The sequence below is a fragment of the Nuphar pumila genome, chromosome 7, assembly GCF_984573655.1.
Source record: "Nuphar pumila chromosome 7, dmNupPumi1.hap1.1, whole genome shotgun sequence".
In the NCBI taxonomy this organism is placed as follows: Eukaryota; Viridiplantae; Streptophyta; class Magnoliopsida; order Nymphaeales; family Nymphaeaceae; genus Nuphar; species Nuphar pumila.
In genome coordinates this window covers 118,090,484-118,225,252 of record NC_143255.1, presented here as the reverse complement: position 1 = coordinate 118,225,252, position 134,769 = coordinate 118,090,484, and the positions used below count along the sequence as shown (strand labels likewise).

General features: G+C 36.6%; 4 protein-coding genes and 1 pseudogene across 7 annotated transcripts; 2 read left to right on the top strand and 3 right to left on the bottom strand.

Moving 5' to 3' along the window:
* Positions 1-5,299: 5,299 nt before the first annotated feature.
* LOC149833141 (uncharacterized) lies at positions 5,300-14,454 on the top strand (annotated as a pseudogene).
* Positions 14,455-36,465: 22,011 nt separating this feature from the next.
* Positions 36,466-59,974, top strand: LOC149833140 (uncharacterized). Of its 3 annotated transcripts, XM_090014937.1 has the most exons (15): positions 36,466-36,688; positions 52,050-52,222; positions 52,382-52,493; positions 52,618-52,767; positions 53,393-53,497; positions 55,711-55,794; positions 55,872-55,987; positions 56,075-56,176; positions 56,250-56,363; positions 56,519-56,575; positions 56,656-56,722; positions 56,805-56,858; positions 59,332-59,406; positions 59,494-59,529; positions 59,615-59,974. In XM_090014937.1, exons 2-15 carry the CDS (start codon positions 52,194-52,196, stop codon positions 59,726-59,728), a joined length of 1,215 nt encoding a protein of 404 aa, XP_089871063.1. In that variant the 5' UTR covers positions 36,466-36,688; positions 52,050-52,193; the 3' UTR covers positions 59,729-59,974. The 3 variants fall into 3 exon arrangements, with proteins under 3 accessions (XP_089871063.1, XP_089871064.1, XP_089871065.1); XM_090014938.1 differs by lacking the exon at positions 59,494-59,529; XM_090014939.1 differs by lacking the exons at positions 59,332-59,406; positions 59,494-59,529.
* Positions 59,975-73,879: 13,905 nt separating this feature from the next.
* On the bottom strand, positions 73,880-102,194 carry LOC149833139 (Pseudouridine synthase family protein). The gene is made up of 9 exons (XM_090014935.1): positions 101,235-102,194; positions 98,966-99,021; positions 98,787-98,869; positions 97,863-97,941; positions 88,250-88,360; positions 87,965-88,074; positions 87,058-87,141; positions 75,813-75,850; positions 73,880-74,113 (listed from the first exon to the last, which is right to left on the bottom strand). Exons 1-9 carry the CDS (start codon positions 102,094-102,096, stop codon positions 74,043-74,045), a joined length of 1,494 nt encoding a protein of 497 aa, XP_089871061.1. The 5' UTR covers positions 102,097-102,194; the 3' UTR covers positions 73,880-74,042.
* Positions 102,195-108,335: 6,141 nt separating this feature from the next.
* Positions 108,336-110,822, bottom strand: LOC149833138 (Nucleotide-diphospho-sugar transferase family protein). Its single transcript, XM_090013374.1, has 4 exons — positions 110,583-110,822; positions 109,668-110,465; positions 109,280-109,526; positions 108,336-108,781 (listed from the first exon to the last, which is right to left on the bottom strand). Exons 1-4 carry the CDS (start codon positions 110,805-110,807, stop codon positions 108,336-108,338), a joined length of 1,716 nt encoding a protein of 571 aa, XP_089869500.1. The 5' UTR covers positions 110,808-110,822.
* An 11,867-nt stretch (positions 110,823-122,689) lies between these two features.
* Positions 122,690-130,954, bottom strand: LOC149833137 (protein DEHYDRATION-INDUCED 19 homolog 6-like). Of its 2 annotated transcripts, none has more exons than XM_090014934.1 (5): positions 130,828-130,954; positions 129,001-129,143; positions 125,243-125,320; positions 124,880-125,127; positions 122,690-123,119 (listed from the first exon to the last, which is right to left on the bottom strand). In XM_090014934.1, exons 1-5 carry the CDS (start codon positions 130,904-130,906, stop codon positions 123,017-123,019), a joined length of 651 nt encoding a protein of 216 aa, XP_089871060.1. In that variant the 5' UTR covers positions 130,907-130,954; the 3' UTR covers positions 122,690-123,016. The 2 variants fall into 2 exon arrangements, with proteins under 2 accessions (XP_089871060.1, XP_089871059.1); XM_090014933.1 differs by lacking the exon at positions 130,828-130,954 and adding an exon at positions 129,382-129,484.
* Positions 130,955-134,769: the final 3,815 nt, after the last annotated feature.

The following is a 134,769-nucleotide window of genomic DNA, read 5'->3' as shown; positions in this document are numbered from 1 at the left end:
TGAAATAATTAAGGGTGTAATTGGGTCGGTATACTTGATCAGACCTGATGTCCTTAACTGAATATATTCAATCCCAACCAATATTGGTGGATCCGTGAGTGTTGGTTGGGTCTAAAAAAGACTCATAGTGAAAATGGGCCATTGGTCGAGTCTTGGGTATTGTAAATGAAAACCTGAACCCTAACCAGAACGGACCCAACCCAATTATGTACTCAAACCCAAATGATTATCCATGATTTAAAACCCCACTCGATCATATACTCGGACCCGATTATACACACAAACCTGAACAACCCATACCCAACCTGACTATATACTTGAACTGACCAATACTTGAACCTGATTCATACTCAATCTATCTGAAAGTATTTAAAATTTGGTGGTTTTTAGAAAGTTTTTGCAGAAGGAATCTGCTAGAGTGGTTAAGATTTCACTTTGTTTCCCAAGAGACACTGAAAATAAAGATTTTATTGCCTTCTACAATTGTCTCTCTCTATCTCATTTTAAAGATATTGATAAACTTAGAATTAATATGCACTGTATTTTCTTAATCAAAACTTTAATTCATTTTTTGCAAATACTTCTTATTAGAGCTGACAATGGGATGGGCCCGGCCCAAATGAGTCAAGCTTGGGCCCAGTTTTCAGAAGAAGGCCCAACCCGAACAAAGCTTAAACCTGACCCAACAAAATTATGGGTCATGTCGAGCCATATATATATATATATATATATATATATATATATATATATAGAGAGAGAGAGAGAGAGAGAGACCTTTGGGTTTGGACCCAGGTCTTAGTCGGGTCTTCTTATTTATCACCATACCTGGACTCTATAGGGTTTAGTTTGGGTCGGATCCAGGTAAACTCGACCAGCTGACACCCCTAGAATCGTGTGAGTGCGCTATTTCGGGTTCAAAAGATTTATTCCACATTAATTTGTCATGCACGATTCTCAAAAGAAAATGGATTTTACAAGTGAAATAGTTTATAATTTCATGTTAAAAACAATGAAATGAGCAATTATTATGTATAAGTTTTTATTAAATAGTGAAAATAGATAAAAAAACATGCTTTTGAACTTCATCACTCATGTTTCATTAACATTTTCAATTATCATTTTAAAAGTATAATAGTTATTTATGATTTTAGAATATATTTTAACAATAAATATATCGAAAAGAGTTCTGAGATTTTGGGACAACTTTCGGGGAAAGTGTTTCTGAAGGTGCATTTGAGCATCCCAGTTAGGGGTGTCGACGGGCCTGGTTTACCCGGACCTGACCTGAACCAAACCCTATAGGGTCCGAGTATGGTGACAGATAACAAGACCCGATTAAGACTTAAGTCCGGACCCGAAGGTCTGATTAATACATGGATCCGGGTATAATTTGTGAAATTTAATACCAGACCCTGACTCGACCCGAGTTTTGATTAAAACTCACAAATTTTCAATGTAAAAATGATAAAGGGATATGGTTTTACCAGGTGTGGTTCGGGTTTGATTCACGTAGTTCTTATCGGATCCGGGTATGGTTTATCTTATAATGAACCTGATTAGACTCGGGTTTGAACCTGATACCATATGCAAAAATCTGGTTCAAGTCTGATCCAACTTGAGTCCGAACCCAACCCAACCCAACCATTGACACCCCCAGATCCTAGTCCCAGTGCAACTGCCTCATATCACGAATCACGAGGGCAGTGGCACGTTGCCAAGCGTAAAGCGAGGCACGAAAAGGCTCCCCTCTGTACCAATATGATGACGTGCACTAACAGCTCGACGGTCTTCTTAACCTACCCTTACTCTCTCGGCAATAGAATATCTCGAGAGTTTTTTGAATTTTTTTATTTTTATCGAAAATATTTGTTTAAAAAATACTAGAAATAATAATAATAATTTAAAAACTCATCAAAAAGTGTGTATATATAGTGGATATATGGGTTGCAAGATATTATATTTAAAAAAAATCCAAAGTTGATACGGAAGGAGTGCTTCAAATGCTTAATGTTTTTCTGTATTTATTTTGGGATAGTTTATAAGCTATAATAATATATTACTAGTAAATATTGTGTAGGCTACAAGGGATGAAAAATAGTCCCACACAGCAGAGGTGTTGAGACCAAAGGAGCAGCTAAGTGCCATGGGTATGTGATTACCTGTGTCAAATAGCCATGGCACTTAGCGGCTTTATGGATCTCCACTTAAAGAGGAGGGAGGAAGAACTGCGGCCCCTTCCACCTCTATTTAAGTGGGTTGCTCTTAGGGGTGTCAACGGGTCCGGTTTAGCCCAACCGAACTTGTACCAAACCTTATACGGTTTTGGTAGGGTGATAAATAAGATGACTTGTTTAAGACCTGGGTTTGGACCCGAAGGTCCCATTAATTAATACATAGAGCTGGGTATAGTTTGTGAAATTTTATACCAGACCCGGGCTCAAACCAAGTATTGATTAAGACATGCAATTTTCAATGTAAAAATGATAACAAACTTGAGTTCTTATCGATCCGAGTATGGTTTCTCTTATGGTGGGTCCGATTAGACCTGGGTCTAGGATTGATACCAGACTCGAAAATCTGAGTCAGATCTGGTTCCACCTAGGTCTGAACCAAACTCGACATGTTGACACCCCTAGTTGCTCCCCTCTTTTTTACCACGTACCAGTAAAGATATATACCTGCCTCTGTGGCAGCAGTGTGACAGGTTTTTATTATGGAAAATGATGATATTATACGACAAAAATAATGCATTTTCAAAAATATCCTACAGCTTACTAAATTTGTCAAATGAACAATTCTACAGGTTCTCAACTTTTAGCACCTTTTTACCTTTCTCATATGCGAACCTTGTGAATTTTGCAACCCCTACTCAAATTTTCTTAAAAATCTGCAGAATTGCCTCTCTTCTCAAATCTATATCTCAATCACCCGACATTGAAAACCCATATTTTCTATTGGAAAGCTAAGACAAAGATCTTAAACTTTTCTATTTTAAGTTAGAACCTAAACCCTTCTAGGGTTCTCGTTTCTGATATCCAAAACTGAAACATAAAACTGTCTTGCATACTAGCTATTACAATTGAATAATTTATGTTTCAGAACATGTTTCTTTCTAATTGTTCATGAGATTGATGTTATCTAGGTGGCATTGAAAAGTTACCATCTTTATCTTTCTCTATTATTTTTTCTGTTTTTCTAAATTCTTGGCATAGGTAGCCAAAAAATACCATATAATATATCACCGGGATAGGCGCAGTTGTGCCTATTCATCTCATGTTTTAGGCACGTTCTTGGGGTTGTATTTCAGTGCTCGTTCATCATTTTTTAGTGAATACAATATCATTAAAAAATATTTTTGTCTAGAATCTCTGTTCTTTTATTGTGTTTTATGAATTCTTTCATTTTCTGTGTCAAAAATCAACAGCTCGTCGATGCTTTTATCGAAAAAACTCACTATGGATAAAGTGTCACCCATACTTTTATAGGAAAAACTCATCGATAAAGTGTCACCCACGCTTTTGGAGTTTTCTACTATTGGTGAACCGTTGTCGATCAATCGTTGCCGATAAAAAAATTTGTAAAACTAAAATGTCGCCCGAATGTTGCAAGAAAGATTGGGGATCAAAAGAACCTTATAGTGGTGAAAAAAGGGCAACTGCATGCAAATAAAGGTTTGCAAAACAAAATATCATTTATATAGATAAAAATTTTGTAAGAAAAAAAAAATTTGTAGTACCATTGTGTTACTCCTTAAAAAATTCATAATATAGGACTTTTGCAAGTTCTTAGTAATTTCACAATACTTCATGTGATACTTCTTGGGAATTTCATAAGGTAAAGGATTTTCACAATAATTTTTGGAATATCTCAATATCAATTGCTATTTTGTTGTTGACCAGTTTTGTAAGTCCATCAACTTTTAGCAAAATTATAAATTTACAACTGTGAGAGGTAAAAAAATTCAAAACCTGTAAATTTGTTTATTTGACAGATTTGGTAAATTGTGGGGCATTTTGAAAAATGTGTCAAATTTATAGTACCATCATTTTTTGTTTTTATTATTTTCATAAAGTAGGGTATTTGGTGGCTTCACGTCTGCCATAAAATCGTGATATAATCATGAACTTTTTGCAATTATATCTTGAGATTTAGAAATTGAACCAAATTTTGAAAATATTATAACATGATAATATCACGAGATTTTTAAAATCTGGGCAATATTTGTGACTATGCCCTCATTTAGCTAACATGAGTTAAAATATTTTAGATTCCCAAAAATACCCCTCTACTTGATGCTAAACTAGTTAGCTTGAGTTAAATATTGGTATATATATGCTACCTAAAAACCAAAATATGATTACAATCTATTTTAGACCAATGTTGGAACCCCGATGGCCATATTTTTGGACGCTAGCAAGTTCATGCAAGTAAGGGCGTCAACAGGGTGGGTTTGGTTCGGACCCAGGTGAAACCAGACTTGGACCGATTTTTTAGTATGGTATCGTATATGGATCTGAGTCTAATCAGGTACCAAACCCAAACCATACTTGGTAAAATAATACTTTTACAATTTTTATATTGAAAAATTGCCAGTCATAATCGGAACTCGGGTCGGGTATAAAATTTCGCAAGCTATACCCAGATCCATGTATTAATAGGACCTTCGGATCCAAACTCAAGTCTTAATCAGGTCTTCTTACTTATCACCATAGCGGAACCCTATAGGGTTTGGTTCCGGTAAACGCGATCCGTTGACACTCCTAAATGCAGTGCATGACATGTAAGAAGAATAATTATTAATTTTTAATGAATAAGGATGAGAGAGAAATTTTAGGACATTAAGAACTTTTTTTTCACCGTTCGCGTGTGAAGGAGGTTAACCCAAGGGCCTTACCTGACCACTGTAAAAAAAAACAGGTCAGGTTTATATCACGAATTTCAGAAAATGTAATACTTAATACGGAATTTCAGATAAAAAGTGATTCTGTGTAAGGAAATTACCCAAAGAAATCAAAACTCAAATCTCTCTCTCTGCTATCGTTTACATAAGTCTGCCAACTTAGAAAGAGAAGATATTTGAATGTAAGTGTTGCATGAGCTACATGTGTGCTTTTCTGTTTTCTTCCTTCTTCTATTTGGTTCAGGCAAGGCATGCATGCTCTGAATTTGCTGCTTGATGTATGATCATCACAGATGAATTAATAACAAGTCCTGGTTCTGGAGATTGTGGGGGCAGCTCTGAGTTGGTTGGTTGTATCCTGTGCTTTCTGACTTTGAGAGTGGGAAAATCATGACCAACATGGGTAGTGTTGCGCACAGGTATTGGATATTTGGACATTTAGTTGCCATCATTTCCATAGTGTGTAATCTTCATGAATCTGTTTACACAGCATTGATTTTTTGTTATTATTTGTTTTTCCAAGTGAAACCATGTCATAAATATCGTCCATATTTTGAACATATCGTAATTTTAACACAATATTTTCAGTGGCAGATATTTCGCAGAAATCAGCACCATATTCTAAGGAAACCCTTATATGGGAAAGTTTCTGCATTCTAGCAAGATTTTATCCGTTAGTAATGTTATAAAAAAGCATTTTTGCTATTTTTTAGTGACACTTTATGTTTACTGCACATATATATATATATATATATATATATATATATATATATATATATTGGAAATATCACGATATATTCCTAATTAAGAACCAGATTAGTACTATGAGTAGAGTGGTACTCTTGCACCTTGGTTTTTGGTGACTTGCATTTTTCATTTGCAGTGGTGGCATAAGAAATGCTAATGAGTTGACGAGACTCGTCATTGCAAGTGTATTTGGAGCTGTGTGTGGTTGCCTCACAGGAATATCTTTGCCCACTGTTTCTTTGATAAAGGTATGATAGGTTAGCTGCCTAAATTTCAATCTTCCTCTTGCATGAAGTTTTGCCCCCTTGCTTAATTAGTTCTCACCATTTGTTTCTGCTTGTGATTTTGGGCATTGAGATGTGTTATTTTGGGCCTTGTTTTGCCAGTTCAACTTTCCATCTAAACTTCTGTCTTCCATTGATCTTTCAAACGTTGAGGACAAGCAATCTTGGCAGGTATTGAATCCTGAACAAGTTTTTTGTGCATCAAGAGAGAGAGAGAGAGAGACGAACTATAACCATCAACATTACGAAACGAAAACATGTTCAACCAACATTGAACCTATCGGGAAACCAAATACGGGCCCAAGGCATGCCAAGGAGTCCCAAAAAAGGAAAAAAAAGAAAAGGAGAAATGCAAGGAGAGAAGGAAGAAAGAAACAAGAAGCAAATACAGTTAGGCGACGAGCATCACCCAGGATCATGAATGGTCCCTGGAGGCAGATGGTGTTGCAGATCAGGGATGTTGATGCGGAGAATGGCGTAAACGTCCGCCAAAATAAGGTTCACCATTTTGTTGAACACTGCCGGAATATGCCGAAAAATAGCGTTGTTGCGAGTCATCCATACGACCCACCATGACGAGAGAAGCCAAGTTCGCCAAATAATACGCCATTTGTTGCAATGACGAACTGGTTGAGAACCCCACAACAAATCATTGGCGAACGATTCCTGACGCACGCTGACCCCCGGCTTATTCCAAGTCACCTTAAAGATGTTTTGAAAAACAGAGCACTCCCAAAAAAGGTGAAAGGCAGATTCTTCAGCCGCCTCACACAACACACATTTACTCGGCAGATGAAATCCGATGGATTTGAGGAAGTTGTCAGTCTGCACCCGATTGTGTAAGATTAGCCAAGCCAGGAAACATGATCTCGGAGTGGGACCCTTGCCCCAGATCAGGTTCGTCGGAAACCGGTCCACCCCCGACGGAAGGAGAGCGAGGTAGCCTTCTTTAGAGCGGAAAGATCCGTTCGGAGCAAAGTTACGACCAAAGAACAGAGACTGCGATTCAACATTGCCATTATGAGACAGAACTGCAGACCATGCTTGGATCCATGATCGCCGAAGCTTTGACATAGATCGCTGACGCACGCTTGTGGCCCACACCAATGATTCCACACCACCGTATTTAGCTAGAAGCACGCTTGCACACGGAGACCCAGGGTGGTGTGCAAGCCAGCTCTGCTTCACGCCAAGAATCATACTCCTCAGCCGGGGGTCCTTGATTCTCAAACCCCCCCTATTTTGGGGTAGTCGAAGAGTGTCCCACCCTATAAGGTGGCGCTTATTTTTTGGACCACGCCCAGACCACAGGAAGTGCGTCACTACCTGAGCTATCTTCTTACTAACCCCCATGGGCATCAGGAACATAGACATAAAAAATTCTGACATAGTAGAAAGAACGTGCTTAATGAGAGTTAGTCTACCTGCGATAGAAAGGTAGGACGCTTGCGAGCCCAAAATTTTTTTCTGAACCCTTTGGATAGTGGTGCTTCAGGCTGCCGTTGATACACGACTGATTTGAAGCGGCAGACCCAAATAAGAGAAAGAGTTATCCGAAACCGAGCATCCGAATATCCGCTGGCCCAAGTCCAACATTGAAGCAGGGGCGTTGACCATGGAGAGACAACACTTCTCGTAGTTCAAGGAAAGACCTGACATCGATTGAAAAAAAAGAAGGACAAGCTTGAATCTTAACATTTGTTGGATGGAGGCCCTTCCGAAGATAATTATGTCATCTGCGTATGTTAGGATCTGACTACGACACTCTTAAATACCGAGAGATTCAATTAGATCACCCTCCACTGCCCTCTTAACCAAGACCACCAGGCCTTCAGAGACGACGTTAAAGAGTAACGGAGACAGAGGACATCCTTGTCGAAGACCACGACCAAGTTTGAACTGTTTTTCCTTGACCCCATTGATCTGAAAATGTGATTGGGCATTGGTTACCAGCTCATGAGAGAGAGATGCATTTGCTTCTCGATTTAAGTTCTTAGTAATCTCTTGTATACTCGCATGGACAAAGAGTGAGTCAGTTAGAGTGCTGGTCTATCACGTCAAAATTTGCGGGTTTGAACCACATTTTTGCTGCGTGTTTTTTGGATATTTTTTTTATGACAATGAAGTCTTACCGAGAATCGTATAACTTGAGCTTCTCATTTGGGTTTGGTTACTTCTATTTCAAAAGAGAGCAGGATCCCTTGTTAAGTGTGAGCCACTCTCAGGCTAAGCTTATCGATGCCCATCTTGCAAAAGGTAAAGATGTTTATAAAGTCCATTGTTATTAGAAATTGGAGGGTAAGTTCAAGTTTCATGTGAAATATAACCAAATTCACCAACTTGGTCATCCCTAACTTAGAATGTGTGAGCTTGATTATGTTGGATTCAGGTATTGGATCCTAAGTTTAAATTCAGATATTAAATCCAAACTATGATCATTGGGTCTCACCAGAGAATCCAATGAATCACTTAGTTAGTGGACCCTTAGTGTACAGTGATAATGTGGGTAGTTATATTGACATAGTGACAAACTTTTTTAGGCAAAATCTTGTTTGTCAGAAACTCGTGAGAAATTGAAAAATTTTCATAAATCTTGGGCAAAATTTTTCATGCTTATCGAATATAGTTATTGGTGAGTGTGCATCAATGAAAGTGTGCACTAATCTATTCTGACCCCTTAGATTCATTCTTTGAATATCGTGCTTTTCAAAGTGACTATAATTTCTTTAGTCATAAAAATTGTGTACACTATCCGCCAGTTTATTTTTTCAACCCTTCGAAACGATTCTTACACGTTACAATCACATGATTCAAAATTTATTTATAATTAAACAAACTTGACCATCTCTTTGTTATTTTTTTTTACTGGTTGATTTTTTCAACCCTTCGAAATGATTCTTACACGTACATCAACCAAAAAATATTTATTATTAAACAAACTTTACTATCTCTATGTTAATTTTTTTGTCCATTCGATCATTTGATTGGACACCAGTATGATGTACTATCTCTATGTTCACTTGAAAGAACGTGTGCGCCATTTTTCATGCACTGGTGTCCAACCAAACGATTGATTAATGGACAAGAAAAGTAACGTAGAGATACTCAAGTTTGTTTAATAATAAATTAAATTTTGGATGATGTGTAAGAAATTGGGGCGTCAGCGGGACGGGTTTACCTGGACCCCACTAGTACGGGTTCGGGTATGGTGATAAATAATAAGACTTGAGTCCAGACCCAAAGGTTCGATTAATACATGTATTCGGGTATAGTTTGTGAAATTTTATAACAGACACGGGCCGACCTGAGTTCTGATTAAGACTTGTAATTTTTTCAATGTAAAGATGATAAAAAATATTATTTTATCGAGTATGTCCGGGTCTGGTTCATGTAGTTTTTATCGGGTCTGAGTATGGTTTCTCTTATGGTGGATGCCAGGTCAGGTTCCACCTTGGTCCAAACCAAACCCGACCCATTGACATCCCTAGTAAGAATCATTTCTATGGGTTGAAAAATTCAACCGGCAAAAAAATTAACATAGAGATGGTCAAGTGTGTTTAATAATAAATAAATTATATATAGAGAAGAGAGTAGTGCTACTGTGCTCCAAGACCGCTCTCACGTACTAGAAATTATAATTGTAGGTTGGGTTTTCAAAAAAATTAGATGTATTCAACATAGTTTATTTGATAGGAATCATACTTTGGATCATGTTTTTTTGTTATAAAATAGGATTTTTTATAGTCAAGAAATTTTGATTCCTGACTATCTTAAAAACCTTACATGTATACCATAATCGCATGATCCAAAACTTGTTTTCTATTAAATAATGCTTGTAAATCATATCTATAATGTCTGATCAACAAAAAAAGTTTGAGAATTTTGAAAATTTAAAGCTTTTATTAAGTGGGAGGAGGTGCTTAGAGAACCCTATCATTACTATATATATGTGTGTGCATGTGAAAAATTGAAACCTACAAAATACAAAACCTACTCAATGAAACATACTAATAGATTTTCATTAATTGCTAGCATTTTTTCAAAATTCTGATGGCACATATGTGATCTATATGCTTGTTTTTATAGGAATCACTTCTTGGAACATTTGATTCTGATGCATGGATAGGCTTTTATAAGGTTTTAAAAATCAACAGCTTACAATTTTCATAAATTTTTGAGGTTCTAAATACCATTTTTTCATCCAAAATGCATGATCCAAGTGTCAATTTCAACTACATCAATCATGTTGAACACATCTATGGGGTCAGAATTTCGAAGAAAAAAAAACATAAATCCACTATTATATTTTATTTAGTAAGTTTCATATTTTGTGGATTTCAATTTCCCATATATATATATATATATATATATATATATATATATATATATATATATATATATATAGAGAGAGAGAGAGAGAGAGGGGGGGGGGGGGGGGGAAACTGAAATATGTTGACCAACCAAATATGTTTGCAGGTATGAATCGAGATTTTCATAGGTTTTTTGCAAATCTAAACCTGTAAAGGCATTTGGGGTGGTCCATTTGCTAGGAATCGACTATTGGATCATCATAATGGGATCAATAAATGTAATTTTTTATGATTGAATATTTATGAAAATTCTAAGCTGTTGATTTTCAACCCTTAAAAGATCCTTATTAGACATCGTATTTGGTGGTCCAAGATTCTATTTCTATAAAACCGAGCGTCTAGATCAAAATTTAAAAAAAAAAAGGTAAAAAAACCTATGAAAACCTTGGTTCATACCAGTAAACATATTTTAGTTACCATATATATATATATAAGTGTGTGTGTGTGTGCACGCGCGAGCACACACGCCGTCTCAATCAGTTCTAAGAGCATAGTTACACTGCATAGACGATCTTGTAGACATATTCTCCATTTATAGCTTATTATACAGTAGAAAGCATGTATTAGATTAACAGGTCATAACAGGGGAATGTAGATTGGGAAAAATAACAGGTCATGGCTGATGTAGAGAACCCAGATAGGGTTCCAGATGAAGTTTGGTAAGGCCTTATGCCACTCTAGAAGAGTGTGTGCTACCGGTCATAGGGGGTTTTAAAGCTCCTGAGAAAGTTTTTAGGGAATTTTCCTCAAGGCTGCTTGGTCAAAGCCACAAAATATATAATAGGAACACCGGTCTGTGGAAGCTAAAAATAACTATGTTTTGCTATGTTTCTCCCCGAGTAGTGAGGCATCACCTCAGCATTCTTTGAACATTGAAACTCAATTTGGTTCAAGTAGTTCATCCCTCAACCCTGAAATTTCAGGACATAATTGTCTTGAACACTATGATCACCTCGTCTGACAATTCTTGTTTGCAGCATAGTCACAAATCTCGTTCTCAGAGTTTACTTGGTAGAGTAAAATCTAGAGATAAATTTAAAAACATTGTTTTTTTCAGAAAAATCAGTATGTTAAATTTTAAAGATAAGCATACAACTTCTCAAAGTCGTCAATATCTTGATAATATCATATTTTTTCGAGAATTACTGGTTATTGAAAATCTCCTGATAATTAGGGAGATTTTCAAAACACAGCTGATATTTGTGAGTATGGTTTGCAGTAGCACACTCACACACACTCACACATGCATAATGCATAATGCACATACAGAGGTGTGAGAAGCTAATTATGCCTTAGCAGCATGTTTTCAGTAACTCATGTTCTGTTCAAGTGGGTTTTGTTTTTTTTTTTAGTTAATATTTATGAAGAAAAGTTCATTTTGCACTCTTTGGTATTTTCTCCATAATGAGTGAAACCTAAAGCCATTTTCTCTGTAGTTATTGAAAGGTAAACACTGGCTGATCTCCTTGTGAATATAAATGCAGATTTATGTTCCATCAAATCCCCGTGGTGCAGAAACTCTACCTCCTGGCATTGTTGTCCCTGAATCAGACTTCTATTTACACAGTTTGTGGGGCAAGCCCAGTGAGGTGTGACCCTCGTTGATGAAGATGCTGTTATTTGTTCGCTTCCATTCTTGTTTAGCTTTCTCGGATTCTTAATTGTTTTTAAATCGTCTTAGGCTTCCTTGCACAAATTCAGAGTTGATAGTTTCACTTCTGCACCATTTGTTTTTCTTATGCAGGATCTGATAATTAAACAGAAGTATCTTGTAGCTTTTGCTGTTGGTTATGAACAGAAGAACAATGTTGATGCTGCAGTGAAGAAGGTGCAGCTAATTTGTTTTGGACAAGGCTATTTGCTGACCTCTTTGCACTTCTTTTTGAATTGATGTCATTATATTTACAGTTCTCAGAAAATTTCGCCATTCTGCTCTTTCATTATGATGGACGGACTAGTGAATGGGATGAGTTTGAGTGGTCAAAGCGGGCAATTCATATTAGTGCGAGAAAACAAGCTAAATGGTTTGTAAAGACTGCCTCTATATCATAGTGACCAATATTGCCAATATTTTTAAAACAGTGTCATATTAACTGGTGTGGGTGTTCTGAATTCTAGACCTGTTCTGATTCATGATTTGATCTGAAAATATTTTGGTGTCAGTACAATGAGAATTTTCAATGTTCTGTTAGTGGAGGAATCAGGCTGTTAGGCCCGAGACTGGAGCCCACCACAAACCTCTTCAGGGGTTGTGGAGGAGGAGCTGCCAGGGTATGGACCAGTCTAGTTTTGTAATTTGCTTTTGATACTGACTAGGGCTTTATGCCCTTTGTCATATATATAGCCATCTCTTTTGGGAGTTGGGTAAAAGAGTTTTCGGGTGTATTAGGGATTAAGGTTTCGAGAGCTTCTTATTTTGTCATTGTATTCCCTCACATCTTTCTAGTGGATTTTTGCTCCTCCTTTGCTCGTGGATGTAGGCCTGAGTGCCGAACCACATAAATCTCATATCTTCTGTTATTTCTTCTTTTTATATCATGGTTTGCTTCGATCCGGTTGTGGTTTTCATAACATTAACATTTTTTTGCAACAACTGAAAAATCATGAATATTTTCAAATTATCACAAGAATGTATATTATCGCAATGTTTTTGTGAGATTTAAAAAAAGGAAAACCTTTAATTTATATATTTTGAGTATACATTTATATTTTTTGCTTCTTTTATGTTTGAAGAGGTTTACTAATTGTTTTTATATTTTTATAAAAAAAATACTATAAAATCTATTATTTCTTATCTTTTATACTTTTTTATTTTAGAAAACTTTTCTCTAGAAAACCATCTTTTAGAAGTAAACTTCCATGAAAAACCTCACGGAGAAATTGCTGAGAACAATACTGGTGACTATGCTTTATACTGATTGTTGATGTAGCACTAGTTAAAGATGAGCCGGAATGACAATGAAAAATTCAATTCTAGGTGGTATGCAAAAAGATTTTTGCATCCGGACATCGTGGCTGTATATGACTACATATTTATCTGGGATGAAGATTTAGGGGTCGAGCACTTCGACGGGGAAAGGTATTCATCTGGGTCTGGTTACTTCTATTTCAAAAGATTATTCAGCTTTTGAGAAATGGTTTCTGTTTTGCACTCAGATACATAGAACTGATAAGGAAACATGGACTTGAGATATCACAGCCTGCAGTGGAGCCAAAAGGTAGCAAACGGAACATTGACATGGCAAATGACTAGAAGGAAAGAGGGCCATGAAGTTCACAAGTATGTGCCAGAGCTATGCAGTTTGGTTATTTCTTCCCTTTATATCAGTTTCACATCAAAACATCAGCTTGCTCTATTCTTCTTATTTAGTCAGATAATCAATAGGAAACATGTCCATTAATTAAGAGTATTTAATGAGTGCATTTGTTTTTACTCAGAGAGACTGAAGAGAAACCTGGCCGGTGTTATGACCCGCATTTGCCACCATGTGCAGCGTATGAATCTGTCTGATTTTCTTAGTTTTTCTTACACTTTTGGATGCCCTGGATTGTTGGATTTTCTCAGCTTCCTGCTATTGCAAATCATAATCGCGGTACTTAAGTTTAATGAAACGTGAGAAAGTGCAAGTTGTGATTGTGATTCTCATTTGAGAATGCTTTTCCCTTTAATCCTGTGAAAGCTGGTTACAAGACTGACCTTGTGACGGGCAATGACAGCTCTTAGTTTCTCAGATGTGATTGATCATTCCACCTGTGACCAAAACAAATGGGAACGATGATCCCTTGACTGATACATTTTTATCTCCAGGTTTGTGGAAATAATGGCACCTGTGTTTTCTCGAGATGCGTGGCGTTGTGTTTGGCATATGATTCAGGCATGTAATGCTGTTTGGTTTTCCACCCTCGCCGAGAACTTAATGAGTATTTCTAACTGAGCAGCTATTGTTGGATTTCTTGATTGCAGAATGACTTGATTCATGGATGGGGTTTAGACTTTGAACTTAGAAGATGTGTAGATGTAAGTGCTTACCTTTCTTTTCTTCACTTGATTACGCTGGATGCCTTAGCCGTACTTGTCCTTTTCTTTGTATTTTTTAATAACGAAGAGAAACCGCCGTTATCGTTCAGACATCCCATTATGGCCAAAGGGTGACGCATTGACTGTGGTATAAAACTCTACGAGTACGTTCTCTGCTCATCGTGAATAGCTTCCCGTTGGCTTCGACCTTATGACAAGGTATTAATGCCCTACATATATAGAACCGGTGCATCCTTTAATTAATTTGAACCAGTATCATTAAAGGTAATTTCTTGGCCAGGGCATTTTTTGGAAAGATTTTCAAAAGTTGATAAATCTGGAGAATATCTTGGCAAAGTCGCAAGAGTTTAAAAAAATAAAATATATATAAATAACAACAAAAAAAATACAAAAATAATAAGTTTTGCATTATTTTTCTTTTAAAAATATAAAGAAAAAAGTTTTAAAAGTTTTAAAATATAAAAGAAACAAAAAAATAAGAAATGCAAATTAAAATAAAAAAATATTTTTTCTCAAAAAATATTGCAATAATATCTCGATATTATTATGATATTTTGTTTCTACTAATATTTTAAAAATATTGTGATATATTCCCGATTATTGGCTACATTGAAATAGATGATAGAATAGCGATATTTTCAAAATATCGGTGATAGTGATTTGAACACCTCACTACAAGAAAAACGTTATTTAGCGATAAAAATTTACGACAAAAATAATTCATCGCAAAGTTACGATGGATTAGCGAGAGAAAACTATTTGTCCCTAAAATTGGAATTAGTTGCGGAATTAGCGATGAAAAAATTTCATCACAAACGCCATCGCAAATTTGTGACGGATTAGCAACGAAAAAAATTTTGTCTCACACTCCGTCGCAATTTCGTGACACCATTTTTCCATCGCTACTCCGTCGCCAATTTGCGACGGCATTTGCGACTAAATTTGGCCATCGCTAATCTGTCACTGATCCATCCTAAATTTATCGTAAAACCCTAATACGAGCCCCCTTTCTTTTCCCTTCCTGTTTTTCATTCATCGCACACACCCAGCCTTTCTCTCACCCTATTGCTCGCCCTCCCTTTTCCCCCTTCTAGTGACTGCCTCCCTCTTCGGCAACTTCACCAGCACCACCTCGTTGGTCATCCGACCTTTCTCTCGCCCCATCTTGCTCGTCTCCTCTCTCCTTCCCTTTTGCTCGTTTGCCGACGTCGATGTTGGCGACCTCCTCCCCCAGGTACGTCTCCTCCCTTCTTCTTTCCCCTCATCTCTCTCTCCCAGCAGGCCGGCGGAAGGGGTCGGACCCCCACCTTCCACCTGTTTTAGAGATTCTGGCAGGGGGCTTTGGCCCCTGCTTCATTTTTCAGAATCTGGCAGGGGCCATTTGCCCCTGCCTCAATTCTTTTCAAGGATGACAGGGGCCATTAGCCCCTGCCTCCTCCTTTTCAAGAGTCGCAGGGGCCTTTGCCCCCCTCTCCTTTTTTTTTCTTCTTGGTCTGGTAGAGGCCATCAGCATCTGCCCCTCTTTTATTTTCGGCAGGGGTCAATGCCCCTGCCCCTCTTTTTATTTCTGGCAGGGGCCGATGCCCCCCCCCCTCTTTTATTTTCGGCAGGGGTTGATGCCCCTCTTTTTATTTTCGGCAGGGGCTAATGCCCTTGCCCCTCTTTTATTTTCGGAAGAGGCAGATGCCCCTATCTCGCCTTCGCCCTTTCTCACCTTGCTCGCTCAATGTAACCCCAGCCTCTGCCTCCTGATTTCAACGGAAGGGGTGTCACCCCTCCCTGCTCGCTCGCTCGCTCTTTGTCCTTTCTTTTCGACAGGGAAGGGAGAGTCTCTCTCTCTCTCTCTCTCTCTCTCTCTCTCTCTCTCTCTCTCTCTCTCTCTCTCTCTCTCTCTCTCTCTCTCTCTCTCTCTCTCTCTCTCTCTGTTCCGATGGGGCCGGGCTCGATCAGGTAGTCGAGCCCACCTCCCTCTCGTATATAAATATGCTTTGCAGGAATATGGATCTAGCCATACCCATCTAGCCATACTACAAGAATATGGATCAATAGCGAAGATGAAAGTCGCTACTATTGCTCTCTTTGTCACCGTTATAGACCTATAACAACAACAAAAAGTGGTCGTCTAGTTTTGGCCTCTGTTGATTAATAACAACGACATTTATATGTCGCCATTAAAGGGTACACCCAATAGTGGTGACTTATTCTATAACGACGATGACCCTATAACAGTGACTAACTTGTAACAACAACAATTAAGCCGCCTTTATAGGATAAGTCACTGCAATTGGGTGTACCCTTTAATGGCAACATATAAATGATGTCGTTATTAATCAACATAAGACAAAACTAGACGACCACTTTTTTGTCGTCATTATTGGCCTATAGCGACGACATTTTTGTCGCCGCTATAGGTAGTAGCAGCAAAAAATAACAATATATTACAATAAATGCGTAAAATACTCGAAACAACCAAAAGTCAAGTAAGTGTAGCCTTATAGGTAAGCCCACCAAAACATAAAAAAGGTATGAGAGGGTGTCAATCCCATAACAGGTATTGGCACTCTTTCTGTAATGCCCCAAGATTTTTAGCCCTTCAAAAATACATGAAAAATTATTTATTTTTTAAATAAATAGCAAAAATATTTTTAAATTGAGGTTTAAAACCTCGAACGGGTTACATTCTAGGAACCACAATATATAAATCAGAGTATGAAATCGAATTGTGTATTATATACACGAAATCCTTTATAAAATATTCAGATAGTTAAATACTTAGAATTTAAAAACATCAATCCTAAGATCTGTCCGAGATCCTGAAAGTTTTGATCCTTGATGCCGGTCTTGTCTGACATCCACTGTCGTGCAAAATGTCTTGTACCTGAACTTGTATTGCTCCATAACATGGGGTCAGACTTGTGACAGCATAATATTTTAATATCAATTCCAGGTAACTTAAAATACCAAACATATTCAGAAATTATAATTTAACTCTACTTGTGCAATTCAGATTCATACTATATCAAACTTATCATTTGATGTTAGGTATCATACTGCAAAAAATAAGCACAAAGATCTATTAATATAATTTCAATATAATGTAATTGCTTATTTATGCATTCAACAAATGACCACTCATGTATTCAGTATGATACAAATATCAACTACTCATACGAATAATAACTCATGCATTTAATAACAATGACATTGTCCACCTTTTTGTAAGTATTTATTCAAATATAAGAGTTTTTGTTTCAATATTTATTTTCGTTGTGGTATTCACAGACCAGTAGTCAATATATAGCTGAGACCATTTGAGGGTTTATTATGCAATGTATATTTTAATTACCCCAAATGACTAGCTGAATGGATCCTAAGGAGAATGGTTTGTAACTGAGAGAAAATTTCTCAAAGGCGACTAACCACTGATTCATATGCATCCTGAACTTACTGCAGAAGTTGGGGAGATCTCTCATCCCGATCTTCAAAACCTCTGAGTGATTGGAGACCCATGGAACGCCTTGCTATAAAAAAAATTCATGTCACTCGAGGCTTGTACCACCTACCCTCTTCAAGGTAGGCCAATTGTGAAAGAATATAAGACTTATCTTTTTAATAAAATTAATCATTTCATGTGTCTTTATGAGATAACAATTACACTCATGCGTACTCAACCCATTCAATGTTGCATTGTATATACAAGCATTTTGCCTATGAAGGCAGAAAAATACTTTAAGTTTATGTATAAGCATGATTCATTTAACAATTGATATATAAGAAAAAATTCAATATAATGATATTTTTTAATAATAATCACATATTACACATTCATCAATATACTCAACGACAACAAAGGTTACTCGAACCTTAGCCATAGTCTGGCCGTAATAATTTATTTCATAAACAACAATTTTAGGCATTTTAATTCAAAACTTGCAGGATTTCATTAACCCCTAATCTCATTATTGAACATCAATTTTTTTACATAACAAACATTTAAGCATACTAACCTAAATTGATACATGCAAATATAAATTAATGTATGTAAACATAGTTCAAAGTATGTGGGCATGGATTAGGGTATGCAACTGTTCGTGCTAATATAAATCCACATCTACAATTCTGATGCAAGTATCCATAATATATTTAACATTATAAATTACAAGTTTTTTGTATAATAACTTTGATCTTTTACGTGGTAATTGTTGTATTGAGGTAGGGCAAAACGACCATCGTTGATAGTACTTCAATTGATTTTGGTAGAAATTTTTATTATATTAGATTATGGTTTTCTATAAATTTCGGGCAACACTTGCCCTATACAAATTAAAAAAAAAATCCTTTTAAGAACCTCTATTATATTTATACAAAAAATCTAAAAGCTATTTTAAAATGACCTTATTGTTATAAAAATTTTTTATAGAGTTTCCATTGTAATGACTCGAATATTCGAAAAAGGTCCTGAATTCGAATTCGAGTTATAAAAATTTTGACATGACTTTTTGTCATAAAAATTTTAATAAAGGTTTTTCTAAAAAATGACTCGAATGTCTGAAGAGGGTTTTAAAAAATTTTGACAGAATTTCTTTTATAGAAATTCAATTTTTTCTGAAATATTTTCAAAATTTTTGACATAACTACTACTAGAATATTTTAAAATTTCTGAAAGGTTTATAAAGTTTTTGCTAGAACTCTCGTTATAATACTTCAAAATTTCAAAAATGTTTATAAAACTTTTGCCAGAACTGCTGCTATAATAGTTCTAAATGTTTAAAAATGTTTATAAAAATTTTAGTAGAACCTCACATGTGTGGAGGCAAAATTGGATTAAATTTTGGCAAAATTGCCACAATTTAAATCCTGAAAGCAATCCTAGGGGTTTAGGGAAGAATTATGTGATTCTAAAAACATAAAAAATATAAATTAGGGTTTGTAGGTTCTTACCTGATTCTAGGAGAATTTCAGGAGCGCTTCCATAGTGCTGACTCGAATCTACCACTGAATTGGTCAAAATTCTTGTTGGTGATGCTTTAGGGACCGATTTTTTTGGGTAGTATTCGCCCAAACAAATCAAGACTATCAAACTATAGAGGCAAGGGGCATGGATAGTTTTGGCAGAAGAAATCAGAAAATTAATGGGGATTTAGGTTAGAAATTTAGAGAAAAAAAGAGGTTATTTAGGAGAGATATGGAGCTAGAAATAAAAAGAAAAGGGGGAGATTTGGTTAGAGAAAGAACGGGGTAGAGGACTATTTATAGCCCTCGGAGGAGGTGGCACCCCCTGTGGGGCCCACACCCCCTAGGTGTCATCTAAAGAGAAAGGGAGAAGGGAAGCTTATCAGTTTCCCATGGGCCCCACTCCCAAAGTTGTGAGCAAAAACCATCAAAATTGATGGTTTTGATGAGCCCACTTCTAAAACCGTTGGCCAAAACCATCAACTTTGATGGTTTTGGATTATTTTGTTACTATTTATTAAATCCTTTTAATCTTATTTATTTTTACTAAACTAGCCCTGGTCTAATTCTACGTAACTAGAGTGCTACTTAGGTTATGAAAAATACCTTTTTACCCCTGGTTTAGGAATTTAGTTAAACCTACCAATGGGTTGAAAAATCATGATTTTATCCCCCGACAATTTTATTAATTCTTTGAAAATACCCCTAACATGAAAATTAGTTTTTTGCCCTTTTATGATTGAAGAATTTACTTGAATATGCCATTGAAATAAAAATTTATCATTTTGCCCTAACAATTTAATTATTTACTAATATGTTCTTAAAATATGAATCTAGATAAATATTCAAATCCACTAAAAAGTATTCATTCAGGTAAATTAAGATCCGTAAAGAATTTGGATACGAGATCATATCAGTGTTTAAATCCAATAATTATTTAAATTAGGATTGGTTTAAGATTAATAAAAGCTTGATTTTCAGAATTTATTTTACATTGAAATTTTTTGGATATTACAATCTATTACCTTTAAAAAAAAATTGTCTTCAAAATTTAATTATACACTCAATCAAATAGATAGGGATACTATCGTCAGATTTCACCAGCTTGGCGATGAGAGCATTCAAAGACGAAGCAAAACCGATGGGCGAGGGGCAGGCATGATGCTCTAACCGTGGCTGGGCGTGACAGATATTCCTCCGAAGAAATGCAAAGAGGCGAAGGCACCGCAGGAGTGAGGGATGAGCCTCCTGTTCATCATCGATGAAGAGGAAGATGAAGATGAGCAGGAGTAGGAGGGTTTCTCGGATTTGAAGGGAGAGCTACTGCTCGCTCTTGATGAATAGGCCGCTATGGACCCACTCCCTCTCTCTGCCCCCTTTTTCCCTCTTGGGATGCTTGCTTGCTTGCAGAGGATGCCTCACTCACACTCACATGGCCCCCCTTGGATAAAGAGAATAGAAGGAATAAATATGATAGGGAGCAAAAACTGCGGTGGAACTCACTACCGACCACATCAATTGAAAAACAACCCCATATATAGCCGAAGGCAATGGGATGGGAAGCGGAAGGTAAAGAAGACAAGAGTGAAGAAGGGAAGAAAGGAGAGGAAGAAGAAAAGGAAGAGGAAAGAGGGCCTTTACCAGAACAACACCCACCGAGCTTCCACTCCGCCGAAAAGATCGTCAGATTCGCAGGAGAGTCAGAGGAGTGGCAGAAGAAAAAAGAATAGAACAAAGAAAAAAAATTCAGGCATTTAGGGTTTTCAGAAACCCGATTTTAGGTTTTATACCTTTTTGAAAGGTAAATTATGAAACTACCCTTGTTCAGTTACTCTATAGCCTCTATAACGACAACTTTGCTCGTTGTCGTTATTTTTGTTAATAGGTATACTCTATAGTTACCTCGTAATGGCGACTTTGCATGTCACCGTTATATAGTTACGGCGACATACAAAGTTGCCATTATATAGTAAACCTATTATTGGTGACACCAGAATGTCGCCATTATTTATCTATAAAGGTGACATTTATAGCGCCGTTATTACTTTGTTTTTTAACGGTGACTTTTTGGTCATTAACAAGTTGCAGTTAAAAACATAGTTCACATATCGCCATTAATAACACATAGATAACATCGTCCGACAAGGTCATTGTTATAGAGTAAAACCCTATAACGGCAATGTTCTAATGTCATCGTTATTGATTAATAATGGTAGCATTTAATTTTCATTAAATATTGCCATCAAAAGTGTTTTAAAAGCAATATTTAATGGCCATATATGTCGCCGTTAAAGACAACTCATTAACGGTGACATTTATTAATTGTCGTTAAAGACATATCTTTAATGGTGATATATAAAGTCACCATTATAGATATATCTATAATAATGATATATAAAGTCACTGCCATTGCGGCAATTCAACTCCAATAGCGGCAAGTTTTTGTGTCGTCGTTAATGAGTCACCGCTATTGGCCCATATTCTTGTAGTGTCAGGTGTGTAATGCCCTTATGGATGCATGCTTCAGCAGTGCTTATTACATTCATTTTTTTTCTCACCATTATCCTATAATTTAAGGATCCTTTTAGATGTCCCAGGATGGTCGCCATTTGTAAAATTGTGTTATGTTCTTGGATGAAGGATGTTGCGTTAGTCATTAATCATTGCTACATCATAAAATCAAGGATCTTTTGTGTGTGTGTGTGCACGTGCATGTTCATAAACACACGTGTGTATTGAGGACTAGTTTCTGAGAGTGCCTTTAGATTGTAATGATACAACAGAACCTAAATATTTTATAATGAAAGAACTTACCTTCTGATGTATAGTAAGAGAAAATCAAATAAGCCAAATTAAGGAAAGAAGAAAAACAATATTTTGTAACCTTACCAAGTCTTAACATTTCTACTACTATATTTGTCCAAATTGGCCTTATGTGAGAGTTCTTCAGTTCTCCATCTAACCATTGTTTGTGTTCACTATGGCATTCAACAGGGCCATGTTTTTCCAATTTATTGTTCATATTTGTAACTCAGAGGTTTCCTCCACTGTCGTCTCTCTCTCTTAGCTTATAATCATTTTAACATGGTATCAGAGTAGTGGTTGATCTGATCATCGTACTCTACAACAGTGATTGTGGTTCGACAGAAGGAACACTGCAAAATGTTCTTCAAGTCATGAACTAGCTAAATCACTTGTTGCTCATGAACTAGTTTATCATTTGCACCATCAGCATAGAAGGTGGAGTTCCTGCAGCTTTGTGATTGAGTTGCCTCCTTCCCGACATTATTCTACAAGCTTCCATGGCTTCTAAAAGTTCAAAGATAACTAAGCAAGAGGAAGATGCATCAAACGTTAACCCGTATTTTTTGTATCACTCGGACAATCCAGGTATCATATTGGTCTCTCAACTCTTAACTGGTGAAAATTACTCAACCTGGATTGAGCGATGTGCATAGCATTAAGCACCAAAAATAAACTTGGTTTTATTAATGGGTCAATCTCCAAGCCCGATGCCACTTCTGCTTCATTTGCGGCTTGGAAAAGGTGCAAGGACATGGATCTTGAATTCAATCCATAAAGAATTGTTATCCAGTGTCATATATTCGGACATTGCATTTGACATTTGGATTGAGCTTCTTGATTTTTTGTTTCAGTCCAATGCACCTTGTATTTATTAAATATAGTTTGATATTATTAATCACAAACAGCTTCATGAAGCTTAAAGGTATGCGGGATGAACTTGCTTTGTACATCACATATCTAATTTGTTCTTGTGGAGCTATAAAAGTAGTTCAATAGATGCAACTACGAGATAGGTTGATGCAATTTTTTATGGGCATCAATGACAGCTATAGTGCTATTCAAAGTCAAGTCCTTCTCATCGATCCAACTCTATTCATTTCAAGGGCATACACCCTTGTCATTCAAGAAAAAGACAGAGAGATGTGTGTGCTTCCTCCATCATCAAATGAACACACCATGGTGGCGGCTATCATTGAGTCTAAAGGTGGCAATACCATGACTCAGCATGCTGTTGAAATGAGGCCACATCAGAAATATCCAAGGCCTAAGTGTGATCACTGTGAAAAATTAGGCCATATCAAAGCTTGTTGTTATTAGTTGCATTGCAAAAGCAAATGCAGCCACTAGTGATGTTGTCATGCCTCAAATCACTTCTGAACAATACAAACATGCTCTCATGGCCCTCATATCCCAAGGTAAATCATAACCTCAATCCAACTTAGCCGGTAAAACCATGTCACTATATTCTCATTCTCCTTATTGGGTCATAGACACAGGTGCCACCAACCACATAGTATTTAGTCTAGACCTTCTTGATTCCAAATACACTATCACATGCCCACCAGTAGGCCTACCTACCGGGATGTTCGCAGTGGTCACCCATAATGGTAGTGTTAACTTAAATCCAAAAATGCATTTGTCTAACATATTATGTGTGCCAAGTTTCAAATATAACATGATTTCAATTAGCAAAGCCGTATGCGATTTATAATGTGATGTTACCTTCACTAATGATTCTTGTATATTTTAGGACCATCACTCCAACCAGGCGATTGAAGTGGGTAAACTATAAAATGGTCTAAACATCTTTGAGATCGCTGGTGAAGTCACTCTTTCTACTTTTAGTTCTGCTCATATTTGCCATTGTCGTGTTGGACATGTTTCACATTCTCATTTTCAAACTCTTGTTGATTCCAATAAAATAAGATTCAGTAAATTTGATGGTGTATGCTCAGTTTGTCCTCTTGCCAAACAAACACGGCTTCCATTTCCAAATAGTACCATTAATTCTACAATACCTTTTCAACTTACATATATTGATTTATGGGTTGGATATCAAACTTGATCGTTATCTAGTGCACATTATTTTTTAACTATTGTGGATGATTATACTCGTTTTACTTGAGTTTATTTGATGTGCTACAAATCTGAAACTTTTCTTTAATTCAAGACTTTTTTGTTATGGTCAAAACCCAATTCAAAGTCCAAATTAAAATTGTCATAAGTGATAATGGGAGTGGAGTCTTTTCTAATGATATGCAATCGTACTTTCATAAACAAGGGATACTTCACCAACATAGTTGTATTTCAACACCTTAACAAAATGGAGTGGTTTAACACATACACTAAGAACTCTTAAATATGCCCCATGCCCTACATTTTCAAGCTCATATTCCTATAAATTTTTGGGGGAAATGCATATTAACAATGACCTGCCTTATTAATCGTGTCTCTAATAAGGCTCAAGCCAGGAAAATGCCATATGAACTATTGTTCCATAAAATCCCTAACTATAAACATCTCAAAAATTTTGGATGTTTATGTTATGCTCACAACATAAATCATATTCATAAGTTTGATAGCAAAGCCAAAAGATGCATGTTTATTGGTTACCCTTATGCACAAGCTGCATATCGTTTATATGATCTTGAATCCCATACGCACTTCATCGGTTGAGATATTGTTTTTCATGAACACATTTTTCCATTCTAGTTTTCCATATGTGCAACGAACAAGGATAACATTATTGTCCTACCCATATCCATTTATGAGTCCATACCAACCGATTTCTCTCGAGAATAAATAGTAGACATGCACTCTGTCAATAATCCTATATCGAGCCCTGATATCAAACCAGCACCATCTAGTCCTGATATCGAACCAGCATAATCCAGTCCTAATATTGAACCAACACAATCCAGTACACCCCAACCCAAACCTCATCATCCCATCCCAACTAGATATTCCACTAGGGAACGATATCAACCTGTTCATCTCAAAGATTATAAGTGCTACGTTGTAGCTTGCCTACACCCGCCAGACGTCCAAAGTGTCACCCATAAAGGTACAAGGTACCCTCTCACCCATGAAAATTTTTCTACTTCTCAATCTACCTTAATTGTAGCTATCATTCAAAACCCCGAACCTCAGTCATTTGCCTAGGCTATGAAGTGTGAACATTAGTGAGAGGCTATGGCAGCTGAAATTCAGGCTCTGAAAGATAACCACGCTTGGGAAATCACTCGTCTTCCTCCAAGCAAATAACCCATTGGCTGGAAATGGTTTTATAAAATTAAACATAAATCAGATGGTTTTATCAAGCATTATAAAGCATGACTTTTAGCAAAAGGATACACTCAAATTAAAGGACTCGACTACCATGAAACCTTTGCTCCCATGGCCAAACTTGCCATTGTTCGGTGTCTTTTGGCAGTAGGTGCCATTCAAATTGGGTGCTTCACCAGTTTGACATTAATAATGTCTTTTTACACGAAGATTTTGATGAAGAGATTTACATAACTTTGCATCTGGGGTTTGGCCAACAGGGGGATCAATATATTTGTTGGCTCAACAAATCTATTTATGGACTCAAGCAATCATCTTGCAACTGGTTTGCAATTTTTTTTGCCTTTTTCAAAAGAATTGGGTGCACATAGTCCAAAGTCGATTACTCTTTATTTTCATGCATCACTAAGCAAGGATGCGTATCCATCCTTGTGTATGTAGATGACATTATAATTATCGAGGATGATGTGATGCAAATTGATCAATTAAAAACACTTCTCAATAATGCATTTCACATCAAAGATCTAGGGGTGCTCAAATTTTTCTTGGGAATTGAGGTGGTAAGATCAAGAAAGAGAATATTCTTGTCACAACACAAATACACATTAGACATCTTTGGGTATCATGGTTATTTGGGAGCCAAGCCTTCAGAGTTTCCTATAGAGTAGCTTTTGAAACTAAATTCTGAAGAAGGGGAGTTTTCGAAGGATCCAACTCATTATTATTGTTTGGTGGGGAGATTAGTATATCTTACCATAACTCGGCGAGATATAGTCTATTGTGTACATATACTGAGGCAATTTATGCATAAACCAAGAAGAACCCAACTTGATGCTGCCCTATGTCTTTTGTGTAATCTCAAATCCATGCCTAAACAAGGGATTTTGTTATCATCAAGCAGACAATTATAATTATTAAGGTATTGTGATTCAGATTGGGCATCATGTTCAGAGACCCAAAAATTTACCTCAAGGTATTGCACTATGTTGGGAATGAGTCCCATATCCTGAAAAACCAAAAAAAAGACAATTGTGTCAAGGTCATCAACTGAAGTAGAATATAGATCAATGGGTCTTGCCAGTTGTAAGTTAACATGACTGAGATATTTGTTGTCAGATCTAGGAATTACGCATCCTTAGCCCATGTTGATGTTTATTGATAATCGGGCAACACTTCACATTGTAGCAAATTCAATTTTTCATAAATGTACCAAGCATATAGAAATTGACTCCGATGTTATAAGGGAGAAAATTTAGAATGGCCTGATCAAGACACAATTCATCCCTACTTCAATGCAATATGCAGATATATTCACTAAGGCATTGGGACATGACCAATTCATACAACTCAAAAGTAAGTTGGGCATTATCAATCCCCATGCTCCAACTTGAGGGAGAGCATGTTGGAATAAAATTGATAAGGATGGAACCCACGTCAACGTTTGGATGTCGCATTTGGTTGTTGCATTTATCATCTATCCTTATCCTTTTGTTGTTATAGATTAGTTTCTATTTTTGTGTAGATTAGTTTATATTCGTTCATCCATAAAATTACGGGATTCTAATATCATGGTTGTATATGTATTCATTGTACACTGATATTGAATATCAATATACAGAAACTCAAAGGTTTCCTCCATTATCGTCTCTCTTTCAGCCTATAACCATTTTAACATGGCATCATAAGTCAAAATCAAGTGTTGAATTTGTCATGTAATTAAGAGTTGTTGGCAGCTTTGTCAATGTGTGGTATGGAGATTTCATGAGCAAAGTTGGCATTTGCATAATGTAATATGGGCATCATGAGCATAAAAAAAGTATTAATGTGAGGTTATTAGGTATGTTATTATTGATAAAGATTTTGAGACTTACCTTTAATCACTAAAAACACCTTTTAAAAGATATAGGGGCATCATTCAAGTCTCCACCAACCTTCTTCAGAGGGAAGGTAAAGCCAAGACAAGTTTTTCAAACTCGTAACATGAATCATACGACCAAGTTATGCAGATAAAACAAAATAATATGTGTAAGTATCTATTCTAAGCTAATAATGATTGAATAAATAAAAAAAATGTAAATGAACCAAACTAGAAAATACCTTTTTGTACTCGAAAGTCCGTTTAGCTTTAAGTTTTTTCTCCTTTATCTGATGGCACCTCCGCTAAGATATAGTGACTTCTCGCGATAGTTCTGGTAGGACTCCCACACGGGTAAGATATTTAGAGAGAAGAGGGAATAACAAAGCTTGTGTTCATTCTCTATCATGTTAGCGCTAAGACGTTTGAAGTTTCAATCCTCCAACCATAGGGGTGAGTCCCTATTTGTAAGCATTCAGAACAAATCTGGATTATGGCACCTTTGAAGTTTGGATCTGGTCCAAATGGATATGTGCTTACCTTAGATAAGAGATGACATTTTATCTAAAAAAAATATTCTCTTAGAATCATATAAAAGTGGTTGGAGATGAGGCAAATGTGCTTCATTTGCTCCAACTGATTGGACGACTAAATTGGTTTGTTCGTTCGAAGAAGGACGACTAAATATGTTTGGCTATCCATTGGAGAGGATAAACCAAATATTGGATTGGCTGGACGGTTGAACTGAGATAGCTATCCAGGAAGGACAAGGCAACTGGATTGCTGAACTCAAGTAGTCATCTCGAGTCGGACAACTGAACTGAGATGATTATTCGAATGTGGTGGACGACCGAACTGCTTTAGTCGTCTGATAGATTTTCTCAGTTTTCTCGTGTTGTCCTCTTTGTAAGTTTCAACCTGCAACTTGATTCTTCCAAAGATGTTAGTATTTTGGGTAATTTAGAAAAAAATTGGTGTCTACAAATGCCTCTCTTTGTCATTAATCGATATGATTTAGTTTATGACAAAGAAGTAGACACTCAAGGTTTGGAACATTAGGTTGTCGAGATTGAATTCAGTCTTGTCGAACGAGGTTGAGCTAGTGTTTGAAGGAAAACTGGATTGCCAAGACCGCGATTGGTCTTGCCGAATGAGGTTAGTGCCAACATTCGAAAGAATTGTCAAGACCACTATAGGTCTCATTAAGCGAGGTCGGGTTAGTCCAAGGACAACTGGATTGCCAAGACCATTTGGTGATCTTGTTGAGCGAGGTCAGTGCCAGTATAAAAAACACTTTGTTTGTAATGTAGAAAGAAAATATTGGGCGTCAGGTAGGGATAAAACAAGAGAAATGTGACTCACTTTCATGTCTTTTAAGCTCATTTTGATTTTTTGATGCCTTTGAATGATTTTCAAAATTTTGCAAAAAGCTTGTGGGGGGCAAATACCATGAGTCCTATACCTCTTATGGGTTCATGATAGGGTGGAGTTTCCCTAATAAGACCTTAGGGTGGAGATATCCTTCCTAAGATGATCAATTGAGACTTCCTGCCCCAGTAAGGAGAGTTAGGCATACTTCAATCACTAGACAAGGCTTTATGGGTATTCTTTAAACTGAGGATCCCTATGGCTAAACTATTTTGTGCATGGTGATGCATGCAATGATATGAAGTGAGACTCATGCATTTGTGATAGAGTAGGGTAGCTTAAGACAACTACAAATGATTAATCATATAAGATTAAAGATTTTTTTTTTGCTCTCTTCTCAATAATTAGGACCTTCCATATAAGTCTATTCTTGCACTTGAGATTCCTACACTTTAGACTTTTTTCTTCTCAGGTTGGTAAAAGAGTAGAGTTCGGGCTAGAATACACTCAAGTATGAATTCTGCCTCTAGGTAAGTCCCTTTTTAGCTTTGGATTTTATCTCACATGGGGTTTATTCCTTACTTTTGCCATCCCTAGAACTAAGATATGGCAATCATGGATTTCATGACTACCTAATCCAGGAAGGATGCCCTTATATATCCAACATTTGTCTCCAAGAACACCTGACCGAAGTCTGCCTCCTTTTCTTAAGTTTCAAAGGTAAGTATTGGCTTTCTCCTAGCACATACTTTTGTTTTCAATCCCTACCCCAAAGGTCGTTTCATGAATGAATCATGCTACCATGCCATGGTCCCAAAAGTAAGTATTAGATTGAATGCATTGCTCTTTTTGTGCATGTTTTTTCAATGTTTCTCTATTGAGATAGAAGAAATGACCTCTCTAGGGCTTGACCTATGAGCAGATCAACATTAAAGGTATTCACCACCTTACTCTTTTTGTGGAGAGTTGGTAACCTAGGTGAGCTTCAAAAAGCTTTACAATTATGCATTGATAATCATCATGTGCCTTTATAATTCATCCTTATGGACTCATGGGCTGAAATTATTCGATAAAATTACATTATCCTCATTGTGTCACTTTTTATCTTACCATAAGAATTGGATACCTTATGTGCTAGACTCTTGGGTGCAAGGACCTACTTGAGGAAAGGACCATTTTGATAAGAGCTAGATTCATCATGATATGCTTTTGCATCATGATAAAGTTATCATCTTCTTATGACTATTGTAGTCAAGGTGAACTAGGCTGGCAAGATCATTATGGGTCTTGCCGAACGAGGTCAGATCAGTTCAAGGACAATTGGTCCGTCAAGACCATTTATGGTCTCGCCGAACGAGGCCATACTAGTGTCCAAAGGTAAACTGGGCTTTCAAGACTATTTGGGTCTTGTCGAACGAGGTCGAACGAATTTAGGATGAGTATGCTTGGCTGCTAGAGGTTCCTTCTTTTCTAAGAGGTTTGAACTTTAAAATGGCTTTGTGATGCCCTATCACTGGGCTTTGGATAAGATCAGACTCTTTTGACTTGCCCCCACATGATTTTAACAGAAAGACATCATTAAAAATGATATGAAAACAAACAAGAACTTGACAAAAACTTCTTTAGTCTCATCGACAGAAATAGTATGCTCCTGCAATGAAGAGGATAGCTTGGACCCTAGAAATAAAAATCTTTTGGATTTTTTTTTAGCTTTTCCTATATATATATATATATATTTTTTTAGATTTTGAGAACTTATTTATTTATTTATTTTGAATTTTTTATTTTTTATTTTTTTAGTTTTTTAAAGTACTATTTTACAGAATTTAGGTTTTTAAAGACTTACCTGGGGCCATGGAATGATGACCTATGCAAGAGGTCTTTTTTCCTCTATACCATTGCAGTTTTGCCATGACTTGTAGTCGCTTTTTTTTTAGCATGCCGACCTTTTTCAGGAGAGTAAGAGAAGCTCGAGTGGCTATTTGACTTCTATGAGCCTAAACTGAGTTGATACAAAAGAAGTGTCAACCCTGTATTCTCTAAAGCAACCAGATTCTTTATTGAGCTGATGATGGTTGATCCCTTTCTAAAATGATTCTTCAAGACCCATGAGAGCTTTTCCTTTTTACCTGTTTTCTGTTCAAGTCCTATATAGCCTAGACCTTGGGCCTCTACCTTTGAAATTGTTGGGAAATGTTCTCTTACATCTTGTTGGATTTTTTTTAGTCCTTTGAAAGGTTGGTACCCCATGTGTAAGGTGATTCTCTATCCATTTCTATATGTTTGCACATGTTGGTATAAGGGTTGACTCTTGAGGTAGGAGTTGTCTATATTGCTTTTGTTCTGAAAGTCCTCAGGCCTTTTAGAGGGGTCCATAATTGATGCTTGACCCAAACTGAATGATTTTTCATTCATCACTAAGCTTGAGGAGGGAGTTACCTCTCATTTACCAAATTTATACTGTGAGGCATCAAGGGCGATACTCTCTTTAGGACTTTCGGCTGATAAGTCTTCGCTAGACATGCAGTTTGGCTCACATCATTTTTTGACTGACTCTTCTTAAGAGAGAGTGCAGAGAGACTCCCTTTTTGTCCTAGTGTCTCTGTTATAGGACACTCGGGGAAGAACCCTGATGTAATTGTTATCTAGAGGGTCCAGACAAATTTCACTTATCTGAGGGGACTCTCATGATATCTCTTGGTTCTTCCTTGGAATCTGCCTTCCTTATACTCTCACCTTTCCTCGAAAACACATTTGCGGAGTTATAGCAGTTGCTGAGGACTAATATTGCACGTGAGGACCCGGGGGATGCAAATCACTGAGTTGACACCTTTTCTAGGAGCCAGTTCTTCATTTGTTCACAAGTGTGGACCTCCTCTTCTGAATTATGATTTGAAAAGGGTTCTTAAAAAATGTCCAGGTCATTGTTGCTCTAGTTATGTGGTTCCTTATCAACCAATAACTCATCACTCTCAATATTGTCCTGAATGACGTGCTTGAAGATATAACACTCATTAGTGTCATGGCCCATCGCTCTGTGAAATCGGTAATACTTAGATGAGTCCTTACTCTTCATCTGTGGGGGGTTTGATATTTCAGAAAATTTAGTCAAACCATCCTGCAACAACAAATCCACAACCTGTGATTGGGTTGGTTTGAACCTTGTGAACCTTCTATCCTTGGTCTACTTTGGATTTTCATCGTACCCACTTTCTTTCTCGTTCTGTTTGTTGGGGGCACCTCTCTGGTTACCTTCCCTCTAATTATGGTGGCCCTGCCTCTAGTCTTGGTGATACTGCTTTTGGCCTTGATGGCCCTGTATCTGACCTTGTTCACAGGTTTAGACGACACTGACTTGAGCTTTGGATAGTTCTGACCTCTTGCTAGCCATGTTGTCTTCACCGTTTTTCTAAAATTCATCATATATCACTCTCTTAATGCCTACCTCGAAGGTAGTAGCCTTCTTAATGAGCTCGACATAAGTCACTCTCTGAGTCATGCTGATCAGGCTCCTCAGGAGTGGAGAGAAATTGCCCATTATTATGATCAACGCATGCGAGTTTGAGATCGACTCCTTCATCTTGCTGGCCATAGACCTCCATCAGTTTATGAATTTATGGGTTCCCTCCTCCTTTTGCTTGAGGTCATATAATTGACTGATGGTGGGTAGGGCCTTCACATTAAAACAAAACTGCTCCATGAACATGTTGATAATTTGCTTGAATTCTCGGATGTTCTGGAGATTTAGGGTTGTGAGACCCTCATTAAGATTTCACAAAAAAAATGAGCCAATTTTTTTTCTTTTAAATAGAGCATACAACTAAAAATCAAATATTTATTTATTTCAAATATTTTCTCAACTCTTTTTTTATTTTGCAAATGTTTTCTAGCACTAAAGAAGAACAAACATTTTTACAAAAATTTCATTCCATTCATGTATTTGTCACTGATTACAAATTTTTTGGGGGTGAACTAACATTGAGTTTCATAAAATTATATTCAATTACATTTCTAATAAAATTCCAAAATACATAGCACTCCTAGGAAGAGAAGGGTCCATGATCCAGCTCCAAAGATACTTTAGTTATTTACATCTGTCACCGCTAAGCCTGCCTACTCGTGGTTTCCTGAAAAAAAAGAAAGAAAACGAGCAGGGGTGAGACAAACTACAAGTCTCAGTAAGTAACACAACCACCCACTACACAATAGCGAACATGGGTAGGTCACCAAGCCAAATTGGACTGCAAGTAAGTCCATGGCTAACAACGAGTCTCAAATCCTAACTCAGCAGGATTTGACTCGACAAGACCTCTATCTCGAGAGGTCAAACAAATGATTGAACATAACCAAAATGCATGCATGTAATTTTTTTTTCTTTTATTTAGCTAGGTTCATTTGTTGCTCTCTACCAATGCATATTACAATCTCACTTTCATTATTATATCCACGAGGGCACTACTGCTTCGGGTTGCTATAGGCTTGTCGGTCGATGTGGGGGTATGCATTCATGAGTGATTTAATATTTTATTTTAAACCCTACAAAAACACGAGTTGCCAGCACCAAGGTACAAAAATCATTTATCAAGGACTTCCTTGCCTTGGAAAAGAGTCGTAGTGCATTACCGCTAGCGTACGTAGCTAGACCGCCATAACAAAAAGAAGTCTTCGTCATTTAAGCCACCGTGGTATACTTAATAAGTTTCGAAAAATATACTGTCCAAAATCTTATATTTTTTTTTTCATCAAAAACACATGATCCAGGTGTGGATTCCTCATAAGTCGACCATGCCCAGTACATTTATGAGGTCGAAACTGTAAAAAAATACCGGAAGGGCAGAAAAACCTATTAGCACGTAACCTATGAGCATCTCTCTCTCTCTCTCGTGATTGATAGTTGCTCACACGTTAGGTTCTAAACGGGTTTTTCAGTCTTTTTTATTTTATTTATAAATTCTGACCCTTATGTACTTGATTTTATAGGGATCAACTTTTGAAGCGTTCTATTTCAACACATAGGTGGTTTTTTATAAGATTCAAAAAATCAACGATCCAAACTCTTTGTAAATTTTGGAGGCTCCAAATATCATTCCGTCGGTTTTGACACAGACAATGATCTAGCTATCTCAATTGAGCCCATATTTATATTTGTCTACAAAAGATACGCTTTGGATCTAATTTTGACCCGGAGATTTGAGTTTATTATTTTATTACCTGTACAAACATTGCATCCGTTGGTTTAATGCATGTTGATTAAAAAACTCTACAAATCATATTTGTATTTGTTTGATCCACCAGCGCATTACTATCTATTGAAGAGCAGAATTTACAAAGATCAAACAGTGGATTTTCATGTAAAATTGGCATCGAGATTTTCATTGAAATCAGAAAGATTTAAGATTTTCTTCACCATGCATATCATTGGCAAAGAAAACATAAGATGAAGTTACAACCAAGCAGTCAAGTGGTCCCCTCGAATACTCAAGTCAAAATAAAGGCTTATACTTAGTGGCAGGGGTGGGTGTCAACGGGCCTGGTTTACCGGGACTCGATCCGAACCAAACCCTATAGGTTCCGGGTATGGTGATAAATAAGAAGACCTGAATAAGGCACGGGTTCGGACCCGACCCGACTTTCAATTAAGACCCGTAATTTTTCAATGTAAAAATGATTAAAAATGTGCTTTTACCGGGTATGATCCGGGTTTGATTGATGTAGTTTTTATCAGACTGGGTATGGTTTTTCTTATAGTAGACTCGATTAGACCCGGCTCCAGACCTGATACCATACCTGAAAATCTAATCCAAGTCTGATTCCACCTGGGTCCTAACCAAACCCGACCTGTTGACACCCCCCCCTACTTAGTAGTCAATGACCAAACCATGCAGCGTATTACAAGGTAAAGAGCTGACTTTAATGTGAAAATGGGAATTTTCACCAAATGTGAAACAATAAGTCATGAAGGGTCCCACGGCCTTGATGCAAAACGTGTTTCCTACGAAAGTTCCTTCACATGTCCCTTTCAGGGAGCAATTTCCCACGAACCAGTGATATCGATTCTCAAGCGAATCATTCTGAATGGGGCAAAAATAATTAAAAGATATTATGTATCAATCAGAATGTGACACATGTTAAAGCTATTAAAAAAATAAAAAAATTGATTTTTAAGTTATTTTTTATATTTATTAAAAAATATACGATTCAGGTCAGTATCATATTGATTTTCTGTCAATGCGATACGTATCGGCTGGTTCAGGCCTATACACACATATATTGAAACACTGGTTGTACCTATTGGGTGTTTGTTTCATCGTGGGAAGAGAGTGCCAGCATGATGCTTTTGAGATTGTTTGTTTCCCGACCGCTGTGCCTTCTATAAGTACGTAAAAATATTTTGCTTGCTGCCATTTTTGTTTTGAAAGGGAAGTTGGGGTTAGGCGGACTCCTAGCAAACAGAGGGATTCGATCCTGGGCCTTCAGCTTAACACATGACCCTGCTTACCACCTGGGTGGTCCCTTGCTGCCCTTTTAACCAGACAGGCCCTTAGATATAGTCAAAGTAGCCAACCGCAGACTTAGTCAAGTCATGCTATATGTGAACTTATGTAACAGGGACAGGCAATTTTCGTGGCGTGTCCCTAGGGACACACTCGGACACGACATGACACGGAGAATATTTTGATATCATTTTAATATTTTTAATGGTTTTAAATTTTATTTTATTAAAAATACATTTTAACATTAAAACACCCAAAAAAGTTTTTTGTTGTTTAAAAAATAAAAAAAAAATCCATGTCCATGTCCTGCTTTTCCAAAAGATTTTCAAACTTTCGAGTCGATCTGCATCACGCCTACTCGCATCTTTGTGACATATATGTGAAACTCAGTCTAGTCGAAGTTGACCAAACGCCAACTTGCGTTTCCTTCACGTTAGATTATATGGTAATTAAGGAATGACAAGGAAGGCTCCATAGTTGCAACATCTAGGGCCCACTGTCCAGGTTGCCAGTTTGGTCTTATTGGTCAGGATTTGATTTTTTGAATTATAGGCTGGACTCCCAACCAATTGGGTCTGGTAAAAAACTAAGTCCAACGCAAATTTTGTAATATGGGCAGATGATTGTGATAGTTGGATCTGGATCTGGATGTGGATCATGTGCGTATCTTACATAATTGGAAGGAGAGACCGATTCAAATTCTGATGGACATTAATGCGATGCCGAATCTAGACCCGATTAGAATACATGCTCTAATCAGATATTGTATTTACAAAGTGATGCAAATATGTTAAATGAAACATATTAAATAGGATTTTAGGGTTTTTTTTTTTTTTTTTAAATTCAGAATGTAGAGATATGATCTACTAACTTGATATTACAGTGAGGGATAAGCTCTTGGAATGGTCAATTCTAACACATGAGTGGGTGTTCATAAGGTTTGAAAAATCAGTCGTCCAAATTTTTTTGTAAAATTTTCAGGCTCTAATTATAGTTTTTTAGTCGAAAGCACATGATCCGATTCCGAGTAAATCAATCATGCTGAACACATTTATAGGATCAAAATTGCGAAACACCAGAAAAGCTGAAAAACCCATTTAACATACTTCTTTTAGCATCACTCAACATTGAGCATATAGAAATGAGATGAAATCATGACAGATTTGAGCCGGACACTGAATCCAGATTCGGGTTAAAACACAAATCCGAATCCGAATAACAATTGGACCCGACGTATCCGTTTCTAAAAACGTGGTTTGTCACGGTCACGTCTGCAACGCGACTCACGAGGGCTTGTGGGCCCCACTGGGGAAAGGGAAGCGACGGGCGCAATTTGAGAATTGATAGGAGCGTTGGCGACCGTTCGAAGACTGAGATGGCAGCCTGAGCTCTTGTTTGGGAGAAGGTATTTACGAACTCCTCATCGTCGCGAAGGAGGAAAATTCCTTTCCGCGTGCGTTTCAGTGTCATCATCTCCTAACGCCTCGCCTCTTATTATTCCTCTTCTTCCTCTTCCTCCTTCTTCTTCTTATCCTCTGTAGGAATACTAAAACATCTTTTCCCCACTCATAATCTGAGAAGGCAAGAGGTAAAACCCCTTTTTTTGTTTCTTTTTTGGCTGCTTTTCTACGTGAGATGTGAATCTTTTCTTCTGTTTGTGAACCAGAAACATATTCATTCAAAAAAATTGAATCAGAATTGTTTCTGTGGTCGTGTTTCTTTTGATTCGTCCGTCGATTCACTTTTTGTTTTTGGTGGGTGAATTTGCTGCTCCGTGTGGGTTTGCATGCTTTTGGGGGGTAATGGTTGGTTGGTATCGTCGACTTGCGATGCATACAATCGGCACTCGGCCAAGAATATGTCGCGATTTTGTTGGATTGCTTGCCTGATTGGTGTTTGGGAACTCGTAGGTGAGATTGGAGTAGAAGGGTAGGTTTATGGATTGTGAAGTTCAGATATATTTTGGAACAAGTTTGATACTGATTAAGTCTCCATGGGTTCTTAGTTTGATTGAGTCTCTTATGGTTTATCTTGATCCACATTATGTTGGTCATTTTCTTTTTTCAGCTCTTGCTAGCGTATGTAATTGGATGACCCTCTTAATTCCTTTTTTTTTTCTAACTTTGAATGGGCGGTTACTTGGAATGCTTGGTCTTGAATTTTGATTCAATGTGTAGTGAATTTTAGGATGCTTGAGATTGATTCGTGGATCGGTTTATAATTAAATTTTCAGTTAGTTTTTTTAATGGAACTTATGCTTTTAGTGGTGATTTTTTTGGCAATTAATTTGTTATTAGTAAAGGTGAATTTACCAGTTTGTGCGTGAAACCTAGTAGATTTTGAATTGCGTCCATGTTTTAGGGCATTAGATCTGACCCAACGATGTGTCATGTTCTTTGCTAATCCAATTCTATGTTGCATCAGTTTGTACTACAAACAAGGTAGGGAGTCGAGGAATTGAAGGTCAAAATCCTTGAAGGAATTACTGGTGCTTTCAAACAATTTAGGGGGTCCATGTTTCCTATTCAAAACAAGTTTGACAGAGGCATAGTCCTGGGCCAAGATCTGATCTCTCTGCTGCAAATTATATATCTTCTGTCCGACTTGCAGGATACGACTCACATTAGTCTCTTGTGAGTACGTATCTCGAAGATTGTCCCACATTTGTTTGACTGTATTATAGTAAATTAGACCATTTGCAATATGGGGTTCGATACTATTCATGATCCATGACATAACAATGTCATTATCTTCATCCCAAGTAATATATTTCCCACTTTTTCATTTGGTTCAGTTTCCAACAAAATATGTTTTCTACAATGTCCAGATACCAACATCATAAAAGTTCTGGACCACTTGGCATAGTTTATTTCATTCAATCTCATAGAAGAACCATATGAGAAGGGATTTGAAAATGCCTTATATTCCCCAATAGTCTCATTTTTGGAATCAAATTTCGGAGCTTCACCCATAATGAATAATACTAACAAGGTATGAGAGATATTTGATGCTAATACTGCTGCAATAAACCAGAAAAAAATCAGATTCACTCTCTTAATCACTCAGAATTAGAATTTGGGATGTTCATCAACCACACGCCAGCTGACACAGGAGCAACGTATTTCATGATCACACGTCAGCCAATTTCATGACCACACAAGGCTGTTCAACCCACATCAGAAACAAATTCATGCCCACACAAGGCTGTTCAACCCACATCAGAGATAAAATCACGCCAGCAGAGACAAAAATCAACGTATTTCATGATCACACGACAACCTATTTCACGACTACACAAGGTTATTCAACCCACATCAGAAACAATGATAGATCAGATAAAAAAAATAGATTTGAGAAAACCAGAACCGCGTCAAACTCGACATCCAAGTTCACGACCAAAGATAAGATCATTTTGTTTATGATCTAATATGAGCACAAAAAATCCCACGACACAGAAATCACGACAGCTTCATATATAAAAAAAAACAACTGCTCCCCACGACACAGGATTTACAGCAAGACAACAAATTTCGACATCCAGATCCTTGAGCATCCAGATCCAGATCTGCTATTGATCAATATAGGTTTTCTTCACTTCCACAAAAAATTCCTTTTTTTGTCGCATCACCCAACTCTGCCGTAACCCGATCCTGTTGACAAGTTGTCACCGTGACCTTTAGATCTGATTACAGATCTGTGTCATGACATTAGTCAGACATCAGATCTGTTATCAGATCTATGCAATTAAAAAAAGAACAGAATAAGCACACATGTTTCCAATTTTTTCGAGCCTTTTGGTGTAGATCGATCACGTGCTCACGCTCTCGAGATCTACTGCTCTGATACCATGTGGAAACTTCAATGAGGTGCACAGGAACCGAGAGAGAGAGAGAGAGAGGTCGGCAGGGAGAGGAGAAACTCGTTAACTTCATATTAGGGCTAATCTCCTCTAAATTAAATAGAGAGAAGTCTAAATGAAAAATTACATACAAGTCCCTCCTTATATATGAAATATCAAATAACCCTCTTTTAAGAAAAATGAAGCTTAAAACCTCTAAAGGTCAACTAATCTTAACAGCTAGGTTATCTTACAATATGATATATGGTCTCATACACCCAACTCTTAGGCCCTTTGAATACACTTTTCGATAACTTTTTACAATGTTGCTTTTAGCCTTGGTGATTGAAGGTCTTTCATCTATTGGATCTGTAATTCTTTTTGCTGATCTACACCAGGGATTCTTTGATTCCTTGTTTGACATTTAACTTTTACTTTGTTCCGGATTTTGCGAATCCAAGTAGCGGAAGTACACGATTGTGGACTTCATGTTGTGTTTGGAGATAATGTTTAGAGTTTGAAGGATTTCTATGCAATTTCTGAAGTAAATCTTTTTCTTTTCTTTTTCCTGGTAAGAGTTATGCAAGATTTGAAACTTTTTCTCACCTTGTGAATGTCATTTTGAATTTTGGAGTTCTGCTGTCTCATTCGGCCAAATTATTACAGCTGAGTTCGAGAGTTTGATTGGGTTTTTAGGAAGATGGCCAATGTCCCGAACATGGATGATTTTGATCCTTTGTTGCTAGAGTTTGTATTTTCTCTTGATTAAAATTGCAAAAGTTCATTCTTTCAAAAAAATTGCAAAAGTTCATAATTGTCAATATCAGGGAACATAACTGCATCATGAGAGAATTGGGAAGGGGAAAGAGGATCCCTTTCATTTGAGAAATGCATTATTTCTTCTTTTTGCTTATCATCTCTTTGGACCTAAAAAAGGGGAAAATAAATTAGCTTTGTGATACTAAATTTCTAGTTCATATTGTTATCTCTTTTATGGTAATCAGTAACTTTTTGCAGTTCTTGGGTCTTTTTTGCCCCGTATAATATTACTTCTCATTAATAAGAGAAAATAGCAAAATAATGAAAATGGGGGGAAAAATTTACAATGTTATTTTGGCTTTAGATTTTTTATATTAAGCCATCATCAACTTATCTACAACTTTGAAGAAGATGATGTGTTTGAGTGTATGTTAACCTATGTCACATGGGTGCGGGTGCGACACGGGTGCGGCTCAATTTCAAAAAATTTGGACACGGGGACACGAGTATATATATATTATATAGTTTTTAAAAAAAATATATCTATATATATATATATTTAAAAAAATATATCTAAGACCAAGATTGTACTGAGCACAGTCTGGTAAAGACTGTACAGAGCACAGTCTTGGTAAAGACTGTGCAGAGCACAGTCTGGTAAAGACACAGTCTTGGTAAAGACTGTGCAGAGCACAGTCTGGGTTCTAAAAGTATATATATTTTTAAAAAAATATATAAAAGATAAATTTTTTAGTTTTTATACATTTTTTTCCTAAAAAATAGACAAAAATAGACTCGGTCAAAGTTGACCGAGTCCAAAAAGTGGACGGACTCGGCCTCGACTCGTTGATCGAGTCCGACTCGGTGTTGACCGAGTCCGAGCCGAGTCCGAAGCCGCACCCGTGTCCGCACCCGTGTCGGGGCGTGTCGACTCGGGTGCGGCGCCTCCTTAGCCGAGTCCGTGTGACATAGATGTTAACAGATTGCTGTTGCATCAGCTAAATGCTAAGTGTTGTCCTTTTTTCTTTCTTATTTTATTGGTTTGTCCTTTTTTCATTTTTATCCTATTGGTTGATATGCATACATTGATATTGAATTTTCCATCTGATGTCTCTGATCATCATAATGTATGATGGACAGATTATTGTTAAAATGTATTCCTATATATATATATATAGATAGAGAGAGAGAGAGATACATATACATATATATCATATATATATATATATGTATAAGTATCTCTATGTATATATATCATTTACTAAACCCGATAAAGGGTAATTTAGACTTTTCACATTTTATGCATATTCCAATAGGAATATGCTTGTACTTTTTATTTTTATTTTTTCTTCTTTATTTTTTCTTTCTTTTTATTTTTACTTTTCTTTTTTGTACTTGCATTGTGGGGAGCCCAATCTAGTCGTTGGGCCCCTTCAACGGTCTTGGAGGGCTCCAACGACTAGATTGGAGCCCCTCCAAGGGTCCCTCTTTGGTTCTTATAAATAGGGGTTCTCCCCTTGTACAATTAAAGTTTTTCTTTTTGGTGTGGGAGCCTAAGCTCCTTTGCATTTCAATAAAGAGATTTATTTTTATGCCTTAAGTGTTCTTTGGGTGCCTTTGTGCACATCTCTTGTGAGGAATTAGTGCTTGTATGCATTGTCTCTTTGAAGACATTTTTACACGGTATCAGAGCTTGGTTATTATAGAAGTGAATAGTGTGCCACTTCATTTCATTGCGTGCCTCGAAAGTCATGCACTCCATTCTCTCTTGGATTTCAGTGTGAAGACCTTTTGCCATTTGCATCAAGAAGCATACTTCATCAAGTTCCAAGGAATTTCTTCTCTCCTCTTTTCTTTTCTCAAATGGGGGAAAAGGATTCACACTTCTCTCTTGGGTTCAAATTGAATGGCTCAAATTATCATGTTTGAGCCAGAAGTAAAGAAGTCCATATCAAGGGTAAAAGGCTTTGGAGATATGTCTAAGGCTCAATACCGGAACCGAAACCAAAGATTACTTTGGTAGAAAGAGGAGAAATAAAAATTCTTGAAGGTGAAGAAAGAAATAAAGCTCTTGAAGACTATTCCAAGAAGCATGACGAATGGGAGATGAGAAATTTTAAAATCCTGTCATGGATTTTTTCATCCGTTGAGACAAAGATCAATGCCAACATCATAAAATTCAAAAAAGCTTCTCAAGCATGGCAATATCTTGAAAAAATTTATACTTCAAGAGATTTATCTCACAAATATTATCTTAAAAAAAGGGCCTTGACCCTCCAACAAAATGAAATGACTATTAGAGAATATTTTGCAGAATTGTCATCCATTTGGGATGAACTTGCCATGCTTGAACCCAAATGGAGTGGTGAAGCCATTGAGCTTAGGCATAAGCAATTGGAGGAGGATTGATTTTTCAATTTTCTAAATAGGCTTAGACCCGAATTCGAACAAATACGATCCTTCTTTCCTCCTTCACTTCCCCTTCTTTTGAGGATGTTATTATCAAACTAAGTGGGGAAGAAACCCGTATGGGTATAAGCAAAAACAACTCAAGTGTCATTGCAACATCCTCCAACCAAGAAGAAAATGATGGTGTGAATGTCGTTTCAAGACTAGAGAACAATTTGAGAACCTACAAACCTCCCCACTTCAAAAATCAAAATAAATGATCAAGTGGTCAAGGAGGTAAAAGAGACTATAACAAGATTGTGTGCCACTTTTGTAAGGAACCGGGACACATCAAACCGGTTTGCCCAAAATGGAAGAAGTTGCTAGCTATGGCTACCGTATCTCAACCTCAAAAGGAAGAAAGTTCATCATCTTTAAATGGAGTTCTTTCTTTGCATCAAATTGTGGAAGCACTTCAACTACTTCTCAAGGGGGCAATTTTTGAAGCGGCCACGTCCACCTTCTCTCCTCTCGGTAAGACTTCTTGGCTTTTGGATCCGGGTGCCTCTTTTCACATGTCTCCAAATATTTATTCTCTTTCCAAATATTTAAAAATTCCTCTCCAACTTTTGTTTCAAACATGGATGACACTTTTCTTGAAATCAAAAGAATCAAAAATTTTGAAGAACAAGGTTTTTATATCCCTAAAATTAGATTTATACCAAAATTGAATTTAAATTTGCTTTCGGTCTCTCAACTCTCGGACCATGGATGTGATATAAAATTCTCATCTAATAAATGTTGGATACAGGATCGTCGGTCCGTGTAGTTGATTGGGAAGGCTCTATGAAGGGAGATCTATACTATGTGGACTTTCTTCGTATTTCAAAGAATCATTTTTGTAATGTTGTGCAACATAAAGACATTAATGTATGACACAAAAGACTTGGGCATCCCAATTTCACCAAAATTTCTTATTTACCTTTTGCCAAACATCTATATAAAAATAATTTCACTTGTAATGATTGCACTCTTGGAAAAATGAAAAGTTTGCCTTTTTATCAAAGATCTATGTTTACTACAAAACCATTTGAACTTGTTCGTTCGGATGTTTGGGGTCCGGCACCCGTTATCTCAAAATGATGGTTTGCATATTATGTCATATTTGTGGATGATTATTCTAGATATTCTTGGATATACTTTCTCAAACATAAACATGAGGTTTTCTCAACTTTTAAAACCTATCATATGATGATTAAAAATAAATTTGACGAAAATTTGAAAATTTTTAGAACCGATTTCGGAGGAGAAAATCTCTCAAATGAATTTAAGAGTTATCTTGAAAAACATGGGATAATCCATAAAAAATCATGTCCCAAAACTCCTCAACAAAATGGTTTTACCGAAAGAAAACATAGACACATCATTAAGACATCTAGGATCGTTATTATTTCTCAAAACATTTCAAAAAAATTTGGACGGAGGCGGCTCTTGCATCCGTCTATCTCATTAATCGTCTTCTATGCAAAAATTTAAATAAAGTTTCACCCTTTGAAATTTTGTATAAAAGAGACCCTGATTATAGTAGGTTAAGAATTTTTGGGTGCAAGTGTTTTGTTCTTACATATAAGAATGATAAACTTTCACCAAAGGCCATTCCATGTGCTTTTCTTGGATACTCCAAAACTCAAAAAAGGGTTTCGATGTTCTGATGTTGAAAACGATAAATTGTATGTGTCTAGAAATGTAAGTTTTCTAGAAAATGTTAGTGGGTTTGAAAGATATGAATCTCACGAGGAAAATGTAGATTACTCTTTCCTGTTCGATCTATTATCTAGAGATGATGGCATTAGTGATGATGAGTCCACACAAAATAATCTTAACAATAATGAAGTAGAAGAAAATAACAACTTTCCTCATCCATCTATCTATCAAGAGATTGATGATAGAACATACAAGGAGCTGATCACCTATACACATAGAGACAAAAATAGTTTTACAAGTGTTATAGAAAAATATAGTGAGCCTAATGTAACAACTACATTAGGTAATGAAAGTTCGCAAAGAATAGAGAGAAATAGGAAACCCCCTTCTAAGTTTATATCCTATGACTCCTTCTCTCCCAAACATAGAGTCTGTCTTAGTGCCATTCACTCATACATAGAACCCAATTTTTTTGAAGAAGCCAAAAAGAGTGATGAATGGATAGAGGCTATGGAAAATGAACTTAGAGTCCTTAGAAAGGCCAAGACATGGGAATTTGAAGATCTTCCCAAAAGTAAGAAAACTATAGGGTGTAGATGGGTTTTTAAGGTCAAAACCAAGAGTGATGGGACTCTTGAGCGATATAAAACTCATCTAGTTGCTAAGGGTTATGGTCAAGAATATGGGATAGACTACGATGAAACATTTGCTCCTATTGTACGAATGGTTACAGTTAGGTGTCTCGTTATCATTGCGTCAATTAAAAAGTAGAACATATACCAAATGGATGTTAAAAACGTCTTTTTAAATAGGGATTTAAATGAAGAAATTTACATAGATGCTTTTCCTGGAATGAATTGTCCTAACGGAAAAGTTCTTCGCTTACGAAAAGCGCTTTATGGTTTAAAACAAGCTCTTAAGTCTTGGTATGACCGTTTTAACAACTTAATGACAAAAAATGAATTTATCTCATGCTATACTAACACTGCCCTATTTGTGAAGAAATCTTATGCAGGAATTGTAATCTTGCTATTATATGTTGATGATATGTTAATTACAGGTGATGATGTCAAGGGAATAAATTAAGCATGCATTGACAGAAAAATTTGAGATGTTAGACTTGGGATTTCTGACATATTTTTTAAGCATTGAAGCTGCCTTTTCTCATAGAGGATATTTTTTATTTCAAACTAAACTTGTTTGTGAGGTTATTGACAAGTCATGTATTACTGATGACAAAGTTTGTGAAACCCCAGAGGTAGTTGGATCAAAGATGAAAATTGATGATGGGATTCCTCTAGATAATCCCACTCCTTACAAACAACTGGTTGGATCATTGATGTATCTTAGCATCACCAGGCCCGATATATCTCACGCAGTTCATATCGCCAGTCCATTCCAACATGCCCCTATATCGGTACACATGAGTGCCGTTCTTCGCATCATCAGATATATAAAGGAGACAATACATAAGGGAGTCTTTTTTTCTTCATCTTCTGAGTTAAATTTAATTGCATATACTGACTCTGATTGGGGATGTGACCTTAATAATCGTCACTCTACCACTGGTTTCTGTAATTTTTTTTAGAATCATTGGTCTCTTGGAGATGCAAGAATCTCTATTTTCTACCGAAGCCGAGTATCGAGCCATGGCATCTACAACCATGAAATAATATGGATTCGCCGCTTATTAGAGGATATGGGAGTTCGCGTTGAAGAACCAACAAAGTTATGTTGCGACAACAAGAGTGCGATATATATATTGCCAAGAACCACACCTTTCATGAGCGCAAAAAGCATATTGAGATGGGTTGCCACTATGTCCGAGAAGAATACTTGAAGAAGGTCATCGATCTCCCATATGTGACATCCGAGTATCAACTGACTGACTTCTTCACTAAGGCGCTATGCTCTCCTAGATTTAATTTTCTTCTTGGAAAACCTGCGGTCATCACACCGTAAGTTTGAGGGGGGGTGTTAAAATGTATTCCTATTGTATATATATATATAGATAGATAGAGAGAGAGAGAGAGAGAGAGAGACATATACATATAGAGATACATATACATATATATCATATATATATGTATGTATAAGTATATATATATCATTTACTAAACCTGATAAAGGGTAATTTAGACTTTTCACATTTTACGCATTGGAATATGCTGTAATGAAATATGCGGAAAAGAAATGTATGTCCTACAATGGACATTCACACATAGAAATCAAAGAACAAGTCCAAAAGAGGACATACACAAAAGCCAATAATGGCTAGAAAGCATAAAATCTTATAAATGCACTAAAGGGCTTGAAGAAGCCACACATTACAAAGGGGGAGACCCCACTTATTTATAGGCAAGAGAGGAGTGAGGGAGAGTTAGAGAAAAGCAAGAGAGAGGGACCATTGGGAGTCCCAACAAGGAGTCGTTGGGCTCCCAACGGTCACAATTGTGACCGTTGGGGGCCCAACGACTCTTTGTTGGGGCCCCCAATGGCTGTGCATTAAATGCACAAAAAGAAAAATAAAAAAAGACAAAAAGAAATGGAAAAAATAGAAAAAGGTAAAAGGAAAAAAATAGAAAAAGAAAAAGACTAAAATGCCCCTATTGGGCGAGTTTACAGAACTACCCCTTATCGGGTAGTGAATGACAAATATATTTATATATATATAGATATATATATATATATAAATATATATTACATATATTTTAACACCCTCCCTCAAGCTTTACGGGGATTCAACGAAAAGCTTGTTGAGAAGAAACATGAAGCGAGGAGCAGCAAGAGCTTTGGTGAAGAAGTCCGCCAATTGGTACTCGGATGTGACGTAGGGCAGTGTAATGGTTCCTTTTAGGTATTCATCTCGAACATAATGGCAATCCATCTCAATATGTTTAGTACGCTCATGGAAGGTGTGGTTGCTTGCAATATAGATAGCACTCTTGTTATCGCAACACATCTTCGAAGGAGTTGAGATGACGATGCCCATATCACAGAGGAGACTCCTAAGCCACACAAGCTCCATGGTTGTAGTGGCCATTACATGATATTCCGCTTCAGTTGAGGACAATGATATTTTATGCTGCTTCTTGCATCTCCAAGAAATCATAGAGTCACCTAAGAAAACATAAAAACCAGTGGTTGAGACTCTATCATTGGGATTTCCTCCCCAATCAGCATCTGTATAGGCAATTAAATCAAGTGATGATGAAGAGGAAAGAAAAACTCTCTTAGTTATGGTGTTCTTAATATATCTGACAATCCTTAAGACTGCACTCATGTGCACAGTTGTAGGTGCATGTTGAAATTGACTGACGGAATGAACTGCATGAGCTATGTCTGGCCGAGTGATTGATAAGTATGTCAGAGACCCAATGAGTTGACGGTAGGGAGTAGGATTCTCAAGAAGTGTCCCATCTTCCAGCCTTAGCTTTGCATTGATAACCTCAGGGGTTTCTGTCTTTTTATCATCCGAAATTCCAGACTTGGCACAAATGTCAGCAGCAAGTTTCATCTAAGAGAGAATATACCCTCGGGGTGAATATGCAACTTCAATACCTAGAAAATATCTTAAGAAACCAAGGGCAGACATGTCAAAATTTTCTTTTAAAATTTTCTTAATATCATGGATTCCTTGCTCATCACTTCCAGTGATGATCATATCATCAACATATAGTAGTAAAATAACTACAGAGGACCCTGCACTTTTCACAAATAACGCAGTGTCAGTATAACATGAACGAAAATTTAAGCTAGTCATCACATTGCTAAATCTGTCATGCCAAGCTTTTGGAGCTTGTTTTAACCCATATAGTGCCTTTTTTAGTTTAAGAACTTTGTTTTCACCAATGGATACTCCTGGTGGAGGATCCATATAGACCTCTTCACTTAGTTCGCCATTAAGAAATGCGTTCTTAACATCCAATTGATAGATAGGCCATTTTTTAATGGATGCAACCGCAATAAGAGTCCTAACACTAGTCATTCTAGCTACGGGAGCAAAGGTTTCCTTATAGTCTATTCCGTACTCTTGAGCATATCCTTTGGCTACCAACCTAGCTTTATAACGTTCTAATGACCCATCACTTTTAGTTTTAATTTTGAAGACCCATCTACATCCAATAGACTTCTTTCCAGTGGGTAATGAAGTTATTTCCCAAGTTTTAGCTTTTTCAAGGGCACTAAGTTCTAGTTTCATGGCTTCAACCCATTGAGGAATGTTTTTGGCTTCATTATAGTGTGATGGTTCATGATAAGAGTGTAATGCAATTAGACATGCCCTATATTTAGGTGTTAGAGATTCATAGGAAACAAACCTATTAGGAGGGTTGGAGATTCGGCTAGATCTCTTTAAAGAGGTTTCTTCTATGTTGGAATTTTGAGAATATTTTTCTAAGGCACTTATGGGAATTTCTTGACCACGCCTAGCATAGGTTTGAATTGACCTATTTTCAACATCATTACTTTCAATTTCATCATTACTAAGAGGAGTATCCTCTAAATCATTGGGAACATCCTCTAGGTGAGGAGTCACATCTTCTTGAGAGAGAAGATCAAATAAGAAAGCATATTCGCTTTCATCAATATCTTTATTTTTCTCAAAGCCGTTTTCATTTTCCAAAAAGGTAACATCTTTGGATACATATAGTTTGTTGCTTTTGGGATCGAAGCACCTAAAACCTTTTTGATTTTCTCCGTATCCTAAGAATACACATTCGATAGCTTTAGGAGATAACTTATCTCTTTTATGTGTAAGGACAAAACACTTACACCCAAAAATTCTTAACCTATTAAAATCGGGTGTTCTTTCAAAAAGTTTTTCATATGGAGATATATTTTGAAGGGATGAGGATATCATTCTATTTATCAAATAAGTGGAGGTTAAGGCGGCTTTGGCCCAATAGCATTTAGGAATTTCTTTGGAAATGAGAAGAGTCCTAGTGGTTTCCAAAATGTGTCTATGCTTTCTTTCGGCTAGACCGTTTTGTTGGGGAGTCCTAGGACATGACCTTTGATGACAAATTCCATTGATTTCCAAATATTCTTGAAATTCATTTGATAGATATTCTCCACCGGAATCGGATCGAAGAATGGAAATATTAGTTGAAAATTGATTTTTGACAATCATATGAAATTTTTTAAAAAAGTTAAAAACTTCGGATTTTAAGTTGAGAAAATAGATCCACACATATCGAGTGAAATCATCAATGAAAGTAACATAATATGAGTATCCTCCTTTTGATATGACCGGAGAAGGACCCCAAACATCCGAATGAATTAATTCAAAGGGTCTTTTTGACACAAATGTTCTCTTTGGAAAGGGGGTGGATTTCATTTTTCCAAAAATACAACTCTTGCAAACAAAATGTTTCTCATTACAAAATTTCTTTCCAAAGGGAAAGGAGTACATTTTTTAGAAGCTTGGATGTCCAAGTCTTTGATGCCAAGTTTCTATATTTTTATCTTGGACATGATTACAAAAAGAGTTAGTGGGAAGTTTCAAATTGGTCATGTAGTAGAGATCTCCCCTCCTATGGCCTTGCCCAATCCGCTTCCCGGACTGGAGATCCTGTATAAAGCAATCCTTGGTTGAGAAGGAGATTTCACACCCATGATCACATATTTGAGAGACAGATAAAAGATTTAAATTAAGTTGAGGTACTACTCTTACATTTGGCACAAAAAAATCTTTCGAAAAATCTAAGGTTCCAAAACTTTTAACTTGTAAAGAGGTACCATCGGCGGTGGAGACAAAAGAGTTTTTGGAGTTGCTACATACATTGGATAGTCCATTTTCGATAGGGGTCATATGAAAAGATGCTCCAGAATCAAGAATCCAAGAAGGCGTACCTGGAGGAGAAGAAGAGGCAATGGCGGCTCCCGAAGTTTACGGCGATTTGAGTAGAATTTGAAGTGCTTCGAATAGTTGAGCAAGGGAGGACTCTTTCTCTTTCATTGGCTCCTCCTTCTTTTGGGGAACTTCTTCAATAGTAGCAACTTTACCTTTTGGAGGCTCATTTATCTTTGGACAATTAGGTCTTATATGACCCGGTTCTTGACAATGATGGCAAATAGCTTTCCTATAATTGCCATTATAGTTATTTTACCTCCCAAAGTGTGGAGGCTTATATGCTTTCATATGATTGCCGGGTCTAGACACGGCAAGAACTTCATCTCCTCCTTTAATCATGCCAAGACGTGTTTCTTCTTGGCATATTTCGGCTATGACATCTTCCAATGGAAGTGGAGGACCTAACTTGCTCATATTCGGGCCTAAGCCCATGTAAAAATTGGAAAAAGTGTTCTTTCTCCATTTGTTCTCTTCTCATTTCAACATCTTCACTTGATACCCATTTGAGTTCAAGAAGGGATAGCTCATCCCATAAAGGTCCAAGAGTGCTATAGTAATCTCTTACACTCATTTCACCTTGCTTAATGGTACAAATTTTTTCTTGGATAAAGAATTGACGAGCAAGGTCTTTTTGGGTATACATACCTTTCATTAAGAACCATGCTTCATTTGCTAGGCGGAATTTAGCAATGTTGGTGCAAATCTTTAGCTCCACGTTGTTCATGAACCATGCAAGAATTTTTGCATGCTTACTTTCCCAATCTTCTACCTTGGATTGGTGATCTTCAATAGCCTTCATGCGAGCACTTCCTTCTAGAGCCTTTTCTTGATCACTATCAATTTTCGTAAGTTGAAGTTGAGGTTCCCTAATGGTTCCCATCACATATCCCCAAAGCTTTTTACCTTTGAGGTTGTTTTCCATGACGGCGGCCCACATCATGTAGTTCGTACCATTAAGCTTGAAGGAGAGATCAATCTTTTGTTCTCCTTCCATTATATAGTCAAGAATGGAGGACAAACAAAGAGAGAGAGAAAGCTAGACAACTAGCTATATGAATCAAGAGCACAACCAAGGCTCTGATACCATGTAATGAAATATGCGGAAAAGAAATGTATGTCCTACAATGGACATTCACACATAGAAATCAAAGAACAAGTCCAAAAGAGGACATACACAAAAGCCAATAATGGCTAGAAAGCATAAAATCTTATAAATGCACTAAAGGGCTTGAAGAAGCCACACATTACAAAGGGGGAGACCCCACTTATTTATAGGCAAAAGAGGAGTGAGGGAGAGTTAGAGAAAAGCAAGAGAGAGGGACCATTGGGAGTCCCAACAAGGAGTCGTTGGGCTCCCAACGGTCACAATTGTGACCGTTGGGGGCCCAACGACTCTTTGTTGGGGCCCCCAATGGCTGTGCATTAAATGCACAAAAATAAAAATAAAAAAAGACAAAAAGAAATGGAAAAAATAGAAAAAGGTAAAAGGAAAAAAATAGAAACAGAAAAAGACTAAAATGCCCCTATTGGGCGAGTTTACAGAACTACCCCTTATCGGGTAGTGAATGACAAATATATTTATATATATATATATATATATAAAAATATATATTACATATATTTTAACATATGCTTGTACTTTTTATTTTTATTTTTTCTTTCTTTTTCTTTTTACTTTTCTTTTTTGTACTTGCATTGGGGGGGGGGCAATCTAGTCGTTGGGCCCCTCCAATGGTCATAATAGTGACCGTTGGAGGGGCTCCAACGACTAGATTGGAGCCCCTCCAAGGGCCCCTCTTTGGTTCTTATAAATAGGGGTTCTCTCCTTGTACAATTAAAGTTTTTTTTTTTGGTGTGGGAGCTTAAGCTCCTTTGCATTTCAATAAAGAGATTTATTTTTATGCCTTTGTGCTTGTGTGTTCTTTGGGTGCCTTTGTGCACATCTCTTGTGAGGAATTAGTGCTTGTATGCATTGTCTCTTTGAAGACTTTTTACAATTATGTATTATTATTTTTTTAGGCTAGTTCTTCCGGAATGATCACAAATCCTTTCTTGAACATAGATCTACTCTAGGATTTTCATTCCCAACCTTAGCATTCAATGCATATTCCTGAATAATCTAAGTATTTAATTATTCAATGATTTTATTTTACCTAGTTCAATATTAACCAGATTAGTCGACATTACTATGTTCTGATGCAACAATAAGATTTTATTTGTAACAAGTAGTTTTTTTGACTGGTTAATTGCTCACATTTATATTGTCTTAGTACTATCTTGGCCATGGCAAGAAATGAGATCTAATGTGCTTTTTTTATCTAATAAGTATCTTGTCAAAATAGAGATGTTTATTTTAGGCTAGTGCTATGTTGACCATCTTTGATATCAGTCCCCCTTCTGTGACAGGATCTCAGACTCACTGGGTATACATCAGTACCATGGAATTCCTTGCTTTTGCCATGTATTTGTGATGAGACCTATTGCTGAAGAATGTGGGTCAGCTTTGAATTGTCATTAAATCCTGCTTTATGACTTGAGTGTTGGGAAATTATGAGCAAGATGGGTAGTCTTGGCCGCAGGTATGGATATTGGACATTAGTTGCCATCATTCCAATAATTTGTACTCTTTTCCTCATGAAGCTATTGATATTTGGGATTGACTTTTTGTTAATATTTACCTTTCTACGTGGAATGGTTCTCTTGCACCTTGGTTTGGTGACTCTTTTTTTTCTTTTCAGTGGCATCATAAGAAAGCCTAGTGAGACAATGAGACTAATCATTACAAGTATATTTGGAGTTGTGTTCGGTTTCCTGATAGGTATCTCTTTCCCCGCAGTTTCTTTGACAAAGGTATGATGAATTTGCCATCTATTTTAATCTTCTTCTGCATGAAGTTTGTCCTTTCTTAGTTAACACCATTTGTTTTGCTTACGTTTTGAGCATTGACTTGTTATTGTGGACCCTGTTTTGGCAGTTCAACTTTCCATCTAGCCTTCTGCCTTCCATTGATCTTTCATACATTGAGGACAGGAAATCTGGGCTCACCACACAGACATTGTTAAATCATGCTTGGACATCTCGAAATCGCACAAAGCATGGCCATGTCATAAATGATACGTCTAAGGTATTTGTATGTTTGGATCCTGGATAAGTTTGAGTTTGTGCACCAAGAGGCAGTATTTTTATGAAATTGTATTTCCTTACCTGAGGAATGGGAAAATGCCCACAATTTGATTTCTGAATGATCTGGCATGCAAAAAGAAATGTCCCAGGCATGTCAAAAAAATAGATGAAATAACTACTCTTTCATATATTTATGTCTGAACAGTGAGACATCACTTGAGTTGAGCATTCTGTGAACATTGACACTTTGGTTCAATTAGCTTGTCCTTCAATGATAAAATTACATAATATGATGGTCTTGAATGCTATTATCACCTTGTCTGACAATTCTTATTTGTAGTGGTACACACACATGCATACATTTGCGCATGTGCACAGAGGTTTCAGAAGCCAATTATGCTTTTGTTGCATGTTTCTGGTTACTCCCATGTTCTGTTCACCCCTTGTGTCCAAGTAGGTCTTAGTGTGTTTCTTTCATAGGAAGACAAATTCATTTTGCAATTCTTACGTATTTTCTCCATAGTGATTGAATGTTGACCTAAGGAAATTCTGTCTATAGTGATTGAAAGGTGCCTTAAAGCATTTTTAATGCAACATTGGTTGATCCCTCTGTGAATATAATGCAGATTTATGTTCCATCAAATCCCCGTGGTGCAGAGACTCTACCCCCTGGCATTGTTGTCCCTGAATCAGACTTCTACTTGCGCAGATTGTGGGGTAAGCCCAGTGAGGTGTGTGCCTTCAGATTATATATATTTGTGGTTTATCATTATTGCCTGTTTTTTAATCTTCTATGGGTCACTTATACGGTAATATGTGCATGTGATGCAAGAGAAGTGAAACATAATGATGGTTCATTATATTTCATGCTTGTCTTTCTCAACGTATAATCTTCCACGAAAATATTGAAATCTAGGCTTTATGGCCACTGATAAATCTGATCCAGTGAAAGATGCTGCTGGTAATAATTGGTGCAAAATGAGATGAACTATTGATGAAGGGTTCTGTCTAATCAAGTGTGTGATCTTTTTCATTTTTGGGGTAGTATAATAGATTTTGTTTTTTTGAAAGTCAAGCTGGGCTTAGGCGGACCCCTACCAGAACAACAGCCACCCCATGTGGCAGAGGGATTCGATCCTGGGCCTTCAGCTTGACACAGGACCCTGTTTACCACATGGTAGTATAGTTGATTGTTTTACCACCTATGAGATGTTTTGGGATGCAGTTGGTGTCACCATGCAGCAGCTTTGAATTGCTTCAACTTTGAGATATGCAGCATTGTAAACGGAACTGGAATAAACTACAGCAATCTAGCTTATGATTAGGGTAATCTTTAGATGGGACATATGCTGTAGGCTAATAAGTAGATTCGTCGTTGGGTTGTGAATTGAGCACAAGTCCTTGTTTATTTCACGCTGGCCTTGGCAGGCAACTAGTTTGTGGATACTCAAGGTTTACAATCCCTATCCCAGGAGCATTCTTAATGCACACTTCTATACCCTCTTTAGACCATCGCTTGATGCATCTTGATAATTCCTTTTGGCTTGAACATGGTCAAGAATATCTTTAGAGGCCACAGCTATTCCTCATTTCAGCTTTGAAATATTCTTTGAAAACCTCATCCCTAGAAGCCTCCTCGAAAGGGCTCAAGTCAAATAGTGGAGGTTTTAAGCTCTAAAGATTGGAGAACTTTCAGCCATTAGGCAACATGGGGTGTCTGACATTGAGGCTGAGTTAGGATATCCTTAACTGTGGTATTTGTTTTGGATCTTTTGGTTCTTTTGATCCTTCTTTGTGTGAGAGTCTTCTTAGTGGAATTGAGGACCCTTCTTTATCTACTGTAGAACATGTCTTCAGGGTTCCTCTTATTCATATCTCAACAAATCTGAATCAAATGTCTTGTAATTTTGGAATAAGAATTTGAAATACAGGTTCAATTGGCTTTCTTCTCATTGTTTTAAATTTATGCACATGTACGTGTGGTGATCCTTTTTAAATTGCTTCTGCTAGCATATGGAGGGGTGCATGTGTGTTATAGTCTGTGATGGTATTGACCAATGATAATTGTGGATGCTCTTGGTTTGCATTAGATCTGATTTTTTAAAGCTGTAGACAACCCTTGGGTTATGTTTGATTTAATCATTCTTTATTTATGTCTGGTAAAATTGATTTCACAGTGAAATTATGGGATATGTCATTGTTATGTTACATCCTCCTGGAATTACTTTGCAATTTCCACCGAAGACTTTGAAGGAGGCAGTTAGAGGTGACATGAAGGGTTGTAAAGTGACCGAAGTTGTAGCTCTAGATAGACAGAAGTGGAGAAATAGGACTCGCAAAGCTGACTCCATGTAGTTGAGATAAGGCATGATGACATGATGATTGTTGTTGTGTTAGTGTGCTATAGATTTTTGGCCTTTTATTCCCTTTCCATAATGAGGCTTACAAATTGGTGGATATTATCAAGCCTACCAGAAAGTAATTAAGTCATGTTAGGCATATCTAAAGGGGCAGATCCTGCTTTGGTGAAAGAACCTATATGAAACCAAAGAGCACATCACGATAATATATTGTGGTTTGCGACCATAACAGAATCACGCACATATCAAGGCCTTAGTTTTTGTCTTCGACACATTTAAAGCATTTCTCCTCTGTACCATGTTCTTCGTCATTCAGTTCTTTGGATCGATTAATCCGGACGACCAGTGCATATAACGTTGAAGTCCTTACTTTGTTAATGGCCTTCATATGTGCCAGAGCAACTTAAATAGTCTATGCATTCCTGCTGCAAAATTTTATACAAGTGATTTCATCTGTCACAATTTGCACAATCAATCTGAAATCTTTACCTTGGCTATTCTCTTTAGCTGCCTTTTGCTGTTTCAGACTTGTTGCTTTCACTTCCTTAGTAGAGCTAAATGACTGAATTTGCTTTGTTGTGCAGGATCTGCCAATTAAGCAGAAGTATCTGGTAACTTTCACTGTTGGTTATGAACAGAAACACAATATTGATGCTGCAGTGAAAAAGGTACAGCTAATTTGTTCTGCATAAACCTATTTGCTTATGTCTACACTTATTTTTAATTGATGATGTTACATTAACAGTTCTCAGAAAAATTCACCATTCTACTCTTCCATTATGATGGACGGACAAGTGAATGGGATGAGTTTGAGTGGTCAAAGCGGGCAATTCACGTTAGTGCAAGAAAACAAACTAAATGGTTTGTAAAGACTGGCTTGACTTTCTATTGGTTGTTAATGTACTACTAGTTAAAAACAAGGAGTGGCAATCAAAAATTCAATTTCAGGTGGTACGCAAAAAGGTTTTTGCATCCGGACATTGTGGCTGCATATGACTACATATTTCTCTGGGATGAAGACCTAGGGGTTGAGCACTTTGATGCTGAAAGGTACTCATCTGGTCCTCGTTACTTCTATTCAAAAGATTCAGCATTTGAAAATTGTTTTCTGTTTTGTGCCCAGATATATAGAACTGATAAGGAAACACGGACTTGAGATCTCACAGCCTGGACTGGACCCAAACAGAGGGCTGACATGGCAAATGACCAAAAGGAGAGGGGACAGTGAAGTTCACAAGTATGTGTCAGCAATATGCAGTTTGGTTAATTCCGCCTCTTCTATTGTTTCACATCAGGATATCTGCTTGCCCTATTCATCTTATTTAGGCAAAGCATCAATAGGTGCATGATCCTTAACTAAGAGTATTTTGTGTGTGCATTTGCTTTATTCAGAAAAACTGAAGAGCGGCCTGGCTGGTGCCAGGACCCACATTTACCACCATGTGCAGCGTATGAATCTATCTCATTATGCTAGTTTTCCTTACCGTTTCGCATCGATGATCCCTTTATTGACGTATTCCCATCTCCAGGTTTGTAGAAATAATGGCACCTGTATTTTCTCGAGAGGCATGGCGCTGTGTATGGCATATGATTCAGGTATGTACTTCTGTTTGTTTTCTCCTTATTAATTTCATTAGTATTATATCTGAGCACCTATTGCTGTATCTTGTGATTGCAGAATGACTTGGTTCATGGATGGGGCTTGGATTTTGCTCTTAGAAAATGTGTAAACGTAAGTGCTTATCTTTTTTTCCTCTATCTCCACTTGAATGTGTGCCTTGTACCTCTGACATGCTTCTTGCATTTAGTTTTTTCTTACCATGATCTAACAACTATTTAAAGGTCCATTTGGTTGTTTTGAGGATAGAAACTTTCCATTTGCAGAATTGTGATCCTTGGATGAAAGATATTGCATTCTTATGTATTGTCATATTACTGAAACCTAGGATCCATGTGTTGTGTATTGTTTGGAATTTTGGGGAAGTACTATTGAGGATTACTTTCTGGTATCATCTTTAGATTGTAATGATACATCTGAAATTATTTAGCTCCAACCTAAATATTTTTTAGGCAAATTTTCAAAATAGCACCTAAATAGTGGGCAATAATAAAAAAACGCACCTAAGGTTTTCAATTTGTGAAAATCACACCTAACCTTTACCTAATTTTTTCATTGTCAATCAAAAAACAAACTATTTGGCAGTTTGTATTAGCCTAACTAAGGATAAGTTTTTAAATTTACAGTTTTACCTTTGTAATTAATAGAATTAAAATCTCTCTCTCCCCTATGTAACCCAATGCCCTTGCTGCTGTGTGCAATGGCTGCCACCAAGCATAGTCACAAATGTCGTTCTCAGCAATTTCTCTGGACATTTTGAAATTTTCTTTGTTTTTATCAGAAAAATCCCAGGAAAATACCAGCATATAAAAAATTTAATAAATATATAATAGAAATAATTTCTGAAAATTGGTTATTAAATCTCTCAGTAATGAAAACATAAGAATAGCATAAGAAAATGGAAAAGCAAGTGTTTCAAATGGGTGGGTATACAAATTAGTCCCATATCAAAGAGGAGTGGGGGACAAGGGCCTCCTCCCTCCTCTATTTAGTGTGGCCCTTTCCTTACGTTAAGAGCAATAAAAAAGCGTGGGTTACCACGTGGGACAACAGTCACGTGGTCCCTTTTAATTTTTAAAAGGTGAGTTGCTATTCTGCTCCTACAATTTATTTTTCTATTCTGGGCGTCTTTGGTGCTTCGGAAGTCTCGATTAAATCTCAAAAAAAAAAACACGATAATATTAACTTATTCAAAATAGGTGAGATTTTGAAATTCTCGCGAAATTATCAGATTTATTGCATTCTCTGAATATCACGCGATAATATCGCTAGATTGTCAAAAATCTCGGCGATATTTGTGACTATGCCACTAAGTCCTCTCTACTTTACCTGCTATTGAAGTAGCTTTGCTGCTGTTAACTTTATGTTTACATGAATAAAAGAAAAAAGATGGTGGTGGTGGTGGTGGTGGCAGTAGAAGGGAAAATTAAGATTGATGGTTGGTTGTGAGAGGTGTAATAGAGTGAAATATATGAGCAATAACAAAAGCAAATGTCAAGCTGGTGGTGGCAGTGATAGATGAAAGAAAAAGTGATGATGGGTGGTGGTACTAAGTCGGTATTGGGGATTGGAGAACAAGCAGATGATGGCAGCTAAGAAACAAGGGGGAAACTGAGAGAGAGATGGAATAGGAAGTGATGATGGTGGTGGACCTGGTGGTGTTAAGTGGGTATTGAAAGAATAGAGAAGAAGGAGATAGTGGTGGCTGAGAAGGGGGGAAGAAATTGCAAACTGAGAGAGATGAAAGAACTCAAGAAGTGATGATGGGTGGTGGTGCTAAGCCAATATGGAGAGAACAGAAAGGGAGGTCGTGGTGGCTGACAAAGAGGGGAGAGTAATGGTGAGAAGAGAGAGAGAGAGAGATTACAGGTATAATAAGTGTCAGTAAAACAAATTCAACACTAGATTGGACAAAAGACTAGAATTTTTTAATTAACCAATTTTTTTTTTAAGTGAGACTAAGATTTTGAAAGACTGCTTTTTTCTATCATCACTCAAAAGTTAGCTGCATTTTTAAAATTTCCCTACTTTTTTATAATGGAAAATTTTACTCCTGATGTACATCATAAGGTTAAGCAAATATGCCAAATTAAGAATAGAAAAAGAGTGCAATTTTGTAGTATTACCAAAGCTTACACTAATACATTATTTGTCCAAAATAATCCTTAAGAGTGTGTTTGCATCCCATGGAAGAAGGTGTCATGGCACCTTCTTCTGTGGAATACAAATTGGACCCCCCCCCCCCCCCCCCCCCACACACACACACCACCACCACCACACACACATGAAATGAATCCGTGGAAAGGGAGGTCCAGCATGTAAAATGGGAGGGGCTTTCTGCAAGGAAAGCAGCTCCCTTGTTTGTGTTGCATTGTGGGGCCCGCAGAAATGGCACAGGTGCCTATGCATTTCCGCAGAAATCCCCCCTTTTCCGTGACATGTGAACAGGCCCTAAGTGAGAGCTCTCTAATTCTCCATGTGTCCACTATGTTTCTATTGGCTATGGTATTCAATATTCGCGCTGGTATATTCAGATTTATTTGATGGCTCAATTGCATTTTATGTTGGATTTATATAAATAATGTAGCCTGCACATGAGAAGATAGGAGTGGTGGACTCTCAGTGGATCGTACATCAAGTTGTTCCATCTCTTGGGAACCAGGTAATGAATACTTGTCAATAAAGATATCCTATTCCTACGAAGAAATGGGATTCACGTGAAAACCAGTTAAATTTTCTCGTCTTTCAGGGTCAATCCCAGAATGGAAAAGCACCATGGGAAGGGGTATGTAACTAATAATAAGAAAAAACTTGGCATATGCATTTCTAAAGATGCATATATTTGACTTCTGTTTTGTTGAAACTGGCAGGTTAGGGAGAGATGCAGAAGTGAATGGACCATGTTCCAGGGTCGGATGGCAGATGCAGAGGCGGCATATTTTGCAGCGATGGGATTAACTCAATCCAATTCTTCAACAACTTAGAAAACTAGTTATCGATTGACTGATCAACGCAGAGAAGACATATTTTGCAGCAATGGGATTAACTCGATCCAATTCTTCTTCGACAACTGAGCAAAATAGTTAGTCTTTGTGGACCAGATAGAATATTGTTCATGTGTTGCTGCCCAGCAATTTCGGTTAATAATAATATACATTTTTTTGTTTATTTCTTGTGTTTGTGTAACATTTGGTATTTCTGTAATGTGATCATAGTTGATTTTGCACCTATATACTGGAAATTAACGCTATATTCGAAAAATTAGTGCAGAATAGACCTCAATAGCAACTCCGACCGCACACATCTTACACTGAGAATATGAAGGGCAAATTGCAGATGGCAGCGCGGTAAATGGCACCGCTACATCTGAATTGGGCATTAGAGTGATGTCAACCTAGTGCAGTTTAATAAGCATACAAAAGCGAGGCATACATCTGAAGCCCATGGTTTGCTCAATTCATGAACAGAAAGTCCTCGTGCACAACCACTCTTGAATGTTACTGATTTTGCATAAACTAGTACTACCATATCAATCGTCAATGTTGCTTGTCAACAAGCCTGTATGAGTCAAACAACAAGCAGCTCGTCACATTTCCCAGCCCTACCTATATATAAGTTTTGTTAGTTCGTATTTATTCTACGTGCAAGGTGTTTATACTCTTACTTTTTACCTCAATCGCCAAATAATTCTCTTTCTTCATGCCATTGAAGTGTGAAAAAGTGTTGTAGGCTGTCACAAACACATAGGTACGAACCGACTAATGATGAGTTTGAAGTTTTTTTTGAGAAATATGACACAAGGGCAGATTTCTTTTAATCAATGAAAAAACAGTTTTTGATCTTGTAAGATACAAAAATGGATTTTTATCATAATATTATTACACTAAAATAACGGAAAATGACTGTAATGTATGACAAAAATGACAAGTTTTTCAAAATGTCTTATAATTTTTTAAACATAAAATGATCGTACTTTATGGGTAATTTGATGCGATTTTTTAAAAATCCCACAATTTTTTATATTCTCCTGATGTTCAAAATCATAAATATCTGACATCGTTAGGACACTTTTACTCTTTGCAACTACGAATTTAGGCATTTTTGCAATAAAATTGTATTGTCTATCGAATTTATCTAACACCCACTTAAATCCATAATCACAGGTTTTTTTATGCGAATTTAGACTTCAAGAACTCACATAAATTTATTTGCAAAATCTCAATGAAACTAAAACCACAAAAATTGCAAATATCATACTCTTTCGCATATACGTTAATATTTTGCAAAAATATATTTGTGAAACTCTTAACACTAATTTTACAAATATCTTACTTTCATATATATTGAATGCTCTCACATGAAATTATTTGCAAATATCTAGATATCACAAACATCATACTTAAATATTTGCAAATATGCAAAAACTTTTATTTTTTGTAAATTTCTTGAATCATATACCAACCCATTGTGGATTTTCGCATATAACAACCCAAATAATAATGAATGTAAGCAAATATAGATTCAAATCATTTAAAAACATATAAACAATGAAACATATAAACAATGACATTATATATAATTCATTCAACAGTGCTTTCAGTTTGAACATTCAAATCATTTAAAATGCAAGAGTAGTGGTTTCAATTTAAACATTAAATAGTGTTTTCAGTCTTACATTCAAATCATTTAAAATTCAATCAAACATTGAAATGACATTATATACAAATCAATGAATAAGTCAATGAGTTACAATGTTCATCTTCAAATACATACAAAAAAATAAAAAACAATCAAATAATTTTTTACGATTGAAGATGTTGTGATTGTTGCGATCATAGCTCCTCGATGACCTTATTTGTATTCTCCAAAAGACCAACTTGAATACATATCATATTCTCTTGAGTACGTGTTATATTCTTCAACATGCATATTTTCTCAAGTGTAAGAGCCAACTCTCCCTTTGATTCACTTATGCTCTTTTTGTGCTTTTCTTCAACTTGTTTTTCTCTTGAAAGACCCTTTTTGTCGTTGAAGAACATGTAACATGTTGGGTGGCTACAAAATTGTCATTGGTAGCACATTCCATATACGACAAGTCAATGTCTTCATCGCACATGCGCCAGTCTTGAAGTTCGAAGAGGAATGTCGTGGGCTAATCCTTCATCCAATCTTTCGCGGCATGCGATAGAAATTTACTAACTGTGCAAGATGAACTGGTTGGTTGGTTAACAAACCTAAATTGCCAAACGACTCAACTGACCATTTGGCGTTCAACTTCATTCATGTTGTATATTAAAATATCCTTCCTCAAAATGTTCTTCGCCTCCACAACCACATTGGCATTCTCCTCCTCCTCCAACCCACCTCCATAAAGGCACCAGTTTACTTGCATTTCCTTTATGGTTAGAGCTAAAAACATGCAAACAACAACAACAACTACGCCTTCATCCTAAAACAATTGGGGTCGGCGATATGAACCAAAAAAGAAAATCATTCTGGGTCTTCCACATGAATCCTTCTCCTCCAATCATTTATTAAAAAAAATATATATAGAATATCAATAACAATACTTATGTTTGCCCTAGTTAGGTTGTGAAACAATATAGCGTAGTCGGGACATGACATGTGAGGACCCACTAATCTTCAATCATGATCCTCTTCGTTGCATGACCAACTCCACATTGCAGCACATGGAAATTCATGGAGCTTTTCAATGAATATGTGCTCGCATATCAAAACCTGCATAACAATGATTAACAAGGATTATTAATACATAATATGTATCAAAACATAGTATGTAAGTATAAAAATAACTATAAATAAAAAGTTTAGGTATAATGAAGGAATAAATATCACAAACAACATTAACATCCCGACAAGGTTTTTTCTTACGCTCCCCATGTGTATTGATCGATGAAATCCAGGTCCTCTAACAATGTGTATGATTCATGAACTGACTTCCCACTGGCGTTGAAGAATAAGTATGAGCCAAAGAAGTATAGTAAGAATGCTCTCATTGTCTTATCCACCCTACTAATGTTGTTCCCTCCAACACATGGTAGTTTTGCCTTCATCATCCTCACCTTACTGGGGTCATAATATCTATTAAGCCATAAAAACTTGATCTTATCAACTTTGAATGCATCATCTGCTTGCAAATAAATATCACACGAGTGCTTGAAAATTTTCCACCACTATCCACTAATTGGGTCCCCATGGCACTTCAGTCCAGTGATTCGTGCCACATCCTCCAATATAAAGGTCATCTCATGATCTCCGAACTAGAATGTATTGGTTGCCAGATTTCAAAAATGCACAACGACTTTTAAGAGGGTGTGATTGATGTTCCATGCTGCGATCTCCAAGAATTTGCAAAAATGAATTTGATCCAACAATTCATCAGCTTTCTCTATTAGTGTTAGAAACTATTGGTGTACTTGGTTACAATATATCTAGTGTATGTAGGATATTAGCTCTTCTGAATCAATTCACTGAGAATCCTACAATCTAAATTAATTTTACTTAAATCAAACAATTTCAATGAATTCATGTATAGTAGCAATAACAATACACACACACATATAATCTCAATTTAATCAATGAAATCAGTCAATTACAATGATTTTTTATATTTTGCACACATACATGATAAACTAATCAATTGCATTGAGATATAATAGCGATATATATATATATATCAAATTAATCATTAAAATTAGCCAATTACAATGAATATTTACATTTTGTACACATACATAACAAACTAATCAATTGCATTGAGATATAGTAGCAATATATATATATATATATATATATATATATATATATATATATATATATATTTAATTATTAAAATCAGTCAATTGCAATGAACTTTTATATTTTGCACACATACATGATAAACTAATCAATTGTATTCATGTATAGTAGCAATATATATATATATTGATTTAATCAATAAAACCAATCAATTGCAATAAATTTTTATATTTTGCATACATACATAAGAAACTAATCAATTGCATTGAGATATAGTAACAATATATATATATATATATACATATATATACATATATAAAATTAATGAAATAAGTCAATTACAATGAATTTTTATATTTTACTATTTTGCACATATACATGACAACTAATCAATTGAATTGAGATATAGTAGACATATATATATATATATATATATATATATATATATATATATATATATATATATATATATATATAACCAATGAAATGAGTCAATTGCAATACATTTTTACCTGGCCACGAGCACGAGACCTTCCCTGTTGTGACCTCTTTGTCGGAGCATGCACTTTTTTTTGTGCATGGAGAGAAGCATCAGACTCTTGAGCGGTGTTTGTATCAGACCCAGCCGCATGACCCTCACTTATATCTACTTCATGAGGAGGGTCCACATTAATCTCAGCCCCTTGGTCAGGTACTTCCTCCACCCTCTTACCACTGCTATTACAGGTGGCCACATCTCCAACTTCATTTATCCATGCATTGAGGTTATCAACATCCTCATAGCCAGCTAATGGGTCACCCTCCCACCTCCTTAGATGCTTTTAGGATGTGAGACAAGATTGTGCTTGCAAACTACTTAACTTTTTTTGCATATTCTACTTTAGATACGGGTCACTTTAGAATTTATAGCTTATTGCTTGAACGTAGTTGCATGTGATTATCGATGGTGCATTTTTTATAGAAAACATCAAGCACCTACATTTTTTACAACGGATATGGCTCCCTTCTACCCACTTATGCACACTAAGTTGTGCTTCCAAATTACCAGCATAACATAGTTCATACTTCTTCATTGGATTTTGTTGTTGTGTTCGAGAAATCTTAGATGATGTGGGTGTGCTCCCCTTTGACACAATCTTCTTCTTATTGGCCATATTATATTAATAAACAGATTCAAATGTTTCAACAATAACAATACAGGGAATATTGAACAAGCATTGCAAAAAATAAATAACATATTTGCGTTTTAAAAAGCATTTCAAACAAAAAACAAAAGTGAACATTATTTCTAATGTTTCAACCATTAAACAAAATGGAACATTGTTTGATTCAGTCGTTAAACAAACTGGAAACAATGTTTGATTCAGTCATTAAACAAAATGGAACAGTGTTTGATTCAACCATTAAACAAAAGAGCACATTGTGCTTACCGAAAAGACATGTAGTCTATGGTTCAATAGCGATAAAATGCCTTTGATGAATAGTTGTCAAAAAAAGTTGCTAAAAATAGTTGATGAAATTAGCTGCCAAAAATAGTTGATGAAATTAGCTGCCAAAAATATTTGATAAAAATAGTTGTCGAAAGGAAAGTAGGTTGGGGACCACTGGTTGGGGACAAAAGACAAAAAACCCTAGATTATGGGAAAATAATCAAGTTAGGGACCATAATGGGTTTATATATGATTCGAGAAAATATTTTTCTATAAATAAGCAATATTGCATGTGTCATGCTTTTGAAAATAGTTAAGTATGATATTTGCGATATAAGAAGATTCACAAACTATGTTATGCGAGAATGTGTAGTATATGTGAATAAGTAATATTTGCGAATTTAGTGGGGTTTTCCAAAATGGAACAATGTAATAAATTTATGCAATATCATGTTGTATTTGCAAATAAGTAAGATATTTGCTAATTTGGTGGTAAGTGGTACATTTCACACATAAATTTACGCGATTTTAGAAAGTAAATGTTAAATAGTAAGATATTTGCAAAATTAGTGGTAAGTGTAGTTTCACAAATATATTTTTGTGATTTCATGAAATATATGCAAAAGAGTATGATATTTGTGATTTTGGTGGTTTCAATTTCACCAAAATTTTATAAATAAATTTATACAAGTTTGTGAGGTCCAAATTCGCATAAAAAATATGTGATTCTGGATTTAAGTGGTTGTTGGACATATTCGACAGGCGATACAATTTTATCACAAAAATGTCTAAAGTTGTAGTTGCAAGGTAAAAGTGTCCTAACGATGTCAAATATTTATGATTTTGGACATCGAGAGAATATAAAAAATTGTAAGGTTTTTAGGAAATCACATCAAATTACACGTACAGTATAGTCATTTTTTATTTTTTAAAAATGTCTGGCATCTTTAGGACATTTTTACCTTGGGTAGAGTTTAACCACCAAGTTCGGGATGGATTGGTGTGGTTCCTCTACGCCTAGGGCACCAGAATATCGAACCATGAATGAAGAAAGGCATGAGAGAAAAGCATTATTATATTGGCTAGTGATTGTGAGGCCCCAATTCTTGACTGGAAGGGACACCAAAGGGAACCTCCCTCTGCCCCTCCATCCCTTGGATAGATAGAGATGTAGGGCAGAGCTTTTGGTTTTTTCATGTTGTAAAAAATGAAACAATGAAAATAGATGGCGAGTGTCTGATCGAATTGATCGGGTCATGTAGGAACAAGGTTCAAATCTCTCGGTCTGTTAGGATGCCTCAGCTGCATACATCACTGCACTTCCACTTGAACATCAAGTGGTTCCATCTCTCGGGAACCAGGTAATGAAATATTTGCTAATAATGATATTTTTGTTTGACTTCACATTAGATTCAGCTTTGTGGTATAGTGGGTATGCAACAACCTGTCTGACATAGTAGTCACCTATCTTGGCATTTCTGGAAATGGGTGCAGTGAAAATGTTGAATCAACAGAAATGAATCAGCAGTGACGCTTCATAAACTTCACCTGTTCTTGGACTGAGACATTGTTAATTTTTTTTTCTCTTTTTTCAGGGTCAAGCCAGGGGTGGGCATGGGTGTCGCCCACCCCCAGAATTAAAAACTGAGTCGATTAGGGACTCGGTCGAGTCAACTCGACTCGGTGCTCAACCCTGAGTCTACTGCGACTCGACCGAGTCAGGAGTGGCTAACCAAATCCCATCTCATCTCCTGGGTTTTTTCATACCCAGAAAAAGCACCTAAAGAATGGTGGTTGTTTGTGGATTTGGCGACTTCCCTCCAACACCCACCAACTAGGGGCTCCTCATCAGAAAAGATAGAGCACAACATCTCTGTGAGGCATTTCGACGAACACTTTGGACTTCTCCTCCAACTCGATGACGCAGAGACAAGGGGAGCTACCAAAGGCAACTAACCAACCCACCAAGAAACCCCGATTTCTTCACACCTCCATGATTCCCCAAATCATGGTTCATCTCTGTAATGGTGTTAACCTAAGAGAGAGAGAGGCAATTGTCTAATGATTCATTTTGTAGAGGGTGATAGGGTTTTGCAAAGGCGTTGCACAATCCTCACCGCCTGTTTTCAGAAATCAAGGGCCTGGATGGAGGCCTTCTGACGAAGCTCGTCGGGTCTGGGCTGGATCGTGGCTGATCTAGGCCGGATCAATGTTAATCCATGTTGAGATCCGATTCCAAGTTAAGGTGAACTCGGATGACGGATCTTGGGTTGGACCTTGGTATCGTGGTGCTAATTCCAGAAGACACTGGTGTTTTTCAATTGCACCAATATCAGCAAGTGTTTTGAGAATATCGCAATTCTATCATAATATTTTTCAATGGCCGATACATCAGCAGTTTCTGAGAATATCATGATTTTATCATGATATTTAAAAGGCCAATATGTTGCAGAAAACTACACGATATTTTCAAACCGCACTTTGAAATCTTCCCAAGCTTATATATTTGGGTTTACATTTTATGCTTTTATATTAGATATACCTATATTTTCTTGAGTTTTTTCAAAAAACAAAAAAATGTAGTTTTATCGCTAGATTTTCTTGAGAATGTGTTTGGTGGTATTGATTTTCAGAAATTTGCTGCATTGGACCCACATCTAACCCATACCGACCCAAGCATCACCATAAAAACAAGATCATACCACATATTTGAGTCTAATCCAACCCGAAACTGCAAATGGACTTCTTTTAGGCCCAGTTTGGAGCCTTACATTGACATGGAAACACCATTCTCATGTGTTGCCAAGATTGAGGATGGAGTAGCCAAAAACAGCCTCTTGAGAAATGGTGTTGAAATGTAGTTGAGGCTACCTTACTCTATTCCGATGTAACAAATATCGTGAGATTTATAAAAAATCTCATGATAATATCGCGAGAAATTTCTTGAAAGTTTAAAACGACAATTTCTTGTGAGATTTTCAAACCGCGACAAATATCATGATATTTACAGTTTTAGCAGATACTTATCGCAAGATTTTTATTTTAAAATGTGTTTATTTAAATTTTCTTATAAAAATTATTTTTTCATATTTATTTTATTTATTTTTTATTGCCAAAATTTTGGCAAAAAAAGTGCAAGATCTATGAAAATTTTCACAATCCCCGAGATTTTGCCATTTTTAACTTTTGTCACTATGCTCTACTCCTAGTACTATGGTTTGGCAACATCACTGCTCCAAAACAGTAGGGAGCATGAGAGAACCGGAGGAAACTGTAAAACACCTCCTACCAAACTGAGTTGTTTTTTCACAATGCACTTACACCCCAATGTCGGTTCAGTTACATTCATTCCTTATGCACTTACACCCCAATATATATATATATATATATATATATATATATATATATATATATATATATATATATATATATATATATATATATATATATATATATATAGAGAGAGAGAGAGAGAGAGAGAGAGAGAGATTGGTTCTTCTAACAATCCATGGTGTAGACAATATTAATCTTCAATGTTACATCAATTCTTACTAAACAAACTATATAGATCACATCTATAAGGTTAGATTACATAAAACTATCGAAAAATAAAAATTTAAGATCGTCCACACCCTTTTGCTGTTAGGAGGAACCAATCACTATATATATATATATATATATATATATATATATATATATATATATATATATATATATATATATATGCTAAATGGGTTTTTCATGCTTATTTTATTTTATTTTATTTTAAATTCTAACTATACATATATGATCTACATACTTGGTTTTATAGGGATTAGCTCTTGGAGTGTTCAATTCCAATACATGGTGGGTTTTCATAAGGTTCTAAAAATTCAATGGTCTAAAATCTTTGTAAATTTTTGAGATTCCAAATATCTTTTTTTCATCAAAAACACATAATTAAGTGTTGACTCCTAGTAAATTGATTATGTCAAACGCATCTAAGGGGTCAGAATCACAAGTTTGTGTGGAGAGGGTTATGATGGAGCAAGTAATATGAGAGGGGAGTTTAATGGATTGAAAAGTCTTATATTACATGAAAATGCATCTGCATATTATATTCATTGTTTTGCACATCAACTCCAATTGGCATTAGTTGGTGTTGCTAAAAAAAACTTATTGCTTGATGTGTTTTTCAATATATTAGGCAGGTTGTCAGTTTTTTTCTCCACTTCATGCAAGAGATATGAGCTTATTCGAGAAGCATAATTTATGTGAATTGCTGAAGCACTTGCATTGGGTGAACTTGAAATAGGACGATGATTAAATCAATAAATAAGTTTCAAACGACCTAGTGATACTCGATGGGGTTCTCATTACAATGCTTTGGTTAATTTACTCAGTATGTATTCTTCTGTTATTAAGTGTTAGATTTCATTGCAGAAGATACATATTCAGGAAAAAGTTCATATGCAATTATTTTATATCATTAATTGCAAGATTTTGAATTTGTTTTTTGCTTACATTTGATGTGTAAAGTTTTGAGAATAATTGTTGACCTTTCACAAGCACTTCAATGAAAAGATCAAGACATTATGAATGCTATAAGTTTAGTCACTACATCAAAACAGTGCCTCCAAGGTCTAAGAGACAATGGATGAGACTCTCTCATAAACAAAGTATCCATATTTTGTAAGAGATTTGATATTCTGATCCTGATCTAGGGGACTCATATACACCTCAAGGACGACCAAGACGTAAGGTTGAAAAGATCACCACATTGCATCATTATCGTATTGATGTGTTTTATGCTATTATTGATTTGCAACTTCAAGAGTTGAATGATCGTTTCACTGAAGCAAATACAGAGCTCTTCCTTTCAATGGAATGCTTGAGTCCAAATAATTCTTTTTCTACTTTTGATAAAGATAAGTTGATTCGTCTTGCTGAGCTTTACCCTGAGGACTTTTCTAGAGTAAATATAATTAGACTTGAAAATCAATTGGATATACATATTGCAGAAATGTGAAACAGTGATCAGTTTTCAAGTTTAAAATCTATAGCACAACTAACAGAGATGATGGTAGCAACTCAAAAGCACATTGTATTTTCTCTTGTGTATCTATTGATTAAGTTGGCATTAACTTTGTCAGTTGCAACAACAAGTCTTGAAAGAGTATTTTCAGCTATGAATAATATCAAAACTCATCTACGTAATAGAATAAGAGATAAATGAATCAATGATGCTTTGGTTACTTACATAGAGAAGGAGACATTTGATACCATCAGTGATGATGCAATTATGAATTGTTTTCAAAATATGAAAAATAGAAGATGCCAATTGTAAAATTTTCATGAATTTAGTTGTTTGTATTTCTTAAGTGAACAATCTTTATTTTAGTTTAAAAAAACAATTTAAGGTTTTATCTTATTATGTTCATAAATTTAGTTGTTTGTGTTTGTAACAATTGTTATTTTAATCTAAAGGCTTATTTAAGTTTTATCTCTCCAGGAACAATAAAAAATTTTTGGCTCCGCCACTGGTCCGAATAAATGGATCGTCCTTCGAGACAATAGCATTATCCCGGGACCCAAAGTCTGCCCACCCAACGAAAAACTTCTGGCTCCGCCACTGGGTCAAGCACAGAATGGAAGAGCACCATGGATGGGGGTATTTTACCAATAATAAGAAAAAACTTGGCATATGCATTTTTAAATATGCATATATTTGACTTCTGTTTTGTTGAGAATGGCAGGTTAGAGAGAGATGTAGAAGTGAATGGACCATGTTCGAAGGAAGGATGGCAGATGCAGAGAAGACATATTTTGCAGCAATGGAATTAACTCAATCCAATTCATCAACACGGATTAGAAAAATAGTTATCTTGTTTCTTACAACAGAAAAATAGTTATTGTCTTGCGAACCAGACAGAACATTGGCCATGTGTTGCTGCCAAGCAGTTTGATGAATAATGTAAAAAAACTTGTTATTTCTTGGCTGTGTAAAATATGGTTTTTATGTAATGTGACTAGAGGGTTATCACTGTCAGATGCGAAGCAATTTCTCCCTAAAGTCAAGGGCCGCTAGTTCAGAGGTGTGGAGGTTCTATAAGAAACGGCTTGATGAATCTTTATGTTGTCCACGCACGGGGCCCCTAGTTTAGAGGGTGTAAAGCTCATCAATTGGTTAGATTTTAAGTCACTAGATGCAACAATATCGTTTAAGTGGTATTTGTTTCATGCCCTTTCCTATACCCTCTTTCACTAAGAAACAGGCCTCCTTCCTAAGAGGGATGAAACAAACATCTACATAATAAACATGTGGTGGGCTCCACATAATAAACTTTCAGCCAAAATGAGCTCACACCTCCTCCCCCACCCAACAATAAGTGTATGTTTGATGGCGCGTCGTGTGTGACTAAAATGATGTAAAAGACTTGTTTTCAAACGTTGGATGTGGCGGACACGCGGAACGCCGTCCCCCATGTCCAAAAATCATTTTTGTCGCCTTGTCATGAAAATAACAGGACAGGGGGAACAAAATAAAAAAAAATGCATCAACCGGTGCAAACCCCCCCCCCCCCCTCTCTCTCATGTGCAGTGGCTAGAGGGGCGGAGCTCTCTCTCTCTCGGCGGCGACTGGCGAAGGGGCAGCCAGCGGAGGGGCGGAGGCGAGGCCGCCCAGCCCCCTTCTTGTTTTTCTCTTCTCTTTTTCTTCTTATTCTCGGCTTCTTTTTTTTATTTTGTTCTTTATTAGGGCTTTTTTATTTTCTTTAATTTTCTTACTCGTCTTCTTCTTCTTTTTATTATTATTTTCTTCTTCTTCTTTTTCTTTTGATTTTCTTCTTGATTAGGGCTTTCAAGAATCTCCATTGAAGCCTGTTTGGAAGAAGAATTTCATAAGACTGGTTCTTGTAGCAGGAATTTTGTGGATATTATTCATGCTCATTGTGTTATTACTTCAAGTCTGTTCATGCCAATTATCTGTGGCTTCATTTTCAGATGCACTTTTGGAATAGTCCAATCTAAATTGTTCTGTTCATCATTTCTTGGTCATGATTTTTTATGAGGCATTGGGAATCAGAGTTTATCAGCAACCACAAACGTGGCACTTTCTCTTCTATTGATTGTTTGATAACAAGAATTCTATATGCCAAATACTGTGTTAGTTTTCTATGACTTGCGTTGATAAATGTATTATTTTTGTGATTTCTATGAACTTATACAGGGATTTGTGGTTTATATGAATTTATTTTTGTGTTAGTTTTTTTATATATGTTTTCTGTATCATAAATATTCATCAATTGAAGGTTAAAATTTACTCTTTTGCATTTAAACATGTGCTCATTCCTGTCAAAACATTGCTAGATCATGAAGCTACTCAGAGACTGTAAGTTGTTGCCATTTGTATGTTGGACGAGCTTTGCTGGTTTCTGTTACCTGATCTGAAAATCAAAGTATATTAAACTAAATCCTGCATCTTTAATTTGATTGCTGGATCCGTAAAATTGCACTGTTTGAATCCTGTTTAAGGCACTTCCCTTGTTTGCCCATCAAATAATGACAGGCTTCAGCAGCAACAAGAACATGCTTTTTCTACGAACAGTTGTGAGAATTTTATCTTTCTACTAATTTTTTTGGTATCTCAATTAAAGTATGTGAATTAGTGTTGAAAAATAATCAACTCTAACCTAAGTAGATCTAATAATCTAAATTAAAGTATGTGAATTAGGCATACTTTCATAATTGGATCCATATCCAAGCAAAAAATCCATAATAAACTTGTTAAAACATGTAAAATGGATGGATTGGGTCATATGATCCAAAACAAAGTAATCTGACCCATTATCCATGGCTGTTCAAGTTGTCCGCACATCGACATCAAACAACAGACAGTTAAAACATGGCATCCTAATATGGTCCAAACAAATGTTGAACTTGATATAGTTATTATGTAACTAACAGAACCAGGACAAGCCATCAAACATGCCCTAAAGGAACCACTTTTCCTCCTAAGCATCCCTTTTAAGGGAAAAGGGCTTCTCAGGAGTCAGGGATGTAACAAATGCCTTAGGCGAAAGGTGGACTCTCTACTGCCAGGGCTCAAACAAACTCCCCAGTGAGCAACAAAAAGGATCCAGTCCTTTGACATAGATGGGTTTCATCCTATGTCGATCATAGACGTTCAGCTAAAGCATCTGGATGGCTAGGATTAGTCCACATCCAGGTAAAAATATGGACCAATCCTAGCCCAATCCTAGCCATTGATTGGATGGCTAGGATTGAATGTAGGATGAAACCCATTCTATGTCAAAGGACTGGATCCGTACTCAGTGAACCACCACCCAACCCCAACCCCACCACCCCACCCCCCGCCACCCGGCCAACAGGGAACTGAGTTTTCCTCATGGGGGTCATTTCGGAGTTTTGGTATCATGAAAAGAAAAGCTTGTAGGTTCCTTAAACTGGGAATTTTTAGTCAGATCTTTCTCGAAATATGCCTATGGTTAAACAGTATCTGCAAACAAACTCTAAATGTTAGCAAGATTCTGCTAATCAAATGCCCCCTCAAACACAGGCTTCTGATAGAGTCAGCTGTAAGCAAGAACCCAGTGAGTCTAAAGAAGAATCAGTCATCTTGTCCAGTAATCAACAGGCCCAAATGAGTAGGTTGACTCAAATATTCGGCCACACTGAGCCATAAAGCCATTTCCAGCAATGCGTTGCAATATAAGGAAAAGATAATTATGCTGAAAAGGAGAATCTGAGAGTCATCTACCAAGCATCAAGAAACTGGGTCATCATTGTACTGTCACATTCTAGCTCAAAGAATTGGTTGCCAGTAAAGTAGAAGCACATAATGATCGATTTCATGAAAAATAAAATAAAAGCTGATACAGGTAAGGGATCTGAACAATGTCTTTATGTGCAAATCAGCAAACCATAAATCTACTACAAGTTCTAGAATTTTAATAAAAGAATTCATAATAGAAAGCCCAAAAAAACCTTATATTAACTACACAAAAATGCAACAAAACTTTGGTTTCTCTCATACAAATGTCACAGAGAATTGCCCCTGCAAGGTGTATAAATTAACAAAAAAAATAGTGGAAGAAAATCTAACGCTCCCCTACATGTATCCTTTGGTGATCTGGTCTTGTAATTCTTGAAAATCCCATGCATCATCAGCTGAATATTTTCCTAAACAAAACACCAAACAGATATTTTTCAGAAATAGCAGGTAGTAAAATTAAAATAATGAATGAAATGTGAACCAAAGGGAACAGGAATTGACTAGATTAATTTTACTTCATATTGTCCATGGCACAGACGGGCATTAATCTTTTTGAGAAACAATATAGTTCATATGCACCAATGATTGAGAATATGATGCCTTTTCCAAGCATCAACATGCAAATGTAAAGGAAAGGAAAGATCATAATTCGAACAGCATTATCACAAAACACGTGAACCATCTTCCATTCTTAGTAGAAGTTCAAAGCTATTACTGAAGTTTTATAACATACAACATGCATCGCATGCCTAGTTAAATGAGAAAACCATGCAAAAAATAGAATACAGTTGAAACTTTTAAGAAAAAAGATGAAACATCCATCTTCTACTGCTCTTGCTTTAATTCATAAAAAAATAAAAAAACACATATATAATGATATTTAAAACTAATTAAATGTCTTCATGCAAGGATGGGAAAAGTGAGATAGGGTGAGACCCTTGAAGCCATCAGAATTATGGCAGCTAAAAAACTGATAAACAAAACAGGTTCCTAGCCTCCTAAAGACTACTACAGATATGCACGAGCAGAAAGATTCACGGTTTTGAAGCCAACTGCATTATACTAACCAAGTTTGAACATACTAGACTGTGAATTGTGGGTTATAATTTTCTCTTTTGCCTGAACACCCTAGATACTTTGTTATTTTTCTTCACTGTGCATGTGTGAGAGAGATGTGTCGCTTCCCCATGCAGAACAGAAATTTCACTAGCTTTTCTTATATCATATAGATCTCAGAAAATTTTCCAAGTATTACCCAAGTTGTTTACAAGGTTAGATGATTATTGAATAACACCATCATCCACCATTATCCTTTCGAGTAAAGAGCTGAATATATCCACTATCATCTATTAGTATTAGGCAATATTCTCTTTTTCCAGCATCTTTCATCATTGATGTGGTCTTACTGCAAAGATGTGAGGACTGTGCCAACGTTCATCTCTATTTCATAATAAAACAATTTCTTCCAGTATGGGTCAGATTCCCAAGAGAATAATGGTTACCAAATAGTAAATTTGTACACTGGAATGATAAACTGCTGAATTCATGCAAGGTAATTTGTTTGCTTGGAATTATTACCAGCAATTAACACTGATGTTTCTGAAATTTACAAAATATGTCTTATAAAGGATGTCAAGACAAATTAACAAAAGAGGTGAGATAAGCATAGAAAGATAAATTTCTTTGAGGCCATCGAGCTTGCATTTTCATGTTACCATCAGAAAATCAAGAGATAAAGTAGGACAACAGTTGGACCTTAGCATGAAAGCAATGAACTGGGCGACAAGTAGCTAATAGTTTCGGTATAACTCCAAACAAAATCACAAATAGAAGAGACAGTGGAAAGTATTTCAAGTAATCCCTTTCCTTTCTTTAGCCTTGTCTGTGAAATATGTCACATCTTTGCTAACTTGAATGGCTACTTGAGCGTCATAGGCAGCCAAAATGGATCCACTGACCACCTGAAGTTGACTATTTGGCTAAGAGGGCCATGCATCTTACAGGAGAAATTCTACTGATGTTTTTGAGAAAGACTAATTGATACTCAGTATGCAGTAAATTAGGTAAACCAGTATATGAGAATGCATAGATTAAGATGTACTTTACCAATAAGGTCTCTTCGAAGTGTCGTTAAATGCGCACAACTGCATACACCAAAAGAAAAACTGATTGTTAGTGGAATCGAAACCCATCAGATTTTAAGATCTATGTTCAACAACATATCTCAGTATCATCAAAACTGCATGAACATATCTGAAAATATCTGATCCAAACTGATGTCATTGACATAACAATAATAATAAGGAAAAACTTCTCATGATATAAAAACGTGACAAAATAAAAAGAAGCTGACTTGCTTAGAGCTTCTTAGAGCTTGAAAATCTTAAATTTCAATGCATGTTGGAGAGCATTATTAGCATTGTAGGAGACAGACACCAGAGCAACATAGCCAAGCAGTCTAAGTGAATGCATACTAAAATCAGATACTAAAAAAACAACGAGGGATAGGCTCCAGTCTATGATCTAATATCTAGATCCTACGTCCAAAGCTCCTGATACTCCTAGGCAAAAAGCCCAAAATTAAATGATTCAGCACAAATGAGCATCACAAATTCATTGAAATATGGTCACAATTTCACAGCCACACACACACACGATGTACATCTTTATTTCATACAAACCACAATTTGGTTAGAGTCGTTAGACCAAGGATGTGGTAGACGGCAAGTATACATCATTCATGAGCAGATAGTTTTAGTGCCACTGTATGGTAGATAATCCAGTTTGGTCTAGAACCTCTATACAGCATAACACCTATTAAAGTTGAAGCTTGGTTGGTCGTGCAAATCTATCACTTCAAATGAATAGAAACCATTGTAGTCTTATTGTGGTTCATCCTTTTCTTTCAAATTAACATGTTCATGTTTTTTTTTAGATGTAACACGAGAGAAAGAGACAACTCTTGTTAATTGCTTATCTTAAAAAATTTGCCAATGAAAATCTGGTCCCTTTTAAAAGAATTTCAAAAATGACAAAAAACTTATAGCTTCTAATGCAATTTTCCTAAATTAACATATTTATGTGCTTTTCAGGAAGGCAAATCATATGACAGAAAGGTGGCACTTCTTAACTGTTATTCTAATTTTTAAGAAGAGAAAAAAGGACTGTTACTAGATGATGCATCTCTTTCCCACCTTGTTAACTTGTTTATGTCAGGCTCATATTAGGTAAAAAGTCTTGGAAAACTATATCAAAATAATTTCTGTGACAATAAATTACACATAAATCAAGTTTTCTTGAATTCAGTGTCAGCTGGGCAGGGCGGGTGATACTACTGATTTGCCTAAACAATAATTCTGGAAAGGCAAACAATCAAAACCTATTACTCACATGTCCGTAATCAAAAAAAAAAAGAGGGCGTGGAGGGAGAGGGACGATCCACTTTAGTGTTGTAAATTAATAAAAGTAAATAAATCTAAATTGACTTTATTGTTTTGTTAATGTTATTTTAAATTTCAATTTTAGTTTCTGTTTTCATTTTCCTATCCATGAACTAGTAAGATCACTTCATGTCTTGGCAGGTGTTCATTCTTTCTCTCTTTATTTGAACTTCCCAAGAAGACGGACAGATGCCTTAACAGATTGATGAGGACCTTATGGGGGCAGAACCACCATTAGGGACGTCAATGGTTCGGGTTTGGGTTGGATATCCATTCGACCTGGATCCATTTGATCAGGTTTGGTAATTAAATATGCATCTGAATGTATTTTTGGGTTGAATTTGGTATTCTATTATAAAATCCAATTGGATTCAGACTCAGGTTCAGTTTTACATGCGGACTCGATCGAACTTTTGTGAGAAGATGAGTTTAAAGTATATGTTTGAAAATGTATGGTATCATGAAAAGAGAACCCCGCGTGTCAAAGGCTCATGGAAGCAACTTTTGTTAAATTATGTATATATTAATATATATATACATATACTTATATATATATATATATACATTCGTATATATAAGTATATATATACATATATGTATATATACATAATTTATTTTCTTTTTCTGTACAACCAAAAACCCGATATGGGTGTTTTGGTAAATTACCATGTAATTTTTCCTTTTTTATTTTTCCTTTTTTCCTTTCTTTTCCCCTTTTTTCTTTTTCTTTTTTATTTCTTATTTTTCACTTTGGAGGACCATAAGGGGCCCCACCCATCTAGTCGTTGGGGCCCCAACGATCATATTTATGACCGTTGGGGCTCCCAACGACTAGAAGGGAGCCCCCTTTATGGCCTTCTTTTTAGTTCTCCTCCTCTATAAATAGAGGAGGCTCTCTCCTTGTAAAGGCATGGGGTTTTCACCCTTCTCTTTCTTTCTTCAATAATATTCAACCTATGACTTTAAGTCATTTTCTACTTTTGTGAGTTTTGTGTGTACACCTTTAGTGTTTGTGCTCTTGGCTCTTGTGGTCACTCTTAAAGAGTGCTTTTTGCTCTATTGCTGCTTCTGCCTCTTTTCATTATATGGTATAAGAGCTCGGTTGGTGATTGGGCTTCTCTTTGTTATCTTGGGACATGTGCCTCTCAAGCTTTTGAAGAAAGGAAGAATATTTGGTGCCGATGGAACGTGATTCTAAAGTTGAGCTTTCTTTTAAGCTCAATGGGTCCAACTATCTTATGTGGGCCTCCGCTATGGAAAATCATCTAAGAGGTAAGAAACTTTGGGGTTTTGTTATGGGAACTACTCCCGAACCCTCTCTTGTTCTCACTAAAATCGAAAATGAGGTTGAAAAAGCTTTAGATGGCGATGAGCGCATCAAAGCTATCAATGACCATCAATCCAAAGTTGAGGATTGGGAGAGTAACCATGCCAAAATTTTGGCATGGTTTATGAACAATGTAGACCTTAAAAATTGTGCTAATATTGCCAAATTTAGAAGGGCCAATGAAGCATGGTTTTTTCCTTAAGGGTATGTATACCCAAAAGGATCTTGCTCGTCAATTTTTTTGTCAAGAAAAAATTCGTTCCACCAAACAAATGGATATGAGTGTCCGGGACTACTTTAGCTCTCTAACCCCTCTTTGGGATGAACTTGCTCTTCTTGAGCCTAAATGGGTGGCTCCGGAAGATATTGAGTTAAGAAGGGAACAAATTGAAAAAGAACACTTTTTTCAATTTCTTCATGGTCTTCGATCGGAATTTGAACAAGTTAGGGCATCCCTTCTTCATAGAAGCAAAGCCTTACCCATTGAAGACGCCCTTGCCGAAATATGCCAAGAAGAAACTCGACTTAGCCTAAGCGTTAAGAGTGATGAAGTTTTGGCCGTTACTAGGCCTGGATCAAATTTAAAGCATATAGACCTCCTCACTTTAACAAAAATAATGGGCCTAGAAAGGGAGTGATATGTCATTATTGTAATGAACCGGGACACATTAGACCGGTTTGTCCCAAACTTAAGGGAAAAGTAGCCGCGGTTGGAGAAAATTCTCCAAAGAAGGAAGAAGAAAGTGCCAAAGAAGGAGATATCAAAGAAACTCTTAATCATATCTTCGAAGTTCTTCAACATCTTCTCAAGACTTCTTCTTCAACATCCGGAGCCGCCATCGCCTATTCTTCATCACCTCCAGGTATGTGGATACTAGACTCCGATGCTTCTTTTCATATGACATCTCATAAAAACTCTCTTTCAAATATTTTTTCCGAACTCATATCCTCTTATGTTTCAACGGCCGATGGAACATCTTTGAAAATTGAAAGTATTGGAACACTTGATTCTAAAAATTCTCAAAACTTTTTCGTTCCTAAAGTAAGAATCGTTCCAAAAATTAATCTAAATCTTTTTTTCGTTTCCCAAATCACCGATTATGGATGTCAAGTCTCTTTCTCACCTAAAGATTGCACCGTGCAGGATCTCCAGTCAGGGAAGCTGATTGGGCAAGGCCATAGAAGGGGTGATCTCTATTTTATGGATTTTTTTACTCTTTCATCTAAGTCATCTTGCAATCTTGTAAAAGACAAAAATATTGGAATTTGGCATGAGAGACTTGGTCATCCAAATTTTGTAAAAATGTATCTTTTTCCTTTTTTGAACAATACTTGTAAAAACAATCACATGACTTGTAAAGATTGCAGTTTTGGGAAATCTAAAGCTACTCCATTTCCTCAAAGAAGTTACTTCACCACTCGACCTTTTGAACTTGTTCATTCCGATGTGTGGGGACCTTTCCCTATTTTGTCTAAAGGAGGATTTTCGTACTATGTGGTCTTTATTGATGACTTCACTCGATTTACATGGATTTACTTCCTAAGTTGCAAATCCGAAGTTTTCTCCTTCTTTAAAGAATTTCATGCGATGGTTAAAAATCAATTTTTGGGAAACCTATCTATTCTTAGGTCCGATTCGGGAGGCGAATATATGTCCAATGATTTTCAAAGCTATTTAAAAGAAAATGGAATTTGTCATCAACGTTCTTATCCCAACACTCCGCAACAAAATGGTCTTGCGGAAAGAAAGCATAGATACATAATGGAAACCACAAAAACGTTATTAATTTCAAAAAATATTCCAAAATCCTTTTGGGCCGAAGCGGTTCTAACCTCAACATACCTTATCAATAGAACCCCTTCATCTTCTTTGAAAAATCTTTCTCCATTTGAAAAACTTTACAATATGTCTCTCGATTATAAAAGACTAAGAATTTTTGGATGTAAATGCTTTGTTCTAACTCACAAAAATGATAAACTTTCTCCTAGGGCTATTGAATGTATTTTCTTAGGATATGGCGAAAAACAAAAAGGTTATCGATGTTTTGACATACTAAAAAACAAACTTTATATCTCAAAAGATGTCACATTCCTAGAAGAAGAAAATGGTTTTTTGCACCAACCAAATGAAAATATTGATTATTCCTTTTTATTTGACTTGTTGCCTCAAGAAAACATCATAGATGATCATATTGATCCTAGTGAACATCTTATTGAAGATCATTTTGAACATCCAAATGATGGTCAAAATTTAGAAGAAAATGTTTCAAGACAAATACAAGTCTACTCTAGAAGGAATGAAAGAAATCCTCCTTGTGCCCTTGAAAAATTCTCTAAAAGTGAGTCGATCGAAGAAACCTCTCAAAGAAGATCAAATCGTATTTCCAAAGTACCAAATTGATTTGTTTCTTATGATTCTTTTTCTCCAAACTTTCAAGCATGTCTACTTGCTCTTCACTCCTTTCATGAACCATCTCATTACAATGATGCTAAACAATATGCTCATTGGAATGGAGCTATGGAACTAGAACTTAATGCTCTTAAAAAGGCACAAACTTGAGAAATCATTGATCCTCCCAATGGCAAGAAACCTATTGGATGTAGATGGGTTTTTAAAGTAAAAACTAAGAGTGATGGTTCATTAGAAAGATATAAGGCTAGGTTAGTAGCCAAAGGATATGCCCAAGAGTATGGGGTAGATTATGATGAAACTTTTGCCCCAGTTGCTCGAATGACTAGTGTTCGAGCTCTTATTGCTATAGCCTCTGTTAAAAAATGGCCAATTTTTCAACTTGATGTCAAAAATGCATTTTTGAATGGAAATTTAAATGAAGAAGTTTATATGGAACCTCCTCCGGGTATGAATTTAAATGGAAAAATTTTGAAATTAAAAAAGGCCTTATATGGACTTAAGCAAGCTCCTAAAGCTTGGTATGACAAGTTTAGTAATGCATTAATCAATTTAGGATTTTCTTCTTGTTATACTGACACTACTCTTTTCGTTAAGAAGACAGGTGACTCCATTATTATGCTTCTGCTATATGTTGATGATATGATCAGCACTGGGAATGACAAAAAGGGGGTAAATGATGTAAAGTCTATGTTAAAAGAAACTTTTGATATGTCTGATCTTGGATACTTGAGATATTTTTTAGGAATTGAAGTGGCTTATTCCACGCGAGGATACATCCTATCTCAAATGAAATTAGCTGCAGAAATTTGTACCAAATCAAGAATATCTGATGAAAAGAAAGTTGAGACTCCCGAAATTATCAATGCAAAACTGAGACTTGAAGATGGTGTTCTTCTTGAGGATCCAACCTCCTTCCGTCAATTAATTGGATCCCTCACCTATCTATCCATCACACGTCCAGATATAGCTCATGTGGTTCATGCAGCAAGCCAGTTTCAGCATGCACCTACTTCGGTTCATATGGCAGCCGTAATGAGAATTATGTGATACATCAAAAATACCATCTCCAAGGGACTCTTCTTATCCTCTTCCTCATCTCTTGAATTAACTGTTTTTACTGATGTTGACTGAGGAGGAAATCCCAATGATCGTATCTCAATTACGGGTCTTTGCATTTTTTTAGGTCAATCTCTCATTTCGTGGAGATGCAAGAAGCAGCAGAAGGTATCACTATCATCCACTGAAGCTGAATATCGAGTCATGGCAATGACAACTATGAAAATCGTATGACTCAGAAGTCTCCTTGGTGACATGGGCGTCCTCATTTCCACTCCCACCAAGCTCTACTGTGATAACAAAAGTGCGATATACATTGCAAGCAATCATACTTTTCATGAGCGGACCAAGCATATCGAAATGGATTGCCATTATGTTCGAGACGAATATCTCAGAGGAACTATCACATTACCATATGTTACTTCAGAATATCAACTGGCTGACTTCTTCACCAAGGCGCTCCCAACTCCACGATTTATGTTTCTTCTTAGCAAACTTTCGGTCTTCTCCCCGTAAAGTTTGAAGGGGTGTCTTAATTATGTATATATTAATATATATATACATATACTTATATATATATATATATATATATATATACATATATGTATATATACATAATTTATTTTCTTTTTCTGTACAACCAAAAACCCGATAGGGGTGTTTTGGTAAATTACCATGTAATTTTTCCTTTTTTATTTTTCCTTTTTTCCTTTCTTTTCCCCTTTTTTCTTTTTCTTTTTTATTTCTTATTTTTCACTTTGGAGGACCATAAGGGGCCCCACCCATCTAGTCGTTGGGGCCCCAACGATCATATTTATGACCGTTGGGGCTCCCAACGACTAGAAGGGAGCCCCCTTTATGGCCTTCTTTTTAGTTCTCCTCCTCTATAAATAGAGGAGGCTCTCTCCTTGTAAAGGCATGGGGTTTTCACCCTTCTCTTTCTTTCTTCAATAATATTCAACCTATGACTTTAAGTCATTTTCTACTTTTGTGAGTTTTGTGTGTACACCTTTAGTGTTTGTGCTCTTGGCTCTTGTGGTCACTCTTAAAGAGTGCTTTTTGCTCTATTACTGCTTCTGCCTCTTTTCATTACAACTTTGACCACATACGAATGGGGTTGTCCTACTGCACTAAATGCACCAACCTATGTCACATAGACACGGCTATTGAGCAGCCATACCCGTGTCGACACGACCCGACAGGGTACCAGTACCGGAGGCAGGAAAAGGAGGAGAAGGATTGGGTCGGGTCCAACCCTGGTCCAAACCTTTTTTTTATGTCGGTGAAAGGTAGGAAGGAAGAAGAAAGAAGAAGAGAAGAAAAAAGAAAGAGGAGAAGGAAAGGAAGAAAAAAAAGAAAGAAGAGAAGAAGAAGACGAAAGAGGAGGAGGAGAAGGAAGAAGACAAAAGAGGAAGGAAAGAAGAAAGAGGAAGAAGAAGATGAGGAGAAGGAAGAAAGCAAAAGAGGAATAGGAAGAGGAGGAGAAGGAAGAAGAAGACGAAAGAGAACGAAGGAGATTGAGAGAATACCCTTTCAACCTCCTTTTTCCAATCTTCCTGAGAGAGAGAGAGAGAGTACCTCCTCTTCTTCTTCCTGCAACAATCCGAGAGAGAGGGGGGGGGGGGGGGGGGGGGGGAGGGGGAAGGAACCGAGCGCGCATGCGAGAAAGAGAGAGAGATAGAGAGAGATAGAGAGAGAGAGAGACGCCCCTCCCTCTTTATCTGCCGTATATTTTAAGGGTCAATCAAATAAAATTTCACTAGGTTTGGGCTTGATCAACTTGGTGAAAGTTTTAAAAACATTTACTGTACTGATCCCATCAGACTAGGTAGGGACAGGTTATGCGCCCACTATTAGGCCTAGGCTAGGGTTGCAAACAGGTCGAATCTGGGTCAGACAGGTAAAATTGATATTGTACCCTATTTTAAACAGCAGCTCCAGTTCTGAACTCAGATCGGACTCAGAATGTACATAGAATTACAAATTTGGTACCGGATCTGATGTTTTAACCCTAGATCCAATATCCAAAAGTCACATCCTTCGAAAAAAGGTTTGGGCAGTGGCAACATGGTAATATTCAAGCATGAAAAGTTGCTTCCTTTATTAATGTTTTGGGTGGTGACATGCATTGGTAATAAGATGTCTTATATATGGATCCTAATATAGTGGATCCATATATAATCTAGACCCAGACCCAAACTCTCTCTTTATATATATATATATATATATATATAGAGAGAGAGAGAGAGTAATGCGTTCCTTAGGCCCCCTTTTTCATTAGGACTCATTAGGCCCCTTCAAAAATCATAGTTTTAAGTATTTCTTCTCACATATAACATCGTAGATGTGATCTATAGGTTTTGTTTAGTGGAAACCAGCTTTTGGATCGCCGGAATCTGACCTGTATACAGGGTTTTGTGGTGATCCAAAATCAATGGCTATGAAGTTTCCAGTTTTTCTCGGCTCAGAAAAACATGTTTTTTCGTCGAAAAAACATGATCCAAGAGTCGATTCCCACTAAATGGAGCATGCTAAACACATCTAACGGTTCAGATCTATCATAAAACACTTAAAACATATGGGTCAGAATGGGGCAGAACGAGAAATGGGGCTTAATATGTTCAGTTCTCATATATATATATATATATATATATATATATATATATATATATATATATATATATATATATATATATATATATATATATATATATATATATATATATATATATATATAGTCATGTCCCCGTACCTGCATTTTTTGAAATTGTTGTGCATACCCTCCGCACCCATACCCATACCTGCACCCGTACCCATGTGACATAGGCACCAACCCTATTTAATACCAATTGGCATGGTGTCTACCTAGCTAATGGGGAAGGTTTACCTACCTTCAATGAGGTTCAGCCACATTGCCCAGCAACTTATTACCCTTTTTAAACTAATGATGAAATAAACGTCATGATTCAAGAAAAGGGTGGGAAAATTATTTTATCAATCCGAGCAAATCTGTGGATTTTGGTCGGTTTCTGGATTGGATTCAGTTTAAATATTTTATATCTGAGACCTATGTCACCTGGGTGCAGTTGCGGGTACGGAGGGTACGACACGGCAATTCCAAAAAATGTGGGTACAGGGACACGGCTATATATATATATATATATATATATATATATATATATATATATATATATATATATATATATATATATATATATATTCAAAATACACTGAATATAATCTAAATATAGATGTTATATCTACTGAATATAATCCAAATATATATGTTATATCTAAAATATATATTATAAATATATATTATATACTAAAAATATAATATATAATATTCAGTTTATATACTGAAAATATAGGACACGCAAAATGGCATGTCCGGTACCCGTACCCGTGTCGACATGGGTACGCCACCTAAAGTGGCAAGCTGGCGTGTCCCGGTAACATAGCCTGGAACCGAACCAACTCCGAGTCTGATTAAGAAAAAATCCGATTAACCAGATTTAGTATAACATATATCTGAACCAAGTTCAACCCAATTTATCACAAGAATTTGCTCAGTTGGGACCTTCTCGCAGTATTTGGGACTTGGGGAGCTTGGGAAAAGGTTAGACATCTTTAATAAAGCCTTCCTAGGCAAATGGTGGTTGTCCCTTTGTGTAGAGGATAACCCTTGGATCCACCTTATCAAATGCAAATATAAATTGGTGGGCTCCCTTGACAATGGAGGCCTTCCACCAAATGGAAGAATGTTCAGGGATATGGAGGGGGTGGCTGGAAGCTTTTGAGGACTTCCAGCAGTGGATTCATATCAAGCTTGGGAGGGGGGACTCGTTGTTTTGGCTGGACCACTGGTGAAATGGATCTACCCATCAGTCACCCACCTTTTCTTCTCTTTTTAGGATGGCTAGGGAGCCTAATGTCTCTGTCAGCCAATGTTGGGAGGAGGGACTAGGTTGGTCGGTGTTCTTTAAGAGGAAGCTCATGGATGATGAATTTAATGACAGGATGATACTCATGGACCTCAATGCTCCTTTCCAGCCCACTGATGTTGTGGATTCTGTCACTTGGTCGTCTTCTAATTCTAGTGAGTTAAAAGTTGCTTCCTTTTATAGGGCATTGCTTGAACCCATAGTCACCGATATCACCGATATTTTGAAAATATTGCGATATTATAGGCGATTTCAAGGTTGCCAATAATATCGGGAATATATCGTGATATTTTCAAAATATTGGCAAATATAAAATATTGCAATATTTTCTGAGTTTTTTTATTTTTTTAAGTTTGCATTTCCTATTTTTTTGTTTCTTTTATATTTTAAAACCTTTAAAATATGTTTCTTTATATTTTTGAAAGAAAAATAACACAAAACTTGTTATTTTCTTAGGCTTTTTGTTCTCATTTATATTTTTTTCAATTTTTTAAACTCCAGAGATTTTCCTGAGATTTCTCAACTTTTGAAAATCTCTCCGAGAAATTACCTTTAACGATCCAGGTGACTATGCTTGAACCACATGCGCCTTTGCTCCCCAAAATATATTCCGTGGGGTGGCAGCCCTCGCCAAGAATGAGAATATTTGCATGGTTTTTGGCTTTGGACAAGATAAACACCCAATAAATAATCAAGGCAAAGGGGTTACAGATTGCAGGTAGATGTTGCTTATGTTTAGAGGCAGAGGAATCCACTGTTCACTTCTTCCAGTATTGTAAGTTCTTCCAGGAGCTTTTTGTGTTATCTTCGCTTCATCTGAGGGTGGATTTAATGAAAATATATCTTTCCTTAAAAAAATAAAGCCCAGTAATAGGTTCAGAGGGGTAATGCATGCATGGACAAGACCAAAACAACATTATAGCAATAAAGATGTCAAACTATATGAGTAATCAACAACCAGTACAAGTTAAACTACAAATACATATAATGGATTCAAGTAGCAAAGGAGAAGGAAACTAAAACAGTTCAAGGTTTAAAAATATTGAGCACTTCCAAAAAGTTTTAGATATCAAAAAATATAACCAAGTAATGGCCGTCTAGACACTCAAATAACCAAATGTTCACATCGAAAAGATAAATATATAGAAACTCTGAGGGAAAGAACAAACACCTGCCAAGGGCCTTCCCAAAGTCTGCACATAGGGAGCGTATATATGTTCCTTTTGAGCATGTCACTCTAAAAATCAAATTTTGTCTGCACAACATGTTAACAACCAGAATTATTTAGGCAGTATATTCCCAGAAAACAAATCAGGTAGAATTTTTAACCTACTCATTAATACACATGGTCACAAAATAATTGTCCATATGTGAAATCATTTCCAACTGAATAAAAAGCAGAACATTTCTAAAAGATAATTTGCAGAAACATTGAGGCTGTAATAAGTTCATTTGTTGAATTTGGAAGCACCACACAAAGAAGTTTGTAAATCAACTGCACTCAATCCAATCATGGATAGGATAAGTGGCTTAAAGGTAAGTCATAACCAACTTTTGCTATTGTTCTCACTTAAATCAACTAAAAATAATTTGTTTAAGTTGGATCCATGAACTCATTACCTGAGTTGAAAATATTGATGTGTTCTACAAACTCAGAAGAAATAATAAACCCTTTGAAAATTTTGAAACAGAGAAACATCTAAGTGCATTTTGTAGATTCTCTAGGAGGAAACAAGATTATTTAATAAAAAAAACATCAGCCTACACTTAAAATTTCTTAATTGGTTTACAAAGATTCACAATTTAGTTCAATGATAAAATGGATTAATAAAACAATAATAGAATAAGCTTAGAGCATCACCAAGTGTAATAGCCTCCATTAAATGAGTTGATTGATCCCATTAAGCACCAACAAGTTCATAAGGTCATAAATCAGTGTATCATATGTGATAGCTCTAAGAGATATTTCATATATTAGAAGCTACAAGAAATGAGGCAAAATCTCGTTTAGAACAAGTACAAATAATGGTGAAGCATGTAACAATGTGAAACCCAATATATGATATTGATGAGCACACCTATCATCCAAACTGCGTTCAACATCAAACTGGAAAATTGAAACACGTCTAGGTGAAAGTTCAATGGTTTCTCCCCTTCTCGCTTTCTCATACAATTTTTCACCTCCAACCTGCCAGACATATGAATAGCGAAAAAAGAGGATTTAAATTAAACAATATTAAAAAATATACCCATTTATTATTTACGTATATATTTTTACATGCATATGAGAGAGAGAGGAAAGTGATTGCATGCCATTAATAAAGAAACTTATGCCTTATAAAGGACAAAGAGAGTTAACATACTTTTATGGCAGAAAACATTGGAGGAACCTGCCATATCTCTCCACAAAAAGATGCTGCAGCTTTCTTAATATCCTCATCCTTAATATGCTCCCACGGCTCCCTTTGAATAATCTAAACAACACTTACTAGTAAGCAATGATGGTTTATCAATCAAAAAGTATATTGAAGAAATAAAGATATTCAACATTCACTAAAACCTACAGGAAATAAAAAGCAACTATTATACAAGCTTAAGAGCATATTGCATACTAAATTTATGTCATTCTTAAAACATATATTACCTATAAACTAAACGATCAAGACAATAACTTATACAACTTATACTAGCAAGACTATTTTGGTCATTTTCTTCTAAGATGAGTCTTCTATATATCAGGGTGATTGCCCTAATCTTGTAGATAAAATATTAATCTTTTTTGCAATAGGACTTCGCTCATTTCAAAACATGTATCTGATAAAAGTTTGTAAGTTTCAGACCTTCATGGATTCAAACTGGATGAGAAAACATCAAATTAGAGCTCCATACAGTTGCAGCTTTATTCTTAGTGCAAGCTGCACAGTCAGCACCTATGTCACATGGGTACAGATACAGGTGGATGGGGATGCAGGGTACAACATGGGGAAGAGAGAGAGAGACATGTTAGTACAAACCAGCATTTTCTGCAATTTTAGCTTTTTTAATCTGACTATGTGGATGTGTTCTACATGCTTAATTTTGTAGGAAGCGGCTCAGATTATCCGGTTACAACACATGAGCAGGTTTTTTCATATACAATGATCATTTGAATGTGTATGAGGTCCATGGAGCTAGGTCATGTTCACACATTAAAAGTCATTCTCAGTTGGTCACTTTCATTATAGGCATTCTTTCCAACCAGTACTGCTATTATCTGTAAACATTTATTTGATCAGTCACATTTCTTTATATATATATATATATGAAAAATATTTGCTACTAATAAAGGTAAGAAACTAATGAGCTAGAAATCATAGGTGCAAGTTGTATCGACTCAATCTAACCACATAGATGTGTTAAGCAGAGTTTGTTTGCAAAGGATCAAGCCTTCGATCGTGCTTTCTGATGTAAAAATGTGATCCTTTGAGTTATGAAATTTGACACATTGTGGGCTGTTAATTTTTGGACACCTTTAAAAACCTAATTACTTGTCATAATCCCACGATTCAAAACAAGTTTCCTACTAAACAAACCATGTAGATCACATCCATAACATTTGATCTACAAAAAATTGGAAATTTTTGAAGAAAAGAGTGATTTCTACTCATTAGTTCCTTACCTTCATTAGTATATATATATATATATATATATATATATATATATATATATATATATATATATATATATATATATCTTGTTCCATACACCACCCACTTTTTTGTTCCATGCCATCTTACATTAAAGACATCATGCAAATAGATAATAATAGTAGAATGTAAGTTGGTACTTAAAGTGAAAAAAGGAAAGTGCAATCTTATCATGCATATATTTTACATTTTACTCATCTTATTTTATGCATGATCTATATAAAAATCGCATTAAAACCTCATTTTTATCGTTAGTTTCGAGAAACCGCATTGAAATTGAAAATATCATAAAATCATCAATTTCAAAGCTTGCCCTGCTTTTTCAGTGTTTTATTTAATTTAGGAGTTTTTAATTTGTAGTTTAATTAGATTAGGAGAGTAGTTACTAATTTTAATTAGTTTAGGAAAAACCTCTTTTGAAAAATACATTTTTGAGGAAGACTTGTTTTGAAATTTCAGAAAAAATTTCGAACTTTCATAAAAAATCGTGTTTTGACCTAATTTTTATTATAAATAGATTTTTTTCAGCAGCAACCCATGTTTTTCCTCCTCCGTAGCCTGCGCCCCCCTCTCTCTCTCATCTCTGCCTCTCCTTCTTCCTTTCTCCCCCTTGTTCGATCGACCGGTTGCCTACCGCTTTTTTCTTGCTTCTTATGCTTTTCATTCATTCTTCTAAACCCCATCGTCGCCGGTTCCTCGCATCCCCTCTGTCGGAGAGAGAGAGCGGAGTTCGTTTGATTGCAGCGGGAAAGACCACCTTCTTCTTCTCAACCCATCCGTCAGAGGTAAATCACACGGTTTGCTTCTTCTTCCCCTTTTTCACCATAGTTTTAGTTTCTGCATCTCATAAATCATATCATTGCATATTATTTCATCTGATCATTGCATCACCATCATCTCTAGTTTAAAGTAGTTAGATTTAGCATCTGAAAAATAAAAAGAAAAAAAATATATATTTTGCTTAATCTAGATTAGTTGTTTTCTTGATTTATGCATAGAATAACACTAACTTAGACAAATCCATAGTTTTAACATAGTGTTTTCTTGTAGTTTCTTGATTTTTAATTAGTTTTAAGTAGATCTAGGTTAGAGTTGATCTGCATCATAGTTTCAATAGTCGTGGTTTCATAGATTACCTAACTAAAATTTTCTTTATTAGCTGATTTAGCGTTTCAGCATAGTTTTCTGAAATAATTAATTTTATTCTTTGCATCAAATAGATCGTATTTCTTTGTTTTGCTTACTGTTCAAATCTGTCATTTAGCCTTTATTAAATATTAGATTAGTTTTTAGTTAGTTAGATTAATTATTAGATTAGAAAAAAATCGATAAGATATAGTGCAGCATTTTCTTTATTGCAAGCAGCCATACAGTGTAGAGTTAAGTCTTGTCCATTCCTGTTAGGTAGTTTATTGTTTTCTTTATTTCAGATTTCTAATTTAATTCATTAGATTAAAGTTAGATTTAAAAGCTTAGCCGTTATCATTTTGTTTTTAGAGAATCGGCTACCAGCCGATCTACGAGGTGGATGCGATTTCTTTTTTTTTCTGTTGGTGTTTTAATTCTTTTTTTTTACAGCACGTCAGCAGTCTGCATTAGTTACTTAGGCTTTCATTGATTTCTGTAATTTGTTTTAATTTTTAAGTCAAATTTGATTTTTCTTGCCTTGCATGATTAGTTAATTCCATAGTTGTTGATTTTTGTTTGTTGGAATTCATAGTTCACTACTTACATTAGATAACTCATTTAGTTCATTAGTTTTGGTAGGTAAGTAGCAATGTAATTGTTAGTCTTAGCTTAGGTTGATTCAGATTTATTTTTTTTATTTCGTCTTATAGTTTATACAGCCCGTTCATATGCACGGTTGCTATCAGCTGAAATTAGTTTAGTCGTGTGATAATTAGAGTTCATTAGCTTATTAAAGTTAGTTGGTGATTTTTAAGTCCACGTTTCTTTGGATTAGCCTTAGTGCTTTCTTTACTTTATTGCATATTCAATTAAAGGTCATTAGGTGTTAATTTAACTAGTCTAAATCCATGGTTTAGTGTGTTTCGAGAGTTAGTCAATAGTTAGTTGTCATGAATTAGTTTCTTGATTGCTTGTTCATAGTTAGTTTTGTTATTTCGTCTTTTAGCACTTTAGTTTGTTATAAGTTAGTTCATAGTTATTACATGTAGTTAGTTTAATTCATGTTTTTGTGATTTTTAGCTGAAACTAACATTAAATTTCTGTGAGTTTCTGTGTTTTTATTTTGTGTTTTGTCTTTTGATTCTTGCAGGGAAACGTTTAGACGTGCGGTGAGCCCTCTAAAGTACCCCCGAAGAGCCCTCTGAGGTTCCTAAAAGGTCCCCTCAAAAGGCCCTCAAAGAGCCCCTTAGGGAGCCCTCAGGAAATAAGAAAAGCAAAAGTTCAAGAAAACAAGAAAAATGGACTAAAAGCTCAGAGCACTGAAGACCTTTTCTTTTCTTTTTAGCTTAAACTTTTATTTTATTTCAATTCAATTCAATTTGGGTTTGTAATAAGACACTTTATTTTTATTTATTTAAGTCCTTCGCGGGGGCCATACTCTTAGTTATTTAGTTAATTAATTTTTATTTTCAAGGCAATAAAGAGTAGCTTAGTTATTTGTAGAATACAAAGTATTTTTCTCATTTCCTAAGTTCGACCTAGACTTCACCACTAGTGTGAACCGGTTTTTATTATTTGATGCACGGTTTGCACAAACGTTTTTATTGAAAATATTATTTTAAAATGCTTTATTGAAAAAGTTGCATCACAACCTATTGTTAAAATGTAAAACTGTACATATATATATATATATATATATATTATTATATATAAATACATTTTTCATTTCTTTCTTTTCTGTAATTTTTTTTCTTTATTTTTAATTTTTGTCTTTATGTCATCTAGTTCAGTTTGAACTAGAATGACTCTTGCTAGTCAAGTCCTGTCCAAACTTGACTAGCAATAGAGTTGTTGGACTAACACATTCCAACAACTCTAAATAGAGCTGTTAGATTGTGTCCAACTGCTCTATTGAGTCCTCTTTCAGCTGTGTATAGGGTGCAGCCCCTCTTGTATTTCATTCCAATGCTTCTTAAGCAATTGGTTTTTCATATCAATAAAGAATACATTTTTATTTTTATTTTGTTTCCAGTTATACCCTTTTTAAGGGTTATGCTTTAGTGTCATTCTTGACACTTGCCCTTGTGAATCTAAGCTCGTGTTTTGAAGATCCCCATTTCATGGTATCAGAGCCGCGGAAGTACTAAATCTTAAGGAAAAGTTGTCTCAGTTTCCGTGCCCATTTACAAAAGTGTTCGCCACTTGAAGAGAAGTGTTTTATCACTTCATTAGGGAAGATTTCACATCTTGTTGTATTGTTTTTTTTTTATTTCTTTTTCATTTTCCTTCTTGTTTCTCTTCTATCCTTATTCTTTCTCTCCTTGTAATCGATAGATGACAATGATAAAGTCACCATCATGCCTATGAAACTAAGTGATACGAACTATCTAACATGGGTTTCAATCATGAAGCACCATATATGGGGAAAAGGCTATGGGGGATTGTGGATGGTTCTGATTCGGAACCTAAGCTATCTCTTACTAAAAAGGAGGGAGATAAAAAGGTCCCTCTATCGGAAGAAGAGAAAATCAAAGCTATTGCCTCATACGAGAAGAAATGAAAAGAATGGAGAATATCTCATGTGAAGATAATGTCATGGCTTATCAATAGCGTTGACATTAAAAAATGCTCAAGTCTTGCCAAATTTGATCATGCCGATAAGGCATGAGAATACCTTAAGAATATGTATTCCCTTAAAGATATTGCACACGTGTGCAACCTCCAAGAAAAAGTTCGAATGATGACACAAGGAGACAAAACTATTCGTGAATATTACAATGGGTTGTCCGAACTTTGGGAAGAACTTTCCCTTTTAGAACCAAAGTGACATTGTGTCGAAGACATCGAGCTTCGTCAGAAAACAACGCGATGCTGAACATTTTTACCAGTTTATCACTGGATTAAGGCCGGAATTTGAAACCACTAAATCGGCCCTACTTCACCGGGAAAAAAATCCTTCTATTGTTGAAACTATTGAAGAGTTAACAATGGAAGAAAATCATCTCTAGAAAGGTTCTTTAAAAATTGAAGATGATTCCGTTTTAACCGTGTCTAGACCAAGAAATCATGTTCGATCATATAGGTCTCCTCACTTTAACCAACAAAATGGTGACTATGATAAGAAGAAAGTTATTTGTCATCATTGTCATGAACCGGGACACTACAAGCCACAATGTCCCAAACTTAAGGAGCTGAGAGAAAAAAGAGTTGCAATTGCTGGATCGGATCCTAAAGTTCAGGATGCACCAGTTTCCCTGGCCCAACTAATGGAGATTCTTCAGCCTCTCATCAAAGGTGTCTCTTCCTCATCTGAAGCTTCAACCGGCGCAGCAGCCTCATCTTTTTCTGATCTAGGTAAAAAATTTTTGCTCCTTGACTTTGGTGCATCTTTTCATATGACCCCAAATAATCAAAATCTATCCAAATGTGTTAAAAATAAAACAAGTGTGTCAAAGGTTTTTACTGTTGATGGGACTTCTCTTGAAATAGAAGGAATAGGAAATTTTAAAAAAATTTATAAAACAAAGAAATTTTCTATTTCAAAAATTAGACATGTTCCCAAATTAAATTTAAATCTTTTATCTGTATCTCAAATTTCTGATTATGGGTGTAATATTTCTTTTTCTTCTCATGGTTGTTGGGTACAGGATCGTCAGTCAGGCAAACTGATTGAGGAAGGTCATAGAGAAGGATGACTCTATTACATGGATTTTTTGGAAATGCCGAAGAAAGCTTTTTGTTATAATATTCAAAAAATAGAGTTGGAACTCTGGCATAAGAGACTTGGTCACCCACATATAGCCAAAATCCAACATTTTCCAAATCTAGAGAAATTTTGTAACTCTGAATCATTTGATTGTAAAGATTGTATTCTCGGCAAAATGAAAAGATTATCATTTCAGAACAGAACCTTTTTATCTTCAAGACCACTTGAATTAATACACTCGGATGTTTGGAGTCTTACACCAGTAATTTCTAAAAGAGGATTTGTTTACTATGTTATTTTTGTCGATGATTTCTCCCGACATACGTGGATGTACTTTCTCAAACATAAGTCTGAAGTATTTTCATACTTTCAAACTTTTCATAATATGGTTAAAAACAAGTTTCAAAATGATATTATTATTTTTCGCACAGATTCAAGAGGATAGTTTTTATCCACAGTTTTTCAAAATTATCTTAAATTGCATGGCATCACACATCAAAGATCGTATCTTTATACACCTCAACAAAATGGACTAGCAGAACGAAAACATCGCCATATTATAAAAACCACTAGGACTTTATTAATAGCAAATCAAGTCCCGAAAGACTTTTGGGCAGAAGTTGCCTTAACTGTCACCTATCTCATTAATAGGATGTCATCTTCTTTGTTACAAAATATCACTCTCATTGAAAAACTTATGAACATTTCTCCAGACTACTCTAGACTAAGAATATTTGGGTAAAAATGTTTCATATTTACTGACAAAAATGATAAACTTTCCCCTCGTGGGATTCCCTGTGCCTTTTTAGGATATACTGAAAACCAGAAAGGTTATAGATGTTTTGACTTCAAAAATAATAAACTATATGTGTCTAGAAATGTTTCCTTTCTTGAAAATGAGAGCTTCTTTGATTTTAGAAAATTAAAAGACGTCACTGAGTACTTTTTGCTAGATCTAACATCAACATCTAATGAATATGACCTTGACTGTAACTTTGATGATGATCAAAGAATTATTGATCTTAATGTTGAAAATGAAGTTCATAGAGATACTAGTATTCAATATTCTAGGCGACATGAGTCTAATCCTCCATGTGCACTTGAAAAATATTCTAACATTCCAACTAGACAATCATCCCGAGTCTCGAGGCCTCCAGAAAAGTTTGTATCATACGAGTCTTTTTCACCCACATATAGGGCAGTTATTGCATTAATTCACTCATATGAAGAACCATCCACAATGGATAGAAGCCATGAAAGCTGAATTAGACGCACTTGAAAAGGCTTCTACATGGAATATTCAAGATCTTCCTCCAGAAAAGAAAACTATAGGATGTCGATGGGTTTATAAAATTAAAACCAAGAGTGATGGTACTCTTGAAAGATATAAAGCCCGTTTAGTAGCCAAAGGTTATGCCCAAGAATATGAGATTGATTATAAAGAAACCTTTGCTCCGGTGGCTCGTATGACAACTGTCCGAACCTTAATTGCCTTAATTTCTATTAAAAAATGGTATATTTTTCAAATGGATGTCAAAAATGCTTTTTTAAATGAAAAGTTAGTTGAAGAAGTATACATGGAACCCCCTCCTGGTCTAAGTATTCCTAAGGGTAAAGTTCTTCGCTTAGAAAAAGCTCTTTATGGACTTAAACAAGCACCAAAAGTTTGGTATGATAGGTTTAATCGTGTTATGATTGATATTGGTTTTCAATTCTGTTTAACTGACATTGCTTTATTTATTAAAAATTCTGATGCAAGGATCATTGTGCTTCTTCTCTATGTGGATGATATGATCATCACCGGAAGCGATAAACATGGAGTTGAAACAATCAAAACACTTCTTAAATCTCATTTTAAAATGACTGATTTGGGCTTGTTGAGATATTTTTTAGGCATTAAAGTTGCTTATTCTCCTAAAGGATATTTATTATCTCAGACTAAATTTGCTTTTGATATTGTTTTCAGGTCTGGTATTACTGATGATAAGAAAGTTGACACTCCAGAAGTTGTTAATGTTAAAATGAAGATTGATGATAGAGAACTTTTTGTAGACCTTACTCCTTACAGACAGCTTGTCAGGGCACTTTCCTATTTATCCATTACCAGACCAGATATAACACATGTTGTTCACACAGCAAGTCAATTTCAACATACTCCTACTTTTGTTCTTATGGGAGCAATCATGCGTATTATCATATACATCAAGTCATCTCTTTCACGAGGACTTTTCTTATCTTCCTCCTCTTCTCTTGATTTAATTGCATATACTGATGCTGATTGGGGAGGTGATCCCAATAACAGACACTCAACCACTGGCTTTTGTGTCTTTTTAGGGAAATTATTGATCTCGTGGAGGTGTAAAAAGCAACAGAAGGTATCTCTCTCATCCACCGAAGTTGAATACAGAGTCATGGCAACCATGACCATGGAAGTAGTTTGGCTATGACGACTGCTTGCTGACATGGGAGTTGAAGTAACAAAGACTCCACAAATGTGTTGTGACAACAAAAGTGCGATCTACATTGCCAGTAACAGAACATTCCACAAACGCACCAAACACATCGAAATGAATTGTCACTACGTTAGAGAGGAATATCTACACGGGATAATTGATCTGCCATATGTCACTTCATAATATCAGTTAGCAGACTTCTATACAAAGCCTCTCGTTGCTCCCCGATTTCACTTTCTCTTAGACAACCTTTCGCTCATTGTACCGTAAGTTTGAGGGGGAGTGTTAAAATATAAAACTGTATATATATATATATATATATATATATATATATAATATTATATTATTATATATATATAAATACATTTTTCATTTCTTTCTTTTGTATAATTTTTTTTCCTTTATTTTTATTTTTTGTCTTTATGTCATCTAGTTCAGTTTGAACTAGAATGACTGTTGCTAGTCAAGTCCTGTTCAGACTTGACTAGCAATAGAGTTGTTGGACTGACGCAGTCCAAAGCTGTTGGACTGTATCCAACAGCTCTATTGAGTCCTCTTTCAGCTGTGTATATAAAGGGGTGCAGCCCCTCTTGTATTTCATTCCAATGCTTCTTAAGCAATTGGTTTTTCATATCAATAAAGAATACATTTTTATTTTGTTTTCAGTTATACCCTTTTTAAGGGTTATGCTTTAGTGTCATTCTTGACACTTGCCCTTGTGAATCTAAGCTCGTGTTTCGAAGATCCCCATTTCATTTCACCTATAACAGCCCATATCCCTTGAAACTTGTAATACTTAGGCAACAAATGATTTCTGAACATGAACAAGATCACCATCTAAACAAAAGAGATACTACAAAAGGAATTTCAATTTTTCTCTTCAGTAACTAAGTGCACTTTAATTGAAGTATTAGAAACTTTTAGCATCCATGGAGTTATGAACATAGTTTTTTATTCAAAAACCTGAGTGGCACTGATCATTAGTTGAAACTAACACACACACCGGTGAATCAGCATCCCACGTTGAAGTTGCCTCTCCTAATCGAAAAACTCCACTATAACCTTTAAACATATCCTGATACCTGCAAAGAATAGGAATAGGAGATATTGATACAAGAATTAAAAAAGGTTAACAAATACTTCAAGGGACAGCAACAGTGTCAAACTAATAATTGTGACATAATTCTGCAGAAGTTGTTTAAGCATCAAAAACTTAGGAAACATTCCATATGGTTACACTCAGTCCAAGCAAGATCATGTTGGGGGGGCATCGGGATAGGCCCATAAGAACCTGAACCTGAGAAAAAGACTGACTCACCAGGTTCCTGTTGGGCTTCCCCTCAGCATTGGCCACGTACTGGACCCAGGTCCTATCAAGCATGAGCCCAAGACCTAGGCTCCATGTATATGGGTAACAGGTTGGGCTCAGGTCATGGGCCATGGCCATTGCAAGGATATTTTACCTTGGCCTGAACATTGCCTGGTTTACTGTTCAGGCTAGGCTAGAAGCAAACCAATCGTGCATGTTTCCAGGAATTAGCAAGCCATGACTCCGTGTTTAGAGCATATTGAAATCTGTTTTAATCAAATAATCCTACCCCAGCATACTAGGGTCTTTGGACCTTGGAAATTGTGACCCATGCAACCACCAAATGTGGTGTGGACAATCCCTCCTAGAACCATCATGAAAATATGTGGACTTCATATGAACCTTTGGCATTTCATCCACTGCCAGACACCACATATATGGAGAAGATGAAGTGCCAGGGTTTGTACCCAATGACTCATATTGCATTGGTGACAGGTTATTTTTTAAGGGCATGTTTAGGGGTAACTCTTGGGTTTATGCAGCTATTTTGATGAGTTATGTTTTTCTTATATTTTCAAAACCTGAAAATTTATAATCTAATGAATTCAGATAGCATACCTTTCCACTTGCTTTGTTGCTTTACCAACACAAACAATCAACAAACCAGTGGCCATCGGGTCAAGGGTACCAGCATGACCAACCTGTAACAATAGCTGTAAGCAACAAAATCTTATGATCATAAAATTAGAGAAGTGTAGACCCTGCAATTCTGCAGGTATAATATGCTGAGAGGAAACCTTTTGCACTTTGACCAAGCGACGCAGCTTTCCGCAAACGGTAAATGAAGTCCAACCTTCCAAAAGAAAATGTAAAAATATAAGATGTAACTACATCATTAGTTTGCTGCATTTTCCAGCATAACAAAATGCAAGATTTCAGGGATTTTCATCTTTTTTTATTTGATTAAAGTTGTAACGAATGCATCAATTATATTAAATACTATGGAGCATTCCCATTAAACAGCTTGCTGATAAAAAAAGTTATAACAAAAATAAACAAATGCAGGTTATACACAATATACAGCTGCAATCATAGGAATATACACAACAAAACAAATCCAATTAAGGATGATCCATGAATAGTATTTGAATAACCCAAAATCTAAGATTCAATCAAAAGTAATTTAATTAGAAAGAAAAAGATTTGAGACTACATTTATGAACTGCTATGTTACATGGACATTTCACCTAGGTTGAAGTGTCAGTGTAAGAAGAAAAAGCGATACTCCTGGACATGACACTGACACACCGCTTTTTAAATTAGAAGTATTCAAAATTTTGGACAAGCGTTTCGGGTGTCCAACACCTTAAATTGTGTTTGGACACACCATGTCCAAGGAGTGTCCAGTTTCTTGCATAAAGGACAGGGGTGTCCAGCTTTATGGATACTTACTTGTTAAACAAGGAAGTGTCAAATAATCTACGGTGTGGAAGATACTCACCTGGGAAGTATCGATCACACATTGACACTCATTAGTCTTGATGATTTGTTTTTGACTTTTTGTACTTACAATCTTACATGTTCATAAAACTGTAAATTATCAAGGATCAAAATACAAATGGAAAGGGAATGTGCATTTTATATTTTATGGTTTTGTTTGCACAATTCTTTAAAAGTATGTTTTATCTCATAGATATATATATATATATTATCAGGTCCAAGAATCTAATTTTTTAAGACCCGCCATGTCCGACACCAACACCTGTGTCAGTGTCCAAGAAACATAGAAGAACTGGCTTAAATTCCTGCATGTACCCTTCTACAGAAGGAAAGTGATTCTTTTGGATATGATCCTCTTCTTCCAATCATTTGTTCAGTGATCCTACCCACAGTTACATGCAAATAGGAATGCAGTTGTTCTCCTAGAGAAGATCTTTTTCCAAATGTCTAGTTTCTGCAAAGATGTTCCTTCAAGTGGATAATTGTCATTCCATTGTATATACTTTTTATAAGATTACTGGTTACTTGGGGATGAAACTGGCTAAATTTCAGAGATCTAGTTGAATGTGTTCTTGATGGTGGCAATAGCGGTATTGATAGAGACAGTAGAAACGCCGAATAGACAATAGATGTGGTGGTCTAGGTGCACACGTGGGTGCTTGCTTGCTTGTTTTGTTGAAGGCGGCTGGAAATGATGATGGATGAGGTGTTGTAGAGAGAGAGTGCCCTTGCTTGCTTGCTTCTCGCTTGCAGGTGTAGTTCTAGCTGTATTGACTACATTATTTGGTTTACTGGTTATTCTTTACCTTGGGACCAAATTGGTTAAAGGGTAGTCAAAATTGTAATTGGCATGCCCGAGACTATCCCTATAATGGGGTCACCTTTGGTAGAGTTATTACACAAAAGTGCTTGCTTGCTTAAACAAACATGTAGGCACACACACACACACAAGTAGTGAAAATTAACATCTGTAACCGTCACGGTATTCGCCTATTCGGAATTTGACAGAGGTGCAAGTTTGTGGCAAACTTATTAATAACCAGTAAGCAATTGTATTCCTGCATCATATATCTGTGTGTATGCATGGGATGATCAATCAAATCCTCATATTACCTTCTCCTGATATACACTTTGTCCAACATTTTGTAAATATGAATGATCTTGGTATATATGGGATGTCAGTTCCTACTTATGCACCTACACATCAAAGTAGATCTATAATTTTTTCTGTTACTTATATGCCTATTCTATAATACAGATTAGGACTACAATTAAACGCTTCATGCATAACTAAATGAAGGACATACAAGCAGACAATTTCAGTTTTTCTTTAGGCAAACGCCATTATCACTGACCACCTTGTTAACACATATCAAAACAGATGGTGTGGTTGAATGAAAGAAGCGCAATTCAGAAACACACCACGTGGTCCAAAGATTTTTCCGGGAGGAACACTAGTTCCATGAGCATAAAAACCAAAAGGCACGCTATTGTACATCATGAAAAAGGAATGAATTCCCAGGCAATCCAAAATGATAAAAAAACAAGATTGTAATCGAACGAGACCTTTCGGTTTATCGACCAAGACGACGGTGCCCGAAGGTCCATCCCATCTCGCCGGAAGATCGTCGTGCCGCGTCAACACATACGGCTCCCCGGGAGCTTCCCCAACCTTGGACCCCTTGCTCAAACCCTTGAAGAACTCCTCCACCTTCCTCTCCGATACCTCCACCTTCTTCCCCGGACTCTCCGCCGGCTTCGCCGGCTTCTCCCCCTTCCCATCCTCGAAGAAAATCAACCGCTTATCGTCCCCGTCATCTTCACGCTCCAACTTCCCCTTCCTCCCCCTCGATCCCTTCCCATCCCTCCGCTCCTCGCCCGGCTGCACGAAGGCGTTCTCGAGGCCCTGTCCGGGGAAGTACTTCTTCTCCAGCTGGTGCACCATCCTGTAATGCTTGTCCTTCTCCCACGGGAAGGCGAACGCATCGTAGAAGTACAATTCCTCCTCCCTGGAATGCAGGGTCGGGAATTCCACGACCTCGGGCCTCATCTCGACGAACTCGTCGTCCCGGCGCCCACGGTCGTCGCCCTCCGAATCGGAGCCGTACATCCGCTTCCTCCGCTTGAGGTAGTACTTCCGCTTGGATTTGTCCATGTCCTCGTCGTGTGGGCCGAAGGAAGGCATGGCATCGGTGTGGGGATTGTTGTGTCTGGATCGAGGAGGGGAAGGGCGGGGGTGGACAGGATGAGAGGCGATGAGCTCATACTGCAGAGGGTAGGGAGTGGAGGAGAAAGAAGAGGAGGAGAAGGCGAGCAGGTTCCTGGAGAAGGCGAAAAGGGCGGTCGGTCTCAGGGCGCGCCCGCCTGATGCAGAATGCCGCAGATGAAGGGCGCGCAGGCCCGCTCGCGCGGCCAACGTTTGAGGCATTAGCTTTACGATGGAGGAAGCTGATGCCACACCGCCGGCTTGTGATGAGCTTTGCTCAGCCACCCAGCGGCTCTGCCTGTCTGTCAGATGGATTTCGAAGTTCTTGCAACGTTTTTTATTTTTCGATAATGTTCTTCGCAACTTTTTTTTCCGTTTTTTGAAAGGCAAGCAGCCGCCCCATGTGGCAGAGGGATTCGATCCTGTGCCTTCATTTTGACACAGGACCCCGCTTACCACATGGGATACCACCTCGGTAACAAAAAAAAAATTCGTAAGTTTTTTGGCAATATATATTTCCTATGAGCTTTCTTTCGGTTCGAAGCACGTCACAAAGATACGGATGCGACACATTTGAAGTATGTTCAGTTGCATCTCATATGATTCCATGATTTGAAGTCGTACGAATTTCAAATCACATATTTCACGTGATTTGTAATCGCCTGAGATTCACTTCAAAATGTGATTATATTTTGTTTCTTATTTGCATGAGATTACAAATCACATGTTTGTTTAGTTGTGCAAATGAGATTTGTTCTCTCACCTGCTTGACATTCCAAATCACATTAGAATGCAACCAAACGTACTCTCAAGTGATTCCAAATCACATGCTGAAACACATGGTTTGAATTCATGACTTCAAATCACATGAGATGCAACCAAACATGCTACTATGAAGGAGTTAGAATTTCATACTCACAATAGCACTTTTCCTCATGAGGTTTAGTCCAAGGTTACTGGAAACTTCACTTACATGTGGGAAACTCGTTTATTGAGAAACAGTTTTCAAAACAAAAAACCATGTGTTTTCAAAACTTGTGAGAAACTTCTAAAAATATATGGGAAACATGTTTCTAATCGAGTGAGAAACTTATTTCACATCACATGGGAAATCTTCTCGTTTTATATGGGAAACTCGTTTCATTTATTTGGCAAACATGTTTCCGTACATTTCTGTCAAGTTTTCCTTAAGAAATTTCATTTTTTAATAAAAAAGTTTTATCTATGTGTTATCCAAAATTTTAATAACTTATTTAAAAAGCTAAATTTTGTATACAATTTTAATATTATGATAATGTAATATATTGGATAAAATTGCAAATTTTCAAAAATTAATATAACTATATTATTTTTTTATTTCTTGATTCCATCTAAACCTATGTTGCATTTAAATACTTTATTTATGATATTTGATACTTTATGAAAAGTAAGTCAACTATGCACTCATTTATATAAAACATATCCAATTTTATAATTGCTTTATAATTATAGTCAATGTAATCACATATTTTATTAAGAAAAATAATGATAGGAAAGGATATGAATGATTTGAACCTCACCGAGGACATGACATTGGATAGAAATGATTGGAGGAGAAGGATTCATGTGGAAGACCCAGAATGATTTTCTTTTTTGGTTCATATCGCCGACCCCAATTGTTTTGGGATGAAGGTATAGTGTTGTTGTTGTAATCACATATTTTACTAAGAAAAATGATTAATTCTTACTAATTGTCATAATATTACTATAAAAGTAAAATTTGTTTAAACATACAATATTCTTCATTCTTGCATATTTTTGCACTTTTGCTCTTCATACACACACATTTTATATATATATATATATATATATATATATATATATATATATATATATATATATATATATATATATATATATATATATATATCACATTTCTCATTTCACATGAATTTAGAAAGACTTGTTTCCCGTTCTTGTTTCTCGTTTTTGTTTGGCTTCTTGGCAGGCTTGGATTAAACTCACAAGATTACTTTTCCTCTGCCAAAAATGGAAAAATTCTTGCGCAAATATCTAAAGTAGTTCAAATTTCAGAAGTGATGGTGATGATGATGGCCATGGTGTCGACCGTGATATTGGAAGGAGAGTGGGAGTTCTGCAACGACGATGGCTTCAACTACAAGAGGTGGGTGAAAGAGTTTTGACTCAGAAAGACGTCAAGGAAGAAGGCTACGTTGTGATTGACAGAACAAAGGGATTGGGAAGTGGGAAAAGTTGTCACAGACATTACAAAAAATTAGGAAAAAGTAAACAATATCTCAACTCGTTTGGAGAGTGAGAACGTGAGAAACTAGTGAAAGAGAGAGAAAAGGGTTGCACACTATTTTCCATGGTTCAGTTGTTATGCCTATGTCCACGGAGACCATTACATGAATTAATACTCTTTGTAGAGTTCTGATTAAGATAAGAATCTATTTTTCCAAAATTCTTATAGTTTACAACTTCTTTCTCATTTTGACTTTCTTTCTTCTTGCTATTGATTTGCTCATATTGGCAGGAAACCTCATTTAGTGGAGAACCATCACGTTGAGGCTTATTGTCCTTATCTTGAGGAGATCGCCCATTCAGCTGGTGCTTATCCTCCTTATCTTGATAAAATCGCCCACAAGTGTGTTGGTTGAGAATCCAATTGGTACTGGCCTTGTTGGATTTGGTTGACTGCAGATCTTAGCGCACTTGATGATGAGACGGAACGAAGGTGGTAACAAGCTGACGCTGAGCCACCTTTTCACAGACGAAGTTGTAGTCTATATATCTCAATGTGCTTTGACCGATTGTGAAAGACTGGATTCACAGCCATGTGTAAAGCCGAGAGATTGTCATAGAAGAGTGGGGGAGCCTGAGATATATAAACTCTGAGATCACAAAGAATAAAAGTGATCCAACTGAGCTCGGTTGTGGCAGCTGCAAGAGAGTGGTACTTGGCCTCATTGCTAGAGCAAGCTACTGTGGGCTGTTTTTTTTTTTTTGCACTCCAAGAGATACAATTTTCACCGAGATATATGCAATAGCAGGAGGTAGAACACTTAGTAATGGGACACCCTGCTCAATCTGCAACAGAGAAACCATAGATGACCATAGAATTAAAAGCAAGTAATCTATGCAATTTCATTTACAAGATTATATCTAAAATCGAAAGGAATTCTTCAAAGAATCATATCTCAAAAGGGACTTCCTGAAAGGCTGCACAATCCAAGAAAGTTTGCTCATAGCCTATGAATTAGTAGATTATATTGCCTCTAGCAAGAAACAAAACATCCTATTCAAAATGGATTTATTCAAGGCCTATAATCGCGTGGACTGTGAGTTCCTAAAAGAAACTCTCAAACTCTTCGGGTTTTGCAAAGAGTGGCCCCATTTTATCATGGTATGTGTTACCACCACGACGTATGATGCTATCGTCAATGGTGAATCGGGTCATCAGTTTGGTTGTAGCAGAGGACTGACGCAGGGCGACCCCATCTCACGGTATCTATTTTTGATGATAATGGAGTGCTTGTCAAGACGTCTCTTTGTGGCAGAACTAGAAGGGGCCATCAGGCCGCGTCGGATCAAGAACTTGTCATGGAGCCACTCTTTTTTTTTTTTGCTGATGGCACACTGTTCTTTATAGAGGACATGAAATTTTCAGTAGGTAATTTCATCCAAGTGCTGAGAGAATTTGAAAATAGCTTAGGTATGAAGATCAGCCAGGAGAAATCGTTGTTAATACCATTCAACTTGACTCATTCCTGAGTTCACCAAGTCCAAAAGCTCAGTGGCTGGGGTACAGAGCAGTCTCCCAATTAAATATCTAGGCCTGCCTTTGTTTTTTGGGGCCCTCAAAGCTCAACATTGCGATCCTCATTGCAAAATTCCAGGCCAGATTGGATACTTGGGGTGGTGGTAGACATATAGCGATGGCAGGCAGGATTGTGTTGATCAATTCTGTTTTTACTGCATTCCCCTCTCATTGGATGTCAGTTTTCAAGCTCCCACAATAGGTGGTGGAGAGATTGGAACGCATTATAAGACAACTTTTGTGGAATGACTCTGGCAACCTGCTAAACTGGGACGATCTATGCAAGCCCTGCTTGGAAGGGCTCATTTCATCTGGTAGGGGCGACTTGTGAATGTCACCAAGTTGACCATACATCACAAGTTCGAAACCAACGGGTGGAGAGATTGGAACGCATTATAAGACAACTTTTGTGGAATGACTCTGGCTACCTGCTAAACTGGGACGATCTATGCAAGCCCTGCTTGGAAGGGCTCATTTCATCTGGTAGGGGCGACTTGTGAAATGACCAGACATCACAAGTTCGAAACCAACGGGTGGTGTCCCTTGCCTCAAGGTCGAAGCTGGGTGTCCTTGGTGGGCAGGGGGGACCTTAAGGGTTTTACCAACTGGAGGCCAGTCAAGGTGCGGTCAGTGACGGGGTTTTTTTCCTTGGATTATCCAAAAAGAAAAAAGAAATTTTGGCTGGTGCTGGCCGCTCTTATAGAGACTGGATTTAGCAAGATAAGCCTCCGGATTGGCACCCTGCTCAGCAGGAATTGTAAATCATGACTGCTTTATACTTTTTACTATACTGGTAGGGATCAGCCCAACCCCAGCCTGATTTACCCCCCCACCCCAAAAAAAAGAAGTGCATATTTCTGTTATGGAGCTAAAGTCCATTGTTGGACATTCTTGCCATTTCAACAAGATTTTGCACCCTTCAATTTAAATTCACTGTCCTATATAAAACAAAAAAACCGTTAAAAAGGTTCTTGTGAAGTTTTACACTGGAATAAGGATCTCAATGGAGCAGATTTTTGTCCGATATCCAACCAAGTCCAACTCTGTTTAGTTGGATTTAGTAAGCCAAAACTATATCAGATTATGATCGGATGCCAATATGGCTTTGGTTTTTGCTAATGAATCCGTGTCCAGGTTAGAGGGATATCTGAATTAGATTACATGTAAAAAAAACTGTTGGTTTGAGCTTTCCACCATCCACACTCAAATCTGAATTTGTATCCATTTAGCCAACATCCAGTTGGTCAGATTCGGTATTAGTGATATACGACCCGAACACTGGAATCATGTGAATAAATGAGAAATGATCTTATTACACCCCCACAAGGTACAAAGCATCGACTTCCCAACACCCGACTCTTCAATTTGGTGCAAGTAGGGCTATACTTTTTTCGATAGGCAAGCTGGGGTTATACATTCGTACCATTGGGTTTGGAACTTGCAACGTCCCAACACAAGGTGACGTGCACTCACAGCTCCTACCAAACAAGTGGAGCCCCCGTTGGTGCAAGTAGGGCCTTTTGCTATACATCAAAACCGCAAAAAATCTTTAAATAATGAATACATGATTAAAGAGGTTTTGCATTAAAAAAAATGAAAAAGGCATAACAGAGTGAGCTGCCAAACAATCGGCAATAGTACATGGGTTTACTTTGTTTTGAATTTGGCAAAACATTGTCAGAAAAATGTCACATAAATGATAAAATGAGGTTTTCCTTAAGGTATAGAAACTTCAGCATTCAAATTCAAAAATCAATGTGATCCAAATCTTATTTTCCACAAAACTGTATCCATATTTAAACTTTTTCTGAAACCCCAGTTTTTTTACAAATATAATTTTCTGTGATCTAAATGTTTCTACAAAAAGAATTGAGTTTTTTGCCAAGTTTCTGAAAAAGAGGGAGTTTTATTTCTTTTTTATTTGCATAGTCTTATTGAAAGAGACTGCTACAAACGGAGTTTTGCTAACTATAAGGTAGAACACAAGGGTCCCTTCACCTGCACCAACCATGAATGGCTACGGCTCCCAGCCACACCTTCACCTTTAGGCCTCTCAGCAAATAATTGAGAAAACTGTGGGAGGGACCAAGGTATGTTCAAATTCAAAAGACAGTCCCTCCTATGTTTTGATATGGAAACCTCTCTCTTGGCCAAAGTACCTCTTCCTCTCAAATCAAAGAATCTGAAGGCCTCTTGAAAACCTCTGGCCGGGAAATGCGCAGATCTGGATTCTTCTGCATCACATTAGTCACTTGGAACAGATAGAGCTTAACAGTCCCAACAACATGAATTGTCTTCTATACTTCTCCATGGACAGTAGAATGTCATGTTTTCCACGTCTGTTCATCCTGGACTGTTCAAACAATCATATCCTGCAAGCTCCCAATGTTGCTTCAGTGTTCTTGTATGTTGACACATCAGAAATCTAGGGGAGCATCTGTATGAACATCAGTGAACCCATTGATTCACATAAGATGGTGATGAAAAGGATTAAATGGCTAACTCAAGCATGCAAAGGATGTGTGCTAAATCTTCATCGGCTTCTTTCTTTGTCTCCACATGAAGACCAGATCCAACCAATGAAAAAGAATCCCTATGTAAAACACAATGTTGAAGATGAAATGAATCAAGGACACACTGATTAGAAGTAACTTCTTGAATTCAGATCCTGCCAGCCTTGCAGACACATCCGAGTTCCCACATCATATTCCCAGAGTCCAGACGAAATGTGTCGTTGAAGTTTCTTCTTCCTCCCACTAATCCAGTTATTATGGAGAGTGATGCAACCTCTCCTCATGCAGGCATCTGTCACATTCTTTTTTTTCCACAGGTTCTGGAAAGCTCCATTGGGGAAGAGGTTCCTATCTAAGAAATGGACGGTAACATTACTCACAGGCTCGTGACACTTATTATCTCCCAAGCGGTTTCTGCCACCTTCACCACAGAGTACATCATAAAAACTTGGCTGTTCGGACATGCGAGACTTGGATGCATGCTTCACCACCTTCTCCATTGCAAGAATGGTAGCAGAGTCTGAATGCACATAGTAAAAGCCAGAGTTCAAGCGCCGAGGTAAATTTATTGGAACTGCAACAGGGTCACATATAATGAGTAGAGAGCAATATTTGATGTCATGGTAATTCAAACTGTAAATGGATGACTACTTTATCCTGATCAAGTTTCCATGATGGACCAGCATGGCTGACTCAACTCAGGCAGCTTGCTACGAATTGGGTCATAATATTCATTATCCAACTGGTCAAGTCAATAGCTTGCAAACTAGCTAGATAATACAGACCATGAGAAGCATTGCCACACTGACTTGTCCACGGTCAGGTTAACATCTCAAGGTAGAAGCACTACTAGTTAATTCAACACAAAGTTAGGTCAGTGGATAGTAATGCCAGAGTAGCTGGATTTTGAATGCCCAAATTGCTAACCTCCAAGGAACCCATTCTTATGTAAGTAGCATCTTTGTTCTAACCATAGCTTTTGCAATTATAAATAATGATCAAAGGATAAACTAGCAATGGTAAGATGAAAAAAATTAAGATGAGAAATGGAATGCAGAAGACAATGACACACCAGTTTCATTGAACTCATCTGACTGAGCAACCAATGCAGCAGGTCCATAAGCACGAAGATAAGAAAGTGGGTTTTTAAACCAGTATACATCAACATCACTCATGAGTACATTGTAACCCATCTTTAGTATCTTCAATACTATTCTGGATTTCACCTTTGTCACCCTCTGAAAGCACTTGGTGCCAAAATGACAGTTATCAAAGCTAATATCCAGTTGAGATGATAGAGCCTTGAAGACAGGCAATCCCTGTAACCACAAAACAGTTAGGTTCACAAAAAAATTGCAGATCAGAGGTTCCTAAAAATTGATGTTAGAAAGACAATATAATAGTGGAGCAAACACAGAAGGACCACTACATGAAACTTAATAGGAGTTGAGGCTTCATACTTGTAGTAAGGCAAATCGATAAACTTCATCATCAAGGGCAAAAACTATAAAATTTGAAATTGAGATGTGACGTAGGCGGCAGACCCAGCTCATAAGCATGTCCTTGTAATTATTTCCAGCTACTGCCAGAACGACAGTCTTTTCCTGGTCAGCAACTCTTTTGAGGAGCATTTCTAGGGAGAATGGTAGTGAAGGCATGGATGATTTGAGTTCTGATTTCTGAATGGCAGGCATGCCCAATGCACTGCTGATTAAATTGCATTTTTCTGTGCATGATAGGTATCTCTTCCCATTGTCTCCCAGAGAAACCAACACATCCTTCCATAGGCCTGATACCCTGTTCACCTTAAGCAATGCAGGCTTTTGATGAAAGGATGTATTGCACATTGAAACATTTACAATCATAAACTGTCCACCACATTTGATGAGTTTCAGCATGTTATCAGAAATTCTGGTCATCCTGAAGTAAAATGATCCATATGAAGCAGCAAGATAGGCATTTCCCTCAATTTCCCAGTGTCTATTATATTCTTCAACTTCTGAACCTGTTGAAGATTGATTCTGTTGGAATCCAATGTTTTCAGGATAAAAACTAAGTGCAGCATCAGTTCCATCAAAGACAAATCTAAGTTCTGTTGACAGGGCCTCATGCATAAGCCATTCACTGTGATATCGTTTGCCATACAAAAAAGGAGGGAGGACACCTGCATGTAGAGGAAGCTCGCCGGTGTTCCATGCCAAGAGCAACCTACCACTGTAATTACTTTGTTGCCAATTCTGAACTAGGAATTCTTCCAACTGATGAGGTAATGAATTTTCCATGAATAAGTTTGTTATCGAAAGGAATTAAGTTATGAAAAAATAATTTAGCATATATCTTATGTGCACAAGAATCAATGTGAATTTCTATGATACCTTCTCAGTTCTTATTTGCCTCCCAGTGTCCCATACCCATTGCTGATCAAGGCCACCGAAGTGGAATGGTAAGTGGGAAATGTGATGTGGGATGGAAAAAAGGAGCCAGTTGTGATCAAGTTTGTAGGCATAATTTAAGGCAGAGATAAAGTTGGGTAAGAGTAAGGTTTCTGAATCAATCAGAACAGAAATGTCTGAACCAGAAGCTTGTGATCTTGCAACCATGGCGTGAAAAAAAGGGGTCCCAAGAAATCTGAAACACGGTAATAGGTGAAATCAGAGAACATAATAATAGAGAAACTTGTGTGAATAAAGTCTAACACAAAAAGTAAATGGTGTTGCAGCAAGGTGCTGACCAGTGCAACCACAATCTTGTAGAGAATGCAAAGACAAGCAATGTGGAGTCATAGAGTAGGTCAAATTTGAGAAGTCAGTATGCCATTAGCAACAAATTTGTCCTCTTTTATATTATTAAGGAAAAATTTTATGCATATTCACTTCTTTAGCTGCAATAACATAAACATTCAACACTTTTGACCTATGTCACATGGACTCTCCTTAGAGGCGGCCGCACCTGTGTTGACACAACGCGACGTGGGTGAGGGTGCAGCACCCCATGTAGCAAATACGAAATTTTGCTGCACCGGGTGCTCTCAAACAATTCTGGGTGTGGTCAATCCGCACCCTCCAAAATGGACTCAGTAAATTTTGATCGAGCCTATTTTGGTCCCAAAACAAAAAAGAAAAAGTGTGGAGGTGGGGGTATTATGGCACGACTGCACCCCCCCCCCCCCCCCCCCCTCCTCCTTCCCGACTCCTCTCCACATCCCCTCCTGCTCCTCTTTCTCCTTCACCTCTCTTTCTTCTCCTCCTCCTCTTTGTCTTTCTTCTTCCTTTTCCTCCTCCTCCTCTTGTCTTTCTTCTTCCTTATCCGCTTCCTCCTTTTCTTCTTCCTTCTCCTCCTCTCCTCGTTGGCGCAAGGGTCAAACCTCTAGTGAACTCAGGCTTGGGTTCACCAGAGGCCCAAAGCTGAACCTAAGCATGCTAGGTTTGGCTCTGGTGAACCCAGGTCTGGGTTCACCAAAATTGAACCCAAGCTTACTGGTGTCCAGAACCCAGGCCTGTTGGGTTCGGTTTTGGTGAACCTAGGCATGGGTTCACCAGAATCGAACTCAGGCATACTGGTGAACCCAGCCAAAACCGAACCCAAGTATAACATTGTGTATGATATACTTTTGGTATGCAATTATGCATTGTTTTCTTTTTTTTATTAGCATAATTTACTTCTTTTTTGCTTGACTTGTTGGATTGTTTCATGTTTTCTTAATTCACTCAAGCATACTGGTGAACCCAGCCAAAACCGAACCCAAGTATAACATTGTGTATGATATACTTTTGGTATGCAATTATGCATTGTTTTCTTTTTTTTATTAGCATAATTTACTTCTTTTTTGCTTGACTTGTTGGATTGTTTCATGTTTTCTTAATTCACTTAGCACAACCAATATATATTTATAGTTGATTTAATTTGTGGTGTTTTTTTTATTGATAAGGAATAGCAATTGTAGATTGTTAATTTGATTTATTGCATGAATTTATGCATGATGAATTGATGATATGATAATTGTTTTTATTTCATTAGTGTTAAGTTAAAAAATTTAAAAATTATATATATATATCCTCCCCGCGCCCCCGCACCCAAGTTTTTTTAAAGTGCCGCATCGCCGCACCCGCACCTATGTGACATAGCTTTTGACATTTAGCATATACATTACCAATGATAGATTATTGCCAAGCCATATTTCACATCAAGTTGTCATATTTCCAATTTTTAACTGGTACAATGGAGAAGGTCCCTACATTTATTTGATAAATAAAGTGTTCAGTTTTTAAAGTTTAAGAGTCCAGATAAACATTCTTATAATCAAATCCCTGATTATTTAGATCTTCAAAAGCTTTGGTTGTCAGCATTACCTCTATTTCACAGACCATAGAGATCATAAACTTGACTGCAAGCATGTTGTATGCACCTTTCTTGGTGATAGTTCAACTACACAAAGACTTGCGGCTTTTGACATGCAAACTTGTCAGGTCTGCTTTTTAGAAAAAAATTGATGAATCACTTCTTTTTGAAAACACACACACACAGAGTAGCTCCAGCTGTAAACGCACACCACCCATGAAAATTCCAGCACCAATACACATGTCCATGCTAGTGATCAGGGCAGCTCCAATGGTAACCCTCAATTCTTCTTGTCATTATTATCAATTTTTCAGCATGTTCCCTATGTCTAAATCTTGTGAACAAACATTTTCAGGTTCTGCAACATCACAAAACCTTCCAGCTAACTCTCTTATAGCTAAACTTCTCATGTTATTAACCATTTATGCACTACAATAGTGTCACCAAGAGTTCCTTTACCTCACTAGCTGCATCCCCTACAGATAATCATCCTGAACCTAGTCAGTCAATGCTACCAACTCAGTTTGAACTAACCGACCCATGTGAACATATTACAACCCATCCCATGAACCTTCACCTGAACATGAAACTTTCAAACATAATCCTTGGCCTGAAATCATGTGATATAAACTTAATTGTTTGTTCATTGTTGGAGAACAATTCTGGAACCATAGGACTTGCAAATGGATTTTCAAATTAAATGGAAAGAAAAGATCAATTACAATAGAGGTACAAAGTTCACTTGCTGGTTTCTGGGTTTCATCAACTTAGGCTTGACTGTGATAAGATGTTTAGTTCCATTTTTCAGCTCATAACTATTCATTTGATTTTCATTGAAGTGTGTCTAAGCACAGATGATGTGCCAACTTGACACCTTTCTTCATAGCACTCCTAACCAAATTTTCAACATGGTGCAACCTCCTTGGTTATTGACAATTATCAACCTCATCATGTAAATTTATTGCATAAGGCAATTGGTGGCTTAAAAAGACCTTATCAGCGAGGTCCAAAATATTCAGATCTTATCTTTTTTGAAATTGTACTTACTTGCAGCAAAGCTAACTTATCAAAGTTCACTTGTCATAATTCTTCTTCCAGCATGATATTGCTATTGTTGATGATATAATCTTGACTGGAAGCAATCTTTAGGAAGTGAATCCACTAGTATCTCAGCTCAGCCAGTACTTTACTAATCTTGGTGACCTTAACTACTTGAATATCAAGGTTGGTTTTCTTCTAAGTGTTCCTAGATCCCCTAAAAGACTCAGCATGGACATAGCCAAACTGGTCTCCACTTTGATTCCAATTGGATTTAAACTCTCACTTTGGGATGAGGGAACTCTTGTAGATGTTGTTGGCTGTTGAAGAAGGGATGAGTATCTTCAAAGTTCAATATTTAGCTCTAACCTCACGTAGTATTACCGACAATTTGAATTAGGTGAGGCATTTGATTTCATGCAAATAACTGCTAAGTTAATGGCTGACAAACACATTTTATCTTAAAGGTACTTTGATTGTGGCATTCTTATTTGACCATGTTTTACATCTCATCATTATGCCTTTTGATGCAGATATTTCTGGCCGTTTGGATGCTTTAAATGTACTTATGGCCACCATTTCTTATTCAGACCTGATGTCGTTTCATGATTAACTAAGAAATAACCCAGAGTTGCCCACTTGAATAGTGGATGGTGCACAAAGCACTTGATATGACAATGAATCAGTTACATTACATCCAGGAACAAGTTTACATCAAGATCAGATTTGATATTGTTGGAGCAAAGGCCCTAATCACTGTAATTTAGATGGTTCAAATGCAAGTTTCTGTATGTCACCTCCCATCAGCTTGAGGAGAATGGCTAACATTACAAAATCGCATCAAAGTGGTTTATGGATCATTATTTGGAACAATCTAAAATTTTCAAATTGCATTTGAACTACACAAGTTAAATTCAAGATTCCAAGCCAATATGAACAGGTAGAATGAAGATGAGTGAAGGGATGAATTCAATTCAAATGCCTTAATTTAGAAGTGCATCATCGTCTATACAAGGCCAAGCGTTGGAATGTATAATATCAAATAAAATCAGTTCCTTCCGACCCTAAACTATCCCTGCTTTTCTCTTATAGATTTCTGAAGGCCATATCCGTAAGGACAACATTATAAAATCAAAGTGACTACTACATGGTATGCACTATTCTGTAGATGTGATGTCCACTGTTTGGATCTGACCGATTTGCCGTCAAACTTGTGTTTTTATTCTTTACAAATTTAGGTGCATTGTGAGCCATTGATTTTTAGACACTTTTAAAAAACTGCACGAATAATACATGTACTCCATTCAAAAACATTGTGGTGATCACATTTGTACAGTCAGATCCACAAAACATTCAATGATAATAAAAAAATAAATGGTTTTACTAATGGGCATTGGCTGGATGGACCCCTTTTAGGATGTTTTAGAATATGATATGCTTGGTTATTGCACTGAATTTATTTCTGTGTATATGTGGGACCTCGTCAAGGATGTTTTTTGACTGTATGAATAAAAATTTTACTATCCCCTCCAAAAAAAATTTATAAAAGCGAAGTCTATATATAACTAAACTTTAAATTGCCTATTTTGTGACACTCAAACGAAATCCTGCTCTTCTATTCCCATTACTTTCGTCCTCTAATCTATTTTGAGTACTAATCAATCTACCAACATGAACCCACTTCAATTTGCGTATGTAAAGAGAAAATGCAGCATCAACTAATCGTCCACGAAAAAGGAAGGGCTCAATTCAATCAAAGAACAGCCAATGCTAATGAAAGAAACAATGGGAAATCCAAAATAAGGGGCGATTCCTCACGAGAAATCGATGGCGGTTTCGATGGAAACCCTCGGGCTGAGATTCTGGACCGGGGAAAGCATCGATGGGCGTTGCGCGAACAAGACCACCTCGACCTCCGGCGACAGAGCCAGCCACGAACGAACCGCAAGGAGCTGCCTATCCCCAACAACCCCCGAGAAGGGAAGTGGGGCGGAGAAGATGGTCACAGATGGTCCAGGAGCCGAAGGGATCCTCTCTCTCTTGTGGGTAAGCTTGACCTGATCTCTCAGAGAGGGCAGCAAATGGGTTGCGTAGAGAGAGATGGAGATCAGCAGGAAGCCACAGAGCCAGACCGACCATAGACACGCCTGCAAATGATCTCAAAAAGGATCAATACCAATCTTTTACGACCAGAAGAACCAAGAGAGAAATGAGATGTGGGCAAGTGTTGGGGAATTCTGAAAGTGGGGGAAGATGACCAACCTTCATATTTTGTGGATGGAGACTATGAGATTTTTGGGAGTTCGAGAAAGTAGATACCAATTCTCCCTTGGATGATTTGAGCTGGTTCTCAATGGAAAAAGGATGTAGCTTTAACTGATATGGGAAGAGGGGTTGATCATGCGATGGTCAATAAATTAAGTAATGAAGGGTCTCCTCGAAAAACAAAAACAAATGATAATAATGAAGAGGTTTTTCAAGTGAATTGTTCATTCAGTCCGTAAATTTTATTTAGACTAATTTGCATAAAGCCACCTAGCTTATTAGCTATTTAACAAAATCCACCACCTTGTTCGCTACTGCATTCAGGTATCTAATTTTTTTCATTTATGTTTCAAAGACAATCTTCGTGTTAAAATCATTCAGCTGACCTCTGTTTAATCACCTATATGTAAATTCCCCATTTTAATTGTAGTTGACAAATTGAGTTTTTGTAATTACCCTTTTTCTTAACCATTCTGTAACTCGTGCTTTCTTGTATTATACAAGCAAGTTTTCCTTGTCTTATGCCATCCACATTGTGTAGAATACCTTGACATACTTTGTGTAATATCATTGAAGCTAGTCAACAAACTGAAATATTCATTTAGGCTCACATCAAGCTTGTTATGTCTTGCCATTTCTTGTCATCTGGCTCAGTGAAAGAAGCCACAAGTAACTCATTTAGCATAAATGAGTCAAGCACAAAAGGAAGGTATTCTGGTTGTTGTAACTCATTTAGCCTAAATATTCATTTAGGCTCACATCAAAATGAACTCACTAAAAACATGAATTATGGGTTGATGCTTAGCAAATGGACCATTTTGAGCACACATGTGAGGTCTGATTTACAAAACATGTCTTGCGACACTAAAATTAAGAATGTTTGAACCTCATATATATATATATATATATATATATATATATATATATATATATATATATATATATATATATAGAGAGAGAGAGAGAGAGAGAGAGAGAGACCCATCACAGTGGACGGGCTTCTCGTCGAACAACGCTCGTTTGTCAATTTTCAATGATTTAGGATCATTAGTGGCGGTCACTACCACCGCTAATGACCTCAGTAGAAAAACCATAACACATTAAAAAGAAATGTAGCCACTGATCAGCGCGGGATCACCACCGAAGAAGCATCATATAACTGTGGATATATATAAGGAGGGAGAGATGAAAATGACATCAGAAGTGTATCCACCTAATATAGTTAGAAAAGAAAAAAGGCATGAAAAACATTAGTAAAGGTCCTGAAAGTTTTAGTGGTGTTTTTTTTACCTTTAGTGATGTTTTTTGCGCATTAGTAAAGCTCCACAGAACATGTGTGCATCAGCCTTCAATGCCCCCTCTCCCTGGAGCCCATACTTCTAACTGGAAACATTAACCAAATACACGCAATTACATGAACTTATCACCCATAAGTGACTTAGTCATCATATCAGCTGCATTATTATTCACGTGAACCTTTACCAAGTCCAACTCTCCATCTTTTGTCATATTTTAAATCTTATGATTCTGCACATCAATGTCAATTTGTTTTGACTTGGAGAGACTTACCGAATTCTCTATCAAGTGAATTGTGCTTTGACTATCACAATACAATTGTACCTTCCTTTGCTCAATGCCAAATTCATTAACGAGACCCTTAAGCCATATGTCTTCTTTTGTTGCTTTTAAAGTTGCCATATATTCTACCTCAATCGTGAACATAGCAATCATGATTGAAGCATAAACTTTCAACTCAGTGGCCCCACCTGCTAGAGTAAATATATAACCACCAGCGGATCTTCTTTTATCGATGTTCCTTATAAAGTTAGCATTATAAAGTTAGCATCAACATAACCCATATGACTTACCCTACTTAAAGATTATACCAACATTTGAAGTTTCCTGTAAATATCAAAAAATTCATTTAACTACATTTCAATGCTCCTTTTCTATATTCCTCGTATACTTATTAACTATACCTACAACATATGCAACATCAGACCTACTACAAACCATGACGTACATAAAATAACCCACTACATTCGCATATGTCACCTTAAACATATATATGCTTCTTCCTTCATGCTAGGATACAAGTGCATACATAACTTGAAATGTATAGCAAGAGTTCTTACATGTTTCTCTTTTTTTCATAATGAATCTTTAAAGTTCATTTTCAACATCTTTTGTGAAACTCATAATTTGTTGACTTTTTTGTCTCTATGAATCTTTATGCTAAGGATTTTCTTTGTAGCACCAAGATCCTTAGTATCAAGCTTTTAACTCAGGGTCAACTTTAACCTATCAACTTCAATCATGCTTTTGATAGCAATTAACACATCATTTACGTATAACATCAAAATAATATATGAATCATCATAAAAAACTCAAGAGTAAGCATAACTGTCATAATCACTCTGAGTATACTTAACCTTAATTGTGTAAGAGTCAAAATGTTTATACCACTCCCGAAGAGATTGCTTCAACCCATAAAATGATTTTTTTAACCTATAAGCAAGACTCTCATTGCTTACTTCCTTGAAACCCTCAGGTTGTTGCATGTAGTTTTTCTTCTTTAGTTCTCTCTGAAGGATGCAATCTTCATATCAAGCTACTCTAACTCAAGACCGATCATGCATGACAACATTTGCCAACAACACCCGAATCGATATGTATTTTGCAACCGGTGATAAGACTTTATTATAAATGATTTTTTCTCTTCACGAGAATCTTTTCGTCTCTTTCTTTCTGAATCAATGTGAAACTTTTTACCATCTTTTTTTATGCAGTCTCTTTTTTTCTGAACACCCACTTGCAACCTATAGCTTTCTTGTCTTTGGATAACTTCACCAAGTCCCAAGTTTTATTCTTATTGAGTCACTCCATCTCTTCTGTCATAGCAAGCATCCACATAATGTTATCATTTAGATTAATAGCATATTTATATCATAATAGATCACCTACACAAACAGTTAGAGCAAAATAAACTATATCTTCAAAACTATACCAGACTAGATCCTTTTGGGTTCTTGTTTCTCTATCTATTACAAAGCTATAGGGTTGTTCTTGCTCTTGAACCATGCTAAGAGCGTCTTGAGAAAAAATTACATCTTCCATTGCTGGTAGATCAGTTTCATCCACCATCTCTACGGCTAGTTTCTTCTCGTTATCTTTCTGTTGCATGTAATCATTCTTATTTGCTTTCACCATATGATACTCATCAAATATAACATCCCTACTTATGATGACTTTATGATAATTAGAATTCAATAACTTATATCCCTTCACCCACTTCTCATAATCAAGAAAAATGCATGGTTTAGACTTAGCATCTAACTTGAAACATTGTCCAGTGTGCACTTGAAAATAAGCATAATATCCAAAAACTTTCGAAATAGAATAATTAGCTAGTTACTAGTCCATATCTCCTTTGGAGTCTTGCATGCAATCAATTCCTTTAGATGGTGACAATAAAACAAGTCACATGAATTGCCTTTGCCTAAAAGCTTTTCTCAAATCCTACATTCAATCTCATATTGTGAGCCCTTTTCATAAGAATCTTGTTCATTCTTTCTTCCAAATCATTATATTAAGATGTCTCTGGTGTGGTAAAGTGACGAGTGATTCTCTCATTTCTACGTAACTCCATAAACTCATTAGACTTGTACTCTCTTCCATTATCTAATCTCGAGTATTTTATCATTTTTCTTGTATGTCTCTACTTCTATCTTCTACTACTTGAATTTTAAGAATGCTTCTATTTAATTCTTCATGAAATAGACCCAAAATTTTCTTAAGTAATCATCTATGAAGGTAATCAAATATTTAGACCCAACATTGGATTTAACCGGTGTAGGCCCCCATACATCTGTATGCACATAGTTTAGGATGTTATAGCTCGTGTGATTTGCAGTTTTGAAAGTCACTTTATATTGCTTTCCCAATACACAATATTTGTAGAAATCTAATTTTCATGACTTAATATTATTTAACAAGTTTCTTTTATTAAGTTTCATCATACATCTTTCATTTATATACCCTAGTTGCATATACCAAAAAGTGATCTAATATTCACTAGCCTCTTCATTGATGGTCACAAGTACTATACTTGAAACTGTGTTCCCTATCAACCTGTATAAGTTTTTTTGTCAACTACCCTTTCATGACTATCAAAGCTCTTTTAGTCACCTTAAGAACTTCACTTATTGTTGCAAACTTGTAACCACTTACATCTAAAGCACCCCAAAAAATTAAACTTTTCTTAAGTTTAAAAACATATGTCACACCAATTAAGGTTATTATCACCCCATCAAACATCTTTATTTTTATTAATCATATTCAAGTGATCTTACCATAACATCATTATCAATAAGAAATGAACCATCATCATAATCCAGATAGGTATCAAACCAATCTCTATGAAGGCACATCTGACATGAACATTTAGAATCCAAAATTCAGTGATGCAAGAATTGATTCATACTTGCAGAAACTAAAAGAAAATTTAAACCATCACATTCATTTATGTCGGCTATCACACTTGTCTGTTCTGAGCTCTTGTGCTTATTCTCTTTCTTCTCAATATGTCCTCTCTGCAGTCCCTCTTCAAGTATCCCTTTTTGCAGTAATAGCAAGTAACAGTGTTATTTTTTCTCAACTTTGATCGGTTCTCATTTTCAAGGTCCTGTAACTTTGATTTACCTCTTTCTTGACCTGAATCACTTCTTGTTAGAAGCTCTTCTCTTTGAGGTTGGTCGGTGCCGATCTTTTTATTTATCTCATTTGATAAAAGAGACGCAATAACCTTATCTAACTTAAGAGTCTTCTTATCAAATAAAAGAGTTGTCACAAGGTAATCGTAGGATGGAAGAAAAGAGGCCAAAAGTAACAAAGCTCGATCTTCTTCTTTAATCTTTACTTCAAGATTCAATAATTGTCTCAAGATTCTATTAAAGACATTTAAGTGATCCTACAAATTCGAGCCTTCGATCATCTAAAAAACATATATTTGCTTTTTTAATTGAAGTTTATTAGTCAATGATTTTGTCATATAACTCTCTAATTTCATCTATAACTCCAGGACAGAGTCTATATTCATGACATTATATAGAACAACATCTATAAGATTAAGCCAAATAACACTAATAATTCTTTTACATATGTCATCATAATCATCATCAAACATATCCTTGGGTCTCTTATTTTTTCATAGAAGGCTTTAACCAGCCCTTGTTGGGTTAAGAGATCTTTCACTCTACATTTCATAACCCAAAGTTTTTTTCATTAAACTTTTCAATCTCATACTTTGTGCTTAATCCTTTCATTATCATCGTAAACAAGCCCTAAGATCGGGTCTCACTCGGATACCAGTTTGTAAGCATGAAAGACGTATAAACACATGATACAATAAAAGAATAAGAAAGCAATCAAACACACGATATACCAAATTTATGTGGTTCCGCAAAACTGTCTACATCCATAGAGAGAATACGAGAGAAATCTTTATTGAAACTGACAAGTTCACGATATTACAGTGCACTAAAAAACAAGAAGAAATACACTAATATGCAACTAATGCGGATTACCTTGACTCAAAACCAAAATCTGCACTACCTTCTTTCTCCTCTCTTATTGCAATCTAAACAAGCAGTGGGAACAAAAACCTTCAAAAACCTCTCCTGAAAAATCTTAGGTTGGAACCACTTTCTTATATAGGTTTCTAATTACCAGTAGTTTCCAAAACAAAGAAACCCCCAATACTTTGGGGTTTCCTTGGAGACATAAGAAAGAGACTATAAGTGGGTTCCATGTCTCATGTAGCAAGACAAAGCCACATTACCCCCAACAATGCTTTGATACCTTCAAAGCAACACATTATAAAATAAAAATAGAACAATGCAAGAAAGTAGTTAACGTGGTTCAGTGTTTCCACCTACGTCCACAGTGAAAGATGCTCGCTCACACACTGGGTGAGTAAGTTTCCATTATTTAAAAGATTTACATATGAGATCAGATTTCCAATTCATTAGATCTCCTAAACTCAAGGCATAATTTATGAAAATTATCATTTCCAATTTTGATATAATCCTTCCCAATTGTGTTGATCCTATCCTTCCCAGTTGTGTCGACCTTATCCTCCTTATCTTTCCCTGCTGTGCTAACCTTATAAAGATTGCTTCCACCTTTTCTTCCCTTAGCTGTTGACCTACATTTGGCACCATTCACGTAAGCTGCATTTGAATCTATCTTGGACTCAATCTTCGGATCTGGATCTGAACATTCTGAGTCTGGTTCTCTTTCAGTCCTCCTCAAACTAGTCGTAGTGTGCTGGTGTGCATATCTTGAAAAGTAGCCCCAGGAAGAGCTTTTGTAAATACATCTGTCACTTGTTTGGAGGGGTTATAGATTGCCTAAAGGCAAAGTCAGGGCTACCAACTCTATCCCCAACCCAAGCAAGCTTGGGTCAGGTGTGGGGAAGGAAAAAAAGAATGAAATTAAAGAGATTTACCCTTTCATTAGCTGTAATTAGGCGTGCAAATACATATAGCCACACCTGTTTCCAATTTTTTACTATGGTTTCCACATGTTTCCAAGGCTAGTTTGCAGGCCTCTAATTATTTTATTAGAGTTCACGCACATATTAGATCATATTCTAGGTTAGGACTAGAGTTTTCCAAATATGATCAAAGTTAAAATTGCACTTATGCTAGTAATGCTCATAGTCAGGCCAGTACTAAAGTAAACCCAGTAAATATTCGTTCCCTCAACTTTTTGCTGTTGATCTTAATTTGTGATCTTGAAATCTACAAGATGCACTTACTTAATTTGCACAATGCTAATCTGGGAATAGATAGTCGATGAAATAATTTATGTTCTCATAAAGTTCACAAGAAGCAATGAAGTTCAGCTTTGGAGCCACCTAATAACATATATGATTGTCGCTTTCATAACACCATAGAGGGCATTCTCTAAAGTACAGCTACAATCTGCACCTGATTGGCAATAGCACACTCAACCACAAGTCTTCCAATCCAGATAATCTGAATCTGATACCGGTTGAGACTGCTGAAATATGAGACGTCCATTGCTGCCATTGGATACCAAGAATACGCAACAGAGCTCTGGAACCAACTTGGCATTGATGTTACTCTCAACCTGGATAATCACCCTAGAAAATTGTTGACATGACTAACTGCTGAATGCATTCTGCCCTTTGAATCCTTTCATTTTCTGTTTGCTCCTGTCCTCCACTGGACTTACTTTCCTTGGTGCTTCATTGAGAAAAAACCAAAAAAAAGTCACATCAGAACGGAGGAACCATATCCAATTTTAACAGAAAGGTATAAGCCTTTTTGGAGCAATCATGAACATATCAATTTTTATGTAGATCAACGTATATCTCTTCTGTCAAGTTGGTAATGGACATAGGCCTGTGAATTCAAAATTGAGTTTATCCAATAGTAAGACTACTCATTCTGTCAAGCATTTACATGAATGAGCATTCTGCATTGAAATTTGATAATACACTGACTACAAGTCTACAAGTATATTCATCCCAAGATACGCATGAGACAGATGTTCAGAAACAACTTCATTAAAACAACCCACTTTAGAAAAGTATACAGTGAGCTCTACATAACATGATCATAATAATTAGTTGGTTTAACAGTATGATCCCCACATGCCTACAAAGATGGGCTACAATGCATTTTTCAAGCATACACCTAACAAAATAAGGAAAAGAAGCAAACGTCCAGGTTTTCTAGGGTTGAACAACACATAATTAGTTCATTAACTTGCAGTATACATTATTTGGCATGGAGACAATTAATGAGCAATCACACGGAGACTCCAGCATGCCTCTCTGTGTTATGTCTCCAAGATTTATGGATATCCATATGGTTCACGTCTAGAGAATGCTATAAATGCAAGAGTCAAGGTCGATTCTTCAAGTAGAAAGTAAAAACAGTAAAAGTTTTAGAACATAAACTAGAAGAGAAAAACTTTTAACAATCAGAATGAAAATGATGATGGTTACATTTGTGGAAATAATGAGTCAAGGTCGATTCTTCAAGTAGAAAGTAAAAACAGTAAAAGTTTTAGAACATAAACTAGAAGAGAAAAACTTTTAACAATCAGAATGAAAATGATGATGGTTACATTTGTGGAAATAATGAGTATCAAACATATTTTGCATTAGCTACCATTGGTTGTAAGTGGGTGCACATGGTGAAGACTAAAGTGATGAACCAATAGAAAGGTACAAAGCCAGATTGGTGGTAAGATGATATAGTCAACCATATGGCATAAATTTTGCTGAGATCTTTACATTATTGGCCCATATTAGCATAGTGAGATCATTGTTGATAGTTGCAACAATTAACCAAGGAAAAAAATATCAGTTAGCTGTGATGAATGCCTCTCTAGATGGAGATCTGAATGAAGAAGTTTACTTGGAATCACATCCAAAAATGATGGAAGACCCTCAGAGACTTGAGTAAGCATCATGGGTCTAGTTTGAGAAAATACTACAAGCACGGTGTGTGAGTTTCAACAAAATGATCATGATCCAATTCTATTTGTCTCAATTTTCAGGAAGGATAGAGTTTTTGTTACTTTTATGTTGATGATATGATAATAACAAGTAATGAAAATAATAAAATACTTCAAATCTCAATATTGAAATAGTTTACAGTCAATTACCACAATCACACATTCTAAACTTTAGCCAGGTTTTGATTCTTGTTGTGTGCTTACTAGAATTGCATGCTACATCTGCCTTCACAGGTGAATTCTGGTTCTAGTAAGAAGGAAATGCCTAATGATTTATTTCACACTAATAATGCATAAAGGGATAAGCAGCCCTATTAGGGTACAGATGGTTCTATTAATAAAATCTAGAGTACAGATGGTTCTATTAATAAAGTCCAGGATTTCTAACTGCCTGTTAAAAGATGAATGCTTTGATGGTACAAGGTAACACTAGATCAGGAAAATCAATCCACTGACCAACAAAAAGGAACAAATATACCTTTTATTGTCCAGTAACTTTGAGGTGATTTTTCCATCCATATTAGAGTCTGACTGTTTGTTTTCTTTGGTATCTGGAAGAGTTATACCGCAAAGAAATGGAGACAGCAGCGGGTCAGGTGAGGAATCTGGCATATTGCTTCCATCATTTGTTGAAGAAATGCCTAAGAAGGAGCTAAGTTCTTGGAGTTCCTTTCCAAGCATAACTGCACTATTATTCCACAATCCTTTATGAGATTTTCTCCTCCTCTGGAATTCAGCAAATATTGTGCAAAGGATCAATTTTTTATCGTGTTACTTTGAAACTTAAACATTTGTAATCATATTTTCATGGAAGTTTTGATCCTTAACATGATTACAACACCTTTAATAGATGAGGATGCTGCACAGTTAAATGTCCAAGTGTGTCCTTTCCCAAACTTGCTGCACACACAGGGCATACCTGCATGGTTTCACATGAGAACAAACCTGCTAGAAACTTTAAGTATCAAGAATGAAAAAATACATGCCAAAGCACAATAATCCAAAATGCTTAAGCAAGTCGATTTTGTGTTTGTATCTGACAAAAAGAGCTACAATGATTCCAGTTCAGTGGCAATTCTGTAATAGGGATAATAGAAATTGCTATGATAAACTTCCAAGAGAGACATGGTGGTGGTAGATGAACAGTCTGAATCAATAATCTTAATTATGTTTATTATTCCCATCAGCAGATGCCTAATGAAATAAGTACCTTATTCAAATGTTTCTTTGAGATCTTTCTATACTGTATGATTTGCTTTAATTTCTCCCACAATTCCTGGTTGAGGTGGAAGAAAACCATGGTGAATTGTAGGCCTAACTAGAATGTCAAATGAAATAATAGTGTGTTAACTCTCAGTTCTACGGCCCTTGTTAATCAGAGAGGTTCTGTAAATCTGCTTTAACAATAAACCATGTCCTTATGCACCAGTCATTTGCAGAAAACCATCAAACAAATAAGGATAAAGTTGGCCCCTCATGAACTTGCAAATTGAAAAGCAATGGTCTTCAGGTTAACATGAACTGGTGATAGATAGTAAAAAACAAAATTTTATTTCAGGAGCATTCTAGGAAATAGCCATCTGAATGGACCATATGCAAGAGAGAAAATTTTCAGGACATCAAGGGGTTCTGACCAAGCTAAATTCTGTCAGTCCAGCTTGAAGGAATCAAGGGTCTACACAGGATCGGATACAGGGTATAGGTCCTCATTTTCACAAGTAAATTTGACCACCTTGAATTTCTGGTTATAAGTCTAGACATCAAATCATTCTCATTCTGAGAATTAAGAATGACAAACACTTAACTTGAGAGCACAAATTTTATATGTAAACTCTATGGTGTTCCACTGAAGCCTTAGCAGCAGCAACATTTCTAGCTTGCTTATTTGAATTGTTTCCCTGTGATAACTCGAGAGTGCGAATACTAATCTCTCTGAGAATTTGATGCTGACAGTCTTTAAACTAACTATTGATGAATTGAAATCCCTTCACATACCCACATAAATCTTCAGAGAATTGATTCTGAAAAGCCAAGAGACTTAGAGATTCCTTGAATTTTTGCCTCTCTTCCATAGTGCTTACTCAAGATCGTACTTTTGGTGCTTGACCATGATTTCAATGCTGGAATCTTGGCCAGAATGTAGAGTAGAAGCTTTGGTAGCCAATTCAGGTTTCACGCATCATCCTTGCATCAACAGACAAACAAGAAGCAATCACTTGTGCTCTTTTATTCAACAAGTTACTGTGTTATTCAACATAAGTTCGTGTCCCTTGTCATCATAAAACATCACACAGTTGTTTATTTTCTCACGTACACAGCCACAGATGTCCATATGACACTTGACACTACAAACTTTATCTTCTGTTTACATTTTACGTATATGTATGTCCACAAGCATTTTTATATAAAAGTCTTGCCTTCAGAAGAGGGTCAAAGTTATGTTACTTGTAATTTGTTGTTGTTCTAGCCGATACGCACATAAGAAAGACCCCATTCTCTAGTAGCACACTCAAATCCTTACGGAGAAGCATATAAGAAATCTACCTCTGAAGGGATTATGGTTCTAGGGAAAGACTCATCCAGAACAGAAATACATAACCAGTGAAGACCTTCGCAAGACCATGATAAAGGGTTCTTTCTCCATTATATGCCCATTTGTATGAAGACTTGACCCATTTGTTACTGATGCTCCCATTTTGGTGATAAGATAAATGTTTTGTCATGCAAATCATCTATTGTCTCACTAAATTACAGAACTATATGTGAAGCCAGACACCATAATCTAACAAAAACAACTGGATGATCTATGGCTGACTTAAGCATGTTGTCTCAGCTGAGTGATGTCTTCAAGCTGATGATCGAGGACTACAACCATTAGGGGAGGTGCTTCTTTGGTTTTCTAGATCTGCAATCAGTTATTAAGGAATCTAGTGAATGGTGTGAAGCCTCACTCGAAGTTCTTTACCAGGAGTATGGACACCAACTCTGAAAAAAAAATTGGGAGGAAAAATGGAATCATCAGCAGCATCATAGTTCTATTTCAGATAAGTTGGATCTGAAGATAGTCTTTCTTAATCAAGGTCCTGGAAAAAAGCAACTTAACCAAGATCATTTAAGGCTCTTTATCGAAGTCCAATATGGTATGATTGCTTGAGAGTGTGCAAAAGTCAAAAACAAGGGTTCATAATGACAATCTATTATGTTATATGTTGATGGCATGATTTTAACTGAAGGTGACATGCACATAAAATTTGAATGATTGAATAATGTTTTAATTTTATGAATCTGGCAGCATGACATTCCCAATATGAAGCACTTCAATAATGAAACCCTGTGCAAGATATTACTCTAGTGACATATATGAGCTGAGCCTAGATTATTTGAGATTCGCTTGAGCTCGAGACGAGCTTGAACACCAAAGCTTGGCTCAATTGAGATTAACTAAGCTTTGAGATTTATAAATTGAATTAAAAAAAGAAGAAATGCAAAATGAGAGGGCGGGATTTGAACCTGTGGCCTCTCTTTCGAAGGAAAAGAGGGTAATTGTTAAACCAAGCAATTTACTTGAGTTCTAGAGTGTATTGAATTAATCTACATGAATGTTCTATATGTCTGGATGAGCTTAAACAAGCTTTCAGGACTTGAGCTTGGCTTATTTAAGTAAATGAGTATAGGATAAGACTTGAGCTTGGCTCATCTAGGTACCAGCGAGACCAGAGTGAACCATAACAAGCCGAGCCTGAGCTTCTGCAACAGGTTTGATTTTTTTTTTTTATGACGAGGAACCCTCACCGAAACAAGGAAAACTCCGTGTGGGGCCCCACGACCTCCCTGCCTTATGTGGCCCACCTCTGAAAGCTACGGACACATCCATGCATTAGTGAAAACAGGCTTGACTTGTTGTGTTGTGCAGCTCTAATTACTCATAGTCACAATAAGCAAGTCAATCTAAGCTTTCTGCAGTTCAAACTGTTGATGGAGCGATCATATATGATCTGAGTTCCTTGGAGTATTCCTGAGATCCTACACGACAGTTTCAAGAGAAATTCCTATGCATCATATTACATTCCCTTCTGTTGTTTGAACACCTTTCCTCTGTCATGTAGCCATGTTTTCAGTAATGCAACAGAAAATAGTCTTTTCATCAAACACTGCAAATAAAGTGCATTCATATAATGGCACAAGATATTGTTTTGTCTTCCAAATATTATTAATTGTCTCTAATTTCAACATCAACAAATGTAGGCCTCTTCAGCCCTTTTGTTGGGGATTAGAATTTTTAACATGGTAATAAATATTTTTGTTTCCCATTGTCTTTTTTTCTTTGAGAGAGAAGTAAATGAAATTGGCCCTACAATTTCGAAAATCTTACCTTATCGCCACTGTTTGTTTTTATTCAGTGTTTTTTAATAAGTTTCATTTGAGCTGTATAGTGCGTCTGAGAACTAAGCATTCTGTCAAGCCTCTCTTCCAACTTCTAAGAATATGGTCCTTTCGTTATTAGATTAAACTCTATATCAACAACAAGCTGTTTTTTTCATACATTTCATTCATTACTGAGGAAATCTAAATACAGAAACCATGAAAACAATGCCGTACCGAATTCTTCACATCAAAACAATGCTCTTCCTGGAGGTGTCTACAGAGAAGGGTTACTTCAATATCCACATAACAGAAAGGACACTGAAAAGATGCCCTCATGTCCTCATCTCCCTCTATGCCATCCAAGCTTACACGTGATTCTGTTCATCATAAGATCTTCATTAAAATACTGGTAAAAGGAATTAAATTGCATATGCTTGTGAGAAGGAAAGGGCATGCTAGTGGAACCATAGTTAATGAGTCCTCTCAAATAGCATAAAATACATGTTCAAAGCATGGTCTTTCAAGTATCTCAAAGGAACACTGAAAATGCCTTTTTCCAGTTAGAAAATAAATAGAAGCATAAGGGTATGATACATGGATAAAAAAGCCACACACCCTCATTTGAAGCACTGAAAAGATGATTGTCTGAAGATATTTCTTGCATATCAACATCATTGGCCTTATATGGAACTAAAACTCGCATGGCTATACTTAGATGATAGTACTGTATCATAAATAAAGGATGAATCTCAAAGACTAGAAGGCTGGATTTAGATGAAAACTTGAAGAAAGAACGAAATTTAAAAACTAAAATCTGAAACAACTAAATGATACAGATGAATGTCCGATGGGATCTCAACATAAAGGGAAACCATGCTTACCATATCAAACACTAAAGAACATTAACTCAGAATTGAACTCGCTGAATACAGAATCAAATTTCTATTCAAACTCCAATAATAGACAAAAAGCAATCACTTCATGTGCAAAGTTAAAATTTTAATATTGAAGACAATCATCAACACAAATTAACAGCTATATCACACAGACACTTTGTTTTGAGTCCCATTCTGTATCCCTTTATACATCAGTCACATTCAAAACTTCACAAAAATGGTTGCATCCCTGTATCCGCAGCCATATCCATGTGAGATAGGTTAATATAAATCAATCCAGAATCTCATTCCAATGCCAAAAAGGCGAATATCACAAAATCTATCTCAGAATATTAACCATCTCAACTGCACTGCAACTAGGCATTCTGCTACAACTAGCGATTCTGCATTCTTTTATTCCAGCAACAAAATACAAGGCAATGATCACGACACTTCAATACCATAAAGATAAAGAAGAAAAAGAAAGTGTCTCTGGTTCTCTCGGGACCAAATGCTGTCCCTCAATCCAGCCATTATTCTACGCTTGACGAACACGTTGATCGGTAAGCATCATAATGAACAACCTTCACAAATTCTGTCATATCCTAATTCCAAGTTTTCCAACATCTAACTAGTTGCTGAAAAAAAAAAGCTAACAAAGGCTTCATATTTCAAAAAAAACACCAAGAAACAAACTATAGCATAATTCATGCTCAAACCCAAAATGCTCAAGAAGTCCATCTGTAATAGTGGAAGAAGAAATCTGCATGAAACCCACTTATTCCCACCTGAGAATTCAATAAAAGAAACCAACCAGAACCAGAAAGAGACCCAATGAGAGACTTAGCGCAGCAGAAAACCATCAGTACAGAATAACCCAAATTATAGAAATATAACCACACTTAAGATGCTATCCCACAGAGCAACTTCATCAAACCCATATAAGAAACACACACATAATCACACCAACTTCTTCAGACTTATAAATTAAAGTAGACTTTCCTAACCATCTCATAAATAAATCCAACATTGTCAAAAGACTAAGCTGAATTGTATGGAAAATCAAATTTAGATCAACAGGAAACAATGCAATGGAGTCGGAAAGGAGGAGGTCCATGAAGTAATTAAAGCAATTGTGTGCTAGAAAGCATGTGAGAAAACCAATCTTCCGATGAAGTAGAACTACCGGAATTGGGGCCGGCAGCTTGGACGAAAGTAAAGTGATTGGCAGGGTGGAACCGAGAAGCCCAGAACTCCATTTCCATGCCCTCACCTCTCACTCCCCCAACTTCCACAGACAAGAGAGAGAGAGAGAGAGAGAGAGAGCACCGAAGCAATCATGTAAGATCGCATTAGCACCACTCACGAAAAAAAAAGAGCTGCCTTACTTTTGGAAAATTTACAATTAACCATCCGTTCTTTAATAAAATTCGAATATAACCGTTTTAATATTTAGAAATTGCTCAAGCAAGGGATAAAGTTAATGAAAAAAAAGCACTTCATGAACAATTCCTGGAAACTTTCTGTGGTTATTGAACTTTTTGATAATACGAGTGCTAAACAGAAATTATTATAAGTTAGATGATTATTTGTGAAATTGCTTAAAAGTTAGAAAATACTTTAATCATGCACCACAGGGAGGAGTACTTGTGGACACAAAGAATGGATTCCCAACTTCACTTCCAGGTAGGAGGATAGGATCAAAAGCACAGAGTAGCTGCTCAGCTGTCCATAAAACTAAATGATCCCATTTGTGGATAAGTGAATGGGACTCCTCTCTTGCTTGCCGTAAATGGGTTTGGATCTACACAACAAAAAACAAGATAGTCGGTTTTCGGGTATCTTCAGGCTCTGGTTGCATGGCTACTGATCCGATTCTGCTATATTTCATAATATTGAATCCAAACACCTGGATAGTTATGGAGTTTGGGTTTTTACCAACCCTGCTGACCATCAAATTTAATCTGTTGTGCCAACCACATAGGAGTCGCAATGGGTCTGGTTTACCAGGACCCGACCCGTACCAAATCCTATAGGGTCCGGGTACGGTGATAAATAAGAAGACCTGATTAAGAACCAGGTCTGGACCTGAAGGTCCGATTAATACATGTATCCGGGTATAGTTTGTGAAATTTTTATAGGAGACCCGGGCCCGACCAGAGTTCCGATTAAGACCCACAAATTTTCAATGTAAAAATAATAATAAATATTTTACTGGGTCTGGTTTATGTAGTTTTTATTGGGTCCGGGTGTGGTTTCTCTCATAGTGGGTCCGATTAAACCTAGGTTTGGACCCAATGTCTTACCCAAAAATCAGAACCAAGTCTGGTTTCACTTGGGTCGGAACCAAACCTGACCTGTTGACACCCTACAACAACAACCACATCTCATAAATTTGCATTTGAACCTCTCTCTCTCTCTCTTTTGCATTACTCTTGGTCGAATAGGCGGGTTCGCTTATGCTGCAGAGTTCTTGACAGGGTTTTTGTCACTCCAAATTTGCTGGATCTCATTCCTGATGTCAAGTGTATCTTGTTGTCTCTCTCTATCTCGGACCATGGTCAGTTAATCATTATTTGGGGGATGGTTTTAAACACGCCAGGAGTTTTGTATTTGAACAATGGTGGCTCAAAGAGTCAGATTTTCACACTATTATTTCAGACTCTTGGAACAAGCCTTCCAATGAGCAGTGGGCAACTATCCGGTGTCATGAGAAGTTGTCTCGTCTCGCTAAGGATATCAAAGCTTGGCTCCATAATCGAGATGTGACTAAATTTCAGCAAATGGCTACTTAGAAGCAAGAGATTTCAGCATTGTATCAAACTATGTCTTCCCCGGAGTCTCTATCTAATTCCCACCTGCAGAGTTTGCAGAATAGATCTATTGAGTTATCAACGCTTTTGAAGAACTTGAGGGTCAAAGAGGAAATTAGATGAAAGCAACGGGCAAGGGTGAAATGACTTGCGGCCGGAGACGATAATACTTAATTTTTTCACTCATATGTGGTCTCATCAATCACCATTGAGAGTGTTTCGTACCTTAATCAACACGTTATTTCAGTTGTCACTCAGTATTTTAAAGATTTATATTTTGTTTCACTTACTGCGAAGGGTGTCATTGGTTCTGTTTTTGTCAGTTCGATTCGGCAAGATCAAGCTAGAATTATGCAAATGAAGTTCTCTAAAGATGAGATTTTTAGGGCCATCAAAGGTTTGTCGGGGTAGAAAGCTCCAGGTTCTGACAGGTTTCATGTGGATTTCTTCAGAATTTTTTGGTTTTGTGTGAAGCCTGATGTTATTAACATGTTTGATGAGTTCTATCGCAACTCCAGATTGCCTATTCAAACTCACTTGGCAATTATTTATTTAATTCCGAAAGAGGATGTTGCCACTGATATCTCTAGGTTTCGCCCAATTTCTGTTATGAGTGCCTTTTATTGGATGATTGCTAAGGTATTGGCCAATAGGTTGAAGGTCGTGGCTCACCAAATTTTTTCAAACTCTCAGTTCGCCTTTATCCACAATAAGAAGATTCACCATTCATTCATCTTGGCTTCTGAAGTCATTCACTCTTTACATCTTAGTGGTCAGCCTTATTTTTCTCTTAAATTAGATTTTCATAAAGCCTTTGATTCTGTGCATTGACCCTTCTTATTTCAAATGTTATCCAATTTTGGCATTGGTCGTCATTTTTCTGGGTGGGTGAGGGAATTGGTCTCTAATGCTCATGCCATGATTAAGATTAACGACACTAGAGGTGGCCGAATCAAGTTGGGGCGTGGATTAAGGCAAGGCTGCCCTCTCTCGCCTTTGTTGTTCAATGTCATTGCTGAGGGTCTCGTGGTGTTGCTCAAGCGTGCTGCAGAGAAGCGCCTGATAGATCCTCTAGATGTTCCAGATTTTTCAGACCATATTCTTATTTATGCTGATGATATGATTATTTTTGGGCGAGCAAACATGCAGCAAATGCTTATATTCAAGCTTATTCTCCAGTTCTTTCTTTCTCTTTCTGGGCTTTCCTTAAATGATAGCAAATGCTCTCTTACTATGTTTAATGTCCAGTCTCCTATGCTTGCAGTGGGTCAGCAAATTTTTAATTGTGCAATCTCTAAGTTGTCGATGACGTATTTGGGTCTGCCGTTACAAGTGAAGCGCCTCTCTTCCGCTGCTTGGGCTCCAACTATTCAAAAAGTAAAAAGCAAGCTTTTTTTGTGGCAGGCGTCTTATCTCTCTATTGCTGGTCGTCTGACTTTAATCAGACATGTTCTTTCTTCTATCCCTGAATTTTTCATGTCAATGTTCGTGATGCCTGTGGACGTGGAGAAGCAAATTTGCCGTTTAATGACGGATTTTCTTTGGTCTGGGTGTCAGCTTAAGAGTAAGCATCATTTGGTTGGTTGGCAAACAGTGGTGTTACCTAGGCGTATGGTTGGCTTAGGTGTTTTTGCTCCAAGACAGAGGAGTATTGCTCTTGTGGCCAAGCAATGTTAGATGGCCCATCAACCAGGCTCTCCATGTGCTCGCTTGCTTCATACTAAATATGGTGCTCCTGATTTATCTCATTTTCGTCATGGAACCCGGGGGTTGGCGATCTCGCACTTGCGGAGCATGTGGCTGAAAGCCTTATCGTCCTTCAGAGATCAAACTGGGGATGCTGGAAATTATGATCAGTGGTTGCAATGGGCTATTGCACCAAATGGTGCGTTCCACACCCACAAAGTGTATAGATCGTTGTTCTCCTCAGGGGCAGATTGGTTTCCTGAGTGTGCGTTATGAGGTAAGGGCCCTTCTCCAAGATCTCAGGTCTTGGCTTGGTTAATTTTGCATGATAGGGTTCAGACTCACAGTTATTTAAAGAAGTTGGGCTTTCAGTTTCCAAGTTGGTATGTGTTGTGTCAAGCTGCTGAAGAAACTACTTTTCATTTATTTTGGTCCTGCCCAATCTTTGTGGCCCTATTTAATAGGACGTGGAGATCTCCGAACGTAATTGTCAAAGAGGAGTCTTTTGCGCTTGATCTGCTCCTGGGCCCTATTGAAATTAGACGATGCAAGTGGTGGAGACTGATCTGGAAGACATGATTGCTTACTACTTGGTGGTTTGTTTGGATGGCATGCAATGATGATACTTT

Bases quoted from the DNA above. Each gene is read 5' to 3' on its own strand.
- LOC149833138 (XM_090013374.1), bottom strand. From the start codon at position 110,807: ATGGTTGCAAGATCACAAGCTTCTGGTTCAGACATTTCTGTTCTGATT. The intron at 110,466-110,582 runs GTATCATAGAAA...TTACCTCATCAG, and splicing joins GGCAAATAAGAACTGAGAAG to TTGGAAGAATTCCTAGTTCA. The intron at 108,782-109,279 runs GTGTGTCATTGT...ACCCTGTTGCAG, and splicing joins AGATGAGTTCAATGAAACTG to TTCCAATAAATTTACCTCGG.
- LOC149833140 (XM_090014937.1), top strand. From the start codon at position 52,194: ATGAGCAAGATGGGTAGTCTTGGCCGCAG. The intron at 52,494-52,617 runs GTATGATGAATT...CTGTTTTGGCAG, and splicing joins CCGCAGTTTCTTTGACAAAG to TTCAACTTTCCATCTAGCCT. The intron at 56,723-56,804 runs GTATGTACTTCT...TTGTGATTGCAG, and splicing joins GTGTATGGCATATGATTCAG to AATGACTTGGTTCATGGATG.
- LOC149833137 (XM_090014933.1), bottom strand. From the start codon at position 129,469: ATGCGAGTTTTAGTTCCATATAAGGCCAATGATGTTGATATGCAAGAA. The intron at 125,321-129,000 runs GTACGGCATTGT...GAAACCATGCAG, and splicing joins GTTTTGATGTGAAGAATTCG to GTATGCCCTGTGTGTGCAGC. The intron at 123,120-124,879 runs GTATATTTGTTC...TTCTCAATGAAG, and splicing joins AAGTTACTGGACAATAAAAG to CACCAAGGAAAGTAAGTCCA.
- LOC149833139 (XM_090014935.1), bottom strand. From the start codon at position 102,096: ATGCCTCAAACGTTGGCCGCGCGAGCGGGCCTGCGCGCCCTTCATCTG. The intron at 88,361-97,862 runs GTGTGTGTGTTA...AGTGTTGTTTAG, and splicing joins CGTGGGATGCTGATTCACCG to ATTATTCAAAGGGAGCCGTG. The intron at 87,142-87,964 runs GTGTGCTCATCA...CATGTTGTGCAG, and splicing joins GAACGCAGTTTGGATGATAG to ACAAAATTTGATTTTTAGAG.